Source organism: Natator depressus, chromosome 7 (assembly GCF_965152275.1).
Source record: "Natator depressus isolate rNatDep1 chromosome 7, rNatDep2.hap1, whole genome shotgun sequence".
Classification (NCBI taxonomy): Eukaryota; Metazoa; Chordata; order Testudines; family Cheloniidae; genus Natator; species Natator depressus.
The window spans coordinates 44616100-44760278 of NC_134240.1; the positions used below are offsets into that span (position 1 = coordinate 44616100).

Below are 144179 nucleotides of genomic sequence, written 5' to 3' on the forward strand. Positions count from 1 at the left end.
GGTACCCTGTGCATCTCCGACCCTCCCCCCCGCACACTCTCCCCTCATGGCTGGCTGGTACCTGTGCATCCCCCCCACACATACTCCCTATGGCTGGCTGGTCCCTGTGCATCCCCCATGGCTTTCTGGCACCCTGTGCCCCCCACTTGCATAGCTGGCTAGCACCCTGTGCATCTCCCCCTCCACAGCCCACTCTCCATGGTTGGCTGGTATCCTGTGTATACCCCCTGCCCCGGCTGGCTGGCACCCTGTGGCCCCCCACTCCCCACCATGGCTGGCTGGCTGGCACCCTGTGCATCACCCACCCCCCACACTCCCCATGGCTGGCTGGCACCCTGTGCCCCCGCCCCGCCTGGCTAGTACCCTGTGCATTCCCTCCCCTTCCCCGACAGCTGGCGCACCACGTGCTCCTGCCACTCCCCTGGGCCGCGTGTCTCCGCCGGGACCGGCTGTAGCAGGAAGGCGGGACCGGGACGTCACATGAGCGGCCGCCTCTCCTGGCTGCTGGGGGTACAGACCGCGCCGGACCCTGTGCGGGAGGCGGTCCGGGGCTGCACCAGCCCCGCCCCCCCCAACTCACCTGCGGCGGGCACATCAAGGTAACCCCCCCCCCCCCCCGAATAGTGCGGCGGGTAGGCTCACCTGGGCCCGTCCCGCCCCTAGCTCTGCGCGGGGCAGCCAGGTAACCTGCCCGGCTCTGCCCCTCCCACTGCCTGTGTCCTGCGGGAAGCCCAGATGGGTCCTCACCTGGGCCTTGCCTGTGTCCTGGGGGAAACCCAAGTGGGCCCTCACCTGGGCCCCTCCTTTCCACCTGGCAGGGCCCTGGGGGAAACCCAGGTGGGCCCACTCTTTTGTCCTTCCCCCCCACCTCTGTGACCTGGCCTAGAGGAAGCCCAGAGGGGCCCTCACCTGCCACCCAACTGTGCCCCAGGAAGCCCAGGTTAATCTCCCCTCCTCCTCCTATGCCCCAGAGTGCTCTAATTGTGGTAACTAGGTAACACCTCACCTGAGGTCTCCTCTCCTCCAGTCTGCTATAGGTTAGCCAGGTAACTTCTTACTTTGGGGCTCTCACTTGTGATTCTTCACCAGGGCAATCATTACCACCTCATCTTGGGGCCAGCTTTTCCACATATACCACCCCCCCCATCTTGGATGCTGAATTGGGGGTAGTCATGTACCTCTCATCTAGGGCCTTCACCCCCTTGAATTCTACAATAGAGCAGCTGGGTAAACCCTCACCTGAAGGCCTTCTTCCCCCATACCCTTGACCTGTGCACCAGTATGGCCACATAACTCCTCACATGTTTTACCCCACCCCTGAATTCTTCACCAGGGCAGCCAAGTATATCCTTAGGTGAAATGAAATACATGGATATCACCTGCCCCTCTTCTTGACCCAGCACTGGAGTGGCCAGGTGATTCTTCACCTAAGGTCCTTCTCCCCCCCAATCTGACTTCACCTAGTGACTACTCTTGCACTGGAATTACCAGGTAATCCCTTGGCTGGGGGCTTCCTTCTCCCAGCAACTTGTTCAATCCTATATCTTGGGAATTTCTTCCTTTTGACCTGTGCATTGGGATAGTCAGATTGCCCCTCAGCTGGGGACACCCTCCCCCCTGCTTTTTCTCCAGCTTATGTACCAGGGCAACTAGGCAACCTCTTATTTAGGGCTTCCTTCTATCTCTCTACCAATTCCTGTTCCTGAGTCGGTGATCAGTGACTCATTTGAAACCAGGTTCACTTAGGCCTGTAATTAATTGGGTGAGTTTGAACCTTTCAGTCACTGTTCAGTCCTGTTAGGCTGATATTCAGATCATAGGTAAAACTGTTTTCAACATTTATTAGAGATTGTAAGCTCCTTGGGGTATAGGGACTAGGGTGACCAGATGTCCCGATTTTGGGGGCTTTTTCTTATATAGGCACCTATTACCCCCCACCCCATGTCCTGATTTTTCACACTTGCCCTCTGGTTACCCTAATAGGGACCATCTTTTTGTTGTGTTTGTACAGCACGTGGCACAGTGGGGTCTGGGTCCATGGCTCAGGCCTCAGGCTCTTCCACAGTGTAGATAAATAGTGATTGACTGTTACCTGTGAATAAATGATTCAAGGCAACTTGGTCAAGTTCTTTATGCTGATAGGTGAAAGTTACTTTTCTGATGTGAACAGCCATCTTCAGTCATTTGTAAGTCTGGTATTGCCAGATGTCTAAATACGAAGAAGGGAGGAGAGAGAGGAGTTTGTGTAGGAGCGGAGTTTGATTCTACCAAGTACATTGCTAATATTTATTTGCGTTCTTGTTTAGGAAAACTGAGTGAAATACAACCAAATGGACTCCTCGAAGCACTTGCTTTGATCTGCTGAGTTGGGGGGAAATCGTACTGAGGATCTGGTGTCTACCTCTGTAACCTCTAACTTCTCAGTGCTATGGAACAAAGTGAGGGCGAGCAGGCACCCCAGCCAGAGAGTCATGAGGACAGCAAGAACAATGTGAAATCCTTGCCTGGGGGAGCTGGCCATGTCTGGGGAGAAATAAAAAAACATGCAGTTACAGATGACTACAAGCTCTCCAAACGGGTGCTAGGTTTGGGTGTTAATGGCAAAGTACTGGAGTGTTTTAACAAGGTGACAGAGCAGAAATGTGCTTTAAAGGTACGTAGACATTTCCTTGTATACATTTTTGAGGCCAAAGCTCATCTCTCAAAATCCCATAGAAGGCCATCTTTTCTGTTGATACCTAGGTAAAACAGAGATGGATGCATTAGAGATTCTTGGATATGTAAAGAGACAGTCTAGTGTAGCGGTATGTTGGTCCAAATTCAAGAGGTCTTTTTCAGACTGTTCCTGAGTGAGTTTCTGTAACAATTATCATTTATATAACTGACTGTGCTTTTCTACCTGGACTGAAAAACCCCAACCCATGAGTGGTTTAGCCAGGGTTTTTAATATGGATACTATGCAATCAACAGTCAGGAATCTGTTGCAATAGGTCTAGGGCCTGATGCCTTTATGTGTATTGCCAGTCTTCTGGTTTTCCGTTTTTAAAAAAAGTACTAAAGGGCAATTTGGATCCTGGAGTCCAAGACTTACAGTTCTGATGGAAAGGAGTCCCTGACAAATATTTGTCTGTTTGTTTTTCTTATAAAATATTTCTTAGGACTTTAAGGAGATTTTCTAGTTGTTGAATAAAAATTGCAGGGTGAGTGAGTAATTCCATTTTCTTATCTACTTCCAAAAGAGTAGGGCATCTGAAAACAGATCAGAGATATCCGGTTTGGGCAGATGTGTTTACCCACTTACCAATGATGAGCCAATATTAGGGTAATAAGTGTCATTTATATAAATAGAGAGGGAAACCTGCACTAATAAGTGTAGGGCTTACCTATCGGTTTGTGCAGTATTTAAGATTTCTTTTTTAATTACAAATTTAACCCTAATAGTGACAAAGTTAATCTTCAGTGAGTCTGTAAACAAGCATAAGCAACAAAATTCTGTGAACTGCCTCAGAATGCAGTACTGCTTCTTTTGCATTAATTGGGATAACTAGAATATCTAGAAGACTTCAGATACCCTTTTCTGTCCCCACCCTCAAACCCTGAATGCATTGGCAGAGAGTAGGACAAATCTGCTAGTGATCTTCTGGATGACTTGTTGAGGTATAGACAACACCTTGTCTCTAGCAGGCTGGACCTGAATTCTACAGCAAGGTTCTTGCATTCTGTAGTATGCTGGTTGGACAGTTTCATTTAAATTTTAAAAAAGAGACTTTTAATTGATTAAACATGAAAACATCAATTTGTACAGAAATGTGGCCTCAAAATAACGAAGGGACTAATTAATGCATTCCTCGCATTTTCAGTTTTCATGCTGATTTCTGTATTGACAATGCATAGTTGAATTGCAGAAGTTTATTAGGATGGAGTTGCAGGTTTTGGCAGGTGGGGGAATGTTGAGGCTTCTGGCACACAGGCAGGCATAGGAGGGTGTTTGAGATTGTTGGATAAGTACATTAGCTTGTTGCTTCTGATTAAAATGACCAGCAGTGAATCATGGAGTGTAGTTGTAGCCATGTCTGTCGTAGTGAATTAGTTAATATTGACACTTATTTAATTTTCAGACCTAACTCATTAAAATGAAGGGAACAATTAACATTCAAAGCTGTTTCGCTGTGTCTGCAGACTCAGGCAGGCCTCATTATATAAGTTTATGTTTGGCTCACATTTTCAAGGTTTTCATTGCAGCTCTAAGAGCTAGACATTTTTAAAATGTGAGCTTACTTTCTAGAGCAGTGGTTCTCAACCAGGGGTACACGTACCCCTGTGGGTGCGCAGAGGTCTACCATGGGGTACATCAACTCATCAAGATATTTGCCTAGCTTTACAACAGGCTACATATAAAGCACTAATGAAGTCAGTACAAACTAAAATTTCATACAGACACTGACTTGTTTATACTGCTCTATATACTATACACTGAATTGTAAGTACAATATTTATTTTCTGATTGATTTATTTTATAATTATATGGTAAATATGGAAAGTCCGCAAGTTTTCAGTAATAGTGTGCTGAGACACTTTTGTATTTTTATGTCTGATTTTGTAAGCAAGTAGTTTTTAAGGGAGGTGTAAGGGGGTATGCGAGACAGATCAGACTTCTGAAAAGGGTACAGTAGTCTGGAAAGGTTGAGAGTCTCTGTTTTAGAGCATGGTTCTGTGGTAATAGATGAATTTCAAAGCAAATTCTGTGACTGTGGAATCGTGTAATAAACTGCGTCCTGGATATAGATGTAATATTAAAAAGCTAATTCAATACTGATTAAGCTACAGAGAAGAATGTCAGAAATTAAAGGTAATGTGCTTTTTAACAGGCTTCCCTTTGCCTAATGAGCAGGAAGAACTAATGATGGAGGAAGAGATCTGAGACATCCAATTTAGAGGTTCCCTGTAATCAAAAATGAGGCTGAAAAATCAGTTAATCCCTTCAGTGCTAACATACTTAGGGCACAGAAAACCCCATCCCCTACCTCACCTCCCACATACACATACACAACCAAAACTATATTCTCTGTGATGTACCTGGTATATCACTGAAGTCCTGTTGTTATGTTCCAGTGGAATGTCTGCACTTCAGGGAGTGCTCCCTTTTTCTGCTGAAATGGCCAGAAAGGTGTTAAGATGTGTGTAAAGGCCATGGGGAGCTAAAACAGCAGCTGATGCCTTATTCTGTGTATACAGTTTTCACCACTATGGATCAGAGTGCCGAATACAAAATGAATTATGCAATTATGTAAAACTGCCCAATGGCTCAGAGTGCAGCCACTCCCAAAAAATGGCAAAGAAAAATATTACCATGGAAGGAGAGACAAAATGGTTTAATTGTCCTGAACAGAAGAATCTTGTATTGAGCCCTGACGATACTTACAGAGGTGGCAATGTTCAGGGACGATGTTGTCATTGTTTCACGGGGATCCTGAACCAAGCAGCACAAGTCCCTCTCCTGCTCCTCATGGGACCTCAGAACAGCCCATCCAGATAAAATAGCTGTGTAAAACCTTCTGGAAATATGTTCTGTTCAGAAACTCTGCTTTTATATTGTACAGTGTAGGGCTTGTCCTCCTTTTGGAGGAAATAGGCTCAAGAGTTCTCAGTTTACATAGCTCTCTATTCCCAAGCTGCATGTGATTGTCTCACATTGGTGGGGTTAAACAGTAGGTGCAGATGAATTATTTAAAAAAGACTCCCTATTTGACATGTAAATGTCAAAAGTAGAGAAATGCAAACGTTACCTTGTGTGTACTTTTTTTGTATAAGGAGCCAAAAGCTGAAAAGAGGGACAGAGGTGGGTATTTTTAAGGCTTTATTTGTGCGTGTTGTATAATACATAGTGTTTTCTACATAATGCCTGTGCACGCGCGCACCCACTTCCTCCATTACTTCTCTGCTCCCTGTTACCAAGCCCCCTGAACAAAATCAAAACCTCCTCTTGCTGCTGAAGGTAGAGCTTATCAATGGTAGGTTCTCTTTACCACCAAACTCTCCCATCAAAGCTGCCCCTGACTTGGCAGATGGCACTGCTTTCTGCCTGAAGGTTTTCTTTCACAAGGGAACAAAGCCAGCACAGAGCTTACTCAATGGAAGGAATTTTTACGGAGGTACTCAAGAGAAAAACTCTTGAAGAGGCAGAAACATTCATCCACAGAGCCATGTGTCAGTCAAGCACTACATATTATAATTGGGAGGTCTCTGTTGTCTCCTTTAGTCCATGCCTGTAATTGGAACTAGTTAGAATTTCACTAATCATTTTAGACTGGGAAAACACAAGGCATCCTCCCAGGATACTGCAGGGGCTCTAACTGTGGCGTTGCTTATTTTTCTGAAGTGTTATGTGGCTTCGTTTACTCTGCTTGGCATAGTGTTCTGTTATACGCTTTTTAAAAGTGCTGTCACCTTTGCTTCCATTAGATTGAAATGCCACCCACACTGCTGCCACAGTTAAGAAAATCTAATCTGGCTACTTGCTTATACGTGTAATGACACGTTGGCTGTACAGCAATGTTTCCAAACAATAAGGGTGGAGGAGTAAACAAACTGGTCTGCAGGACAGTGGCGTTCTAGAAGGCAATTTTGAGTAGTCCACACATCTATTATTTTTCTACTGGGTAGGCAACTAACCTAGATTCAGTTCCATAACTTAGGTGATGTTAGAAGCCCTCCTGCATTTTTGTCCCTTCCTTTGTGTCCTGACCCCATTCTTCATAGTTCTACTTCGCTGTGGAGCTAGACTTGGAGAAAATGCTGATACTTAACTTCCCTTCTCCTCGCAAGCTCTCTATTATGTCCTTTCCTTATGGGGATAAAGAAATCTGGGCCAGCTTTCTACCTGGGACAAAGATGATAAACATGAGGGTTACTGAAAGTTGCCTTCTTGAAAAAGGCCAGTGGTTCTCAACGCTTTTTTTTCTTCTTCTGTGGAATGAGAATCACAAAGTGGTCAAAAAAATCATCCCATGACCCACCCTATCCCACAAAGCTCTGTGGAACTGAGAATGATGTGATTTAGGTTTATAGGATGGAGATTGTGGATCAAAAAAGGTGAGGAGGCTGGAGGGTCTTCTGGGTCATGGAGACTTTTCTGTGCTTGCACAGTGCTCAGTTCCAGGGTGGCGATGAACTGCTGCTAGTGGATGAGAAGCTGGTCAGATAGATCGTTAGAGCACTGCTTCCTCTTGCCCTGGAGCCTAGCACTGTGTGGAGGGAGAAAACAGCTTTCCTCAGACTGTGGGGTGGATAGCATCAGCAGGAGTGAGCCTCTTCTTTCCTTTTGTCACTGGGCTCTCACTGTATCCTGGTGGGTTGGAGCATTTTGATACACTACGAAAAAGGACTGAAATGGCAGAGTGGCTGCCTGTGACTTTTTCCCTCCTGCGCGCGCGCGCGCACACACACACACTATACACTAACAGCCTCCATCTTGGTTAGGGCAACGTGAGTTGGGTGTATGAATGGGCCTGCTCCCTCAGGTCTTCTAGCTTAGAACAAACTAGGCTGTCACCTTCTGGCTGCTGGAAAAGTTAAGAGTTAGAGATTATGGCTCCCCATAAGCTAATGGCCAGACATCCTGCCCTGAGAACATAAGGACTTATAAAAACATGAGAGGCCATACTGGGTTAGACCAAAGGTGCATCTAGCCCAGTATCCTGTCGTCCGACAGTGGCCAATGCTGGGTGCCGCAGAGGGAATGAACAGAAAAGATAATCATCAAGTGATGTATCCCCTGTTGCCCATTCCCAGCTTCTGGGAAAGCAGGCCTTGAATTCACATCAGAACAGCTCAGCAACAGGAAACTTACCTATATTGCAGGTAACCTTTGCTTTCTTAAGTGCGTTTTTTATTATTACCTGAGAGGGTAATAAGTTTGAGAGAGAGAATACAAAGTTCATATGAGGGTAGCATTTACAGAGTGCAAAAAATGTGCAGTTTTACATGACTGAGACCAAGACAGTGAATCAGCATTTTCGAAGTGCAAATGTAGGCAACGGTTATGATTGTAGTGCATAAAATCATTGCCATTTTCCTGAGATGTTTGGGCTGGCATTTTCCTGTGAAGGATCAATACCTTTGCTTCTTGAAGAATGTGGAAGTGATTTTCAGCTGATGATTTGATACAGAACGATAAATGTTAGCAAGTTTCCTGGTTGATAGAAGTTGGTATTAAATCTCTTTCCATTGAAGTCATCCTTTAGAGTGAAGAATTCCAACTGTGTAACAGTGCAAAACAACACTGTGCAACATTTTAGGACAGGAAATAAGAATGCTGTGTCATACTGAAACTGCAGGGGAATTCAGGGTGTCAGAATATAATTATCGGAGTTGGAATTTTGTGAAGGGTGTAAGAGTGATTGTGTTTTGTAGGTGGAATTTTAGGGCTTCCGACTACAGGACACTTCATCTTAATCTCATCCTTTTTTTTTTTTAACCCTTGCCATCTGTTTAAACCAGTCTGTCTCATTGGTACAGGACTCCTAGAATCATTATCACAAACGATTACATGTAATAAGCTCCAGTTCCAGGGAGCTAATGGGATGAGGGAGAAGGCAGATGCTGGGTGAAACAAGCATACTTCAGGAAGATTCCACCTGAACTGGAGTAGAACCTAAAATATGGATAGTGTGAGACTGGTACCCTGAACTTTGTTCTTAGATGCCAAGCCCAGAACATATATGAAATACCTAAAATAAACATCCACTGGGTGGATAGTGGATTATTTTATCTGTTCCAAGAAACTTTTTGCAAATCAATGGGTTACTTGAAATAACAGGATCTTCAAGCACTTACCTGTCTGCAGTTGGTCTAGAACTGCTGCATCTTATGGACTAGTTGTTTTGGTTTGGTTATCAGTGGAGTTTGTCAATTGGCTTGCACTTTACAGATGTAAATAAGTTGGTTAGTCTAGTGGTCTCTTGTGCTTATTGCCAGCCTGGGCTGATTTCTAACCATAGAAGAGTTATATAATAGGGGTATAGCAGGTGGAAGCTAACTCATCAAGCCTGTAAGGTGGAAATGCAGAAAGAAAGGGGATGCTGTAAAACGATTAAGGTCTCTGTGAAAAGCAAGCTGTATTGCTGCTTCCTCTGCTTTTTATGTTCTCTTGTAGTGTGCCAACAAGCTGAAACATGTTCCATCCAGACATGTGTAGTAACAAAGCTTAGGAAGATCAAGGCGTGTCCCTGTGGTTTCAAGCAGATTTGAAGATCTGAAAAACTGTTACAGATACAAATCTTATCATGTGCGTCTGTCTGTCTGTCCATCAGACCTGACTAAGATCTCTCTGTTTTAGGAATAGATGACCCTTCTCCCCATCTCTCCCCCTTTATAGTCTAAATCCTTCTGTTCCATTTAACGACAGTAGTTCACTACTAATTCACACTGACTGGGCATCTCATTACAGATAACTGGATTTCCATATCAGCTTTAATGTAAGCACCCAGTAAGCTAGAATAACAAAATGTTCATTTATTTAGCAAGTCTGCTCCAGTTTTAATTACGTCTGGTAATACGTCGCAGCAGAGGGATGCCTGAACAGGAACGTCTGATCCAGCCTTCTGCAATTTGAGGAAAATCACATCCTCCTTTGAATGTCAAGGCTCAGGCCTGTTTCTCCTTCATAGTGCACTAGTAAACATGGTACAGTATCTTGTGTACAAGTAATGCAGTCTTAGAAAAATGAGGAGTCCTGCTAGCCCTCTGCTATTAAATCTCTGCCCAAAAAATGGGGAGAGACCCCAATTTTCCTGTGTTAAAGTGATAGGGAGCACAGATTAGCAACATTCTGCGGTAATTGGGACCAACATGCACCTAAGGCACTTAATAGATAAAAGTGCTTAGCATACATAGAATGTTTAATATTAATATTTTAATTGTATATTAAGTGAACCAATTTAAAGCAGATGTAAATTGATCAGTTCACATCTGTACAGCACTCCATTCTAAAATATTTTGCGAACTACATTTCATTCACTCTTGAAAAGCAGCCATTGTTAGCATGAAATGTTTATTGTTCCATATTATGGAATAATAGCTACACTCCCATTTTTTTTTCTTGATTTTCCTGACTTAAAGATGTATTTAATTTAAAAAGTCAAACTGTTTAGGACTATGCGTAATGTACCAATGGCAATGGTTGCTGTTTAGCAGTCCTTATTTCTTTTGCCACAATAAGAGTTTGTTGAACTGCTCAGCTTCATGGTTTTAATACTGCACGTTCCACATGGAAACCTTCTTGAACAGCAATGTGGTGTACATGTGTCCAGTGATGGGACTAGAGTAGAAACCTATTTGACTGGAAAACCATGAGAACGTCTCTTTTTTTAACCAATGGAACCAACAGCCTCTCAGGATTAGAGCATATAAATTGTCTGGATTCTGGTACTTTTACACAGACTTCCTAAGTATTTAAGATGATTCAAAGCTCTCTTAATGAGATTAAGCTATAACTCCCTTGCATTTTAATACCTCTAAACTGAAAGGAGGAAAGAATTCTAGTTCAGCCTGCTAATCGGCCCTGGGCTTCCTATTTTCTGAATCTTTACAATATGGCATTTCATGCTGAGGCGTTTAAAAACTGCTTTGAGAGAAATAGCAAACACAAAATGTTTAAAATTAATTTATTCCAAAGCAACTTTAACAATGCCAAACTTTTGATAAAATAGTCTGAATGTTTCATCTTTAAAATGTAATTTCAGACACAACCAAGCTGGCCAAAGAGCCAAAGCTTATTAAAGTTGCACTGTTCTCGGGTCTGACCTATTGTCAGTTCACAGGCCTTTTCCCAAAAATATTAGGTCTTCCCAATTCCTGTTCTGAGTGTGCTAAAGGTTAAGTAAAAGGCCCTCAAGCAGCTTGTGGCATTTGAGTCAGCTACTGTCTGGGACAGATTTATTATGCCTATTTCAAGGGTGGAGTTGAGAAGTGCAGAATTCTGTTGGAATGCACTGCTAAAACATACAAACTCAGGGCCCCATCTCTGGAAGCCACAGAGAGTAGCTAGAATGGTATCATTTGGTTGCTCTCCATTGAGATTTTGGCTACTGAGAGTGATTTGCCTTGTGAACTAGCCGTGATGCCCCTAAGAGTCAATATCTCTGTTATCCCTTACAAACACGTGAGTAGGTAAGGTAACTTATAACCATTATTGGTTTTCAGTTAAATATTTTTTTGAGGGAGAGGAGAGAGGGAAATGCCTGGATGGTGAACTACTAGTGTCTTTCTTGCACACTGTGCTGTGCATATATATCCTGAAAATCTAGGATCTCTCTAAGGTTTATGGCAGATTGGATATTACTGTTGTGGGATATTTAAAGCCGTGTTCACAATACCATAGGGTTTAGTGCACAATAGAAGCCCTGCTACCAAAACATTCTCCTTGTTTGCAAGTCTGTGTGTCTGTTTGGGGGCTTGTTTGTTGTTTTTACCAAAAACTTAAAATCCTAATTTTTTTTCTTTTAAGAATTCATTTCTCACAGGGCTTTATAACGATTCCGGTTTCCCACATGTTGCTTTCAGTCAATGTGGCTTTGTCAAAAGCAGTCTGGTTGCCACAGCAACAGAGTTGTTAATAGCAAAGATGTCATTGCCTGAAGGTGGGGAGAGGGGGAGGGTGGGTTTCTCTGGCTCAGCTGCCTCTCCACAGTAGAAGCTCCTGCTGGAGCCACACTACAGTACAAGGTCTCCATTGTTTTTGTGAGGAGTAAAAGCCTTTTATTTTGTTCTCTTCCCTTTCCAATCAATTTACAATCAAAATTTGACACATGGGAGGGTGACGGGGCTTGACATTGGCTTGATAGTCTGAAGCGTTCCTGTTCTTTCAGACTCTCCAATCTCAAGGATACTGCTGTTGTCCTCTGTGTTTAAAAGAAAGTTTCTGTGAACAACAAAGCACTTGCATACATGCAGAACCTGCAGCGTTCAGTTTGTGTTTATAACTAAAATAACACATGGATGCGCCATCCTCTTTCCCTTTAGCTAACAGCCTTTTTATGAAGGTAGTGTGAAAAATGATCTATCCCTTCACCCTGTGCTGTAATATGAAACCAAGAGGACGCTTAAAGGGCATTGGGTTTTCAAAGGAACCTAATGATGGGACTTGGACACCTAACTCCCTTAGGAAAATCCCATTCTTAAACAGCGTGTTACTTTATTAATATTTAGTGAACCTGTAGAATTCTCTGCTCCAATAAGTCAGTGAGACCAACACTATGAGGATTTTAAACGGGATTGGGTCATGTTTATGAACCTTAATGAAATGTGTATCTCTGCAAGAAAGTTGTACAAACTTTTGTTTTGAAACTAATAAAGTGCTATGAAAGTCCTTTGTGTTAGTTTGCAGTGATATTACCCATGCTTCAGGGAAGTAGCTGATTCTCTCTCTTTCCCTGCTGCTAAATATACCACCTCAGCAAATATAGCATTCTGCTAGCCAAGGAGAGAGAGAGAAGCTAGGCTCTGATTTTGCAAGTGCTTATGGACATTTCTCATGTCATTCACATGCATAAAGTTATGCACGTGTAAGAGCTTGTCCACAGGGAGAGGTTATTCTGTACTGTAGGAATCCTCCAGTTATGTACACAAATAATCTGGGTAGCAAAAGGGAAAATCTGTGCATTGTCTGTATCTGTTATGCTGGAATTTGTTGTTTTACAAGGTAAACCTCTTGCAGGATTAACTGGGTTGTGTCTCATTAGGTTCTTCACTTTACAGTATTTGGAAATTGACAGGATTTCCAGCACCAGAGAGAGAGAGCGAGAGCTGGGGAACGTTGATTAATGTAGAAACCGTCTCAGTTATGTACTAGTGTAGTTGTGGCCATGTCAGTCACAAGAGCTGTGTGTGGCTGGAAAGCTTGTGTCTCTCACCAACAGAAGTTGGTCCAATAAAATATATTATCTCACCACCTTGTCTTTCTAGAACTGTACTAGGTAATTTGCCTTAACCATTTTGTAGTGTTCAGTTATTTTTTTAAAAAAGATTTTTTAAAATATGTTTGTCAGGAAATTATGTGTATCCTGTAATGTGGGGTGGAGTGCCGAGGAGAAATTTTAGGAAGGACATGAAGACTTGAAGAGGAACAGTGGTCCAAGACTGGACCCTGGAAGAGGGTATTAGTATAAAGTGAGAATAGACTGGGTGGAAGTTCATTAACAATAGGAGGTGAAAGTATTGATGATAGCTGCTGAGTGTGTTGTGTCTCACATGTCAGTTTTTGCATGATTAATGATATGAGTGCTGTGATCTCCAAATGCAGATGTTGTCGGTATTGGAAGGATTGAGGGGAATTATGTGTGTTTGTTTTGATTTTTATTTTTTATATTGCAGTATACCATTTTAATTCAAGCCTATGGGGACATTCAGTGTATATATTCTAAACAACTTTATTTTGTAACAAAACAACAACATTGTGTATGTTCTGCATATGACTACTTCACCCCACTGCAGCTTCTCTGTGGAAACCTTAATCAGTTAGAGACAAGGTGGGGGAGGTAATATATTTTATTGAACCAACTTCTGTGGATGATAGACAAGCTTTTGAGCTACACAGAGCTGCTCCTCAGGTCTGGGAAAACTACATGAAGTGAATTAAGACACTCCTTTCTCCCTTCTAGGATTAGTCTAGTGACCTGTATTTGAGCATTCTTAGAGCAGGGGTTCCACCATCCTTCCTCTCTTGAGCTTCTGTTAGTCAATAGCCTGTCCAATAATGATAGCCAGTCAGGCTCCTCCTTTCTCTGTTGCTTAATGAAATGCTAATTATCTGGTATTGGGAAGGAGAGGGAAATCAGTTATTACGCTCTCACTTGCACTGTGGTTCAAATGGTTCTTCATTTGAACAAACTGAACCAGAACTTCAGGTAACTTGTTTCAGTTACATGCAGTTTCTTTTACATATGCTTTTGTGCCCAAGTGATGGGTATGGCAAATATCCAACATGCAGTTGGTAAGAAGTAAAATAGTAATGGCTGTGTTTTTAATAAGAAAGTTCAGTGACATGGGTATGACAACCTAGCCATGTAAGGGAATATTTAAGTGTGTGAAAAATCCTAGAGCAGATTTTACGGCATTTTAAGTGATAGAACTTCAGAATCTGAGCAAAATGAAGACAGCTATTTTACTCATTGTGTGGGAATGGGTGCTTCTGACTATGCTGCTTCAGTCAGAAAGGGAAGAGTATAAATATGTTCGTGGAGTAAGTGGGGGAAATGGAGAGGGAGACACTCTTAAATACATTTCCTAGAGCTGTGCAACGTATCTAGTTTCTTCCTTGCAGTAGGTTAGGGACTGAAGAGATTGGAAAAATGTTCCATATTCTTTGAGATTTTGTTTTACTGCCACTACCTTTTTGGACTTGTTTGCAAAATGGTGCAGTGGAGAGGGCATTGGACACCCTGGCAATAGACACCCTTAAAATATTTTAAATAATTGCTGCTTCTCAGATTGGGAGAAAGTAGCATTAGTAATTCTTTAGGGTAGTATTTTAAAGTATGATTTATTGGCAGAGCTGTTAGTCTACTGTGTTTACCGTAATGAAATGGAAACAGTTGATGCACATGGGATTCTGAGATTAGGCTTAAATGTAAAATACACAGAGGCTGAGGACAGTAGGCTTTTAAATGTTGAAGACAGTAGAAAACCTGAGATGGTAACAAAATTTGGTGGCGAGGAGTAGTATACAAGAGGGCAAGAGATCAGACCAGGAATAAAATTGACTGGAGGTAGTGGGAGACGGGATAGGCAGCAGTGGAAGATTTGGCTAGCCAAGGGCAATGCTCATCTAGGATGGTCTAGTCTAGGTTTCATAGCATGAAGGGTGGACCATAGAGTACTGCATGGATACTTAGGCCCCAGTGTTGCAGATTTACATACATGCTCAAGTTTAGCGACATGAGTAGTCCCACTGAAGTAGACTCAAATACTAATGTCTAAAGATAAGTATATTGTGTATATCTTTGCAGGACTGGGGCTTTAGTTTACATTTTCCTGTTAGTTCTATTGAGTATTATGATTCTTCACAACTCAGATAGATGTAGGTTTCATTTTTAGAAGATACGCACTATACATTTTTAAGTGATTTATTCTGAAAACTTTTCAGATTAGTTTTACAGCTATATCAGAAAATGAATGATTGTTTGGTTATTTTATTTACCACAGGTAATTGAAGCAGATATTTATGAAGTCAGTGGGAGGTGAACTATCTCCAATTCAACAAGTTAATCGTTAATATTTGGAGGATTTTCTTGCCATGCTGTATTAGGAGGAGAACATCACCAGACAAACATTTAAATTGTTTTATTTAAATAAAACAACAACATTATGTATTATGGACTTTTTTTCTTCAACAGCAAACATAATATTTTGACAAAACAAGCATATGAATTTTTGAATGTAGTGTGACAAAGTTCCTCCTCTACCTTGGTGGGTCTTGCGCTTATTGGTGGATTTGCTCGCCTCGGAGATTCAGGGCAGCCCTCAGTTTGGCCGTTTTTGTGAACCCACAGTCCAGGTAAACTCCTCCTGTGTCTGATCAGGAGTTGGGAGGTTTGGGGGAAACCCGGGCTCACCCTCTACTCCGGGTTCCAGCCAAGGGCCCTGTGGAATGCAGCTGTCTAGAGTGCCTCCTGGAACAGCTGTGCGACAGCTACAACTCCCTGGGCTACTTCCCCATGGCCTCCTCCCAACACCTTCTTTTTCCTCGCCATAGGACCTTCTTCCTAGTGTCTGATAATGCTTGTACTCCTCAGTTCTCCAACAGTACGCGTTCTCACTCTCAGCTCCTAGTACCTCTTGCTCCCAGCTCCTCACACGCATGCCACAAACTGAAATGCGCTCCTTTTTAAACCCAGGTGCCCTGATTAGCCTACCTTAATTGATTCTAGCAGCTTCTTGATTGGCTGCAGGTGTTCTAATCAGCCTGTCTGTCTGAATTGTTTCCAGAAAGTTCCTGATTGTCCTGGAACCTTCCCTGTTACCTTACCCAGGGAAAAGGGACCTACTTAACCGAGGGCTAATATATGTGCCTTCTATCACTCTCCTGTAGCCATCTGGCCGGACCCTGTCACAGTAGTTAAACATTCAGGTTTTTTAAAATCAGGTTTGTTTTTGTTAAAATTGTTTTTAACTGAAATAGTTAAATGAAGTATTTATTTAAAAAAAAACAACCCGAAAATTAAATTGACTATGTTAGCCAGGTCAACATGAGAAATTTAAAATATTGACTTCTGCAGCTAACTCAGTCATTTTCACCATCATTTTCCTGTTTGTTCGTAGTCTGGAAAAGAAAATAAGCTTTCCTGCTTTTTCAGGTCCCAAACGATTTCTCCATTTGGAATGAATTAGACCAAAGGAAGAAAATTATTCTTTCTACACCAGCAGAAGAAGCTATTGCTGTTAAAAGTGAGATTATCCCTTCAACAGTCTCTGAATCCAAGTGCTTAAGTGACTTCCATCAGCTCACTGGTGTGACTGTCTTTAAAACATCATCAGCAAACATATATTTCTTGAATGGTTCACTCTTAGCTCTGAAGTTTATTATAGTTGGCATTATGGAGGGATGATTGCTGGATGTCCATGTCACAGCCAACTCCTCTTCTTCAGTAGCTAAGGTTTGACCCTGGTACTGAGTATTAAGAATATTTGCTAGAAAAAGAGCTGAAGATAGTGCTTGTCCCATTTGTTTTTTTAATGCTTGTAATTTAACTCCATCATTGCATATTTCTCTTTTTAAGATCTCACTCAGTTCCTTCCAAATTTCAACAGCGTCAGCAATAAAACAGCTATTTCCCTGCATTTTGTTCAAGGCTACAGAAATAGGCTTCAGGATACTCAGCATGTATTCAACATTTCTCTTAAGCCCAATGTTGAGAACTTTGGCTGTGACAGTGCCATCTGTTTTTTCACAATTTTGTTCACAAAGTGTCATCAGATTAGGCCAGTTCTTGATCTAGTGCTCAAAACAGTCCACTCCTGAGTTCCATCACACGTCTTGTGGGAGAGTGAGCTTGATTCCTCCCACTGTTTTCAGAGCAGCTGCTGCAAAGTGGTTGTTACGGAAGTATTTTGCAGTTTCAACGACATTAGCCTTTATTTCTGGAACACTGAAGCCTTTGGCTAGGAGGTGCATCAAATGAGCACTGCAACTGTATGTTATTATCTTGGGACTCTCTTTTAAATAATTTCTTCTCATCTTGGATACATTTGCAGCATTGTCTGTGACCAAGCTGCATACTAGATATTTGCATTTTTTTTCACAGTTTGTTATAGCTTTTGCTGCTGCTACTTGTAAGTATTCTGCTGCGTATGCATTTCCTGATGTATCAATTGTTTCTGTAAGGAAGACATTCCCTTATTCTGTTGTCACACAAGCACATACAACAGGATCATTGTGGACATTGCTTCACCCATCAAGACCTAGGTTAACAATTTCACCCTCTAAACCTTTTGCATGCTGCTCAATTTCTCTTTCATACACTTTATCCAGCAATTTGCTTGCGACATCTGTTCAGTTGGGTGCACTGTATCCTGGTCTTAATGACTGAACCATATTAATGAAGTGTGGGTTCTCAATCAAATGGAAAGGAGAGTTTGTTGCATAAACAAACCAGGCAATTTTTTCATCAATTAACTCTTTTTCTAATCTGCTGGTTCTTATCACAAACTTATCGATGGTGGTTTCTGGATGATGGAGATTTTTTTTTCTTTTTGCTATAGGTGATATACTGTGGCTATGTGACATACATGATGTGACTGAAACAGTGTCATTGGCAGATAACTCTGAAACTATAGAAAATGATGGTGATCTGGAAGGTGGATAGTCTTCAGAATACTGTATGTTGAGGATGGATTCTCCTAAAGAAAATAAGTCAATGCGGTTATTTAATTATTATTACCATACTGCTCATTTAGTATTACTCATTGCATTCACTGACGCTCAGTACTACTTTAAAGGTGAAATTGTAAAAGGAAGATCTGCCTGCCTATTTCAGCTATTTATTTTTTTATCACAACTGCATCTAAAATGATTGTACCATAGAGTAACAACTATATTTTTTGCTCAAACATGAGAATTCAAGAATAGTCCAGAAGGAAGACAGGCAGTCCTTAAGAAAGAAGTATGAAATAAAAAAGTTTTACCAACCTGAAGAGCCTGTATGATCAGACATGTATGTTCCTTTCATCGTCTTTCAATGCATCTTCCTCCTGAGAAGGAACACTTATGATGATGATGTTTCATTTGGGCAACCAGGCCTTGCATTTCTTTATTGCACTGTTTGCATTTTGCACCCATGCCTGTCTTACCCACAGGTAGAGGAACTTCATTAAAATATTCCCAAACTGGGTTTCTTTTACGGCCTGCTGCCATTATAGGTTTTCCCTTCTAGTGAGAGAATGGTATGGTAGATCTCACATCAATGAAGGCTGGACTCAGAAAGACCTCAAGACTTCTGGAATATGCTGCTCAAACAATTTCACTTTTGTTACTATTGCCTGTCCTTGCCTTCTCACATTTATCTCCAGGCTTCTTCTCCTTGTTCAGATCTATTCCGCCCCCATTCATTGAACTTTTTGAAACTTTGCACTTTTAGAGAGAGGTAAGGGGATTGACTCTGTATATACAAATTTGCAGAGGGACAATAGGGTTGAGGTCTGTTTTTTCTCACCTCTATATAGTATTTATTTATTTAATAAATAACATTTTTGCTGTTAACAAGCATGTTATCTCTGGAGACACAAATCCACAATTTGAGAACTGCAAAACTAAGCATCTCTGATGGTGTCTTCTAGATTGAGCACTGAGTCCCATTGGGTAGATAGAAAGATTAACCTAAATAATCTGTACAGAAGCCCCTGGAGCCCCATAAGATTGGGTCCCTAATCCATGAACTATTGGAACTCATTTACAAAACTTTTCTTAAACATTACATGAATATATTGTCTCATACTATAGCATTAGAATTTATAATCCCTATTCCATGATGAGATATCTTTGAGCTATAATGAATCTTCAGATAGGTTTTTTCGTCAAAAAGCATTTTACCAAAAAAATCCGATTTTTTTTTTTTTAAGCTCATTGATTTTTATCCACCCAGGTATTATCATTAAATTCTGGCACTTAAATTATTCAGTGCTCATCTACCGCCTTCCACCGCCAATACTTGAAATTTCTGAGTATCCTTATTCATGAAACCCTAGTTTGAGTTTTTAGTACATATACGTGCATTTCTAAGGCACTTATCATTGTATCTGTATTAGACAATATAGTCTAGATACATACAGATGCTAACCCTGCCTGGAAGAGGCAAATTGAACTTTTTTTTTCTTAAGACTGCAGTAGAGTGGAGAAAGGCCAGTGAAGAGGTCTGCAGAGTTTATTTGCATTGGCTTCCCACATTGTTCCTGCTGGTTTCTGGATGATATTTACACGCCTCTTTATTTTGCCGTGGATACTTTTCAGGTGCTGGTGGTATGTGAGGCTTTGGTCTAATGTCATGCCACAACAGTTCAAGTTGGGATAACAAAAAGCTGCTAGCCACCAAAGTGCAGGTGCACCTCCATCCTAGCGTCTCTATTGCTTAGATGAAATGCTGACATGACATTCTTAGTAAGTTTTGGTTTTAGCCTCCAATATAAGAAATATTCTGTGGTTTTAATGCCCTTTGGTTAGGGTTTGTCCTATAGTAGGTAGATTTCATGCCTGTGTAGTCAGAGCAATTTTATCAGCATAGACTGATTTCCATAATGTTTGGGGAAGGTCAGTGGTGCAGATATTAAACAAGATCAGTGCTAAACCGGTTGCTGAGGTAGGCTGTCATTGTGAGTGCATGGCCTGCTGATCTGGTCACCAACAAAAAAGCAAAACCTATAGCTGACCAAAACATCTTGGAGGAGTTTTATCATAGCAAAATTATCTCAATCAACGCAGGCTTTCAAGAGAAGGACATTCCTCCCTATGGTGTCATAGGCATCAGATAAGTCTAAGAAAACTTCCCCAGTCTTGTGTTTTCACTGGAACTGCGCCTCAGTGTGTGGTGGTCAAGCTAATACTTGGTCAGTATAGCTGTGGCCTGGTCAGAAACCTACTTGTTTATTTAGTAACATTGCTTCTACAAGCGGCATAATCTTTGCCAATAATATTCTCTCCATGACCTTGTGTAACATGCAGAGGAGTGACATGGACCACTACAATGGTTGGCTTGTCAATGGCTATGACCACAACCTCACACCAGATCCCTCGGACAAGCCATGAGGAATGGATATTGGAGAACAGTGCTTCCAGCCATTTCTCTCCTTTAACTTTGAGGTTTTTAAGAAATTCTGGAAAGAAGCCATCAGGCCCTGCAGCTTTCCTAGCTTTTTTGAGTGAGAGTCGTCTTCACCTTTTCAGTGTTGAAGGGCAATGATGCGGGGTGGAGGTGGATAGTGTTTGTCAGTGCTCTCTGAACACGTTGTGCTTATTGGACTTGTCCCCTAAGCTTACCATTCAGAAGGTCTTTAAGAGGCGCCTGTCTCTACTCCACCTCCCTGATTTCCTCTGCTTCCCCACCCCAAAAAAGAGGAAACAAGCAGGGAAACATTCTATCTAAAGTGCTAGGGATTATGGGGTGCTATCTAATACTGGTTTAATAGAATACTATGTTCTTCACCCTATCCCCTAAGGAAAGATGACGCTTAGGGTGTAGTGGGTACCCAGTGGCTGGAATTTTATCTTGAAGTTCAGGTACTGTAGAACCCAGATCCCCCAGTGAACTTGTGGGAGCTGAAGTGGCACCCACACAGGCCTTGTAGGTATCGATCCTATTCTTCACGTGAACCAAATACTGCAGGATCTGTTTGAGGCTCATGAGTGCCCCCACTTAGTACCAAGAGTAGTTAATTGGCTGGTCAGGATTGTGCCTGTGAGTTTGGATAAGAAAATTCTCTCTCTCTCTCTCTCTCTCTCTTACTCCCTTTTATGAAAGGGTGAGGATAAACCAACTGATGCTCTCTCTGTTTAAAAATGGGGGTAGTTTTTTGTGTGTGTGCGCGCGCGCCCATATATGTACCTAACAGTCAGTGTAAATAAAGAAGGAGATTTTTACAAGATGTGGAATGTGTGAGAGTTGAAAATGACCATCACCATTTAGATCCAAGGAGAGAAAACCGGCAATGGGTAGATAATCTACTGAGTCTCCTGAAGTGCTGTGCAATGATAGATCAGTGACTCTTCTCCTTCCCCAACTTGACTTGTCTCTGTGATCCTTCTCTTGCACAGATGGAATAAACATCACTGGCAGCTTCCTCCTCCTCCTCCTCCTGCCACTTGCCTGGTGTGAAATGTTAGCTCAGCTCTGTAGAGAGGGACTTGCAGCTGCACCAGTAGGACAATCTGCCTTTCTGTTAACCTGGCTTTAGTGTGGGTGTTTCCCTGATTCCCCGGCACATCACGTCCAGGAGAATGATAGTGGATGGCACATCATGTCAGTGAAATCCATGTCTTCAAAAAGCATTTTACAATATCATGAAGCAGCTGCTGCTGCAGCTCCCCCTGCTAGGTTTAGAATAAGACAGGTGACTTTTGATCAGACTCTAAGCAGATAAGTGCTATTTCTCCCTTTCCCCTACCTCCCAGCCCCTCTTTCTCCTTCTCCTAAACCCACGCTTTTATCTTAGAAACATACTGACTTTTGGAAATGAGCCAGCATTGCAGGCTGACACAGAAAGAAACTGCTGCAGGGAGAGGAGGAGAAAGGCAGGGTCCTGTAAGAGGCAATTGGAGGTGTGTTTCACAGCTTGCTTAAGAAAGGGTTGAAACTCCTAGAATGGCATTTGTTTTCCACCTTTGCGATGTCTTACTTTTCTTCCCTCTGTTTTATCCCCAGTTTAATGAAGGAATGAACATTAGTCTTCCAAATATTCTTGGAATTTTTCCCTTTCCTCTAATGTGCATGGTCATCGAGTAGGCATCCAGTGACAATACTATAGAGCAGTGGTTTTCAACCTTCTCATTTGCAGACTCCTAATAAATTTCAAGTGGAGGTGCGGACCCCTTTGGAAATCTTAGACATGGTCTGTGGATGCCCAGATGTCCTCAGACCACTGGTAGAAAACCACTGCTGTAGAGGAATGGAGAGGAAATCTATTTAGGAACATTAAGAAACCTCTTCTGATTATAGCAACATATTCTTTTCCATTTGAATTGCCCTGTTCGTACTTCGCTATGTTTGACTCTCTGCAGCCCTATAATCCAATAGCAGGGAGTGCAAAGGAGATTGCTTTCTTTCTAATGCCCGGAAAATTGGATCACAGATCTTGGAGTGGGCGGAAATCACTGCCTCCCCTCCCTCCTCCACAGCATGATCTTGGCTAGGGAAAGACTTCAGAGGAAGGTCACAAGGATGGAAACTGCAATAAGGTGGGGAGTGGAGTCAAAATTACATTTCCTTCCTGTGGGGTTTGAAAACTGCTCACTGCAGGGCAAGTGGAAAAGGAGACTGGGGATCTGAGGGGTATTCTGTATGTCTACATTCCGATAGATGATGAGCATTTGATTCAAGGCCAGAAGGATCCATTTTGATCATCTAGTCTGACCTCTTGTCTACCACCGGTCATATAACTTCCCCAAAATAACTCCTAGAGTAGATATATTAGCAAAACATGCAGTCTTGATTTAAATATTGCCAGTGATGGAGAATCCTCCGTGACTCTTGGTAAGTTGTTCCAGTGGTTAAGTACCCTCACTGTTAAAAACGTATACCTTATTTCCAGCCATTGGATCACGTTGCACCTTTTTCTGCTGGATGGAAGAACCCATTATCAAATATTTGTTCCCCATGTAGGTACTTACAAACTGTGATCAAGTCACCCCTTAACTTCTTTGGGTACGTCTACGCTATGGAGACTATACCAGCATAGCTATGTCACTGTAGCTATGCTGACATAACCCCACAGTGTAGACACAGCCTATACTGACAGAAGAGGTTTTTCCCGTCAGCATAGGAACACCATTCCCGCAAGCAATGGCAGCTACATTGACAGAAACATTCTTCTGTTGGTCAGGGGCTTGCATTTTTCATACTCCTGACCAACATAGCTATGTCAACCTAACTTTTAAGTGTAGACTCACACCTTTGTTAAGCTAAATAATTGAGCTCCTTGAGTATGTCATTATAAGACATGCTTTCTAATCCTTTAATCATACTTGTGGCTTTTCTCTGAATTGTTTCTATTTTATCAACATGCTTTTTAATTGTTGTCACCAAAACTTAAGAATGGCCATACTGGGTCAGATCAATGATCCATCTGGCCCAGTATCCTGTCTTCTGACAGTGGTCAATGCCAGATGATTCAAAGGGACTGAACAGAACAGGGGAATCATCAAGTGATCCATCCCTTGTTGGCAAGTCCCAGCATCTGGCAATCAGAGGCCTAGGGACACCCAGAGCATGGGGTTGCACCCCTGACCATCTTGACTAATAGCCATTGATGGACCTATCCTCCATGAACTTATTGAATTCTTTTTTGAATCCAGTTATACTTCTGGCTTTCACAACATCCCCTGGCAAGAAGTTCCACAGGTTGACTGTGCATTGTGTAAAGAAGTACTTCTTTTTGTTTGTTTTAAACAGGCTGCCTTTTAATTTTATGGGGGACCCCTGATTCTTCTGTTATGTAAAAGGGAAAATAACACTTCCTTAGGCCTGGGCTACACTGGGGGGGGGGGGGTTCAAACTCAGATACACAACTTCAGGTACGCTATTCGCGTAGCTAAAGTCGAAGTATCTTAGTTCGACTTACCTGGCTGTCCTCACGGCGGTGAGTTGACCACAGCGGCTCCCCCGTCGACTCCAATTGCTCCTCCTGCCGAGGTGGAGTACAGGTGTTTATTTGGGGATCGATTTATCGTGTCTAGACAAGACACGATAAATCAATCCCCGATAGATCGATTACTACCCGCCGATCCTGCGGGTAGTGAAGACGTACCCTTATTCACTGTCTCCATATCATTCATGATTTTATAGCCCTCTATTGTATTTCCCGTTAGTAGCCTCTTTTCCAAACTGTCCCAGTGTTTATTATTTCTCCTCATATGGAAGCTGTTCCATACCCCTAATCATTTTTGTTGCCCTTTTCTGTACCTTTTAAATTTCTAATATATCTTTTTTGAGATAGGGTGACCAGAACTGTATGCAATATTCCAGGTGTGAGCGCACCATGGATGTATATAGGGGCATTATATTATTTTCTGTCTTATTAGCTATCCCTTTCCTAATGGTTTCTACCATTCTGTTAGCTTTTTTGACTGCACATTGAGCGGATGTTTTCAGAGAACTATCCACAATGACTCCCAAGATCTTTCTTGAGTGATACTGGCTAATTTAGATCCCATCATTTTGTGTGTATAGTTGGGATTATGTTTTCCAGTGTGCGTTACTTTGCATTTATCAACACTGAATTTCATCTGCCATTCTGTTGCCCGGTCACCCAGTTTAGTGATAACCCTTTGTAGCTCTTTGCAGTCTGCTGTGGACTTAATTGAGTAAATACCCCGTCTTGTGCTTTATCTGTTAGGACATTAATCATAATTATTCAAGATCATGTTCTGCCAAGTTGTGAGTGACTCTGAAACAGGTAATGCCATTTTTGACAGTGTGTCACTCTCCCTCCCCTTTGGACCAGCTGGATCTTGAGAGGTATCTTTTGCAATTTCCACTTTGAGGACCTGGTATTGACTGGAAATTCTAGCTGTGTGGAATTCCTCCTGGTCATCTTCTCTTTGGTGGCCTCAGCCTTCCCATTCTTATCTGTCTCCCGCTGTGAAGAACTTGTTGCAGTTCATGGTCACAACACTATGTGCTGTTTCTCAATCACTCCTGCTTCCTCCCTCTTCCATGCCCCATTATCTGACTTGGAGTGATGGAAAGATAGCTGAGGAGCAGCAACATAGAGCAGGGTAAGCTCCAGAGAGCAGCAAATTGGCAGGAGACTAGCAGGAAGTAGGCAACTGAAGGGAGCAGAACAGAGCACTGGACAATTAACCATCTAGAGAAGGGAACCAAGCAGTGGGGAAGCCCTGAGCCTGTAGGGACCCAATCAGTGGGAGAGACAGGCCAGTGGAGCTCTAGACAGTTGGAACCCACCCAGCAAAGAAATCAAGTTCTTCTCCTTTTCCACTCTTTGTTCTCTCCACTCCTTTTCTGAGAAAGATGCTTTCTAGGCTACTTACTGCAGGGACCTATTTCAAATGCTTTCATTGTCTGTCTGTCTGTCTCTCTGGAAATCCTGAGCTGTAGATAATGTCCTGAATGCTACTGTGATGAATCTGCTGAGTGGTTTTAAGTCAGGAAAGTGCATTGTTATGAATCTGCTGCTGCTCTTTTCCTCCTGCTTGTGAAGGTTTTAGGCCAGGAGTGCAGGATGGTTATGTGGCAGTTGGTGAGTAGAGGGTCATAGAGACATGGTATCTGGGGACCTTGCTGGAGTATAGTGTTTCTGGAGGCAGTTGGTGAAGGTGTCTGGAGGACCTGCCAGTTGTTAGACCCTATCAGGCTTAGCTGTTGAAGCAGCTAGAACGCTTCCTAGAGTCATGGTGTACAGAGCATGGTGTGACATCCTGTTCAGGACACCCAGAATTATGAGCTGCTGTGTTACCCCTCTCTGCCTCAGGAAGGGAGAGTTTTTCTGTTGCTAAGCTGTGTCAGCCCCCTGACACACCATCCTGTCTGTCTTGCTGGGAAGCTCTTCCGGACTCTGCCAGTCCAAACCTTGCCTTGCAGGTAACAATCAGTGAACCCAAATGCCCCAGAGATGTGTCTCTGCTGTGTCCAGTCCCTCTCACTGTGACACTCTCAGAAATTATCAAGTTTGCTGCCTCCAAAAGAGACAGAACATGCACAAGTGCCAGTTTTGCTGAGGACTCGCATAATTCACGGCACTGAGGTGGTTTTGTAATAAAACAAGAATAAGTTTGTTAGCAAAGAATAGAGATTGAAGTGATACTAAGTATGACATTCCCCTCTGGTGTTATCTGGACCAGTGATCTGCTAGGCCACTCCAATCCTTGCCTCTGGGAGCCAGCCTTACCCTCCTCCGCTTTGAGAACCCCCACTCCTGGGCTGTTCATGCGCAGCCTCTGGAATGTAAGCTGCTCCCAGCTACTTGCAAGTGAATGACACTAGCCAATATCTCCAGTCCCAGACACAACCCTTTTCAGAGTAGCAGCCGTGTTAGTCTGTATCTGCAAAAAGAAAAGGGAGGACTTGTGGCACCTTAGAGACTAACCAATTTATTTGAGCATAAGCTTTCATGAGCTACAGCTCACTTCGTCTGATGCATAAAAGTGGAAAATGCAGTGAGGATATTTTTATACATACAGACCATGAAAAAATGGGTGTTTATCACTTCAAAAGGTTTTCTCTCCCCCCACCCTACTCTCCTGCTGGTAATAGCTTATCTAAAGTGATCACTCTCCTTACAATGTGTATAACACAACCCTGGGAACGTCTGTCTTGCAGTGTCCAGTTATGCCTGCAGGACGCTGCAATCTTATATAAGTTCGTCAGTTTAACAAAGAAATTGATATGTACCAGGCTTGTTCTCCCAAGGGGAGTCTCTGACACACTGCAAACCAAATGCACTGCTTCAGTAGAATAAGCAAACAGATTTATTAACTATAAAGGTAGATTTAAGTGATTATAAGTCAAAGGATAACAAGTCAGATTTGGTCAAATGAAATAAAAGCAAAATGCATTCTAAGCTGATCTTAACACTTTCAGTATCCTTACAAACTTAGATGCTTCTCACCACAGGCTGGCTGCTCTTCAGCCAGGCTCTCCCCTTTGATCAGCTCTTCAGTTGATTGGTGGTGATGGAGTCTGTAGATGTAGGTAGAAGAGAGAGAGCATGGCAAAATGTCTCTCCCTTTTATCATGTCCTTTTTTTCCTCCTGGCTTCTCCCCCCTCCCCCCCTTCAGTCAGGTGAGCATTACCTCATCGCAGTCCCAAACTGCCCAAAGGAAGGGGGGTGACTCCCTCAAGCGTCTAACAGATTCTTTTGTTGCTGCCTAAGCCAGTGTCCATTGTTCCTGTGAGGCTGTGCTGGGTTTGTCCCATCCATGCCCTGATGAGTGTGAACTGCCTGTCCTTGGAGATTTTGCATGGGCTTGCTTTAAGCCATGAGGATACTTTTTCAGCCTCATAACTATGTAAATGAAATTATAAACTATAACATTACTGTAACAATTACTATAACATCACTATCACAACTGTGCTCAGTGCATTATGAGCCTTCCGAAGATACCCAACATGACAAACTTTGCATTGGATACCACACAATCATTTTATAAAGATGAACATGGGGGGTGTAGGGTGTTCCCCAAGGTACAGAACGTCATACTAAGTAAGAATAAAAAAGACAGGTATGGTTATAAGCAACACAAAGCATTCTTTGTATTGACTAAAATGTAATTTCAGCAAATTACAATAGCTGGTTAAGCAGATTTCTCACTCGCATGAGTTTCCAGTAGCTCTTGCCTTTTAGGCCAAGAGGATCCAGGTTCAAAGGCGCAAAGGATTCTGTACCCTATTGTCCCCTCAGTGATGGATCCCTAAAAGGTCTTTTTGCTCCCCTTATATTACTCAGAGTCCATTGTTTCTGCCTCAAGAGCCAGGAAGTCTTCCTCGGATTCTGTCCCCCAGCATGAGGGGATTGGGCCAAAAGAAATCTGATGAGGTTCAACAAGGACAAGTGCAGAGTCCTGCACTTAGGACGGAAGAATCCAATGCACCGCTACAGGCTGGGGACCGACTGGCTAAGTAGCAGTTCTGCAGAAAAGGACCTGGGGATTACAGTGGATGAGAAGCTAGATATGAGTCAGCAGTGTGCTCTTGTTGCCAAGAAGGCTAACGGCATACTGGGCTGCATTAACAGAAGCATTGCCAGCAGATTGAGGGAAGTGATTATTTCCCTCTGTTTGGCACTGGTGAGGCCATATCTGGAGTATTGCATCCAGTTTTGGGCCCCCCACTACAGAAAGGATGTGGACAAATTGGAGAGAGTCCAGCGGAGGGCAACGAAAATGATTAGGGGGCTGGGGCACATGACTTATGAGGAGAGGCTGAGGGAACTGGGCTTGTTTAGTCTGCAGAAGAGAAGAGTAAGGGAGGATTTGATAGCAGCCTTCAACTACCTGAAGGGGGGTTCCAAAGAGATTGGAGCTCGGCTGTTCTCAGTGGTGGCAGATGACAGAAAAAGGAGTAATGGTCTCAAGTTGCAGTGGGGGAGGTCTAGGTTGGATATTAGGCAACACTATTTCACTACGAGGGTAGTGAAGCACTGGAATGGGTTACCTAGGGAGGTGGTGGAATCTCCATCTTTAGAGGTTTTTAAGGCCCGGCTTGACAAAGCCCTGGCTGGGATAATTTAGTTAGTGTTGGTCCTGGTTTGAGCAGGGAGTTGGACTAGATGACCTCCTGAGGTCCCTTCCAACCCTAATCTTCTATGATTCTATTGTAAATGTTCTTCTCCCCTGTTCATTTAGCTTGATGACTTTGTTTACCTTATATATGTAAATGTACTTCTATTGTCCTCTGCCTGTAACCAAGCCGGTCAGATGAGAAAATACACATTCCTTTGTCTAGGGCAGGCTGAGCTCATGCTCTGCCTGCCAAACACATTTTAAGAACATATTCCCAGCACACATTTATATCACTTTGTACACAACCCATACATACATCAAATAATGATTTTTGGGACCAGCTTGTCACCAGGTTACACACATCTTGCCCGATGCCTATGATCTATCTATCAAAATATTACGACAACAGTGTACTGGGGCAATGAGTGTCAGACGTGATGTGAGTTACGGTATGGAGGGGGCCCCTTTGCCTTTGGCATTGATGTGCTCCCAAGGTCACAGGAGAAAGATTGACAACCACTAATGTGTTCTGCCTCTCCAGGATAACTGGGGTTTTGGAGATGAATACTGGCAAACCTAAACAAATATCAAAGTTAAAATCCAACACCTCCTTAGAGATAAATTGTGTGTGTAAGGATTTAGAACCACTTTAGGGAATATAGTGAATAGAGTGCTGCAAGAACGCGTTGTTGCTGTGAGAAATGTAGGGTTAATAATCAAAGTGAAACAGTGAAAACTGCAACAGGGGTTCACATGGATAGTCCCAACAGCATTCTATTTAAATTTAGATTTCAAATTTCACACTGCTTGCAAAGGATCCTTTAGAAATCTCTTCAGTATTGGATGAGTGAAGAGAGCATACTTTTCAGAGATACATGGTAATCTCATGTTGCTCCTGTGCACTTTCACCAAAGGACATTGAGGAAACATTATCTTTCAGCTGAAGTAGATAATCTTGAAGATATCTGGAACTGAGGATGAAACAAGATTGAATTATTTTCTCTCTTCCCTAGTTGGATGAATTGTAGCCCTTTGGAAGAAGCTATGGATGGAGGAAAAGGCAGCGCAGGCTGGACTAGCCTGGAGAATGTCCTTTTCCCTGCCAGCAAAGGCAGTAACTGACATGGGCTTGCAGTTGTTGTACTGTTATAAGCTCAGATGCTTCTCTGGGTTAGCCATACTCAAATCCAATGCTGCATAAAAGCCCCAGCAGGCTTCTAGGCCTAGAATTTGAAGGGGGTATGTGTGTGAGAAGAGTCCTAAAGCTTCTTTCAGCTAAAACGAACTGAATATCTAGGACTATACAGTACTACAGTGCAGTTAATCACAAGAATACTTTAAGCCTAGATCCCCAATTTTGGAGCAAAATTAGTTGGACTGTCTAGCTCGCTCCAAGCCTCCGAGCTTTTGCAGTAGTTGGCTGTGAAAAGGAAACAAGGTGACTACAGGAGCTCGTTTATAGCTTCTCATAAATTCCATGCACAAGGAACTCGTGGCTTCAACAGCCACTGTCAGCAAAGGGTTCCAGACACATGGCTAAAGGCACATGCATCCCAAATGTTAAGGTGGGGATTTTTGTGATGCAATTCTCAAAGTATCTGTTATCTTGTAATACAGGTTAGATGGTAAAATGCATTTGCAAGGCAAGTCTATATTGTGTAATATATGTGCAAGAAATAAAATATGATTGTTTAAGAAATGTTTTGACCTTCTAGGAGGGTGAAGGGTTTGTTGTTTTAACCTAAAAAACAGATGACTGCTTATGTTCATAGCTAAACACCAACCCCAATGAATGGATTATTGCATGTGTGAATGATTTGATAGTGTATTAACACACCAGAACATGGGTTTGGTTTTTTTCAGTACTATTGGGCACACAGTCATCTTCTGAAGTGCGTATTTGCAAACTGCTGTCCTGTAAATCTGAGCTTATTTCCCATATCTGCACTTTCTTCTCTACACTGCAGGTTAGCATAGGGTCTGACTGACCACGTAAATGTCATGCTTTCCAGGCCTAGTTAAGACTTCCACAAGCCTGGGCTTTGAGAGAGTGGGAAGTATGGGAGGGGACTATGCATTGAAACCTATGCTAATAGTCACCTCATAACCATCTCTTCTGTCCTAATAGTAAAACCTTACGCCGTGCAAGATGTCTCATATTAATTGCATTCTTGGGTGATTGCCTATTAACAAACAGCCCCTTGGACATGATTAATAGTCTTACTGTACTGTCACCCATATGAACTGAGTCCACCTTTGACTTTTCTTTGAAATTTTGTTTTCTTCTCTTTGAATTTATTAATTTTCTTGGCTCTAGAAGCTGCATATTCAGAAAACCAACACAAGCAGAGGTTTGGAGAGAGTTATTTTCACCAAAGTCATTCCTACTTCTCGTATTTGCTCTCTTGAGTAGCGATACAGAAATGGCACCTGCATTTGGAACAGTTCTGATTTTCACCCCTTGCTGTGTCAAGTGTGCCATGTACAAGATGTGCAGATCCCAGTGATCCTCTTGATCTGTTGCTCTAATGCAGTAGTTTTCAACCTATTTACCATTGTGGGTCTCATATGCAGCTCTCTCTGTGTTATGTGGGCCGCATCCACACAATATATATACTACCTGTATGGCCCTGAGGATATCACATGGGCCGCAGCTCTGTGCTGACTGGGCCGTGGGTTGAGAACCACTGTTCTAATGTATTACTCCTGCTGTACGCTGTGTTGTGACTTAGAGATAGGCTTGGTCTCTGCTTTAAAGCACTTACAATCTAGTTCACGCAAACACAACTCTGCAAACATATATAGTGCACATCAGATGATGGTATGGGCTCAAAGTGGTGGAGAAATGTGAATAGTCCCATTGTTGAAAGATTTTGCAGACGAGACTTGATGCAAGAGAGGTAGTTCACATATATGACACATTGCAAGAGAAAATGGTGCTACACTGCACTGGATCCAGTTGGACAGATACCAGAGAGTAATGGTGGGCAGCTGTTCCACGTTTCCTGGATTATATGGAGTCCTACAAGATTCTACACCTCTCCTGTTAGAGATTGTGAGATACCATGGACCACCAGGCCACCAATATTTGGACTGCATTCAGCTTTATGTCTCCTCTTCCCCCAGTGGAGCCTCTGGCATAGACATCCCCATGCCTGGAAGAAATAAATGGATGGATGAAGAGCAGGTGGTTCAAGCTCCGTCCAGGAAAGAGGAGACCTTTCAAGGAAGTTGATGGTAATCTATCCTCCCCATTGACTGAGAGCATCAGGTCACAGACAGTCAACATTTTGTTAAGCCACAGGCTCATGCAGAATTCCTTGCTCCTCCTGGACATGCACATTGCTCTAGTAATGAAGAACAGTGTTTTCTTCAACTATCCACTAAACTGCTCCCTTTCTGCTCAGAAATCTACCCACTGGGCTTGAACATAACTATCACACAGGCCCCACTTAAACTGATGCATGATTGCACCATGTCATCAGTAATAAAGGAATAATACCTCACAAATACCACTGCTCTGTCCATTTTGAAAGCCCTGATCTAAGCCAGAAACCACTTATTTTGGTCCCAATCTGTTATCTTAGTGACTGCCTCATTCGCTGCAGTAGTGATATTTTTTTCTCCTATGAGGAAACTTTTATTTCAATTTCCGGAGTAGGGCCATAAGTGAAAAGTGTAATTATTTCAGATGCGATTTTAAACTTGAATAGCAGTGGTGGAGCTGCAGTTGAGGTCATTTGATTGAGAAGCCCAGTTTACTGCACATAGGCGCTCACTTTCCTCCTGCAGTAAATATCCTTGGAAGGTTTACCACCAGCAATTAACCCAAATATGCTGCAGTCAGAACAGTAATGGTCTCGCAGGCCAAACAGGCCAGGATTTTAGGTGGCTCGGTTGTCTAACACACTAGACTTTTACCTCTAGATGCTAGTTCAAATCCTGGCTTTGGTCAGGTGGAAATGAGTTTGGTCATCTGCAGACAACCTAATTTATGCACGCAGCTGGAGCTGGCTGAGATCCCCCCCAGTGATGAATGACCAGGGGCATCCTTACCCAGATGCAAACTACGCTGCTGCATAGGGCACCAGGAAATTTGGGGTACCAAATTCCCTGGTGCCCTACGCAGCTACGTGCTGCTCCAGCAGCCAGCCCAATCCCCCAGCTGGCTGAGCCAGCCAGGAAATCTGCCCCCGCCCCTCCTCTTCCCCAAAGCCCCCGCCCCAACCCTGCCCCTGCTCCAGCCCTGCCCCCACTCCACCCCTTTCCCTAAGCTACATCCCGGGGGATTGCAGCAGGGGTCGGGTGCACCCTGCACTCACCGGGCAGCTGGAAGTTGAGCGACCCGGCCCCAGCCCGCTCCGCTCCGGCGGCTTCCAGCCGCGCCACCGGTGAGTGCTGGGGGGCAGTTTCCCCCTACCCCCAAGTCCTCAGGCTGGGAGCCAGGGGAGCAGAGTGGAGTGGATCACTCCACTTCCCGCCACCCTGTGACTGCAGGGTTGGGGCCCCCCTGCAATCACCGGTTGGCAGGAAGTGGAGCGACCCTTCCCTAACCTGCTCCTCTCCACGACTCGTGCTCGGGGGTGGTTTCCTCCCTGCCCCCAAGCCGCCTTCTGCCCCCGCCAGACCTTGGGTGCAGGCTCCTTCCCCCCCCCCCCCCAGGCCTGGGGCCAGCGCTTCCTCTTCTTCCCCTCCTCCCCCTGCGCCGCTGCTGGGGGGCTGCATAAGGCACCACACTGTCTTGGCCCTGTGAATGACCAAACATCCAGCATAAGAGCTTCAAGCAAGAACTTGTGGTCTGCACAGTCATTCTGTATCCTGTCTGTTGGTGGAGATGAGGGAGACTAGAGAAGACTCAGATTACTTTGGTGACAGGCAGCCAGTCTTTAAGTCTACTACTGTATTAATGGAAAGAAGCTTGTCTGTGGCAGGGCTTTGAGACAGAGGGTTCTACCTGGGTGATGACTGTTGAGCCTAGAGTTATGATAGTACTGTGTGCGTAGGTCATCGGTAGCATATCTTGCTAATAGTACCTGAGAAGCAGGGCCATCCTTAGGCATAAACAGCATATGTGGCTGCATAGGATACCCAAAAATTTGGAGCACCACCAGGACCATAGGCACCAACTTCTCATCTTGCCAGGGGGTGCTCGACACCTCCCCGTCCGCTCCAGGCCCTTCCCCCACTCCACCCCTTCCCCAAGCCTCTGCCCCACCTCGGTGCACGAGAGGCATGGGCGGAGGGGTCGGGGAGCTTGGTGCCAGTGGGTGCTCTGCACCCACTAAATTTTCCCCATGGGTGCTCCAGCCCTGCAGCATCCACCCACAGAGTCCGCGCCTATGACCGGGACAGCAGGTAAGAGCGGGTTTGCTCCCACACATCCAGCGCATGCTGCAGCTCCTTACTAGGCAGAAGGCAGGGGCCGTATTCACAGAGCCGAATGTGCTGGCATAGGGGCACCAGTTTAATAATAATGCGTAGGGTCCCATAAATCCTAAGGATGGCCCTGTTGGGAAGTAAAAGTGGACTGGGAAATGGAGCCCTAGACCTTCTTAAACAAATTGTCAGTCTCATTTTGTGGGAGAAAAAAATTTGTGGCTGTGGCTTTTTAAACTACAGTGTTTAGAATAACATAGAAACCGTTAGAGTTTCATCGAAACCGTCTGTGGGCGGCTTGTAGCTTAAATCTTATTCTGTTCTAAAATGCTAAGAAAAGTTGGTGGAGGAGGTGGAACAAGGTTACTCTGTGCAAACAGCACTAGAACGCCACCTTCTTTTTGGCTTATGGAAAATTGGAAGCCTTTCAATAAAGGGCTAATACTTATCAACATTTGAATTTTTTAATTTTGGGAAATGAGAGAGCCTGAGCTGTGAAGTCGCCTTCCTTCATTCTTTCCTATCCTACCACCACCACCTCCCTCTTAACCCGCCTTTTCTCTCTCACCACTACAGGTGAATGTAACTTTTATTCTTATGGCACCTATCATGTCTTTATCCAACTTGCAAAGCAAGTATAGTGCAAATATACAGTACTTAACAAGAAATAAACGGAGATGAGACTTTTAAATCAAATTATATATGCAGTGTGGTATAAAACATAAACCTGAGTAGTTGGGTCACCATACTTCGATGAGGAAAACACATTCATACTATTAAATATAACAGCTCGTTGGTTTATGTTAATATAAATTATGGTTTTTTGCTTTACTCTGTGCTAACCTCATGTGCAGAGGATACCTTTGAAATATATATTCAGCTGTTATTTTGCCATTTCAGTTGCCCTTGCCCCATCTCTGCTGATGTTATGAGTAGAGACACTTTACCTTTGTAGAGTGAGTGGCTAGCGATATGTGTAATTAGAGTTAATAGCTGTATGTCTCATTTATTTATTTATTTGTACAATCATATTGCTGGGCACCCAGGCCATCTTTTGGGTACCTCTACAATAAAGTATACTGTGACATACATTAAATAGATATATTGAAGCGACTGCCCAAAATTACCCACCAAGGAAACCAATTATACTCAGAGGACTCCTTAATTTCTCATACCAAATCCAACTAACTCCCAAATGCTTGGGAAAACAGTGGGACTTTGTAGTGTGTCCAGAAGGCTAATAAATCATCCTCTCCGTAAATGCACAGAGATCCTTGCATTATTCTAAAAACAGAGGAATCTTGACATACAACTTCTGTCCCTCTTGCTCCCTCCCATCTCTGCTGCTAAAATGTGAGTATTGCTTACTGTGCACCTCATAAATTGACCACATCTGGTCTCAAGCAAGTTTTACAAATGGTCAGATTTATAAAGGATCGTACCTCTTTCTGCTTGTCTGTCTTCTTCCCCTCTTTGCCTCTTTTTGTTTTTCTCTTAAATGTGCTCTTTAAAACTTCTTATGGAACAGTGTCCAAGGTTTGAGTGTCCGCATCTAAGCGAGTTCAGTCTTCTTCTGGCACCACATGCAAATACTCCTCTTTAGCCCCCTTCACTCTAGCTCATTCTGGCAGGACACTGAATAGCATTCTTCCAGTTTTTGCCTTTAGAGTGATTAGCTGGGTATAAATTGTAAGAACGGAGAGAGAAGGAGGATGAGGGATTCCTAAAGCAGACAAAGCCCTGGTCTACACTACGGGGTTAGGTCGAATTTAGCTGCGCTAGGTTGATTTAAAAATGACTGCATCCACACAACCAACCCCGTTTTGTCGAACTAAAAGGCTCTTAAAATTGACTTCTGTACTCCTCCCCGACAAGGGGAGTAGCGCTAAAATCGACCTTGCTGGGTCGAAGTTGGGGTAGTGCGGATGCAAATCGACGGTATTGGCCTCCAGGAGCTATCCCAGAGTGCTCCATTGTGACTGCTCTGGACAGCACTTTGAACTCTGATGCACTAGCCAGGTACACAGGAAAAGCCCCAGGAACTTTTGAATTTCATTTCCTGTTTGGTCAGCGAGGGTAACTCAGCAGCACAAGTTACTATGCAGTCCCCCCAGAATCGTAGAGCGTAGAATGTTTCTACGCTCCTCCTATCATCTCCGTCCCTGAGGTTATTGCAGATTAGAAGGCAAAAAAACCCGCACTCGTGATGACATGTTTTCCGAGCTCATGTAGTCCTCCTGCACTGATAGGGCACAGCTTAATGCATGGAGGCATTCAGTGGCAGAGGCCAGGAAATAATTAAGTGAGCATAAAGAGTGGAGGCAGGATGCGATGCTGAGGCTACGGGGGGAGCAAACGGACATGCTGAAGCATCTGTTGAGGGAGCAAACGGGCATGATGAAGCGTCTGTTTGAGCAGCAGGAAAGCCAACAAGAGCACAGACCCCTGCTGCATCCACTGTATAATGGCCTACCCTCCTCCCCATGTTCCATAGCCTCCTCACTCAGATGCCCAAGAATGCGGGGGGAAGCTCCGGGCACCCAGCCACTCCACTCCAGAGGATGGCCCAAGCAACACAAGGCTGTCATTCAAACAGTTTGATTTTTAGTGTGGCTACAATAAGCAATGTGGCCTTGTCCTTCCCTCCTCCCCCACCTCACCTGGGCTACCTTGTCCGTTATCTCATTTTTTTTTAATAAATAAATAAAGAATGCATGGTTTCAAAACAATAGTTACTTTATTTCGAAGTGGGGAGGGTGGTTGGCTTACAGGGAATTAAAATCAACAAAGGGGGCGGATTTTCATCAAGGAGAAACACACACAACTGTCACACCAAAGCCTGTCCAGTCATGAAACTGGTTTTCAAAGCTTCTCTGATGCTCAGCGCACCTTGCTGTGCTCTTCTAATTGCCCTGGTGTCTGGCTGCTCAAAATCGGACGCCAGGTGATTTGCCTCAACCTCCCACCCCGCCATAAACATCTTCCCCCTTACTCTCACAGATACTATGGAGCACCCAGCAAGCAGCAATAACAATGGGAATGTTGGTTGCGCTGAGGTCTCACCTAGTCAGCAAACAGTGCCAGCGAGCTTTTAAACATCCAAAGGCACATTCTACCACCATTCTGCACTTGCTCAGCCTATAGTTGAACTGCTCCTTACTACTGTCCAGGCTTTAAGAGCCATGGGAGCAAGGGGTAGGCTAGGTTAGGTGCGACCACGCGGTGCTGCCGGCTGGGAGAGCAGCCTGAGGCAGAAGCCTCTAGCTTTCATGATATTCCAGGCAGGACTGAACCTCCATAAAATGAAACTTAAAGAAGAGAATGACCTGGAGTCTCTGGCTCCCATTTGGTGCTCTAAGAGGAGAATAGCCATGTCTGTCCAGGCGCCCCTGATCGACCTCACCAAGGTCTGCCAGGAGCACCCAGGAGACGTACGACAGCTATCAGTCCTACTGCACTGTCTGCCATGAAGTGGGGAGGGATAGCTTGGTGGTTTGAGCATTGGCCTGCTAAATCCAGGGTTGTGAGTTCAATCCTTGAGGGGGCCATTTAGGGATCTGGGGCAAAAATTCGGGATTGGTTCTGCTTTGAGCAGGGGGTTGGACTAGGTGACCTCCTGAGGTCCCTTCCAACCCTGATATTCTATGATTCTATGACGGCAAGGAGCTGCTGCTGTGCAGCAATGCAGTACTGCGTCTGCCAGCAGCACCCAGGAGACGTACCGTGATGGTGAGCTGAGCAGGCTCCATGCTTGCTGTGGCATGTGCATGGGTAACCCACGAAAAAAGGCACGGAATGATTGTCTGCCGTTGCTTTCACGGAGGGAACAGGGGCCTGACGATATCTACCCAAAACCACCTGCGACAATGTTTTTGCCCCATCAGGCATTGGGAGCTTAACCCAGAATTCCAATGGGCAGCGGAGACTGCGGGAACTGTGGGATAGCTACCCACAGTGCACCGCTCTGTAAGTTGATGCTAGCCATGGTAGTGAGGACGCACTCTGCCGACTTAATGCGCTTAGTGTGGACATATGCAATTGACTGTATAAAATCAGTTTCTAAAAATCGACTTCTATAAAATTGACCTAATTTCGTAGTGTAGACATACCCAAAGAAAACCCTTGATTTTGTGCCTAGAGGCATTGAGTAGGTTAGGTACAAAACCAGAGCCATCTTTTAAACCTGTTCTAGATACCTTGGCATTGTTCAGGTTTTTAATGACTTTATCCCTGTGTGGGCTTATGAAAGGTGAATGACAGCTCTTGACCAAACTCCCTTGTGTACAAGTATAGCACAGGCAGGAGCGATGCAAGCTTTGTTACTGCACAGCACTTCTTTACTAACCTGGAGGGACCACCTCTGGGGTTGGTCTTTCCACTAAGGGTGTCCATTAGTGCCGACTGCAATGGTAGCTTTGGTAACGTGGACAGCTCCTCTGGAATTGGACTAGAGCTTCATTACACTTAGGCCACCAAACAGTTTTGGTCACTAACACCCTGGTTTAGAGACCTAGAAGTGAAAGGCTTTGTGAGCCACCACCAATCCCCGGATCCATCCAATCCACCTGGTTATTTTTAAATATCCCACAGTCACTGAAAGATTTTTAAAAACCCTCTTCTTCCTCGGGGGTTTGCTGGCATGTGTTGTCTGCTGGTTTAACTGCCACAGCTAACATGCTTTTGCTAGATCTCTTCTGGCTGATGCTGATGCACAAACAAGGAAGTAAACATTCTTGTTAACATCAGCTCCATTAGGAATGTAGCACAAAGGACTACTTTCACCATCCTAATGGACTGTTAGAAATCATGATGAAATTTTGGGTGGTTGTTTTGTTCCCACCGAGAGCGGAAGAGAAACCTATTCAGAGGGATATGTTCAACTACTGCATTTTTTCCCCTTTCCCTGCTATTTAAGGGAGAATGTGGACACTTCACCACCAGCTGATGCTCTTTTCCTATAAGGATTTTTTCACCTCTTTGGGTAACTGTCTTGCTTCCATCTACCTACCACTAAGGCTACATTTTAGTCACGGGTATTTTTAGTAAAATGGACAGGTCACAGACAGTAAAGAAAAATTCACTGCCCATGATCTGTCCATGACTTGTACTATATACCCCTGACTAAATCTTGGGGGCAGGGGTACCGCAGGTGCTTGTGGGGAGGTGGCCCAGGACCCCCACTGGTGCTGGGGGGGGTGGGATTGGCAGGGCTGGCAGGCTTCATACCTGGCTCCTTCTGGCTGCCCAGAAGCAGCAACATGTCTCTCCCTTAGCTCCTAGCTCCATGCACTGCCCCTGCCCTAAGCACCGGCTCCACAGCTCCCATTGGCCATGGTTTCTGGCCAGTGGGAGCTGCGGGGGTGGTGCCTGCGGGCAGAGGCAGCGCGTGGAGCTAGGAGCTGAAGGAAGGACGTGTTGCTGTTTCCGGGGAGCCCACCAAGGTAAGCTCTGTCCAGAACCCTCACCCCCTCCTGCGCTCCAACCCTGAGCCCCCTCCCACACACATGCAAACTCCTGCTACTGGGGGAGGGGGACAGTGGCCCAAGACTGCCCCAGCAGCAGCAGGTGTGGCTGGCCCAGGGGCTGCCCGAGCTGTTCAGGTGGCCCCTGGGTCAGCTGTACTGGCCGCTGCAGAAGTCACAGAGGTCCCGGAAAGTCACGGAATCCATGACCCCTGTGAGAAACTCTCAGCCTTACCTATCACTGTCTGTTCCCCACCCCCTCTCCAGTTGAGAAGTGTCTTGAAAAAATAGTGAGTGAAACAGCATCTCACTGACACCTGAGCTTCCCAATAGAGTTTTCTGTTTTCAAGGTCAAAAAGCTGTTAATGTTAAGAGCAAGCAGTATAGCAAAATGCAAAACATGATCCTCTTTGGGGAGTTACAGCACTTAGAGAAAGACAGTGCGGTATCTCTTAGTGAATGGCATTAATCAATGGTCTCTCCTCCATTCCCTTCCCCTACTGCACCTTTTAGTCACCAGATTTCACAGTCTTTGCAAAAGCCTTTTCAAGGTTTCCTGAATGAATAAAAATATAATTTAACAATCAGTGAAGTAAAGCTATCAGAACATGCCTTTGCTGAAATTGAGGTGCAATCGTCTTGTTAAAAACCTTTATGGTTGATTCGGTGTCTTTTTCTCTTTCCACTCTAATGGCACACAAGTGGTCTCCCCAGCATGTTCACATTCGTTATGCATTAGACCATCCACATGTGCCTTTATAGAGGTAGTGTAGAAATAAGGAATTGACTACAAGACAACATGTGGTCCAAAGCCATTGTGGTAGAGACATTTTGTGGGTGGGGGAAGAGAAAAGGGACAAGTAAAAGCTGCATTAATCATACATAACTATACAGGCCTCTTTGTGACAACAGCAGCTCTTGAATAGAAAATGAATGGAAGAGCAGCTGTGGAGCAACTGGTGTTAGTTCAAGTGCATGAACAAAGCCCTGATTCCTTTAATCCACGCTCACAAAAGCAGCATGCAAAGAGGAAAAGTAGTAAATTGAGGTAGACATATGTCCATCATTTGCACGTGGTGGGTGACTTTGTCTGACTGCTAAAATATAAATTGCTGCAAACAAAGTTTGGATCTGGATTCAGGTTTCCCCCAGTTGAGCGTTAGGATCTGGACATTTAGTTCAGGCCCATCTCTACTAATCTTACAACCCTATCTCTGACTGAAATGAACAACAGAAAGGTGAGGACACTTAGTTTCTGTTCTCAGGCAAGACTAGATGCTGGGAATGGGAGTAAATGAGTGAACCTAGAGAGGGCCACTTGTAAAATCAGATGTTACTGGGACAACTAAATTCAAGTGCAGATGCCTAAAGTAGTAGTCAATGAGTCTGCTAGAGGTCTAACACAAGTCCCAGAACTTGTTGGCACCACAGGGACTTGAGAAAGAGGAGGCTTTTTCTTAATCTACTATAGAGGGACAATGTCAATGGATATGTCTACCCTGCAAAAGAAGACTCACAGCAGCTACTCTCAGTTGACTTGGGCTCATGCTATGAGTTTGACTTCGGTCTGAAGCTTGGGCTCCAAAACCTGGCGAGGAGGGAGGGTCTTGGAGCCCAGGTTCCAGCCCATATGGGAACATCTACACTGCTATTTTTAGACCCTTAGCGCGAGTCCCAATCAGTTGACCCAGGTGCAATGAGTTTTTGCAATGTAACTGTATCCTTAAGCCCCAGAAATCAGATGAAATAGTAAAATCACCTTCCATGGAAATGTTACACACCAATCACCTAGTAGTTCTTGGTGTACGTTGATGGGAAATCACACGGTTGTCATAGTATGCTGTCCTATGCTCCATTTCCTACTGCACCAGCCCACGGATTCCATTACTACCATTCATTGCACAAAATGCTGCATATATTTGTACCTGTATATAGTATGCAAAAGGCTTATTTTTGATATCTGTGTACCAAATAAATACAAAGGATATTTTCCAGAGTTTAACCCTCACCCTCTAAAAATGGCTTTTGGCAGACACTTTGACATATAATGATTGCTACACCGCCTCCTTTCTTCACTTCTGGCCAACAGCCCAGGTGTGATTCCTAGTGCCAGACTTGACTGTGGTAATGTCAAGGTGACAGCTGGAGGGAGTGGGAGAGGGAGAGAGAACACACAAAAATCGAGAACAGAAATGTGGGGACTTGATTCACATTTCAGGGGTGGTTTGATTTATATTAACTCTTCACGGTCAAATCTTTACTGGTAAGAGTGCTACAAAAATTAAATTAATCTTTGGTTTCAAACGTAAAATGAGATGCCCTTATCATATCTTGGAATAGGACTTGGAAAAACCACTCACCTGTGCCAAGAGGGAAACTCTCCTTGGTGAGTGCAGGGGCTACAAACAAACAATTTCTGCAACATTTAGGCTGTCATTTAAAACCACTATTAGGATTCTAGCTCTTATGGGTGCAAAGAAAATTTTCCAGATTTGCACAAACTATAAACTGGAGCAGTGTCATCGTCCTGAGTCTGTAGAAAGATAGCATTGGGCCTCCTGCTGCTAATAGCCTTGTCAAACAGCAAAGCGAAACTGATAAGACTGGAAATCAGTTTCACTGATGATTTTCAGAGCTCTGAAGACATCAAGAAAACTGAAGAATCATGTTGGTTTTTTCATGCTGTTGGTTCAGAGAGGTAGCTGAAACAAGAACCAGAGTTCTTCCTGGAAAGACCCAAAAATGGAGGCTAGGAGAAGCGTAAAGTAATAGAAATCTATTTCCTTGGCCTCCCCTCAGCTCTTTGCAGCAGCCAGGAAGGCTCTGAGGGAAGAGGTAGAGGTTCAGTGTATATGACAGGAATAAGGCCAGGACCCTGGTAGAAATTCTAGCACACATTCCCATTCCAGTAGCTGGTGGTGGAGGCAAGGGCATTGCCCCTAGGGCCTTGCTTGTCATCTTTTGTGTCTACCTCTGGCTAGCAATTATATGTTAAAAAAAAGAATTGAGCCCTGCCTCAGAATGCCTGCTCTAGCCTTGCTTTGTGAAATTGCTCTTGATCATTTCTGCTGGAAAAAAAAAAAAAAAGGAGTCTGGGAAATTACACTGTATCTGCATTTGCTAATGGAACTTGCATTGATTGAGCATTGTGTAAAAGGGAAGGATGGCAGGAACTCTCGCACCTTAATCGTCTGATCTTTTCCAGAAATAGCCTTCTAAGAACTCCAGTGAGAGGCAAGTTTCAGAGTGATAGCTGCGTTAGTCTGTATCAGCAAAAACAACGAGGAGTCCTTGTGGCACCTTAGAGACTAACAAATTTATTTGGGCATAAGCTTTTGTGGGCTAAAACCCCGTCATCAGATTGAAGGAGTGAAAAATACAGTAAGCAGTATATACATACAGCACGTGAAAAGATGGGAGTTGCCTTAGCAAGTGAGGGGGTCAGTGCTAATGAGGCCAATTTAGTTAAGGTGGAAGTGGCCTGTTCTCAACAGTTGACAAGAAAGGGTGAATATCAAGAGAGGGAAAATTACTTTTGTAATTTTGTACATTTGTAGTGCTAACGAGGCCAATGCAAGGTGGATGTTGGCCATTTCCAACAGTTGACAAGAAGGTGTGAGTATCAGCAGAGGGAAGATTACTTTTTGTAGTGACCCATTGTGACGTTCCCCTCTGGTGTTATCTGGACCAGTGATCTACTAGGCCTCTCCAATCCTCAGCCAGCCTTACCCTGCTCTGCTGTGAGAGCCCCCACTTCTGGGCTGTTTACGCACAGCCTCTGGCATGTAAGCTAATCCCAGCTACTTGCAAGCGAATGACACTAGCCAATATCTCCAGTCCCAGACATAACCCTCGGAACCTCCGTCTTGCAGTGTCCAGTTATGCCCACTGGATGCTGAAAGCTTATATGAGTTTGTCAGTTTAAGAAAGACATTGATATGTACCAGGCTTGTTATCCCAAGGAGAGTCTCTGACACACTTCAAACAAAATGCACTGTTTCAGGTAGAACAAACAAACAGATTTATTAACTATAAAGACAGATTTTAAGTGATTATAAGTCAAAGCATAACAAGTCAGATTTGGTCAAATGAAATAAAAGCAAAACGTATTCTAAGCTGATTTTAACACTTTCAGTGTCCTTACAAACTTAGATGCTTCTCGCCACAGGCTGGCTGGTTACTTTTCAGACAAGCCAGTGTCCATTGTTCCTGTGAGGCTCTGCTGGGTTTGTCCCATCCATGCCCTGATGAGTGTGAATTGCCTCTCTGTTCTTGGAGAGTTTTTGCATGGGCTTGCTTTAAGCCATGAGGACACATTTTCAGCTCATAACTATGTACATGAAATTATAACTGTCAAGGTTCCTCCCCCACTCTGAACTCTAGGGTACAGATGTGGGGACCTGCATGAAAACCTCCTAAGCTTACTTTCACCAGCTTAGGTTAAAACTTCCCCAAGGAAGAAATTAATTTTATCCTTTGTCCCTGGATCTCCACTGCCACCACCAAACTCTAACTGGGTTTACTGGGAAATGTAGTTTGGACACGTCTTTCCCCCCAAAATCCTCCCAACCCTTGCACCCCACTTCCTGGGGAAGTTTTGGTAAAAATCCTCACCAATTTGCATAGGTGACCACAGACCCAAACCCTTGGATCGGAGAACAGTGAAAAAGTATTCAGTTTTCTTACAAGAAGACTTTTAATAGAAGTAAAGAAATCCCCTCTGTAAAATCAGGATGGTAGATACCTTACAGGGTAACTAGATTCAAAACATAGAGAATCCCTCTAGGCAAAACCTTAAGTTACAAAAAAGACACACAGACAGAAATAGTCATTCTATTCAGCACAGTTCTTTTCTCAGCCATTTAAAGAAATCATAATCTAACACATACCTAGCTAGCTTACTTACTAAAGTTCTAAGACTCCATTCCTGGTCTATCCCCAGCAAAAGCGACAGACAGACAGACACAGACTCTTTGTTTCTCTCCCTCCTCCCAGCTTTTGAAAGTATCTTGTCTCCTCGTTGGTCATTTTGGTCAGGTGCCAGCGAGGTTACCTTTAGCTTCTTAACCCTTTACAGGTGAGAGGATTTTTCCTCTGGCCAGGAGGGATTTTAAAGGGGTTTACCCTTCCCTTTATATTTATGACAATAACTGATAAGCTTACTATAACATTACTGTAACAGTTACTATAACATCACCGTAACAACCATGCTCAGTGCATTATGAGCCTTCCGAAGACACCCAAAAGATGAACATGGGGGTGCTGGGTGTTCCCCCAAGGTACAGAGCGTCACACATCCCCTCTCAGTTTACTGCAGGAGGGTTAGTCACTGACTAGCTTGAAGGCAATTTTTTGTTATAGTTCTCTTGGCATCCAGCCATTAAGCCATGAGGCAGTGTGCCTCAGTTTCCCCATTCACACACAGCAAACCAGTTTTTTTATGGTTTCTCTGCTGTGATAAGCTTTAAACCCGTTTATAGGTTTTAATTGAAAAGTAGCATTATCATAAAGTTTAACCTCTGTGTTGAAATTCTTATCCCCAAAACTTAACATTAATACCAACATTTTTATCACAGATGGGTGTTTACAAGTATCTTTATGATACCGTGCCCTCTGTTCAGTTAGTGTAATTTGAGGTTAGTTTGTTCATTATCCGTGGTGTCCTTTGACTCTCTCCCATGTAATCAGTCACTGGCTTCTCTTTCCCTCCAGTGTTTCCCTTTTTGTTGGCTCTTAATTTAATCATGTTTCTGGCATTTTGATGTCTCAGGGTCTGGTAAGATAAGGGTCCAGGGGGATCCTGCACATTGGCTGGCCCTTTGGGGAGCGATCTCCCAACCCCAGGACTGTACATATGTAAAAAATCCAGCTCCCCTTTTGGGGTTACCCTGTGTTTCCCCCTCCCAGCACTGAGTCCTTCCCTGCCCCCTAGAGGGCTGTGATCTGTGTTCTCTGGGCTAGGTGTGTTTACCCTTTGATCAGATTCACCTTTTCCCAGCAGCTTTCCCATAACTCCTCTCTGTGTCTCACCAGCCTGGGGAAAAACACCCCCTTCTCTGTCATTTGGGTTATTTGTATTCTGGCAAACTACTACCTGGCAATTTTCTGATCCCAACTCCTCTGTTATCACAAGCATGGGAGCTGCATCTTGATTTAAAGACACACGGTTACTTTCCAAAACCTTATCAGAAATAGCATTCTGAAAAACTGGGATTTGGATTGGGGTACCCTCCATCACCCCTTTCTCTGTCCCTGAGAAGTCAGCTGCGTGACTGCTTCCCTCTAGGAGGTCAGTTACAGTTCCGCCTCAAAACCTGGGTCACGGGCGGAGTGCCTAGGTGCACAGATGCTGACACAGCCATCCTCCTAGTGTCCTAGGCATCCTGCCCCAAGTGACTAGTGAGGAGACATTCCTGTACCCCCACTATTCCTTCCCCAGTTTCCTCCTCTGGGCCCCCTCCTAAGACACAGTTCTTTGGGCTGCCTAAGAAGGGTTCTGTCTTTTGTTCAGCTGCAGAATTCTGCCAGCTAACAAGTGGGACAGTTTCCTTAATCACTGACAACACCTCTCCTGTCCCTGCACCTGAGGTCATGTTGCCTTGTGCTGGAAAGGAGCCAGTCTCAGCCCCTTCCATACTTGGAAGCACCCTGCTTCCCTGTGTTACAGAGTCACAGGAATCCTCAGTGGTTTCTGAGATACCCTGCCCCTTCTCTGGGCTCTCCTCTGGGACACATTGCTCTATGCTCCCTAGAGCCGGTTTTGCCGCTGTTTCAGCTGTGATCTGCTGGCAGCTAACAACCAGGACAGTTCTCTCTCTGGCAGGCATTACACCCCCATCCCTTCCTGATGTGGTGCTGCTTCCAGCTGCAGTGTAGGAGTTGATCTCAACCACCCTCCCACCTGGAAGCATGTGGCTTCCCCCAGCTGCAGAAGAATCGAGGAGACTCTCTCCCATTCTCTCAGCAGTTCCTGAGACCTTACCCTTTCCCTCGGGGATCCCAGTATAACACTCCCTCCTGCTGCAGGCAAATACTTTAACCTGAGCTACACGGAAAAAATCATTACCAAGGAGCAGGTCGAATAGGAGGTGATCCATTACCCCCACAGTCAAAACACTTTCCAAACCTTCCCAAACCACATGGATTTTTAGCTAGTGGTATGAGGAATCTGCTTTCACCCACCCCCACAATCTCTGCCATTTGGCCAGGCAACATACTGGCCTTTGGGACCACACTCTGCTTAACCAGAGCGATCTGGGCCCCTGTATCCCTCTGCCCCAAGTATTCCCTGTTATCAATTTGGACAGCCTTAACATGCTCCATATCTGGTTCTGCAGAGGCCAACCTCACAAAACCAATATGATAGGTTTCAATTGCTTGGGGGGGGTTCTGTGTTGAGGACAGCAGAACTAACATGAGCTATTGGTTGCCCACTTCCTCCTAGCACAGGGCAGCTATTCCTCAGGTGATCAGTGGAATTACACTGATGGCACCTTTTGGGCTCTTCTACTTTTACAGGAGATTTGGGATAGGAGTTACCAGTAGAGGAATGTTTTTGGGTAAGAGACTGTTTAGGCTCCCAGCCCCCTTCCCTCTTCCCAGGGGCAAAATGGGATCCTCCCTTCCCACCAGTTCTAAACCCCTCTTTCCGTGGCCTGCCTTCAATAGAGGCCTGATTCTGTTCGAAGGCATCAGCTAAAAAAGCCATCTCATCCACAGACTTTAGATCTTTGTCCCATAGATAGCTGCTTTACCTTAGCCTTACATATGCTTAGGAAATGCTCTTGAGCAAAAGATCCAACATTCCATCAAAATTTGCCACCTCTCTACCCCTCACCCATTTTCCCAACAAATCTTTCATTTTGTTTACATATTCCCCATTACTCATACCAATATCCCTCTTAAGATTCCTACATTTAACTCTGTATGTTTCAGGGGTAATCTGAAAACTTCGCAAAACAGTATCTTTAAATTTACAATAGTCTAAACTAAAGCATCTTCAATAGGCATTCCATTGAATACATTTTGAGCTTTACAAGTTAATTTCACAATCAGGGTAGGAACTCTCTTATCATCAGGGATTTAATGAATTACACACAGCCTTTTGAAGGTAGTCAGCTATTCAGCAATATCATCGGTCTCACTGTATGCAGGACATAAGTGTTTCCATTTGTGTGTAAGGGGACAGTTGCCCCCTTACTAACATTCAGTGGGGGTGTTTTAGTTGCTAGCTCCCAGTACTCAAAGGGGAAGGGTCGATGGGGAATCATGATGCTGAGACTGGCAGTCCCCAGGAACAATGGGGAGAGGCCAATGCTCCAGGTCAGCCTGAATGACAGGGCGGGCAGGCTAATCAGGGAGTCAGGAGGCCAGGGAGGTCCTGTCCTCCATGTGAGCTGGAATTGCTGGGGTCAGACAGAGTGGGGCCGAGCTAAGGAGAAAGCAGGGGCCCGAGCTGAGCTGGGGAGCAGAGTTGTGCCAGATCCAGAGAGAGCAGATCCTGTCCTGGGAGCAGAGCTGCAGCCCCAAAGCCAGACGCACAGCCCAGAGAGAGCGGACTTGCCCTGGGAGGAGAGCTGCAGCAATCACAGTCAGAGGGGCCAGAAAAGCAGCCCAGGAAGCAGGTCAGTGCTGGGAGCAGAGTCACAGAAGCAGCCTGCAGAGCAGACCTGTCCTGGGAGCAGAGCTGCAGCAACCAGAACCAGAGGGCCAGAGAAGCAGCCCAGGGAGCTGGAGGCAGAGCAGCAGCCGTGCTGAGGTAGAGTGGAGCTGGAGCTGGAGCTGGGGCTGGAGCAGTCCGGAGCCGGGTGTCGTGAGCAGCTGGGGAAAGCGAGGGGGGGACCCTGGGCAGTGGGCCCAGCACAGGGAGACACCTCAGCCAGGAGGCTCTGCAGGCCAGACTCGGAGGGGGATATGTAACCCTGACAGGGTGGGGGCAACGCTGGGAAGAAGGGCCCTGCCATGTAGAGCCTGAGAGCATGTGGCCACCACCAGAGCAAGTGTCCAACCCACAGCATCCCTGCAGCACAGCCAGGGCCTAAGAAGGAGGCGTGGGACTTACAAGGAACAGACTGTGAACTGCCCTGACATTCCAGAGACACTGTTTGTGATGTTCCCTGCCACAGAGTGGGTTGATGTGTTTCCTTTAACCTTTCCCATTTCCCCTTATTCTTTTTAAAATTAATTGTTGATTAAATAAATTGCATTTGCTTCAAATTATATGTAATAATCAGTGGGTCAGAGAAGTGCCCAGTGCAGAGAGAGTACCCCGGAGTGGGGACGCCCTAGCCCCTGTCCTAGGTGACCGCAGCAGGGTTGGGGGTCGAGCCCCCTCGGAATCCTGGGCCCAGCCTTGTTGGGGTTACGAGGACTCTGCCAGACAGGAGAGTGGAAGGGGAGTGGCAAGGAGGCCACTGGGTAAAGGAAGTGGGAGCGAGGACTCAGATCCTTTTGCTAGCCCACTTCACCGGGGTAGTGCAGAAGCCAGGAAAGTTCCCCACAATAGCGGGACTATTCCCCCACTTACATGTGGATTTTTGGAGTGATGGGACTAGTTGGGGTCAGGGGGTTCTGGTTCTGCTTCTCTAGCAGGTCCAGTTGGTGTTTTCGCTCTCTCTCTCTCTTTCTCTTTCTTCCCACTCCCTTACTCTTTCTCTTCTCTCTCTCTTTTTCTTTTATCTCCAGTTCTTTCTCTTGCAATAATCTCTGGTGCTCCCTCTCCTTTTCTGCAGACTGAAGCCTAAAAAGCTCCAACTTCGCAATTGCTTCACTGCTTTCACTAATTTTCCTGCTTTCCTGTTCTTACTTCCCTTTCCCGAAATAAGCAAACAGAAAATAACAAAACCGTGACCTCCTTCTAACTGTCCTTATATGTGAAACGTGCCATCATGTGCCAGAAATGCCCGTCTGCCATGTACATTGGCCAAACTGGACAGTCTCTACGCAAAAGAATAAATGGACACAAATCAGACATCAAGAATTGTAACATTCAAAAACCAGTAGGAGAGCACTTCTGTCTCCCTGGACACTCAATAACAGACTTAAAAGTGGCAATTCTTCAAAAAAAACCCTTCAAAAACAGACTTCAGCGAAACTGCAGAACTGGGATTAATTTGCAAGCTGGACACCATCAAATTAGGCCTGAAGAAAGAGTGGGAGTGGATGGGTCACTACAAAAAGTAATTTTCCCTCTGCTGATACTCACACCTTCTTATCAACTGTTGGAAATGGCCGACGTCCACCTTGATTGCGTTGGCCTTGATAGCACTACAAAAGTAATTTTCCCTCTTTTGATATTCACCCCTTCTTGTCCACTGGGCCACATCCACCTTAATTGAATTGGCCTTGTTAGCACTGACCCCCCGACTTGGTACGGCAACTCCCATCTTTTCATATGCTGTGTATATATACTGCTTACTGTATTTTTCATTCCATGCATCTGAAGAAGTGGGTTTTAGCCCATGAAAGCTTATGCCCAAATAAATTTGTTAATCTCTAAGGTGCCACAAGGTCTCCTCGTTGTTTTCAGTGAGAGGCAAGTGGCTTTCTGGGCTTTTCTGAAATATCAAGGGGGCAGGGGGCAGAAACACAGGAAAGGTGAGTGGGATTTGAGGCATCATAGAAAGAAATGGTGCTACATCAGCAACATCTGGGCAGCAAAGGTCAGTATACTCTTAAGAAGCTTCTCTAAGTATCTTGGCTAGAGAGAGAGAGCCCTGAGGATGTTTGGGCTTTGCTATTGCACATGTGGCTCAATGAGCTTTTAATTAGACCTTTAGGCAACAGCCCAAATCAGGAAAGGCAGAGGGGAAAATCCACATGGACAGGGCCACTGAGCTACAGCATAGTGGTAGTGAGGGAAAGAACAGGCTGAATGGACTGATGACTGAAAGAAGTACAGTTACTGCACTTGGACCTGCTAATAGGCTGTCTTTTTTTTTATTATATAAATCTAAATTGGATCAGACTTTTCTTTGAGAAATAGTATGTATTGGAAACCAGGCCATATTGAGGCTGGTGGGAGGATGGCTATGAAGGGTGAACTCAGGTCACAACTGATGGCATTGGAAGAAGCCTTTATGGCCTGGTGCAGGTGTCCTGAGTTTAGGAATAATGTTGCAATGCAGACTCCCTACAGCAGTGAACATCTCACACTTTGTGGAGCTTTTGTATCTTCGGAAAGGAGCTGGAGAAGTTTGGGGCCCATGGTGCTCAGTGGGATCCCTGGCCATTTAACTAAAGAGGAGGCAGGTCCTTGGAAGAGACTGTGAGCCTCATCTTCAGCTGCACTGAGACAGCTTTCCACCACCTCCAGGAGCGTGAAGATTTCCTAAAGTCTCCTGCCTGGGGGAATCCCCAAGTAATGTAGAAACGCCATAGTCACTCCGATGTCTCCCATCTCCCTCCTCCCTGCATCCAGAACAGGGGCTGCTGCCAGGAAGAAAGGGGCGATAGCTAAGGATCTCAAAGTACTTCACAAATATTTAATTGATTTATGCATAACAAGGCCCCGTGAAGTAGTTTTGTATTGCTGCCCCCATTTTACAGAAGGGAGAACTGAAGCACAGAGGGTAAATGGCTGGCCCAGTGTCACATGGAGAGTCAGTATCTGTGCCTGGAAAAGAAACCAGAACTGCTGCTATCAGTTCCTTGCTCCAACCTTTAGACCATGCTTCTTTCTCTAATTGCCTAGTGTATTAATGACAGAATACATTTCGATACTTGTTCTCAACAAGTATCTTCAGTTCCGTTTTGATCTAATATAATAAACGAATGAGACATGAGATACGCTTTGGCCTCATAAAGCCAATGATAATGATGTTGCCAATTTGTCTGAAAATATTTCACCTACTATTGCTATACTTAACTGCTAAGACCCCAGTGACTGAAAGAAATTAGAGAAAATTATTTTCTTTTTCCTTTTTTCACTTTGTGCGTTTGAAAATAGTGTGTGGAGAGCCAGTTTCATTGTTTCTCCAGTCCTGTTAATGCTAATATTACATTAGCACTGAAAGGCATCAACCAATATCAAGACCCATTATGCTAATCACTATACTGATGCACTGTATGAGACAGTCCTTGCCTTAAAGAATTTACAATGTCTAAATAGACAAAACAGGGGGAAGGAGTGGAAGAGGAGTCAAAACTGAAGGTTTGTCTATACAGGGATATCCAGTAAAGTTAATCTGAATTAACTAAAGGTATGAATTTGAAGTGGATTAATCAAACTGCATTAAATCCCTGTGTGGATGCTGTTATTCATAATTAAAGTGGTCTTAATTCAGTTTAGCTTAATTCACCTTGGAAGTGAATTAAGGTAAACAGAATTAAAACCACTTCAGTTCTGAACAAGGGTGTTCACACAGCACTTCAATGCAGGAGTTTCACTAATCTGCTTCAAACGCACCTTTAATTAATTCAGATTAATTTTCCCGAATGCCCCAGTGTAGACAAGCCCAAGAGAAGTGACTTGCCCCACGTCACGCCACAGGTCAGTAGAAGAGTCTGGAATAGAACTCAGGTCTCCTGCCTGCCAGTATACAGTTGTGTTTCATGCAGAACACCAGGCATCAGATCTGGCTCGCACAGTTCATTTTCAGTCATGGTGTTTTCTGGCAGATGAATTATTAGAATGGTAATATCAGAAAGCTTCTCAGAATATTTTTGGAGAGGGAGGGAATATATTTCTTATTGTGCAGAGCTCCCTGTGATCAGGAAAGCTAATCTCTAACCTAACCTACCTTCTGAGGGGGTTATAATATTATATGTCACCGCATATAATAGAGAAGAAGCTTGAGTATCTAGCCAGCCCTGGGAACATTAGAGGTTTGTTAATACTCAAGGAGCATACTCAGAAACGGAGGACTGTATACACAGTCACTGCACACTTTTAAAATCTCACTACGTTTTAGGGCTCTGTAGTGCACCTTAAATTTTCCAGGCTCCATGGTGGCTGGACTGGGGAGGAGGAGTTGCTAACCTTCAAAATCGTCTGGACAGCTGCGGCCTCCTACTTCATTCACACTACCAGTTGCTTCTATTATGGAGAAGCCCAAGAGCAGTGCTAGCCTCTCGCTGCTATTAGATGCTAATGCTTTAACCCTTAGATCCCCAAGGATGTGTCTGTTCTTCTTAAGGTGAGGGACAGGAACCAAGTCAATGCTGCTCCAGCTCCCTCAGCAGCCCTGGCTCACTTACCCTGCCAGCTACACGAAACTACCCCCTGCCCCTCTGTTGCCCCCACTCCCTCCAGCAGGTGAACAGCGTCACATTCTTTCCCCACCTGTCCAACTTCACTGGCTGACCAGCCTCTCTGCATGGTGCCTCTTCTGGTCTCATGCCAAGAAATCCCTTCCCACAGCTGCTGCTCTGAGCAGAGCCGCTTCTCTATGTGTGTGGCAGTGTTAGGATCCCACACAAGCCAGTGAGGAAGGGAACGTTCCTAGCAAGCAGTGGGTAGGGTAGGACTGCCTCCATCTAGGAATCCCAATGCCGCCCCTCCTCCTTGCAGCCACAGCCCCTTTCTTCTCCAAGGAACAATAGCCCTCTGTAGCCTTCCCACTAGTCCAGGAAGCTTGTCGGTCCTGATAGCATAAAACATCTCAGGATGGGCTAGCATCCTATGGGCTGAGAGGACAGCCAAAGAGGATTCCTGCCACAGTCTTGAGTGCCGCTGCTGTTTGAACCCTAGGTACTAGATTTAAGCAGAATAGCTTAGACCAGTGGTTCTCAAATTTACTTGATCGGGCCCCCCTTCTTTTTGTCTGTAGTCGTTTACGCCCCTCTCCCACAAGTACATATACTGCCACCCAGCTCTGAAGGCAGCACCACACCAGTAGCAGCACAGAAGTAAGGGAGGCAATGTCAAAAGTGACATTCGTCAATATCACTTTTCACAGCGGACTTAGCACCCCATTGTCACCCTTACTTCTGTGCTGCTGCTGCCACCCTGGGGCTAACAGCTGGAGTCCCACCGCATCCCGGTGACGGATTGTGGGGCTGGGAGGAGAGCCCGGGAGCTATGGCTGTCCTGTTTATCCCCACATCCAGGGTGTGCACGGCCCTTCTGCACAAGCTCTGGCTGCCTGGGGCTGACAGAGCTCTTAAAGCGGGGTGGGGGAGGGAGGGGAGCACACAGATCGCACCTGCCATGACACATTCCCATGTCTCCCTTGGGAGGCCTGCCCCATAGTTTGAGAACCCCGGCTTGGACTGATAGCGTTGCTCTCTCCTGTCTCCTTACAGCTCCTGTATGACAGTCCGAAAGCACGACAGGAGGTGGATCATCACTGGAGGGCGTCAGGGTGTCCCCATATTGTCCACATTCTGGATGTGTACGAGAACATACACCAGGGGAAAAGATGCCTCCTCATCGTCATGGAATGGTACGAACCAGGGAAGTCCTCCCTTCCCCCCGATCCACATTCAGGAGAGTAGAGGGAATGTGACCGCTGGCTGTAAGAGCTGGGAGCAGTCCTGGCTGCAGAGCCTTGCCATGCAGTAGCCTCGTGCATCTCTCTCTTTACAGGATTTATGGGGAAACCTGCAGCTGCTCCAAGCAGCCTGTCTGTGGGAGGAACAAGAAAACTAATCATGAAACTAACCTTCCTTTGCACTCAGAAAAAAGTATCTTTATGGAAACATGGGTGTAATTAATACATATATTCAAACGTGCATCTGTCACTTTCCTCAACACATTCTCGTGGGGGCTGACTGTCCTTATAAGGTCATTTGGCTCCCCTCAGGCTATAACTATACCTAATTCTTCCCACTGTCCCCTACCCTCTTGGTGCCACTGTCGCAATGGTGACTTCCTCCGGGAGGGGGGTGAGGGCAGTTTAATATCTCTCTTATCAGTTCCTTATTTGCTTGCTTGCTTCGTTTGTTTTTCTCATCCCCAAACCTTAAAGAACTTTTTTGCAGTGCAGTAAGACCACAAGAATTGCTATCAGCCTTCTGAACCAGCATCTGACCTGTCATTTCTGGTCTCCCAGCAGAGATGTGTGGCATGTTACCAATGTCAGTGATTATGTTTTCTGGGAAATGCCTCACTACATATTAAATCACAGGCCTCAAAACTCCTGTTTTGTTGTTGTTGTTGTTGTTTTTTAATTTAATGGCAGAGCAGGCAGCAATCTGCACTGGACCTATCAGGAACAGATTATTTAGCAAGTTCAAGTCTCAGAGACAGGCAGGCAGGTTACCTAGCTTACATAAAACCATAGTTGCTGCAGGTCCATGCACACAAGATGATGCACACTCTGATGGAGATTTTCTTTTGCTCGCCCCCCTGATTTTGTTTTGTATGTGTTCTCTGTTTCAGCATGGAGGGAGGGGAGCTGTTCAGTAGGATCCAGGAGCGAGGAGACCAAGCTTTCACAGAGAAAGGTAGAATGTCATGAGAAAGTCTGTGAGGTTTTATTTCCTTCACCCTCCCTCCCTACCCAAAATAAATGGAAAATGTTTGCGTAGTTTCTGCAGGAACTTTACTGGGTTCGGTTTTGTTTCCTCTTGTTTTAAATTTCTATTTTTTATATTTAAAACAATTTAATGTCACAGCTCAAGAAAATGAGAAGCTATCAGAATTGGCTAGATTTAGGCATAATGTGGAAAGCTAGACGAAAACTTCCTGACATACATCTGCTTATACACTTCAGTACTAAACTGCAGCAGCCCCTGCTGTTCTAATTCCTGGTCCTCACACAGCTCTGCCAGCGTACCCCCATCCTGACATGCAGTCCCTCCCTTGAGTAGCATCAGTTGTGTTCAGCTGTGTTGTGAATAAATGGTTATAACAAACACTTAGTACAGAAAGGCAACATGACTTGTTTAAGGTCCCACAGTGAATCAGTAAGAGAGCCTGGAACACAAAAGGCTTGTTGTTGTTTATTTAATTATTATTATTACTTACTATTTGGACAGTACCATAAATGCACATGACTGCAAAATTCTACTTGCCCACTCACTGCCAGAGAAGTGGGTTGCTTTTATTGAAGAGTAAAATATTATTAGCGTTGTTTCATTATTGTCCTCATGAAATGGGTAGGTGAGTGGAATTTATACCTGGGTTGTAAATTATTGTGACCATTGTGCAAGGCTGGTATAGAGGCCAGGTTTTCTGATTCCCAGTTTCCTATGCTAATATCTAGTCTATGATGAATCTCTCAAGAGGCATGAGTGATACATGTGGAGCACATGAACTGGATGCAGTTCTAAGGAGTGTACTGTGTAGTTCTGTCAGATACAAGACTCCAGAGGGAAAGAATGGTGCTGTGACTATAGGTGATTCTACCCTGATAACAACATGACTTTTATGCATTATATACCTCGAGTGTTTTCTCCCAGATACCCATTCACAAACCTTCGGGGACTTCAAGAGAAAAATACTCCACTTGCACAACAGGCGCTGAGAAATTAATATCCCTCTTTCTTTGAGGGACCTCCCAAGATCGCACTCTCCACCCACCTAGCAGATAGCTTCACAGTGCTCAGGGCCTAGGTAGTAAAGGAGAAGGGTATGCAAGGTTTTAACCTCACAGCTTCCAAATGGGATGCATTTTTCCTCCCTTTGATTGTTTCTGCCTGACAAGGCACAGTTTGTGCCCTCAAGCAAGACATCTCTGTATCAGTCCAGACCTGGATATTCCAGCCAAAGCAGGAGATTTGCTTTATACCCAGATGGGTCTATATAAACTAGGTTTGCCTGGTTACAGTAAAATAATCTTGGTTTTCCCCTCCAGCCTCTGAAGCTGAGAGCATCACTTTATTTATGCTCCTACCTGTGCAGGAAATGAACAGCCAAGTTAAAGATATTAACTCTGACCTCTGTTAATTCAGATAATGTTGAATAATATAGATATTTATGTAGTCTTGTGAATTTAAGACAGTGTTGACCCATAACAGTGGGAACAGAGAAAATGAGAGAGAGTCTGCAGGTGAAGTACCTTAGGGGGTTGAAGCCAAAACTAGCGCTTGCTCTAGAATAGCTGTTCAGCACACAGAGCTGGGGGAGGCCACAACCCTCTTTCTCTGAAATGACCTCCCACATAAAGCTCTTCTGGCTGCCGCAAGTCAATGAACTCTTTCAGGCTCCACTTCATGAAATCTGTTGCTGGGGGGACAGTCAGCTCACTAGCCACTAGAATTTCCTGCTGGAGTATGTATCAAGTGCAGAAATTAGACATAAAAATAAACTGGTGAAAAAATATACTAGGATAGGCTGTGCAGCATAAAATGGCTAATTCACTTTAATTTTTATATGAGGAGACACTGTTAAGGCTGCTGAGGACCAAAAATGTAACCTACCATGATATTATTATATTATGATGATGATCTGATGCTAAAAGAATTTTTAGCCCCTGCAGAAGTAGGTGTGCACTGTTAGTTAAGCTTCTCTGCTGGGCAACCCAAAAATATATCCAGGGGCACTTTCTTCATGATCTTGGACATTGCTCCATCACTCTGCTGTGCCCTTAGTACTCTGTTCTGATGAGCACAGCAGAGCATTAATTTACAAGTACACACAGAGCAGGAGTCTCAACTATTTAAGTTACTGTGCCTGCTCATGAGAATGGCTGAGCTGCCGGGGGATTGTGGGGTATGATTGCCTTCAAAACAAAAACACAGCTGTTGAGGCTAATTTTAGGTTTTTCAGCGTTGACACTAGCCCTGTATACAGACAAGCTGGATGTAACTCAGAAACATTCCCAAGCATATCTCTGAGCTACGGTGGGAATGTTAATATGACCTTTCTCTAAAATTATATTTATAGAGGCCTCTGAGATAATGAGAGACATCGGAACAGCCATCCAGTATCTGCATGCAATGAACATTGCCCATAGAGATGTCAAGGTGAGGCCTGAATGTGCCTATGCAGGGGAGAAAAGTTAAACTGAAAACAAGTGGATGGTGGTGATCTATATAACATTTATGAATACAGTACAGCATAGGTGCTGGAAGTAGGGGTGCTGCCACATCCCCTGGCTTGAAGTGGTTTCCTTTCTATACAGGGTTTACAGTTTCGTTCAATGGCTCTCAGCAGCCCCACTGTACAAATTGTTCCAGCACCCCTGCAGTAAGGTGGCCAAAGTGTTCCTGTTTCACGCCAGTGTGGGGAGGATCTGTTCATGCCCAATCAGTTCAGGGTCTGAATACCCACCCACATCAAGGCCAATGGTTTTCAGTTACATATGCAAAATAGAAAGATCTAGGTAGTCATAACTGGTATTAAAGAGACATTCAACTTGAAGTCTAGTTAATTTAAAAAAATGTATTAAGTTGTTTCAGATACTGCACCCGCACCTGAAGTCCCCTTATCAGTTTTTGTAGTTTCAGAATCGTATTTTCCTATTTTATGTTTTCAGAAAGAACACAAAAAAAGGAGAAACTGCCTGTGTAGAGGAAAGTATGAAACCAGTTCTACACAAAATAAACAAACTGGGGAGGGGGAAGAGAAATTAATATTAGACTTGATCCTGACTAACAGGGCGGTATTGGTTGCAAATCTGAAGGAGGAAGGCAACTTGCGTGAAACTGATCATGAAATGACCGATTTCATGATTCTAAGGAAAGGAAGGAATGAGAGCAGTGGAATAAGGACAATGGGCTTTGAAAAAGCAGATTCAGAAAACTCAGAACTAGTAGGTACGGTCTCAAGGGAAGAAAATCTAAGGAAAAAAGAATTCAGAAGAGCTGGCAATTTCTCAGTGACAATATTAAAGGCACAACAGTAAATTATCTTGTTGCGAAGAAGAGACAGTAGGACTAGCAAGAAATCAGTATGGCTGCTTTAATGACCTGAAAATCAAAAAGGAATCCTACAGGGAAACATGGACAAATTGCTAAGGATGAACACAAAAGAACAGTGCAAATCTGTAGGGACAAAATCAGAAAGACTAAGGTACAAAATGAGTTACATCAAGCAAGGAATATAAAAGACAGTAAGAAGAGGTTTTATAAATACAGTGGGAGCAAGAAAAAGATGAAGGAAAGCATAGGTACACTACTTAGTGGAAAAAGAGAGCTAATGATGGAAGAAATGAAGAAGATTGGGGTGTTTTGTTTTGGTCGTCACTAAAAAAGGTTTCAATGTAACCAGATGCTTAACACAATATTAACAACAAAGGGAAGGAACACAAGCCAGAATAGGAAAAAAATGGGTTAAAGAATATTTAGATATTTAAGATGTATTCAAGTTGGCAGGGCCTGATTAAATGCACCCTGAGGTACTTAAGAAACTCGCTGAAGCAATCTGAGAACTGTTAGCAATTATCTTTGGGACCTCACCTGTCCTCCATGAGTTCTCAGAGGACTGGAGAAGGGCAAATCTTTAAAAAGGGGAACAAAGAGGAGCTGGGGAATTATAACCAGTCAGCTTAACTTTGATACCTGGAAAGATACCGGAACAAATTAGTGAACAATCAGTTTAGAAACAACTAGAGAATAATAAGGTGCTAAATAACAGCAAATATAGATTTGTGAAGAACAAATCATGCCAAGCCAACCTAATTTCCTTCTTTGACAGGGTTACTGACCTAGGAGACAGGGGAAAGCAGTAGATGTGATATATCTTGATTTTAGTAAGGCTTTTGACACATTCCCACATGACATTCTCATAAGCAAACTAGGAAAATGTGGCCCACACTATAAAGTGGGTGCACAACTTGTTGAAAGGTCGTACTCAAAGAGCTATTGAGTTATCAATGGTTCGCTGTCAAACTGGGAGGGTATTAGGGGGTCAGTCCTGGGTCTGGTACTGTTCAACATTTTCATTAATGACTTGGAAAACAGAGTGGAGAGTATGCTTATAAAATTTACAGCTGATACCAATTGGGAGGGGTTGCAAGGAGGACAGGAGGACAGGATTAGAATTCAAAATGACCTTGACAAATTTGAGAATTGGCCTTTTATTGAATTTCATCTTGTTGATTTGAGACAAAGTACTACAAAGTACTGAGGAAGGAAAAATCCAATGCACAACTACAAAATGAGGAACAACTGCTAGACACAGTACAGATGAAAAATATCTGGGGGTTATAGTGGATCACAAATTGAATATGAGTCATCAGTATGATCTAATTATAAAAAAAAGGCTAATATCATTCTGGGTTGTATTAACAGGATTGTTATACGTAAGACAAGGGAGTTGATTGTCCTGTTCTGTTCAGCACAGGTGACGCTCCAGCTGAATATTGTATCCAGTTTTGGGCAACACACTTTAGGAAAGATGTAGACAAATTGGAGAGAATCTAGAGGAGAGCAACAAAAATTTTAAAAGGTCTAAAAAACTAACCTATAAAGAAATATTAAAATAACTGGGTATGTTTTGTTCTGAGAAAAGAAGACTGAGGGGAACCTGATAAATCTTCATATAGGTTAAGGAATGTTATAAAAAGGACAGTGATCAATAGTTCTTTATGTCCACTGAAGGTAGGCCAAGAAATAATGGGCTTAATCTTCAGTCAGGGAGATTTAGGTTAGATATTAGGAAATGTTTTCTATCTATAAGGAAGTTGAGTAGTGGGATGGGTTACCAAGGGAGGTTCTGGAATCCCTGTCACTGGAGGTATTTGAGAACAGGTAAGACAAACAAACACCTGTCAGGGATGATCTAGGATGTTATGCTTGGTCCTGCTTCAGGGTGTGGGGGTTGGACTAGATGACCTCTCAAGGTCCCTTCCAGGCCTACATTACTATGATTCTATGATTTTTTAAAATCTAATCACTTTTCATTAGCAATCTGAGGTGCTGTAACAACAGCAGGTAAAAAAAATTTTTTGCACTCCTGTCTGAATATTTCTTAAGTTGGCTGTCTCTCTTCAAGAATGTTTTAAAATTGCTAATGAAAATGAGGATGATGTTGGAAGGTCTGGCTGCGCTTGAGCATCATGTATTGCTAGTACCTGGTAATTATTTGTGGCACAGTACTGAAGAGAATCATTCCAGAAAGTAGGTCTGGATTTCAGACCCTGATTTAGAATAGTGGTAAGAACCTCAGGCTGTTCCAGAGAAGCAAGAATGCCTGGCCTGCATAGAGTATACACACTTGCAAAACAGGAGTTGGTGCACTCAGCCATCCTCTCCATAAGGCCATGTAGAACTATACCCCTGGCTATTTAGTGTTCCTCAGCATCACTGAAATGCCTCAGTCCCATTCAGCAGAGGACATACAGCCTGTCCTGAAATAAACATTTGACACACCTGTACCATTTCTGTGCAAGCCCACTTTATATGTAGGATGTGTTTTATGGTTAGCACCCATCTGTTATGGCAGTGGCACTGCTTACAGCTCTTGCAAACTCAGCTCTGAGGTAGTCCACATGTAAATGCAACTTTTCAAATATAATGTTATTGCCGAGTTCAGAATCAGGAGGAGTAGGGGGAGCTCATTTAACACTACCATGCAGAACTGAATTAAGGTACTAGGTAATATTTGCCAGCCTATTTAGTGGGGTAGATTTGGCAGGCTTTTGCTATTAAATTACTGTATTTACATAGTGTTTATAGTGTGCTAAGCACTTTACAGACAAAATAAAGATAAGACACATGCCCCCAAAGAGCTTACAATCTAAATACTCAGTGTACAAATGAGGGATGGGATGTAACAAAGAACAAGTGATTTAGTGGTGAGGGTTAGCACCTGTCCTATTCTCATTCCACAATTTATTAATTTGTGTGTGTGTTTTCTAGCATGTATTTCTGTTCACATTTAGTTGAAAGGAGGACTAGGGTTTATAGGGCTCATGGAAGGAGTGTGTTTTAAAGAGGGACTTGGAGGATGATTTACAAGTTAAGGGACTAAATTCCATGTACTTTGGCGGAGCTGAGTTTGTGCCAATGCCAACCATAAACATGAGAACTAGATGCCAGCTGGCTACACAACACGTGCCAATGCACAGCAGGCTAATGCAGAGATGGTACAAACTGGTTAGCCATCCCTCAATTCCCTCCTCCTTCAAGTCCTTCCTCAAAACATGTTTCTTCCATCCTAATAACCCCAGTGTGGAAGAGGGCATATCTGTGTACAGAACTCAGGTATCAGGGGGGTAGCCGTGTTAGACTGTATCCACAAAAACAATGAGGAGTCCGGTGGCACCTTAAAGACTAACACATTTATTTGGGCATAAGCTTTCGTGGGTAAAAACCCCACTTCTTCAGATGCATGGAGTGAAAATTACAGATGCAGGCATTATTATACTGACACATGAAGAGAAGGGAGTTACCTTACAAGTGGAGAACTGGTGCTGACGGGGCCAATTCAGTCAGGTTGGACGTGGTCCACTCCCAATAATTGATGAGGAGGTGTCAATACCAAGAGAGGGAAAGTTGCTTTTGTAGTGAGCCAGACACTCCCAGTCCCTATTCAAGCCCAAATTAATGGTGTTAAATTTGTAAATGAATTTTAGTTCTGCAGTTTCTCTTTGAAGTCTGTTTCTGAAGTTTTTTCATTGTAGTATGGCTACTTTGAAGTCTGTTACTGAATGTCCAGAGAGATTGAAGAGCTCTCCTACTGGCTTTTGTATGTTACCATCCTGATGTCTGATTTGTGTCCATTTATTCTTTTACGTAGAGACTGCCTAATTTGGCCAATGTACATGGTAGAGGGGCATTGCTGACACAAGAAGGCATATATCACATTAGTAGATGTGCAGGTGAATGAGTCCCTGATGGTGTGGCTCATGTGGTTGGGTCCTCTGATGGTGTCGCTAGAGTAGATATGGGGACAGAGTAGGCAATGGGGTTTATTACAGGGATTGGTTCCTGGGTTAGTGTTTCTGTGGCGGGGTGTGTAGTTGCTGTGCTGTTCCTTCTAATTTTAACCCGTGGGTCCATATGATGAAGATGGGAAGGAGGGCCTTGAAAAATTCCACCTGGATTTCAACAATTTCCACCCCACCATCAACCTCAGCCTGGACCAGTCCACACAAGAGATCCACTTCCTGGACACTACAGTGCAAATAAGTGATGGTCACATAAACACCACCCTATGCCGGAAACCTACTGACCGCTATACTTACCTACATGCCTCCAGCTTCCATCCAGGACACATCACATCATCCATTGTCTACAACCAAGCCCTAAAATACAACCGAATTTGCTCCAATCCCTCAGACAGAGACAAACACCTACAAGATGTTTATCAAGCATTCTTAAAACTACAATACCCACCTGGGGAAGAGAGGAAACAGATTGACAGAGCGAGACAGGTAACCAGACATCCTACTACAGGACAGGCCCAACAAGGAAAATAACAGAACACTACTGGCCATCATGTACAGCCCCCAGCTAAAACCTCTCCAGCACATCATCAGTGATCTACAACCTATCCTGGAAAACGATCCCTCACTCTCACAGATCTTGGGAGGCAAGCCAGTCCTCGCTTACAGACAGCCCCCCAACCTGAAGCAAATACTCACCAGCAACTACACACCACACCACAGAAACACTAACCCAGGAACCAATCCCTGTAACAAACCCTGTTGCCTACTCTGTTCCCATATCTACTCTAGCAACACCATCAGAGGACCGTATGAGCCATACCATCAGGGACTCATTCACCTGCACATCTACTAATGTGATATATGCCTTCTTGTGCCAGCAAGTTTTTTTGTACAGAACTGTAATTTCAGAGTGTTTTCTTCTCCCTCCCAGTGAAGTTAAATAAAGTCCTTACTTACTAATACTTGAACTCCCAGTTCCCTTTGATTCAGTGCTTAAGAACCTTCCTCCTCTTCTCTCAGAGTGCACTGTGCAAGGTGCTAGTACACAGATTGGAAGGGCAGAATTAGTTCAGTTTTGGGGGAAAAGCTGTATCTTGGTGTTAGTTTTAATAGAGTAGTGTCAGACACTGGCCATGATCTAGTTCTTAAGATGAGCTGTTACCAGTACCCTGGTTCTTAGCTCCTACTGCCTGAATGCCTCATGGAAACACAAAGCATGGACTGATATCTTCATCAGCTTAGATGCCATGTAGGTCAGAAAGAATAATCCCCCAAAGCGTAATGTTCTAAAGAGGAGTTCATAGAAAGCCTGGTTCTGCACCCATTGAAGTCAATGGGAGTTTTGTCATTGACTCCAGAGGGTGCAGGACTGAGCCCATTTTTCTGTGATTATTGGGGTGGGAAGGATTTTGATGCCTGCTGTAGGCAAAGGTGCTGTCAACTGTGAAAGGGGAATGCTCCTAACTCTGGGGTGGGGAAGTGAGGAGAGAGAGAGTGCAGCAGTTCGTGGCCGCGTGGATGAATTAGGAGTATAACCCAACAGAATTTATTTTGAGACCCTTCTCCTGTGTTGTTGCAATTACCTTTTCTCTTGGTGCCATTGCAGCCTGAAAACCTACTTTACACATCCAAAGAAAAGAACGCAGTACTCAAGCTCACAGACTTCGGATTTGCCAAAGAGACCACTGTACAGAATGCACTGCAGACGCCCTGTTACACTCCGTATTATGTGGGTGAGTCTTCTCGGGGGCCCTCCTCCACATGTATAATCATCCCAGCAAGCCTGGAGACCTCGGGAAAGCTCCCCATGCTGTGAAGGGCACGTCTTCTCTCCCACAGAGATGAAAAGGAGGAACCCAGAATTTTAATTGAGGTCATGCTTGGAAACTAACCTAGTCCCAACACAGAGTTCAAGCCCTTCTGCGTGGGAAGGAGAGAGAAAATGTAATGGCAAACTTAGGTACACAGAAGTAATGTTGGCTTTTTCACTGTGGGTTGATGTGATAAAATCCATAATCCGAACCCAGCCTTCACAACCATTGGATGTTTTCTTGGAAAACTTCACTTAGCATAAAAACATGGTGAGAGAAAACAGGGTGATGGATCATTCCCTCAACTATAAAGGTGCATTTTTAAACTAGGAAAATGGAGGAATTGGTAATCCAAGAACAAAATTTATTCTTGGCTGAAATGTTGCCTTCCTTGCATCCAGCAGTGTGTACCAACGTACTGAATGTCTCATTATGCTGTACTTATACTAATTCTAGGGTACACCCACTGCAATCTTTAGGATAGTGATTTCCTCAAGATAGGATGAAAAGTCACTCTGCCTTTTGTATGGCTGAGTCAGTTTGCATTCATAACACCTCTTTGGGGATGAGAAGGGATAATAAAAAGCCTTCACTATTTTGGCAGAACTGGTCCCCTTTGCTATACAGATGAAAGCCTATTTGATGTTTTTAATGGGTAAGTATCTTCAGGGGGAGGGGGGGAACTCAAGTGATAATGGCAAAAACCATGTAAAGAAAAACAGCACTAGGAAAACAACATTGAGCTGTACTCACCATGCATAGGGTCAGCACACTGACATGTTAAAGGAATTAATATCCACATATTTTAATGTCCTATATATTTGCACATGAACAGACTGACTTTTCCCTTTCCATACCTCTATAAACCAGCACGAATTGCTCATTTACCCAGAGAACCTTTCTCTTACTAAGCAAACCTAAAAACAATTTGTTTTGCCTAAGAAAAAAACAATTTTCCCCATCCCCCGAGCCCCTGACATCTTTTTTCTCATTTTTGTACTTTTGTAAGAATTAGATGCTGTGGCGTATAATAATTCTGGCTGGAGCCAACCACAATCCAGGCAGATGCTGTTCAAGACTTCCCCACATAGCTCTGTCAGTGCACTTCAGTTCCAATCTCTGCAATATGCACTCCTGTTTATTCCAATCCTGGATCCCCATAAAGTCCTCAGCTGCAGCACCCTCTGCTACTTTAGCTCAGGACTTCTCCTGAGCAGAGATTTGCCAATGAGGAATTGTGCAGTTTTTCAAATTGACACCTGCACATTTGGAGCTCCATAGAGACCACACAGCAGTTTGTAAATAGAAAAGATTACCCAGTGCTAGCAATCGCTTATTTTTTTCCTGCAACAAATATTTGTTGTTATTTTATACTACTACTTGATGTTTAGAGGTGAGGAAAAGATCTGGCAATCAATTGTTTCTAATTTTTCCCTTCTTCAGCCCCGGAAGTCCTTGGTCCTGAGAAATATGACAAATCATGTGACATGTGGTCTCTTGGTGTCATCACATATATTCTGTAAGTATAAGATATGGGGACAGATGAATAAACAAGAGTAGGCTAGCTATTAGCAGACTCTCGACCCATATGTCCTGCCCTACCTCCATCCCAGACACCATTGCTGCATTAATAACTTTTTCATGATATTTGAACTACTCATCCCATCTTTGGAAGAATCATAGGCTGTCGGACTTTATATGGGACAAAGGAATGTGTGGATTTCCTAGGTATAACCATTCCATGCACCTCTCTTACAGCCTGTGTGGGTTTCCTCCATTTTACTCCAACACCGGACAAGCCATTTCCCCAGGGATGAAAAGGAGAATTCGGATGGGGCAATATGGGTTTCCCAATCCAGAATGGTCTGACGTATCAGAAGAAGGTAACTGAACTAGCCTGTGTCTCTGTTGCTCACACATACACACTGGATGGTGAGAGGGGTGTTTACATTTCAGACTATTTCTAAGGAATCTTTCTTTTGTGATGCTCTTTAAATCAAGACTTTATGAAATGATACAGGGAAGGGCTAGGGATTGATGCATTTCCTGAGCAGTGTCGAACATAAACAACAGAAAACTTTTATTGAAGGGCACTTAGTGCTGGTGAGAGGTGTTAGATAAACATCCCTGGAAACTGAAGACCTTAATCCATAGAACAGTGTGATGCAAGGTGAGCTGCAGGGGAGAACTCAGATTTTGGCCTCCTTATTGATACTGCCAACTTCTCAAAATAAATTTTGTGATGTGGACACTTATCATCCAGGTATTAGACTGAGGTAAACGATCTATTTCAGCTAAACTAGTGACCAAAGTCAGCTGTTGAGTGGTGACCTGGAATGAATTAAAATCAGTGTACTAGAAGTGGAAGGTTCTGGTTCCCTATTACTACACCAATTTCCTAGATCACCTATTCTCACTTGCCAAACCATGTGTCAGGGAAATAAGTTCAGCAGCTTCTGATCATACTTCTAATGATAGAATGGCTTGTTAGAAAAGAAGTGGGTTATGCTGTGATAACACCCTTTAATTTTTACTTATTGAGTGAAAACCAGGTATCATCACTGTGTCACACTGTGAGATGTGGTACAGCTGTCCATTATGGGATCTAATGGATGTGCATGCGGAGTGGGCCACTGTACATTTAATGTGAAGGAGGATGCATCAGTTGTGTGTCCCTGTGTGAATACTCGTTCTCCCCTGGATTCTGTTCCTATCCTGTCCCAGGATAGCAGTTATTAAAATGCTAGAGGAAGGTGGAGAGAGGTAATTTATTTGGAAAACTTGTTTTGATATGGATGTGATTGAGGGTAGTTGCCTCCTAATTTGAACCTACTCAGCGCTGTCTACAAACCAAATTTAGCAGTGGGTCCCCTTGAACCAGTGCTGAAAACTGTTTAACTGCCAGTATGGATGGGACAAAACTGATTACAGAAAGAATGACTGATACTCCAACAGTGCTGAGGACAATTTTGTCTGGTATATGCCGTGGTCATTAAAGGTTTAGATATTATGTTGATGTAGATCTACAGAAAACCTTGTGTTAGACAACAGCCAAGGTGTACGGTTTTCAAGATGGGTCCAGCGGGACCCACTGCTAACACCTGTAGTCAGCAACAGGTTAGTTTCAGGGTGTAGACTGGCTCATAGAATCCCTAACCCTCTTGTCTCCTCTTCCTACTACCTTTCCTCTGTGTGTGTGTTTGTGTGTACACGTATGTATGTTCTCTCTCTGTCTCTCCCATCTCCTCTGCTTTTCAACATGAGCGCAAACACAGGTAGGTGTCCTGAGCTGTATACAATTACCCTTCTTAATGCAGGTTCCTTGTTCTGAAGATTGTACTGGATATAGCTGAATACAGTGTGCCATGTTGGTCCTTGTCTTTCAGCCAAGCAGCTGATTCGTCACTTGCTTAAGACAGACCCGACTGAGAGAATGACGATTTCTCAGTTTATGAATCATCCTTGGATTAATGTGAGTCCTGCATGATTTTTACAAAGGAGAGGGATGGATTCTTACATGCAGAGCCTGAAATGCTGCTCTGCCTGGCACAGGAAGAGAGGGCACTGTTGTTGTTAATACTCATTTGTTAATTAGCAAAGACTCTACCCAGTGTACTCTCTGTAAAAGGACACCTGTCTGCAAGGACACAGTTCCTCATTGTGGTACCAGAGGACACACCTTACAGTTTTTGTGAGCAAGAACCAAGTACATCCCTACCTACTCTCAGCCAGACATTGCTACTGACTGTAGCATGCGCTACCTTCCTCCCTTTAAAAAAAGCCATGGTACTTCATCATTGCAGAACTTATGAAGAGCTACTATTAGAAGTCTCAGGCTTAGCTATGTTGATGTGAATTCAGAGCATCACACTAAGGGAATTCTCATCCTTGGCATAGATCTGAAAATGCCTGGGAAGAGGCAAGGATTTATGCACTGTATCTTATGAGAAAACAACAGAGACTCGTATACATGATGATGTTGAGGAAACCAGTTCAAGTCTTGCTTTGTCACATGTTTTTTTTCTCCCCCAAGTATTTGAGCAGATGTCTCTATTTCATAAAGTAATATTTATTATCTCAAGGAGATAATAAACCCCTGAAAACAAACCCAAAGGAAACAGAATGCTTATCCTGCACAATCCTTTCTCCCAGGGATGGCTGTTCTAACGAACTTCCCTGCCTGTGCTTATCCCAGGAGGAAGAGACACAAACAGCAACATAACTTCATATAGTGTCTTATTTTATTGTATTCATTGCTGAAGATAAGTCTGCACTTCTGCAATGCCTTTCATCTGAAGATCTCAAAGCCCTTTACAAACATGAAGGAATGTAGCCTTATTAGTCCCCTGTGAATCAGCTGGGTGTCCTCATTTTGTGTTTGAAGCATGGATGAGGGCACTATTATTGCAGCCCATGCATCTTGGGTGCAAGAGGATGTGGTTTGTAGTTTAGGAGGAGCATGTTGTCCTCCAGTCAGTTGGTATGGAAGTGGCAGTCAGTAAGCAGTAACTGTCAGCAGGTGGGGCCACGCTCAGCTCCTGCTCAGAGGAACTAAAATGCACTCCATGGTGCCAGTTTTCCATTCCCTCCTCCCCAGCATATCCTTGACAAATCATGCCTTGGTCAGCAGGGGACTTTTTCCAGAGAAGGCATCAGCCGTGCTTTTGGCTTCCTCTTGCCATATTAACTAGAGCAGGATTTAATTTTATGGCACCCTGACCTGGGTGGCCTTTAGGCACTACTACAATATAAACGTTAAATGATGATAACATGCACAGGGATCTTTTCACCCTTTGCTGAAATGCAGCCTGCTTTGGTATGGAATGCAACAGCACTCCATAACCATTTAGGACAGAAAGTGAAGGAGAATTCTGTGCCCAACTGAGACTACAGTGTGAGCTGTAGACAGGCACAATCTCATTGCTCAGCTGGAATTTAGCAAGGAAATTGAGCTAACAACCCTACTCTACCAAAAAGATCTACAAGACCTTTCTTGACAAGAGATCATGGGCCTCAGTCGTATGTCTTATCTGAAAGAGGATCTCAAGCAAAACAGTTGTTGGGGCATTGAATGTGTACTTACTCAAGATAATAAAACTATACATTGCTCTTCTGTAGCACTTTGCAGCCAAGAACCTCAATTATTTTCAAGCATTAATTGAGCCTCCCAACCATTTCCTGTGAGTTATTTTGTACCTATTTTACATTTGGATGAATAATAATCCCTCACTCATATATAGCACTTTTCATCAGTAGATCTCAAAGTGCTTTACAAAAGGAGGTCAGTATCACTGTTCTCATTTTACTGATGGGGAAACTGAGGCACAAAGTAACTTGGTTATTTGCCCAGCATCACACTGCAAATACTGAGCAGAGCTGGGAATAGAACCCAAGTGACCAAATTCTCAGTCACCTATTCCAAACATTGGATTGTGTTTCCACCTGCCAATTCACCCAGACCTGACTTTTCCTGAAAGGTTTCCTATGGGTGTATTACTGTGTCCCTCCCTACATTTAAGGTCTGATGAGATCATACCAAGTAGTACTATATGTGCAGAATGAAATTTCCTCTATCACAAATGCTAGAAGAAAAATAATGAACTACTTTGAATGGGATATTTAATGAATGAACGGTTGTTAAAAACAATGTATAATAAGAATACACAATATATGGTTTAAAAAAACCTAGAAAAGAATAAAAAAACAAATGAAGTGCCGGACTGTGGCTTCTACATCCTCTTCGCCTGGGTGATATTTTAGGGGGGATAATAGTACTTCTCTACCTTACATGGTGAAAAAAGGATAAATGCATTTGATTGTTGGGCACTCAGATTCTAAGGTAATGGGAGGCCAAATATCTTAGATAGGTCTTCTGCCTCACATACATTCATGAGAGTAAGTGATCATTTCACACAGCTAGCTTTGCAGAATGTTTCTTTCTGGTTTTATTTCTCTCCTTAGAAATCAATGGTGGTACCACCAACCCCGCTTCATACTGCACGGGTCCTGCAGGAGGATAAAGACCACTGGGATGAAGTGAAGGTCAGCCAAAGAACAGCTGCATGAATTATTAGTTTTGTAGTTATTGGGGATTCTTCCCAGAATGGGGTTTGAGAAAGGATGAAGAGGCCTTTCTTTGCTTGGAATGAAAGAAAGCCAAACATGTTAAGGTATGGAAATGCATATTATGGGCACCTAAACAACCTTAACTCTGCCCAGAGACACCATGAGGGAAAAATGTGAAAAGATCTAATTTGTCTTTTAAAAAAATCATTTTAATCTAATCTGGGACTCCAAACACTGTTGTGCATTGATCATAACTGTATGGTTATTACATTGTCATTATAGGGCAGACTTAATATTGTTTGGATTCTCTAACTCTGTTTCCATACCTTAACATATTTGCATTTCTTTTAAGGTTAACTGTATTTTATAATATTTGGGTTTGGGATAATTGCAACATCCCTGTAATGTATTTTACCCTAAATTACTCATACATTCTCCCAACCTTTAAACTACATTAAGATAGAGTTTTGTCTGCAAAATGAGTTAAGGCAAGGCCAAGACTCACATATAAAATGTCATTAAAGGGATTGAGATGATAGTTTCATTTATGATTTTTCAGTCCCATGTCTCTATTTGATTGTATGTATTTTGTTCAGGCCTCTTGGATGTTCTCTGATCACTTGACCACTAGTCTGGTGCATTCTCTTGTAAACTTGAACTATTTTCTGTTTGCAAAATTCATTGACACTCACATAGGCAGCCTACAGTGAGTGGGAGTAAGATTTTTGCTCCCTTACCTTGTTAGCAGGTGATAACACTTTTAGTCTTGTCCAGGCAACAGAAAGGTCTAATTTATTATTGATTCTAATATAACCTACAACAGGGCTCCATTCTGTCAGATAGTCACTCACCAGTGGGATGGAATGGCTGTCTTGCCTATGTCTGAGTTTTCACAATTGTTCAGTGTGGTTTCAGGAAGAGATGACGAGTGCTTTGGCTACCATGAGAGTGGACTACGACCAAGTGAAAATCAAAGACTTGAAAACATCCAACAACCGCCTCCTCAACAAACGCCGCAAGAAACAGAAACAGGCAGGCACCTCCTCCGCAGCCCCAGGATGTAACAACCAGTGAGAATAAAGGAGAGGAGGCTGAGGACTTGAGGGTTAAAATTAAAAGGAACAAATAAAAATGAGCAGGGTCAGCTTACCCTATACCACAAAGGGGCTGGCCTTGAGAAAAAGAGGAACCTGGTCTGCAAAAGGGGGAAGTGTTAAAGACTACATCATTCTAGAATGTTATCTGGGCTTTGCTTTTTAAGGGGGATTTGTTCTTGTCATATGATTTTTGCATTTTGCCAGGGGTACCTAGTAGTACCAGAAACTGGGGAATTTTGACACAGCTTTAGCTGTTTTGGGGCAGCAGAGGGTACAGGAGATCAAGTCTTAGAATACCGATACACAAAGGTTTTAACCACAGCCTGTGAGAGTGACTTCTACTGTGATTTTAAGCTTGTGAAGGGGAAGACCAAAGTGTTCTGGTAGGAGAGGTTCAAGACTTCAAACACAGGCATGGGGAAGGGAGTGAAATGTCACTGCTCTCTTTACGCAAGCAGCACAGTCTCAACTCTTGGTGTTGCTGGTGCATCTGAATCGCAGCTCATGCTAGCATTGGTGAGAACAGTGAGTGTTTTCCAGGTTTAACTCCTACAGCTGCACATCATCTGAACAGGGAAGCACTGTCCTTGATTTAGGAAAACCTTCCTGTGCCACTAATGGATGGAGTAAGGGTTTCTTCTTGCATTTCCTTATTCACACAGATCCTTAGTCTTATGTGAAATTCAGGTTTTATAGCACTTTTCTAATTCAGTAGTTTGTTCATTTTCTACAGTTACAATGATGCCATGTCTGTTCTACTGGCATATCTCTCTTGCATTTTTTGTTTTTGTTTTTTAAATCTATGGCAGTATTTTACATAAAGCTGTTTGTTTTTAATTAGGACTCAGAACATGTCATTAATCCTTCTGAGTCTGTGAACCTTCAATGAACACAACTGGATAACTATCATATACACACCTCTGCTCTAAAGAGAGGCGTCTGAAGTCCACAAAGAAATGGAAAGGGTTGTTCTCTGTAGGAAATCCCATTGTCTGACTTCATCCAGTCTATTACATGCAGGTCTTATGCTTACGTAAGGTGCTTATTTCTGTTAGGTTTTACCTGCTGTGCTTCAACAAGCAAACTTTAAACCTTGGGGAGTATTTTGACCCATTCTGACACTAGAAAGTGTAAACCTATGTCAGCAATACTGCTGGATCCAGAGTCCCAACATGGATATGTACCCATTGTCTTTTTTTTCTAACTCAAACTTCTGGTTTAGATATTCTGGCTGTGGTTTGTTAATTTGTTCTTCTACTTTATGTTCAGATTGTTTCTTCTTACTGCATTACGGGTTTTATTTGAGGTGAACAAAATATCAGCGAGAATGTGGAGAGTTTTTAAGGTGAAATTAAATGCTTCCAATGCTGCAAATAAACACATTACAGCATGGGAAATGAGGGGCTGAAAGGGTCAGACAAGAGGACAGCAGTGTACAGGAGGCAAAGCAATCCTGCCAAACAGGGTCTGGATCTTCCAATTTATTTGAAAACCACACTGAATTTGTTACCTCTCCACTGAAGATCCGCTTGATGCTTCGACCTTACAGATGGGCTCTGGTCCCTTGTAGGAAGCACTGGCTATCCCTACAAACCATCCACTTTTCTTTGTGTAATCTTTGGATTTTACAAAATGATTTTAATAAATCATGATGTTCCAGCATTTCTTCCTACAGTGGTCCCTGTTTTCATTGAAATATTGTGTGGTTTCATGATACGGTACCAGGTACAGTCATCTTTGAGGATTTTATCAGGAAAGGAAAAGTTTAAAAAGGAAAAATACCACCTGCACTCAAAGGCTGGCCAGCTTAAGTTATCTGAACACATTTTTGCTCTCAAAGCTTGGTTTCTGAATAGAAATCTCAGTGTAAATGCAAGCACTGAAGGGTTATTTCATGTTATCAATCTAGCTACTCCCATGACCATAGTGCATCTCACATTAATTGATTTAGCCTCATAAGGGTCTGGTATGATAGGGAGACATTACTCCCCTATCTATAAAATGGGGATAATAAGGCAGAGAGCGATTAAGTGACATGCCGATGGTGACATGGATGGGGGTCTGTGTCAGAGCTAGGAATTGATCTCCTTAGTCCCAGTGTAGTGCCTTTACCACAAGACCATCCATCCTGCCTCCCAAAAGTTCATCTGTTTTCAGAGGGTAGCTACCACATCATTCCAGCCATCTGAGTTGTACACCTCTTCAAGTTGGAATTTGTTCTCCCATATCCCAGCTAGTAGGGCAAGGAGTGCAAAAGTTGACTTTCTAGTAATCTGCCCGTTTTTGATTATATAGAAATATGACAGCCATCATGGTCCCGGTGGTACTCATCCTCTGCAGTGGGTTTCCCATCGTCTGAAGGTTAAAAGTCTGAGCCGTTGGTCTCCTGAAAAACAATGGCTCATGTTTTCTCTTAACTTGTCAGTTCAAGAAGTCTAGAGCGCTTTAATGCAGTGGTTCTCAACCAGGGGTACATGTACCACTACGGGTATCCTGAGGTCTTCCTGGGGGTACATCGACTCATCTAGATATTTGCCCAGTTTTACAACTGGCTACATAAAAAGCACTAGCGAAGTCAGTACAAACTAAAAATTCATACAATGACTTGTTTATACTGCTCTCTATATATTATACATTAAAATATAAGTACAATATTTATATTCCAATTGATTCTATAATTGTATAGTAAAAATGAGAACTTAAGCAATCTTTCAGAAATAGTGTGCTGTGACACTTTTGTATGTTTGTCTGATTTTGTAAGCAAGTAGTTTTTAAGTGAGGTGAAACTTGAGGGTGTGCAAGACATATCAGACTCCTGAAAGGAAGGGGTACAGTAGTCTGGAATGGTTGAGGAGCCACTGGTTTAAGGGATGTGCGTAAGCACTGGTCATTTCTGATGGAGAACTCCAAAGTATACTAAGGGCCCAATTCATCACTACATTACCCCAAGTTTACAACAATGTAATTCCCTCAAAATCAATGGCGTTATGCTACTGGAAAACTGGAGTGACAAAATGGTGAGTCAGGCCCTCAGGTACTCAAATTCCAGTCCCTGAACAGTGGAAGCTGTGACATATTATTTTTCTGACTAATGCCATCACATTCTGTTGTACCATGACGTCTAGGAATGGACTAAGTTAAACCACAAGGGGCAGCTCCAGGAAGGTCTCCAAAGTACAGTGTGAAAATGGGGAGGGGAGGCATGAGGGAATATTTCTCCTTAACTTCTTTTAATGAGGGACAGAAGAATATGTGAGGTAAATACCATGTAATATATGTCAAGCCTTCAGGCCCAAATGTGCTACAACTTCAGCCATATAGGGGAAACTGGCTAGAACATGGTTGTGTTACAACCTGGTTCCATTTACAATATAGACAAGATTTGTTTTAACCATGTTGCGGAGCCACACCAAAGTCTTGGATACATCAAAGATTTCAGCAGGGTTTGGGCATGTGGTTAATGTGCCATCCTCACTGAAGTGTTTTGTAACCGAATCTGGGGATAATTATGTTGTAACCCTTCCTCCTCCTCCCCCATCACATGGCTAAAGATGTAGATTAAACAAAGCCTTGGAAAATGAAGACTTTTCATTTCAAAGTTTTTTTTGTGGATGTGGAGCTACCTGCTGGTCCTTCAGCATCATTGCACTTGTTACAGCATAAAGAAGTGGTGAGTATTAAGAGTCTCAACATCAGTAAGAAGCAAGTAGGGGATTAACATGAACAAAGTGAAACAAAATTGCTTTTAGTAGGTAACATCCACACCCTAAAGATTTTTGTAATGATACTGAAATGTTGCAACTTTTTGAAGCTTTTTTGTGTGTGTGTGTGCCTACCTTAATGTAGGTTACTCTGCCATGGAAGAGGTTTGCAAGACAAGGCATGAATGGTGCTCTGCATTCTATGGATTCCCATGTTTCATAGAAAATCTTTCCCTTGTGGTTTTTAGCTCAGTTATACAAAATACCCATCACAACACTCTCACACATCATAAAGTGCTCCCATTATTAGCTATGGTACTTTGATCTTACCTCCATGAACCCTACCCCCATCCCTATGCAGTCCTCCCACTTGGTATAATAGCTTCTTTGGAACATACTGCTTGGGAGTCCAAATTTATCGCCTGTTTTTAAAGAGGATAGACGATTATAAAACTGGTTCATTTGCATATTCATCAGGCACATGGATGAGGTGGCACAGCCAGGAAGAGAAAGAAGTGAATGGCCAATAGGACAGGCTGCAAAGAAAACATAGATTAAAAAGAACAAAAAACCAAAAACCTTTTAGGCAGAAACTGAATAAGAACTGTATGCACAATTCCCTGCCCGTTTCTTTTAATGATTGCTTATGGGCTGCCGTTTCCCTTGTGCGTGTCTCCAGCCCATCTCTCCCTCTCATGCGCACACTCTCTCACACACACATACAGTAATTCCCTCCCACAGCTTTTCTCTGCGTGTGTTACACATCTGACTCCCTCCTTGTCTTTGATCAAATGTACATTGTGATGAACCTTTTCTGACACACTACATTTCAAAACTAATTTTAATTGTAAGCCATTGTTCTACTTCTGTGTCTTCTAATTGAGAAAACACAGCACGCAGTCTTGGGATTGCATGTCTTAACTCTTCATTGGCTGGGGTTTCGAAGCCCACTTTTATTGCAGCTCCTGACTTGCCTGAAATTGGGGAAAAATAGGGTGCTACATACTCAGTTTGATCTAATTTCCTGTTCTCATTTCAATTAACTTGAGGTTTTTTGGCCAGTGTATGACCAAGTTCTGATTGTGAGGCTTTTTGAGAAGAGGGGTATTTGGTGGGATGGAGAGTTGGTGGCCTTGGAGGTACATTTGTGAAAACATTTTTGCAATGTTTTGAAACATCTGTTAGTGGGTGCTGCTCTCACACACATACACCCATGATTAAACTAGCACCAGGAAATTTTCCTGCCTCCACTGTGGGAAGAATTAATTCTTGAACTGAGGGTTCATTCTCAAACTGTATATCACCGCTTCTACTTTTCTGCCAGACTCAGACCTGCAATCTGCCTCCCTTCCCTGTAATATAGGTTTGTTTCATCTGTGCCTCTGCATCTTCCTTCCCATGCCTTTGTCTTCTTTCACTTTGGCTATTGCAATTCCATCATGTAAAGCTTCCCTGTGTCCTGGTTCCACAGACACCAGCATATGCTGGACACCCCCTGTGTTTTTTCACAGGTGGAAGGAAGCATTGCCCCATCACTCCCCCACATACACACACACACCATTTCCCAACTCTGTGAATTCCCCATTCATGTCAAGAGCCGGATCAACCTGTGACGTTGCACCCCATAAGGCTTTATGGAAATATGCTTATGAATGTATATATGACATAACTGGAATATGTTTTATGCCACATATGCCATGTAACATATCTCTGTAAAGGTTATGATCTACTGAATCTATTAATCCTATTTGTATGCATGTGTCATTTTTGTACTCGAAGTTATGAATATTGGCTTGTGGTGGTTAGATTTTATATTGCCTTAGTAAGGCATTTGGGCAGCTTCTTTAGAAAGGAATTTGCAAGTTAAGGGCCTAGACAAGAAACACTTAATGGACAATGGATCTTGGAAGGCTTCAATCCACATAAGAAGTCTACTTGAGGATGTTCAAGGTAGCATGTGAACCACGGCTGCTACCTGTAAGTTCTGAGTCATGCATGGACATGTGACTTGCCCGTGTGACTCCAAAACTCCATCTTGTAGCTGGGATTCTACACAGGGGGAGGGATGGGTGTCCACCCACAAGAGAAAGTCTATTTAAATCCCTGGGAGACCCCCTCCATTAGGTCTTCAGCTGGCTCAAGAGATAGCCTCTCCATCCCCAAAGGATACCTGAAAGAAAGTGGAACAAAGGACAGTAACCATGGGGATGTGATTGATTGCTGGACCCAGACTAGAAGGAGACTAGTCTGTAAAAGGAAGCTTACTGGGACACCTCTGAGGGTGAGGTTTTACTATCTGTATTCAGTTTTCTTACTGTATTAGACATAGACTTGTGTGTTCTATTTTATTTTGCTTGGTAATTCACTTTGTTCTGTCTGTTACTACTTGGAACCACTTAAATCCTACTTTCTGTATTTAATAAAATCACTTTTTACTTATTATTTAACCCAGAGTATCTATTAATCCCTGGGGGAGGGGGCAAACAGCTGTGCATCTCTCTCTATTAGTGTTATAGAAGGCAAACAATTTATGAGTTTACCCTGTATAAGCTTTATATAGGGTAAAACGGATTTATTTGGGGTTTTGACCCCATTGGGAGTTGGGCATCTGGGTGTTAGAGACAGGAACATTTGTTAAGCTGCTTTCAGTTAAGCCTGCAGTTTGTGGGACGTGGTTCAGACCTGGGTTTGTGTTTGTGGCCGGCAAGTGTATCTGGCACAACCAGGCAGGGTTCTGGAGACCCAAGCTGGCAGGGAAGGCAGGGGCAGAAGTAGTCTTGGGACATCAGTTGTCAGCCCCAAGGGGGTTTCTGTGATCCAACCCAGCACACAACCTCTACCCCCTTTTTACTAAAATCTCTATGAACTTGCTGCCACTGACCTGCCCTACCTACCAACCCCTGTTCATTCGTTACTGCTCTTTCAGACTGTGCCTACAAACCACAGTGGGGTTAAGAGAGAAAGGAAAAGAATAATTATGCACTTAGAAAATGGACCTAACTCCCTCAGAAAAACCCATACTTTTTTCCTCTGATCAGAACCAGGGTCCTCTTTCTCCTATACTCTTGTTCTATCTCCCCTCACCTTGCTATTTTTAGTGGTCTAGTCTGCAGGGCAGGCTCCTTGTTTAAGCTGCTTGAAGAAGAACCATCACAGGATATCTATCCTGCTAAGGGGAATTAGGCTCAACCTTGCCTGTGACCTACCAGTTAACCCCCAGCTGATCCTGCTCTGGTGGCTTAATTACCATTAGTGACCCCCAGCTGTGAAAGGGTCAGGGAGGACTACATACAGAGACAGGGAAAACTATGTGCACAAAGAGGAAGGAGGTCTAGGAGAGCAGTACAAGGGGTATTTCCTCTCTTTAGGGAAGGCTGGTGAAGGTAGTCTGGAGAGATCTACAGGGAACAGGTCAAGCTCCTGTGGAAGGCCCTGAGGTAGGGATTATAAGAAGCTGAGACGTCCCTGGGAGAAGCTACTGGAGTCCCCAGGGAAGTGGGCAAGTCTAGTAGGAAGAAGTGCTTGTAGGTAAAAAGCCCTGAGGGACAGTGGTTAGCCAAAGGAGCAAATGTACTGAAACATTTCAGTTGAAACAGTAAAGTCAAGCTCAGCTATTAAAATAAATTGATGAAATGTGTTTTTCATTAGAAAGAAAAACACTTTCTGTGACTGAAATGCAGCCTTAATAATGAGCTTGTCTTATACAGTGGGCTGTTAAGAAAAGTTAAAATGAGGTGGGGGAGGTGGAAACGCGTCATGGTGAAAAGGGAGTGAGAATTGAAAAATGGCTAGTGTCATGAGTGCTGTGCTATACCCCAGATATGCTTTATTTATCCTGTTTTAGTGAAAATGTCTAGAGCTGCATAACTGTAGCTGACTGGCTTGGTCATCCTGAGAATGCTGCCCCTAGGATCTAAATGTATCCATAGCTGTGGACAATTAAGCAAGAAATGTGGAAATCAAGGTTCAAGACTCAAGCAAGTGGAGGTTAACATGGTCATCCTTATGTGGCATAGTTATAATTTCTTTAAAAGGCATCTATCTTGAGGAACAAGATTGAGGATTTAGAAAATGGACGGAGATGTAATAGCCACCGGAATACTGGCCTCCTTGAAGGTAGCTAGGGATCTGATGAAACAATTTCCCCCCCAAGAAATAGGACCCTGAGTCCTGAGGAACCTCATCAGGCAAAATCCTAATTTACTATGTGCAATGCTCTGTATGTATAAACCTCACTAATGGAACAAGACCCCCTGCACACATGTGGGTACATCCCTATCATGACAAGTGACGTTATAAGCCCCTTTCCAGCAGAAATGTTCTGAATGGATAAATCTAACCTTATTTCCAAACCTGTCCGGCAACTTCCAAATGCAGAGAACTTTCAGACCCATTCAAGAAATCCACCTTGCATTCATGCACCAATCATTCCTCAAGAGTTTGGAATCTAACTGTACTAACCACTTCCAAATCCAAAAGTATACTCTAAACATATCAGTGGAGGAAGATTACAGGGGCAGTTGTATTATGAAGCACTATTGTTCTTTGTTTCAGAGTAGCAGCCGTGTTAGTCTGTATCCGCAAAAAGAAAGGGAGTACTTGTGGCACCTTAGAGACTAACAAATTTATTTGAGCATAAGCTGTCGTGAGCTACAGCTCTCTTCATCGTTCATCATTCCACTGAATGCATCCGATGAAGTGAGCTGTAGCTCACGAAAGCTTATGCTCAAATAAATTTGTTAGTCTCTAAGGTGCCACAAGTACTCCTTTTCTTTTTATTGTTCTTTGGTGAAGTTTCCTTCTGAGAGTCTTTCTTGTGTCTGGCTGAGACATTCCTTGGGGTCCCAATTCAGGTGCCAGCATCCTTGCCCAGTGCAGTCCTGCTTGTCTTTCCAATCTTCCCCTACCTAGCAGGAGAGAGTTTTAATTTTTTTATTATTCTGTTTGTTTTCCCCTTGTTTTTACTCTTGATACCTCATGTTTTCAGATCATTGGCTCTGCTGTGGTACCCTTTACATGCTCCAGTAGTGTAAATGGGCCATAAAGCCAACTTAGCCATCCAACTGTGGATTCCCCTGGCATAAAGGAATCTCCGGGCAGCACTGATAGCATTCCCCTCACCACATCCTATGTTGTAGGGGTAGAGACAAGCAAGGTGGGAGTGCTATTGCATTCTAGCAATCCCTGGCTGCTGGAATGGCCTCTTGGAGCTATAGTCTGTCAGGCATAGAGAGTAGCCCTGAAACAGCTGTAAGTATCACCATGAGCCAATATATCCCCTACCTGACCAAAGGAGAAGTGGAACTCAAAGATGGTATAGGTACATCTGCCGTGTCACCTCCTCCACCTTCTAAGTCTGTCATGAAGCAAAGCATTGTTAGTTATGTCCGTCAAGTGGATGGGGTATTATTTTTCATTGTTACCTTGGGCCACACAATTGAACTCCATAAAGTAACTGCCAATCATGGACTGTGTGGAGCATAAAGTATCCAAAAAGTGGGAGTTGCATGGTTTTCTTATAGAATTGGCTTGTGCTGAATTCCAATGTGTTGAAGTTAATTACAAATGTTTTTTGTTTCACAACCATTTCTGATCACTTTATTCATTAACAGGAATTATAGATGCTCCTTCCTTTTTTGTTGCATCAGTTTTATTCAGGTCCTTGCAATTAAATGGGATGGTTATTTGGACTGTAATTGCTCTCCTGAAATTTCCTTGCTTACCGCTTTGAGAAGCTTGGAAAACTGTTCTTGGGAGACATTTCTTATTGCTTAGCTACTGAAACACCTGCTAAAACTGAGCTCTCTGAAACTGAAAATTATTTAAATGTGAAAAGGGTGGGTAGATCTGGAAGAGAAACTTCTTAAAACACTAAAATTAGAATAAAATGTGTTGGTGGAGAAACACTGGTGGGGGGCAGGGAACTCAGATTTTTAAATCTAAAATGTATTGCTTCACTAATGAACCAGGAAAATTCTGGTTCAGATATTAGCTGTTGCCCCATCTCAGAGCAGTTCCTGAATTCAGAAGTAATTAAATCTCCCTAAAGACAAGTACAAAATGTATTCTACCTATTTCTGGAGAATTCTAATGTAAGGCTGTGCCTTATGGATATGAATGAGTCACTTGAGTAAATACCTTCATTTACCTAATAATCAGGCTCAATTTTTAGAGCAGCTGATAACACATGGACAGTGCATTTGTTCAGTTATCAGATATAGTCCCACTCTCCCAGAGTTACTTGGCTGATCTCGCTCTTTGTTTTTAAAGAAAGATATATGATCAGGCAAAGTAGACCTTCCCTTTTTAATGATCCTTTGTCAATCTTACAAATTTCTGACCTGGATGAAGATTTATTTAGTTCGCCTCAAGCCTGAGACCTATTCCATGATGTCTCTTCCTTTGTTTTGACTCAGGAGGCTGCCTGCTGCTCCATCTCTTACAATCATGTAGGGCAGGGGGAAATATTATCAACATTATATTGTTATCTGGCAGGAAACTTTCAAAATAGGAACCTATATTATGTGCAAAGCAGTGAGGAAGAAAAGTCTAAAATACCTAGGAATGGAAGGTGTATCCCTGTGCCATGCCAAACTCCTGAGACCTCCCCTGCATTTGCCCGCCAAGCCCGGAGACAATGGATGACTCTCCCAATGAAATTAGCCTAGTTAGAGTTCTGGGTATTGTAAGTGTGAGGGATGGTTCCTCTGTGGCAGCTTCCTCCGGGTCACCCTGAAAGAATGTTGCCCCCATCAGCAACCGTCTTACTCTAAAAAATCCAAGATTGTGGGACACAAGGATTGGTTGCTTTCAGCTGCACAGCATTACCTATGGTCTGTGGAGGCAGGGAGAGGTCAAGAAACAGTGGAAGCATAAGGCCTCTGTATGAAAGGTGCTGGTGAGCATCCCCAGATCTATGGTTTACAGAGGTGGATCTATTTCACGAGAGGACAAGCAGTTGCTATAACTGTATAAATCAGTGTATAAATGTATAAAGTGTATAAATCATTAGAGCTGGTTGAAAACTTTGTTGGAACAGTTTTCTGTCAGAAAGTGCTGCTTCATCAAAATGTTTCATAGGAACATGACTACTTCAATGGAAAAGTTGACATGATTTGAATGACAATGGAGTATTTTGTTTAACTTTATCATTTCAGTCTGACTTTCTCATTCTGTTTATTTGGAGTTTCTTGTTCCGTTTAATTTCATTTTATTGTTGCATTTTGACTTGATGTGGAAAAATTTCATTTGAGGGATTGTGTACTGGGATTGACCTGTCACATATTGCTGTGTGTCGTCTTTCACTGGATCTGACTGCACATTGCTTCAGATTTTTTCAGCTGACCCATGTGATGTCAGTGTGAGCAGCAACTCTCTGTTTAGTGCCGGCTCAGCCTTTGAGTGAGGCTGTGAGATTTGCATGACATTTTTGCTGAAACGAAGCAATAATTGCCAGCTATTATCCATCTCTGCCCTTCCTCTCCTCCCAGGTGCTCTGGGCTTCTGTGAAACATGATATTTTCAGTGATTTCACCTCAGAAAGCCTGCCCCCCGCTCTGAAAGATTTAAAGAGGGAGTGGAAGCAGTTCAGGTCACATTCAGCAGTTGTCTGACTCTCTCAAATAATAAAAAGGTCTCTTTGACACTGCTTCCACTATAAATGACAGTGCCACATCCCCTGTCACTTCTAAGAACATAAGAATGCACATACTAGGTCAGAGCCATGGTCCTTCTAACTCAGTATCCTGTCTTCTGACAGCGGCAAGTGCCAGATGCCTCAGAGGGAATGAACAGAACAGGGCAATTATTGAGTGATCCATCCCCTGTTGTCCAGTCGTAGCATCTCGCAGTCAGAGGTTTAGGGACCCCCAGAACATAGGGTTGTGCCCCTGACCACCTTGGGTAATAGTAATTGAATTTATCTAGTTAGTTCTCTTTTGAACCCAGTTATGCTTCTGGCCTTCACAACATCCCCTGGCAATGAGTTCCATAGGTTGACTGTGTGTGTGAAGAGGTGCTTCCTTATGTTTGTTTTTAAACCTGATACCAGTTAATTTCATTGGGTGACCCCTGGTTCTTGTGTTATGTGAACGCATAAATAACTTTCTCCACACCATTCATGATTTTATAGACCTTTATTATACAGCCTCTAGCCATCTCCTTTCTAAAATGGACAGTCCCAGTCCTTTTAATCTCTCATATGGAAACTGTTCCATACTACTAATAATTTTGGTTGCTAATCTCTGTACTTTTTCCAATTCTAATATATCTTTGAGATAAGGCAACCAGAACTGCATGCAGTAGTCAAGGTGTGGGTGTACCATGGATTTAGACAGAAAATATCATAATGCCACTCTATAGCTATCCATTTCCTAATGGTTCTTACCATTCTTTGGGCTTTTTTGACTGCTACTTCACATTGAGCAAAGGTTTTCAGAGAACTATCCAGTGACTCAAAGATCTTCCTGAGTGGTAACAGCTACTTCAGACCCCATCATTTTGTATGTATAGTAGGGATTATGTTGTGCATTACTTTGCACTTATCAACATTCTATATCATCTGCCATTATGTTCCCAGTCACTCAGTTTTGTGGGATTCCTTTGGAACGCTTTGCAGTCAACTTTGGACTTAACTGTCTTCAGTCTTTTGTATTGTCTGCAAATTTTGCCACCCCACTGTTTACCCCTTTTTCCAGACCATTAATAAATGTATTGTACAGCACAGGTCCCAGTACAGATCCTTGGGGGATCTGCTATTTACGTCTCTCCATTGTGAAAACTGACCACTTATCCCTATCCTGTGTTTCCTATCTTTTAATCAGTTACTGATCCATGAGAGGACCTTCCCTGTTATCTCATGACTGCTTACTTTGCTTTAAGAGCCTTTGGTGAGGGACCTTTTCAAAGGCTTTCTGAAAGTCCAAGTACACTACATCCATTGGGTCAGTGTAAGTGGAACTAGCAGACCCCAGCATGAGGCTGCCCAGAAGCTGCCATCTTTAATGGAACAGTTTAGGGTGGGAAAATGACTCGCTCCTGAGTCTTGGGCTTGCGCAGTAGAGAAGCTGTTGTGGATGCTCTGCACCATGCACCCCAGCAAGCGCAGGGGGGACCCAGGCTGCCAAGAGGAGGAGTCAACAGAATCCATTTTGCCTGAGTCAGGCAGCTCTTTCAGAGAGGAATATTTCCCTGGGAGTACACTTGACCAGACTGAGCGCATGGGGTGGGGAGAGCAGAGAGTAGAAAGTTACTGTAGCTCCAGTTAGTCCAGCTGCCTATATTGTTGTTTGTTCTCTAGAGGATGATTCCTAGCATACATCAGCTACAGCTCCCTCTAAAACTTTGTTCCACTAGTCACTTCTGGCAGGATGTAGTTGTCAGTCACAGCTCCCAGCAGGGGCAATCCATCGCTGCTGCACATAGTTCTGGTGGGAACACTGTGTGGGGGGGAGGGGAAGGTAGTGCTCCCACGGAGCATCTCTCTCGGCAACAATACTCCCCAGTTAAAATTGCCCACCCCACCCCTGCAAAACACATTAAACCGGACATCCTCCTGGGGATGGCAACATTTCCAGATTGCTTCTGGGGACTGTAGCAGTGCCAGCTTTACATCAGTAAGGTCTGTCTGGGCCCTGAACCCTAAAAAGACTGGAGACAGCAGGTTCACAGCGCACACATGCAGCAGCAGGCTCGATCAGCAGAAAAGCAAATAAGCACTGGGTGTACTATAGAACAGAGGCTGACACAACCAGGGTTTTCCATGATATTGTCAGTTAAGTCCACCAGAGCATAGCAAGGTGTATTCAGATGGGCCAAAAATATCACAGCCCCCCTAAGGCCATGTTACTGAGCACAGAGGGTTTATGACTGCAGCTGCTCCCAGGTGGCAGATACCTAGCCACTTCTATGTTGCTAAAAAGACAGTGCCAGATCTGTGGCAGTACAGTGTGCTCTGGGTAACTGTGAAGGTGGGAGGGTGCACCTCACCACAGACGTGAACCAGTTGTTGGACAACTTGTCTGTTATGGCCCACTGAGTGAGCAGCAGCAGATAGACAAGCAGTGGCACTGACACCACATACACACTCAGTTGACAGCATACCATTCTGTCCAGGTGTAGGTTTGAAAAACACCTCCAGGAACATCCTGGACAAACTGCATGCTGTCAGGGGAGTAGCTAAGGCCCCTCGCTCTGCTGGATTTGTGCAATGGACAATAAGCAGAACAGGAAGATCTGTGCCCACTTCAGCTGGTGCAGTGCAGCACGCTGAGACATGTTCAGGACATGCATTCTTTGCCACACCACCAGATGAAGAAGGAGGTGGTGACCAGGTCAGGCTCCCGCTTTTACATGCTGGATCATCTGTATGAGTGGAGAGCAGCAGTGCAAGTATGGAGCATCCATGGCTCCATATGAGAACAGACACAAGACGAAAGTGAAAGATGAAAGTGTGCAACGCAAACTGTTTTCGACATCCAGTCGATTCCTTTGTTTCATTTTTATTATGACTAAACTTGAAAAGCTTTTTTCACAGAGTTATGTTGACAAAAATGGAAGAATAATAAGTAGCGCTACTTCTCCAACTTTCGGGTAAATTGGGAAATATTTTATCCAAAATTCCTCCAGGCTTAAGTTTTCGAAAATATCTTTCGCACTTGAATCGTATTTCATTTCAAGTGCTTGTTCTTGCAATACTTCTGGCAATGAATCGACATCAACATTGAACGGATTACGTGCTAATTTATGAATGGGGTTGCCAGAAAAGTTGTCTGGAAAATAGCGGATGAATTTGTCAGCAAGGCAGTCCAGATGAAACAGAATTTTGTTCTTTGCATCCTCTTTACAAAGTTCTCGGAAACCTTCATTTTCAGCGAGTGATGAAAATGTTGGAAAAAAACTTAAAGTTAGGAGTCTGAGCTTGCATTCGACTTTTCCAAAGCTTGATTTTTTTTTCTGTAAATGCTTTGATGGCATCGTGGTGTACTATAATGTTTGCAGTGTTGTTTCCTTGAAGCTTCAAAATTGAGATTGTTCAAAGATTCAAAAATGTCCATGAGGTATGCCAGTGGAAACTTTTGGTCCGTAAATGCACGATATAACTCTTCTTTTTTCTGTTTCAGGAAAATTTCCACTTCATCTTTCAGTTCGAATAATCTCGAAAGCATGTTCCCCTTTGGAAACCCATCGTACCTCTGTGTAAAACAAAATAATTTTATGATCCGCTCCCAAATCTGTGCAAAGAGCTGCAAAAAGTCTTGTATTTAAAGCACTGTTCTTCACAAAATTGACAACTTTGATGGCCAAATTCAACGAGTCACGTAGGTCATCTGTAAGGGTTTTAGCAGCCAACGCTTGTCTGTGTGTGACGCAGTGTCGTGGTTATGGCTGGATTTTTTTCTTTCACCAGTGTCACAAATCCAGAGTGAGAGCCAAGCATTGCTGGAGCACCGTCTGTGCATACACCAACAAGTTTTTCCCATGAAAGTCCATTTTCTTCAAAAAAGTCAGAAACCATTTTCATAACATCAGAAGCCTTTGATGTGGTCGTCAATGCCTTCAAAAAAAGCAGTTCTTTCACAGTTCCATCGTTAATTAGTCGAACATAGACGAGCAACTGACAGTATTGTGCTACATCAATGATATCATCGCACTGAATTGCGAAAAAAGAAGCTTTCACTGCCTTCACAACTTGAAGTTTTAGATCTTTCGCCATGTCATCGATGCGACATTTCACGGAATTGTCGAAAAGCGAAATTTCTGATTTTTTTTTCTTGCTTTTGGCACAAAGCACAATATCAGTTGCTTTCAACAAGCAAGGCTTCACAAGAGTTTCTGATATTATGTGCACTTTCTTGACTTTAACAATGAGCAATGACAGTCCATAAGACGCTTCTACCACTTTGGCCGATGCTTCATGAAAAGCTCCAGTAGTGTCCAGCTTCATGCGTTTTAAATTTTGAAGTTTAGCAGCAAAAAACTCTTTTTTGATTTGTCTTTCAAAGCACTGTGGTTCTTTGTCAAGTGTCGCTCAACACGACTAGGTCTCCAAGACATCATTGCTGAGAACTGCGTGGCATACTATGCATTGACGATGATTGATCCTGTTTTTTTCCATGACAGTGAAACCATACTTAATGTAGTCTTCATCATACTTCCTTTTCTTAATTGAGGCCATAATATACTAATAAAAAAAAAATCTATAAAAAATTTTCCTGATTCATGAATAATAACGGATGCAAGTTAATTTGAGCTATCGCAAACATTTATTTACTACTACTATTATGTACGGACATGCGCTGCCCTATATATACCCCACCACCAGTCCAGCAAGTGGCTGGTATTGCACGGTGAGTGGTGGAGGTAACCACTCCCATGATAGAACAGTCTCAAATACTCTCACGAGTGAGGTAGGAAGTTTAAAGTTCCATCACTTTCTACATCTTTCTTTGGCCTCCCCACCAACCGAAACGGCACTCATACATATCGAAAGGCAAAAAAATAAAAAATATTCGCATTTCGTGGTATGAAATTTGAAAACATTGCAGTTATATACTTTTATTTATAGTTGTATTTTTATTATTATTGTACTTTGTTATTCCTTTATTCTTGTCTACTTATATTCATAATAAAAGAGAAGATTGTTAATACTTTATTGTTGTTAAATAATATAGGACTGTAATTGGACAATTTTATGAATAGTTATTATGTATACAGAATATGTATAATTTATTGTCTGGTCTATTAAATTTAAAAAAATTTATGCTGATAATTTTTTTATGAAAATTTCACAGCCTCGTGCCCCCCCTGGAATTTCTTCATGCCCCCCAGTTTGGGAACCGATCATTTAGTCCCTTTGGGGGTAGAGGGTTAGGAGGATTTGTATGAGCAATTGCACTTTTTTAACCCCTATTTAATTGTGGATTATTTTTTCCTGTTTATTTAATAAAATCAAAGTAGCAGTTGGGTACTGTGAAGATTTTGGATCAGCTGTAACCTAAATAAAACGTATATTGATTTATGGGCTAGAATTTTTTTTATCTATAACAAATTTTGTTTAAAATGAGAAATTGACTCTAGAACATTTTAAATTGTCTGTCTTTAGGAGTCTAACAAAGGAGTGTCCCTGACCATCACTCCCACCCACCTGCAAAATAGGAAGAGTAGATCCTAAGCAAAGCATAGTTGTTGTGTTGTAGGTGCCAGTAGTATAATGCATGCAAGTGCACAGTATGTGCATGGTTGGGAATAAGCATCATCATAATGCAACTTTAGGTATCAGTTCTATAAATCAGTGCTCTAGGGGTGTGTGTGTCTTTTTCTAAATCTCTAGTTCCCCTCCCCCCCTTCTCTCCCACTGGCAAACTACTCTGCCATATACTTGCCCCTTTCAACTAGTGTTCTCCAGTGTCACCTCTTTAGATCTTCATGTAAAATGTTTCCCACCCTATCTCATTGGGGAAATCAGACCGGGTAGGGGTAAACCTTTCACTGATGTCATTCTCTCTCTTACACTAACAAACTTTGTCTAGCCATGATATCTCTTGTTTTAATAAATGAGTCCATTCCTTTTCTCTGTAAATGATAGGATCATTTCTATCAAAGGCTTAGTTTTATTTTTGTGGATATGTAAAGGTCCCATAGGAATATAAAATACATACACCATACCTAACAGGAGGGAAGGATTAAATTTCCTGATTTAAAGTGACTATTTTGGGTCTAAATCCTTATTACACAATAGACTAGCTCTACCCCAAACATATCCTTAGCTGGCTCTAGGTAGCGCCATCAAATGTTTTCCTGGTTAATTTGTCATTCTTGCTTACATTCAATTCCTAAGCCATTCCTTAAGGGTCCACGAACAACTAGCCATTTAGCACTCCTCAGATTCTGGAGGCAAATGCTTTCTTGTCGTAGGGTATCTGGAGATATTTGAGACCTCCCTCACCTCAAATTATGAAACTATGTTTTCCTAACAGGGGTGTTAGCAGCTGAGTTACTAGCGGCCCCCCACCCCCAAAAGCCTGCCTCCCCACAATTCCAGACTTAAATCAAAAGTTGCATTATTGCTATGAGAACTCAATATCATTGTTATAAGAAAGTAATTTGGTCTTGTACTCCAGGCTAAAAAGCATTTTTCCCCCCATAGGACTCTTCCAAACACTTCATATTTCACTATACAGCACTCTGTGCTCCCCAATCCAGAAAACTATTTCCACCCACTTTAAGGTTAAAGGGAAAGTTGGTCTGCAAACAATACTTGATTAAACATGCTGAAAAGATGTGTTGCTGAATATGCAACTCCTGTCCAGGCAGCCAAGTGCATTGTTATACTAGGTCTGGTTTGTTAAATTAAATGCCGCCTCCTATTAACACAAAATTTAGTCCTAAAGCAAATCTCTGTTGTCCTAAAGTGTTGTTCTGCTCTGCATTGTGACTTTGTGAAAATGACACACAAACATAGGATCTCAGGGTATCAGTGATTTCCATGTAAGCACATGTGAAACTCTGTGCAGGAATAGGAGTACTTGTGGCACCTTAGAGACTAACCAATTTATTTGATCATAAGCTTTCGTGAGCTACAGCTCACTTCATCGGATGCATAAAGTGGAAAATACAGTGAAGATGTTTTTATACACACAGCCCATGAAAAAAAGTGAGGATGTTTTTATACACACAGCCCATGAAAAAATGGGTGTTTATCACTACAAAAGGTTTTCTCTCCCCCCACCCCACTCTCCTGCTGGTAATAGCTTATCTAAAGTGATCACTCTCCTTACAATGTGTATGATAATCAAGGTGGGCCATTTCCAGCACAAATCCAGGGTTTAACAAGAACGTCTGAGGAACAGTGGGGGGGGGGGGGGAAGGGAGGAATAAACAAGGGGAAATAGGCTTGAACAGAGACTGGGAGTGGTTGAGTCATTATAAAAAGTAACCTAAGTTAATTGTATCCAATTTGCAAATTAATTCCAATTCAGCAGTCTCTTGTTGGAGTCTGTTTCTGAAGTTTTTCTGTTGTAATATCGCAACTTTCATGTCTGTAATCACGTGACCAGAGAGATTGAAGTGTTCTCCGACTGGTTTATGAATGTTATAATTCTTGACATCTGATGTGTCCATTTATTCGTTTACGTAGAGACTGTCCAGTTTGACCAATGTACATGGCAAAGGGGCATTGCTGGCACATGATGGCATATATCACATTGGTAGATATGCAGGTGAACGAGCCTCTGATAGTGTGGCTGATGTTATTAGGCCCTGTGATGGTGTCCCCTGAATAGATATATGGGCACAGTTGGCAACGGGCTTTGTTGCAAAGATAGGTTCCTGGGTTAGTGGTTCTGTTGTGTGGTGTGTGGTTGCTGGTGAGTATTTGCTTCAGGTTGGGGGGCTGTCTGTAAGCAAGGACTGGCCTTTCTCCCAAGATTTGTGAGAGTGATGGGTCGTCCTTCAGGATAGGTTGTAGATCCTTGATAATGCGTTGGAGGGGTTTTAGTTGGGGGCTGAAGGTGACGGCTAGTGGCGTTCTGTTATTTTCTTTGTTAGGCCTGTCCTGTAGTAGGTGACTTCTGGGTACTCTTCTGGCTCTGTCAATCTGTTTCTTCACTTCCGCAGGTGGGTATTGTAGTTGTAAGAATGCTTGATAGAGATCTTGTAGGTGTTTGTCTCTGTCTGAGGGGTTGGAGCAAATGCAGTTGTATCATAGAGCTTGGCTGTAGACAATGGATCATGTGGTGTGGTCAGGGTGAAAGCTGGAGGCATGTAGGTAGGAATAGCGGTCAGTAGGTTTCCGGTATAGGGTGGTGTTTATGTGACCATCGTTTATTAGCACTGTAGTGTCCAGGAAGTGGATCTCTTGTGTGGACTGGTCCAGGCTGAGGTTGATGGTGGGATGGAAATTGTTGAAATCATGGTGGAATTCCTCAAGGGCTTCTTTTCCATGGGTCCAGATGATGAAGATGTCATCAATATAGCGCAAGTAGAGTAGGGGCATTAGGGGACGAGAGCTGAGGAAGCATTGTTCTAAGTCAGCCATAAAAATGTTGGCATACTGTGGTGCCATGCGGGTACCCATAGCAGTGCCGCTGATTTGAAGGTATACATTGTCCCCAAATAGAAAAGGAGTACTTGTGGCACCTTAGAGACTAACCAATTTATTTGAGCATAAGCTTTCGTGAGCTACAGCTCACTTCATGCTCAAATAAATTGGTTAGTCTCTAAGGTGCCACAAGTACTCCTTTTCTTTTTGCGAATACAGACTAACACGGCTGTTACTCTGAAACCAAAGATTATTACTGTGCATACTTATCTATGAACACTTAGTCATATCCATTTTAAGTATGCTGATTTTTTAAATCAAATTTGTCATAAATATATTTAACAGTGACTACTGGGGGCATACAACTGACTTTTGTACTAGTCACTTGTGTTTGGAGAAGAGGTTATATAATACACTTTTACAGGCTGTTTCCTAAAAGGAAGCTGACAGTAAAGAAGCGTTGTCAAAAGGACTGTCTTGCAGATCATCAAAGTAGAGCTTCAGCAGTCTACTTGCTGAGCAATATCCAAAGAATCTTCTTGTCTCCTGGACTTCCTCATCCTTTGTAAATCTTCTAGGAGGCAAACTACCCTCCTTCTGCAGGCTTCCTATCATATTCAGGTGAAGAGCTTCTCTTCTGTTCATTACCTGAGGAGCTCTTCTAGAGAATTTGGAAAGAGCCTTGCCCATTGCACCACTCCTCTGATCAGCATCTCGCCCAATCCAATGCCTACTGCTACCACCCCTCCTTCTCCTCTGCCTCATCCAGTGTACTTGTAAACTGTAAGCACCTCACATTTTAACATATAAAAGTTACACTTGCAATATATATGCCAAAATATTTTGCATAAGTGTTTATAGTTCATAGGAAGAAAACTGGATGAAGCAGTGGACATGTAGCAATAGGGATGGCAAAAGATATCTACTTAGGTCTGAGAGCATAGGATGGAGACAAATACAGGGTTCCAACGCTATCAACACTTAAGAGCTGGTATGGTAAAAAATCATATCCACTTTTCACATTCGGTGGAGAAAGCTTTAAATAACACCCCCAGCACCAATCTTGACTTGGGCTACAGCCAGGGAAGACTGAAGTGATGCTGATGGAAGGGGGAAAACACTGCATCCCCTGCTCCCACACTTATGCATGTAAATAGACAACCTTAAGTTAATTATATTTTGTATGGAAATTTGTTTGTCTAGTTTCTCACAACAATACACACACCAGACTACAAGGAATCATAAGTTAAGACAATATATGTACCCAGTGCAGTACCCTTCTCCAAGCACAAGAAGACCTTCAACCACAACATGCCCCCTACAATGTCTCTAATATTTTGAAGAACCGACAGCCACAGTGCAGCTTATGACATATATATCTTGCATATAAAAATGCTGGAAGAATGTTAAGTTGCAAAGTCTAACACACCAAAGTTAGAAAATTCCTGTTCTATGGATATCTATATAAATTTGCCCCATATTATGTGCAGCCTGTGTCCTGAACTAGGCAGGGGTCATTTGGGGAAAAAAATAGTATGTGATCATACAGTGTAATGACTGTATTGTAATGCATAGAAACCTGAGGGCAGTATTAAAGTTTCACAGACAACTGTAGATCTGGCACTTCCTAGCATGTGTTCTTGACTTTGCAACCTTATATAATGTTCTTTTAATATATTTTTTATGTAATTTCAATGAAGGGTTCATGTTTAGTCCATCCACCTGGAAACAGTCAGGGCACACCCTGACCGTTGTGTAGGAGCAACACATTGCTCCATCCAAGGACGAGGACCAGATATGAACCCTGGGAAGTTAATTAAAGGACAGTAATCGTGGGAAGCTTCCTTGGCCTGGCCTCAAGGCCTGAGAATTAGGATTGTAGTAGATAGAGGCTGGAAAATAAGAATATTAATCAAAGTCATGTATTCCTTTGTTGTGTCTTTTTGCGGTGGAAGTAGGTAATGCGCAGGGGGGAGAAATATAATAAAAGGGAAGGTGGAAAGCTGACAGGGGGCAGCCCTTTTCAGCTAACCAGCTTGCTTGCTTGGATAAACCTGTGTTCTGTCTCATCATTGAACCGCCACAACTGGCGCCCAAACGTGGGGCCCTCAGCACTCACCTCGCCCGGCAAGGGTTTCAGACGCGTCACTCATCCGCTTCGCGGATCCCGGTGAGTATTTTTCATTGTGGTAAGTATGGGAAGCTCCCTCTCTGCTTTGCAAGTGCAACACCGCAATGAGCTACAGTATCTGCTGCGTAAGGCTCAGCATGACTGCCCCGCTCGAGAACTCACTCTCCTGCTACAGGAGGTGAGTGCCCAGTGCCCGTGGTACCCTGAAGCCGGAACCCTTAAGCTAGCGGACTGGGAGCGGTTGGGCCAGACATTGCATGAAGAGCCTCGGGCGCCCGTGCAGGCTTTACATGCCTGGCACCTCTGCCGCGATGCGATACAGCGTGTTGCCTCGGACAGGCCCTCCCTCACGAGGCTGGTGATCTCGCCACGCCCGTCGGCTCCTGCAGCCACCCCCCCTCCTACCGATGCAACACAGTGTGTCGCTTCGGAAGAACCCTCTCCCGCACCAACAGAGGGGCTGCCGATTTCGCCACCGCCGTCGGCTCCTGCAGCCATCCCTCTCCCTGCTTCGCCCCCAGTGCCTTTATTACCACCGCCTCCCTTACCTTCCCCGCCAGAGCCGGTCTGTGATTACCATCCCCCCCTGAAACCCCATGCTTCGGGGCCCCCCAGGGGGTCGTCTGCATCTGCTCAGAAGCTTTCGCTGGTGCAACAAATGGTGCACGCAGCGAAGGCTCGCTCAGATCTTACAGCAGAGGAGCTGGCTGAGCTGGTCTCGGTTTGTCCGGTGACCTGGCAGAATGATGGCCAGGGCAACCCGGTTGGAACCTGGGTCAGTTTGCCTTACTCGGTGATTAGAGAGGTAAAGAAAGCAATTCGCGAGTTCGGTCTGACTAGCACGTTTGTGCGTGGTCTCATTGAAGGGCTAGGTAGTGGATACTCCCTGATCCCTGAAGATTGGAAGGCGCTGTTGCGCATGATGCTGTCACCCAGTCAATATGTTATTTGGATTAGTGAGTATCGGCAGGAGGCGGAACGCCAGGCCCAGATTCATAGAGCGGAAGGTATTATTTTTGAGCACTTGGCAGGGGAGGGACCGTTTGCTACCGTTGAGATGCAAACTCAACTCCCTCAGGCCCTCTTCCCCCTTATTTCCACCTGCGCCCAGCATGCTTTCCGGAAGGTCCCAGATTCAGGCAAGCCTACTAAAAGCTTTGTTAGTATCCGTCAGGGTGCATCAGAGTCCTTTCTGGATTTTACCAACAGATTGCAGGAGGCTATCCTCCGACAGGTGGATAACGCTGCGGCAGCTCAGGAAATCCTGTTAAAAATGGCAGTTGAAAATGCAAATGAGGATTGCCGCCGCGCTCTCCAGACGGCGCAAGCCTCTGGCATTTTAGAGCTCTCAGACATGCTACGGGCGTGCCAAAACATCGGCACACAAGCCCATAAAGCTGGAGTTCTGGCTGCCGCCCTAAAAAGAACCGGAAAAGAGGGGAAGCGTTGTTACCGCTGTGGCAAGGAGGGTCACTTCCAGCGGGAGTGCCGCTCATCAAAGGCACCCGCCCGACCCTCAAAAAAGTGCCCCAAGTGTCAAAAGGGCTATCACTGGGCTAATCAGTGTCGTAGCGGGCCGGGAAACCGCGCGGCGGGTCCCCCCCGAACCCAGGGCCAAACGGGGGTGTTTCCCACTCAGACAACCGTTCCTCTGCCTTAAAATCCATAGACTCTATGAGGGCGGCGACTGCTGGAAGTGCAGGGCTTGATTTGATCATGCAGGAGGACACTGATTTTCGGCTGCCAGGGGAGGTCTGCGCCATACCTACCCAGGTGACGGGACCTCTCCCTGCCGGCTTTGTGGGTCTCGTTCTCCCTCGCTCTCATGCTGGGAAACAGGGCTTTTTTGTCATCCCCGGGGTCATTGATGCCGATTACACCGGCATTATTAAGGTTCAGGTGTGGACTCATCTTCCACAGTCACTCCCGCGTGGACGATCAATTGCACAATTGATTTTAGTCCCCTATCAGGTGCCAGCTGCCGAGGATCGAACTCGGGGCGGAGGCGGCTTTGGATCAACGTTGTCTCACTCGCCGTCTCACAGCACGTCCTCTCCACTTGTTGCTCTGACAATGTCAGTCCGCCCCTCGAAACCTCAGTTAACACTTCTCTTAAATGATGTTCCTTTCACAGGGCTGGTGGACACTGGAGCTGACGTTACGGTGATTCGTGATCCAGAGTGGCCGGTTAGTTGGCCTACGGTTCCTTCTAAAGAGTTGTGGGGGATCGGGGGTAGTAAACCCGGGCGACAGAGTTTGTCTTGGGTCACAGTCTCTACACCGGGAGGCCGTACCCTTGCTACTATCCGCCCTTTTGTGCTCCCTGTCCACCTCAATATTTGGGGCCGTGATTTACTTACAAAGCTGGACACCACCCTCGATATTAATATCTGATGGCTCAAAATCCTCCCTCACCCACATTGCCCTCCGCATTGCCCTTGGTATGGCAATCCTTAGAGCCCATCTGGATTGACCAGTGGCCCCTCCCTCTAGAAAAGCTAAAAGCGCTTCAATCGCTTGTGCAGCAGCATTTGCTGGCACAGCGCTTGGAAAGCTCTACTAGTCCCTGGAACACCCCGGTGTTCGTTATTAAGAAAAAATCCGGTGCATGGCGGCTGTTGCATGACTTAAGGGAAATAAATAAATGCATCCAACCTATGGGCCCCTTGCAATATGGATTACCAAATCCAAATTTAATTCCTCAAACCGATCAGCTCTGTGTGTTAGATTTAAAAGATTGTTTTTTCACCATCCCCCTTTGCCCACAAGATCGCGAAAAATTCGCGTTCACGGTGCCACAATATAATAATCAGCAACCCTCTCAAAGGTATCAGTGGAGGGTCTTACCCCAGGGAATGCAAAATAGTCCAACCTTGTGTCAGCTTTTTGTGGATCGGGCCCTCACCCCTTTTCGTGCCCGGTACCCTACGCTAAAGGTCTACCATTATATGGATGACATTTTGCTTAGTGGTCCCCAGGTCACGGAACAACAGATTGAATCTTTGTCTCAAATCCTCGGCCAAAATGGCCTGTTGGTGGCACCAGAAAAAATCCAACGCTCTTATCCCTACCACTACCTCGGCCATAAGGTTTTACAAACCTATGCTGCTCCGGTTCGTCCGGCACTAACTCTACCTCAACCCCTAACCCTTGTTAAATTACAACAAATTTTGGGTCATTTAAATTGGATTCGGCCCTATTTTCGTCTCCCCACCTCAATGCTGCAGCCGTTGTTCGAGCTCCTACGTGGAGCCCGAGCACCGGGTGCAGTTATTGCCATCACTAAAGAGCACATTGCCTGCATTCGACAAATTAATGCAGCATTAAGTCAGCAGTTTGTGGACAGACCCCCTGAGGTCCGTCCCCTACGGCTGATTCTTCTTGCCACCCCTCATACGCCCACTGCGGCTCTGTTTGTACCCCGTACGAATACAGCCGTCTCTATCATAGAGTGGCTGTACCTCTCCTCCACTCCTCCTCGGAATATTTACCCATATCTAGATGCCCTGTCTGATCTTGTTCGTAAAGCCCGCCACCGTGCAGTGCAACTTACTGGCACTGATTTAGTTGATATTGTGTTCCCCTTGTCCCGTAGTGAATTTGATTCCTTGTGCCACACCTCTTTGGCTTGGCAGGTTGCTCTTTGTGATTATGTGGGAGAAATTTCTTATAATCCCCCAAAAGATCCTCGGTTGGTAATTACCCAAAAGGTGCCTCTAATTGTTCATCGTCTTAGCCGCTCTCAACCCATTGTTTCTGCTGTTACTCTTTTTACTGATGGCTCTCCACATCGAGGTGTCGTCACCTATCAATCAGGTGACCCACCTCGTTGGCGTTCTCGTTTTACACTGCCTCAGCGTTCCGCGCAGCGTTCAGAACTGGCTGCTGTTATTTTAGCCTTTCAACTTTTCGCTGATTGTCCCTTTAATTTAATTGTGGACACCCATTATATTTATCAAGTGATTGATCATTTACCCCTTGCCCTCATTACCCCTCAGGTCGATGCGGACCTCCTTCGCCTATTTTTGTCTTTGCAATATCTTATTTCCACTCGTAATTTCCCTTATTTTGTTGCTCATATTCGCAGTCATACCCCTCTGCCTGGGTCACTCACTGAGGGCAATGCACGCGCTGATCGCGCGTTACGTGGTCAGGTAAATTCCCTCTTTTCTGACCCCATTGAAAGCCATGCCTTTTTCCATCAGTCTGCCTCTGTTTTGGCCCGGCAGTTTCACATTCCTGCTGATCATGCACGTTCCATTGTTCGTTCCTGCCCCCACTGTGCCGCTGCTGCTCCTACTTTTTCTTATGCCGTTAACCCCAGAGGTACTGCAGCAAATCAGCTATGGCAAATGGATGTCACTCATGTGCCACAGTTCCGCCCCTATTCCTTTTTACATGTTTCTGTTGATACTTATTCGGGATTTCTGTGGGCAACCCCACAGCGTGGGGAAGCCACTGCTAAAGTTATTCACCATTTGCTAGCCTGTTTTTCTGTTATGGGTCGCCCAAGCCAAATTAAAACGGATAATGCCCCAGCTTACTGCTCCACAGCCCTCTCCACTTTTTGCGCCCGATGGAACGTCCGTCTTAAACACGGGATCCCTTATAATTCCACGGGCCAAGCCATTGTTGAACGTGCCAATCGCACGCTCAAAACCTTGCTTGATAAACAATTAAAACAAGGGGAGCTGCGTCTCCGAACCTTAGGAGACATTCAACAACAAATGCATATCCTTTTGTTTACTTTAAATAATTTAACGCTGAACGCAGATCAGCAGACCCCCGCGGATCGCCATTTTCACAAATCTGAGGTACTGGAAAGACCGCGTGTCTTTTACCGTCAGCTGCCCGATCCGCAGTGGCTGGGCCCAGTACCTCTAATCACTTGGGGTCGGGGATATGCTGCTGTGTCTCTCCCTGCAGGACCGTTGTGGGTTCCAGCCCGGTGTGTGCGACCGGCACTGAAACAGCATGGCATGGCGCCAGGGGCTGTCGAACCCCATACCGGAGTTTCAGCTGACCTTGGAGGAGAACGTGGTGCCTCCCGGGTCGACAACGGCGGGACGGAAACGGAAGAGGCGTAGCGTCCCAAGCCAGCCCGTGACATGGGGAGCAGTAAAAGCATTGGTCGCGGCGGCTCAACGAAGACTGGCAGCAAATCAACAGCCAGAGACTCCTGAGACTTTGTTTGTGGCGATTCTCGCCCAAATCACTGCTAATTCTGTGCTGATTGTATGCCTTTTGTGTCTGCTATTTCCTGTAGGGGTTGGCTCGGGAGCGCTTCCCCCGTTACGGGCCCGAATGACATATAACATATGGGAAAGATTGGCTTCAATAGCAAATGTTACCCACTTTTGTTTGTCTGATTCTGTAGCAGCCGGAGAATTGTTAGGTACATGCCTTATACCAGTATGTCATCACCCTGAGGAAATAGGGAATGAGACGATGCTCGCTGCTTATGCGAATCTCTCTTCCCAGTACTCTGGCATGGCTAATTGGGGCCCGGCCAACTATACCTTGCCTCACACGGCTATATCCCTCCACACACCGTACCCGGCCGGGGCCAACAATGTCACCTGTGCGCGTGTGGTTAATTGCACTAGTACAAAGGTGCCCTTGGGCTGTCGGCAAATTCCTCAACCCCTCTTAAATTGTTCCCACGCTGTAAATGTTTCATACAATTATGGCCATATCATCCTACCATCAGGGTGGTTTTTTACCTGTGGCTCACGCACCTTTAGTTATATTCCTGCAAATTTAAGTGATGGCACCCTTTGCTGTCTTAGTAGAATGACGCTTATATTGCCTTTTGCCAGCCAAAGGCACAGTAAAAGAAGTGTACCCCTTTCAGATAATTGTGTTGCAGATGTTGAGCTTTTTAGTCGCGCTGAGTATACTGCTTTAGCGGCCTCCATTGTTGGGGTCCCCGGGCTTGCCACTTATACAGCCAGAACCTTAAATGCCCTGGCGTGCTTTGCAGCGAAGGCAATTAATACAACATCCAAGGCAATTGCCCTACTTAATGCAGAGCAACATGAATTAAGGGATGCAATCTTGGATAACAGAGCAGCCATTGATTTTCTGCTCTTAAAACATCACCTAGGCTGTTCCACGTTTCGGCATATATGTTGTTTTAATTTAACTGATAACAGTCGTTCCATAGAATCTAGACTGGCCGAGTTGGCCAATCTTACGGCACACATACGTCAAGATGTGGGGTTTGAGGGCTTTTGGAATTGGCTTACAGGTTGGCTGCCATCTCTAGGATGGCTGCGACAACTTTTCGGTTATGCTGTGTTTGTGATCATTGGGCTTATTTTTTGCTGCTGCTGCGTACAATGTATTCCCTCTTTGCTAAGGCTTTGTAGAGATTCGCCCTGGCAAGCTCCCCGAGTTATGTCCTTGTCAGTCTGGGAGTTAAATTGCTTGCAAAAGCAAATTGACGGCTACCATGAGATGGCCGAGTATAATTAAACAAAAATCGGGGGAATGAAGGGTTCATGTTTAGTCCATCCACCTGGAAACAGTCAGGGCACACCCTGACCGTTGTGTAGGAGCAACACATTGCTCCATCCAAGGACGAGGACCAGATATGAACCCTGGGAAGTTAATTAAAGGACAGTAATCGTGGGAAGCTTCCTTGGCCTGGCCTCAAGGCCTGAGAATTAGGATTGTAGTAGATAGAGGCTGGAAAATAAGAATATTAATCAAAGTCATGTATTCCTTTGTTGTGTCTTTTTGCGGTGGAAGTAGGTAATGCGCAGGGGGGAGAAATATAATAAAAGGGAAGGTGGAAAGCTGACAGGGGGCAGCCCTTTTCAGCTAACCAGCTTGCTTGCTTGGATAAACCTGTGTTCTGTCTCATCATTGAACCGCCACATTTCCTAAGGGTTTTTTTTAATGGAAAAGAATAAAAACAAGTTCTACTTTTACACAACTATACCACCCTCCCAGTCATGCATTATCATCAGAGCTCAGACCCTGCACATTCAACATTGCAACAGAGACTGCTACCACTTGAGCTACAAGACTAGCTCAAGTGGTAGCAGTCTGGGGCAGAGGGAGGGATAGCTCAGGGATTTGAGCATTGGCCTGCTAAACCCAGGGTTGTGAGTTCAATCCTTGAGGGGGGCCATTTAGGGATCTGGGGCAAAAATTGGGGATTGGTCTTGCTTTGAGCAGGGGGTTGGACTAGATGACCTCCTGAGGTCCCTTCCAACCCTGATATTCTATGATTCTATGCCTAAATATGTTATCTATCACCAAGAGAAGGGTATTATTCCAGGGCATGGGCCATCCCACCCTGATGTGTGCTTGCTCTCCTTCACTCTGGACTTGGGAGAGCTCCTGCCCCATGTGGTACCTTCAGAGATGGGGAGAGGCTGCTGGCACCATGTGCTGGGTCTGTTGGATGGCTGTAGGGAAACTGGCCTAGCTATTTCTCAGCACTCCCAAGAGTAGTGGGGGAAGTGGGGGAGTGCCACCTCCATGTAGTGCCCTAAGGAATGGGGGGAATGTGCTGCTGGGGTGAAACAGCATGCTGAGTCTGTGGGGATGGGGTGGAGAGAGAAGTCTGGCCCATTTCCTGCTGTTTGTGGTGGCCCAGGGGAAACATAAGCCACTGTGACCATGTGAGGGGAGTCCAGCCTGGCTGTCTTCCCAATCTGCCCATAGTTGCTCTGGCAGTTCCCAGCTGTTCCAAAACATAGTCTCATCTGCTGCTGTTGCAGTGGTACAAACCCAGTGTTCAGATGTCTGCACGTTTAGTTGTTATTTTGGTAGGCACCCCAACCCTCTGTCCCAGCCCAGAGACCGCACTCAGCACCCAAACTCTCTCCCAGAGCCTGCACCCCAAATCCCCTCCTGCACCCAAACCTCCCTCCTGGAGCCTGCACCCCAAACCCCCTCCTGCACCCAAACCCTCTGTCCCAGCCCACAGCCTGCTCCCAGCACCCAAACTCTCTCCCGGAGCCTGTACCCTGCCTGCACCCCAAACCCCCGCCTGCACCCAAATTCCTTCCCAGAGCCTTAGGCAGGTGTGTGTGTGTGTGTGTTGGGTGGGGGGGGGGGTGGCAGTGGCGGGACTTGGACCTGTTCTGGGCACCACCAAAAATTATACAAACCTGCCACCCCTTCTGTAATCTGGCAGTCTATGCCAGTATAATGGCCTCTTTTGGGCAGGAGGAGGTGGAGTCTAGGAGAAGAGAATTACATGCCATTATAGTTCAGAGTACAGAGGATGGAGATACTGGAAAACCAGCCCCAGCACCGGGAGTGTCAAACTGGCAACTTGTGGGAGGTGAATGAAGGGTCAAGTGCCCCTCCTGCAGGGTCAAGTGCTCTCAGCAGTCAGCCTGGGCTGGGAGAGGAAGGGTCAAGGCCAGAGGTGGAAGGGAAGAGGTGGGGCCAGAGCCTCTCCTCTTCCAGCCATGTTGCCTGGGACGCTGCCCAGTGTAGTGCAGCAGCTGACTGGGAGAGCTCCTGGTTGCAGCAGTAGCAGACTGCCCCCCACCTACGCTCATCTTCTGGGGACAGTGGCTGAGACAGCCAGAGCCCCCCTGCCCCTCCAGCAAGCTCAGAGTTGGCTCCTGAGCCTGGGCTGGGAGCGGGCTGAGCCTGGGCACAGGAGCCAACTCTGAGCATGCCAAGGGGGCGGGGGGGACTCCAATTCGCTCAGCCCATGTCCCAGAAGTTAAGCCCGGGCAGGAGGCAGCCCACTGCTGCTGCAGCCAGGCACTCTCCCAGGCAGCAGCTGTGCTGCATGGGGCAGCATCTGGGAGTGGCTCCGGGGCCTGGTTGCCAGGAAGAGCAGCTGAACATGCCAGGGGAAGCCAGCGCACAGGGAGGACAGAGTGTGTCTTCATCCCCTCCGCATCCCATGTTACTGGGGGGGAGGGAGGAGTGGAAGGAGAGAGAGTGTAGGGGCCCCAGGCTGGGGGCGGGGTGGGGAAAAGTCATGTGTCCTCCCCTTTAGCTGGTGCCCCCATGTCCCTCCCATGAGTCGCCCATCACCATCAAATGACTACTTTGCACCCTCTCTCCATTTGCACCCTGTGCTCATGGGCCACATATGAAGCAGCAGCTGTAAATTAACAATGTGACATTTCAGTTTGGTTTGATTTGTGGGAGGGGGTGGAATGTGTGAAAAATGGGACTCTATTGGAAAACTAAGAAAGAAGAATCTTACGCCATTAGAAACAGTCTCTCTACTGTCAAAATATTTATAGAGGACTTCTTATTGGTTTTAGCTGATCAAATACCTGTGGTTCTTCTGGACAGCAATTTTCTGAAGTTTTAAATTGTCTGTTTCCTTTTTCCATCCAGTTTCATTCACCAAGTGTAAAGCTGAATGCAGTTAAGTTGAAGTGAAACTTTGTTAAACCGTGTGGACTGCTCTGTCCGTGAGGCTGAATTGCTTCCAGATTAACTCCCTAGGTTCCTTGTTCCACTAGTGTCCCAGCAACAGTCCCTTCAGGTAACACTGGCCCTCTGACTCCAGTTCCACTGATCGTGGTACATCATCTCTATTTTACAAAAAAATTAATATAAACCTTAAAATAAATAAATTGATACCAAGATCCCACCCCGTGTCCCGTCTGCCAGAGGTTGCTAGCACATAGCTCAGTAAGAATCTCTTCTTTGCTGCAGACTCAGCTGGTTACATAGTCATTAAGATGGTTTGGCCTTCACACCAGGAGTGACCCCTCCCTGTCTCCAAGTCTAGGAAACTCTCTCTCTGTGAAGCTCTCTATGAAACTCTTTCTGTGTAGCTGGCCTCTGGATGGTTTTCTCTCTAGGCTCTCTGCGTGTTGAAGTATCTTCCATTCCTTCAGATCACTTGTCCCTCTTGTGTAGTCACCTTGTATGACCTGGGTGCCATTTTACGCCTTAGACCTCCTTTAGTCCACTCCTTCTAGTGTCTCTCTAATGGCTGCATCCTCAAGGAGTACCTGTCTCCAGGACCAGCTGGTCCTTGGCTGACCTGTCATATTCTAGTGCCTTCTTTTTCTGATTGTTGGCCAAGGCTCTAGGTGGTAACTTCATCTTTCTGGCTGTAGCAGGTCTCCCCTCCCTGATAGCAGCGTTGCTGATTGCATCTTACCATTACTCTGCGAGAATGCCAGGCAGGAAGTGTGGTAGTCAAACTTCCATTTGTATGCAAATTCCTTAAATTTTTCCAGGCCAAATTGGGATCCATTGGTGGTGAATACAGCGTCTGGAATGCCATATCTCGTTAAGTGGGCCCTCAGTTTGCCAATCCCTGACTTGCTTCTTGTATCAGGCAGGGCCTCAACCTCCCAAAAGTTAGAATAGCAGTCCGCTTTAATCAAGTACTGCTTTTCCTTGAAGGTAAACAAGTCCATTCCCACCTTTTCTCATGGTCAGGTGGGCAGCTCATGTGGTAACTGCCATCAGAAAGAAACTCTTATCACATGACCTGGAGGTGTCACATCCTTCCATCAAGGAGTGGACTCGTGTATTCATTCTTGGACTATAAACACATGTGAGCCCATCTAAGACAGCTGTCAGGGCCCAGGTGTGAGGCATGTATTTTCTTCAAGACATCCTTACATAATGTGGTGGAAAAACAGCTCTCTGTCCTCAAAATAGGATTCCGTCCTGCACACTCAGCTCATCTTTAAATTGAAAATATGGTTTTGTTCCTACTTACTTGGCTTTTGTCTTCTGGCCATCCTGCTAGGATTGCTTTCTTGATGCCCGTAGCTGGATGTCCTTTTCCATAGCCTCTTTGATTTCCATCAGCTTCACTGTTGACTACTACTAAGAGTGTTAGCTAAAAACAATAATCATCCTGGACAATATCTGATCTCTATCTGGCAGTACTGGAGGCACATCACCATATGCTGCCATGTCTTTGGCGCACTAAGGAATTTTGCCATGATTGTCTCTAGGGGTGTGTGGTCTGATTGCACAATTGCTGGGTGGCTGCAGATGTGCTGCTGGAATTGCTACACCCCAAATACCACAATCAGAAGCTCTGTTTCTATTTGGGCCTACCTCTGATCAATCTCTGACTGGCATAAGTGACTCTCTGCTCCTGCAAAAGAACTACGCTCAATCCTTTCTCCGATGCATCACACTGGAGTGTCAGTGGCTCACCAGGCTGTTTGTACTTCAGGACAGGGGCATATCATCATTTGTTTCAGCATGTCAGATGCTTGCTGTTGGGGATCTACCCAGTCCCACTGCACATTCTGCCTTATGAGCTGACATGTGGGTTCCATTACTGCAGCCAGTGGGACAGAACTTGGAGAGAAAATATATCCTAGTTTTGCAAGAATTAGGTTCCAAGCAGTTGTTGTTGTTGTTGTTAACTTGGACTCTGGCTATACCATGTGAGTTCATAAAGGGATCCCCTCTATTTCTTTCTCCACCCCATCCCTATATACAATCTGCAAATAAACAATTTAAAATCTAACTATGGAATCTGCTGCTGCTGTGAGAATTAAGCCAGACATGCAGTTAAATAATAAATGAAACTTTTGTAAGGCAGTTGGGATAAAGTTTATTATATATGATTCCTCAGAATAGCCATATATATCTTTCTCTTCACCCATCCAGGAACAGACTTATGTTTGCAGGCTTCAGGTAAGAATGGGTCCAATATTCTGGCATGAGGGAATCAGATCTTGAGTTCCTTCCCCTCCTGTTGTTATGGAGGGCAAAACTGAATTTTCTTTTTCCTCTCCATTTCTGCTGCTACAGGTAGGATCAGTCTTCCTGTAGTAAAGTGGTCATAACTGGGTTACCCAGAGTATTATGGGATGGAGCCATGTTCTACTCCTCCCTTACTTCCTGTTTTGTGAGAGTCATCCTCTTCCTCTCCACTCCAATACACTGTGAGGTGTTATGCCGTAAAATAAAGCAGCAAGTTCCCAGCCTGCAGTACTGTGAGTAGAGCTTGGTTTGTGTTGTCCTGAGCCTTCCCTTAACTATCACTTGCAAAGTTTTCTTGAGAGCCTGGGAAGTTTCAAGCAACTGCTTGAATAATTTGTTGAAGAAATGTCTCACTCCACCATGTTCCTCTCCCGTCCCCCTCTATGTCCAAAAAAAATGTACTGAGGGCCTCTGTTTAATCACATGATTTACTACACGCAAACTAAAAAACCTGATCTTGCCACACACTGGAGCTCAAGCTTGATCCTGGGCCTGACAATATTAGAGCTCTATCTCTAATTTTTTCATGTGTGTCATTGTTCAATGTTTTTTGTAAAGAAAAGATGCAGTTATAGGTGCCAACTCTGTGGGTGCTCTGGGGCTGGAGTACTCATGGGAAAAAAATGCTGGGTGCTCAGCACCCACTGGCAGCCTCACGGATCAACTCCTTCCCCTACCCCCTCCAGCCATCCCACCTGCTGGTGGGCCTTCCCGATCAGCTCCTCCCCATCCTTCCCAGCACCTGCCATGATCAGCTGTTCGGCAGCATTCAGGAGGCACTGGGGGGGGGAGGGGACAGGAAGAGGTGGGGTAAGGGCTTGGGGGAAGGGGTAGAGTGAGGGTGGGATCTGTGGCAGAGCAGGGGTCGAGCACCCTGCAGGAACTGGGACAGTCAGTGCCTCTGGATGCAGCCATATTGGAAGCCTTATCATCTACCCTCTATTCCTTGACTTGTAGATACATTTCCTCATACTGTTTTCCTTGGAAAAATTTCAGAGTTATACTGCCTTTGGTTGTGAGCCCTTAAATATCATCTTCTGACAATACAGTGTAATCCTTGGCAGGACCCATGCAGCAGCTTTTGACAAAGAGCAAACAATGCCCTTTGAAGCTGCTGCCAATTTGAATAAATTTTGTTTTAGCTGTTCATTCATTAGCAGAGAAGTAAATAGTGCAGGCAGACGGTTGTGAAATAGGGTGTTTGTTCACTTGTTTTCTGTCCTTCTCTGGATTAATAAAATGACTCATAGGTACAATTATATGCTTGGAGGAAAAAAACCTGTAGGTGGGATGTGTATTGAGGCTACTGGTTTTTTTGCCAAAACACCCCCATTCCACCATGCCCACACTTGTGATGTGATTCCTCTTAGAATGGCTACATGATGGAGCAGTTTGTTGCTAAGGGGACCAGAACACCAAAGCTGACAGAATGAAAGAGCATCTACCAGGATTTGGGTGGTTCACATCCATTTGAAAGGAATGGCTGGTAGGTGAGCAGTGAAGAGCACAGAGTTGCCTATGAATGTCTGCACACTGCAGAAACACTTGGAAAGAAGCACTATAACAAGTTTTATGTCTTAACTTCTCTGTTGTGCCAAAACGGGGGTGCCAATAGAAGGAGCTGAGGGGAGACAGAGAGGTTTTCATAAGAACATATCTGCTAGCTCTCTCTCTTCTGCTCTGGCCTCCATCACTGTAGTAACCAAGCACTTCAGTGTAGTTATCTGCATAACATCCCATGTGAGGTAAAAAAATATATTCTGTTTTACACATGAGAAATGGGGGCATAGAGAGACTAATGTCTATATCCACAAAAGGACTTAGGTGCTTAACTTCCATTTCTATGGGCGTTAGGCACCTAATACCTTTGTGGATCTGGGCCTAAGTGACTTGCTCACGGTCACATATGGAATCTGTGACAGAGCAGGGACTTGCCCTCGTACTCAGCAGACTGAGATTCAACACCTTAACCACTGGAGCATCCTTCCTTTCTATATAAACATACATCATCTCTATAACAGGCCAGGTATTTGTTGTAAAGTAAGAGAGGATTGATTACTTAGCAAGATCCCTATACTACAAATGAAACTCTAATTACAAAGAGGATTGTGTCACCTGAAGTACCTTTAAAAGTGTTTGTTTAATGTTTTACAATTGATGAAATACACTTTTCCCATCGCTGTATAATTCAAAAGCAGGTAAAGAAGCTTTTTGTAAATTTTGCACAACAAAAAAAATTACATTTGGATGATGAAGGATGAACAACTTTCAGCTGAACAGGAAAAATTTTCAGTACGCTATGAGAAACTGAAAGCAGGCCAAGAGGGGAGGGTATTGTCATGGAACTCCTGATCGGAATTTAATTATGGAAGTTGCTACCTGGTGACTTCTATATTGAGGAAACAGTCAAACTAGAAGCAACCAACTGACTTAATTTGAGACACAGGAAATTTTGCTCAGCATTTAAGTACATGAGAAAAGCAGGAAACTGATTGATTTTTCTTTTTCTTTTTTTAAAAAAAGACTATAATATAATTATGAAAAAAGAAATCAGTGACTACAATGCAGCCACAGAGTTTTCAAACAGCATATTACATATTCAAAAAGTGTTATCCACATAGGTAGGAGTACATTTCATAGCAACAACTCTCCTAATAAACCAGCTCATACTTCACCCCATAACCATTCAATTCATGAGTGGTCCTAACATTAGAATTTACCTAAGAGATCCTAAATTTATTACTTAGTTATTTAAGACCGCTGATGTTGGCAATTACTCTTTTAATCATGTGGCATTCACTCTTAAAGAGGAGCCTGTGTTGCTAGAGAAGAGGCTTGGGTCTAAATCAACAAAGGGACTTAGGCATTGAAATGCCTCCTTTCCCCTGGCCCAATGACTATTTAAATATTTATCCCAGTCAAATGGTCACTGGGCCAGAGCAAAGGAAGGGAATGATGCTGTAGCCTGGTGGCTAGGGAACCTACTTTGGAGGTGGGAGACCCAGAGTCCAGTCCAATTGCTCCAATGACTCTTTTTTTTGTTATTTATTCACAGTGAAACAGCTTCAGAGACTGAGGGAGCCTCACATCATACTCTCCCATAACTCTGTGGTTAGCAAACTCTCCTGAGAGGTGGGAGACCCTAGTTCAAGTCTTTTCTCCCCCTCAGAGGGGGGAATTGAACCTGGATCTCCCACATACTAGGCAAGCATGCTAGCCACTGGGTTAAAACTTATAAAATGGGAAGTGACAGTATACTTCCTCATCCTTCTGCCAGATTTTGAATGGGACCTGATCCAGTAAGTGACCTCTGATTGGGCCCCACATGTGGGGGCATTTGTCTGCCTATCTTCTTCCAGTTGGTGGATCGCTCTTAGGCTTAGGTGAGAGCTAGGCAGCTGGATGCTGAGAAGGAGACAACAGTGGACGTGCCTAGTGGCAGAAATTTAGGCACCAAGGGAACTTTCTCCCTGAAAACTTAAGCACCAAGTAAGTTCAGGCACCTACAGTGTTCGGCGAGAGTTTTGTGGATCACAGTGGAGCCTAAAACTGGGGCCTAAGTATCTTTCTGTATCAGGGCCTAGGGCTGTAGGAAGCAAAGAAGTGAAGGAGCAGGCTGGATCTAGAGCCAGGGAAAGGAAGAGTGGAATGGGATCCAGGAGTTTGATCAAAGATTGAGGATAATTAATAAGGCAAAGAGACTCAAAGAAGGGCGGAGAATGGGTATGCCCAGGGAAAGGTGTAAAGGAATATAAGGTCAAGGAATCAGAAATGTATGGCTGGGAGGGGTCTCAGGAGGTCATCTAATATTTCTTGCTTATGCTGAGGCAGGCCCAAGTAAATTTAGACCATCCCTGAAAGGTATTTGTCTAACCTGTTCTTAAAAACCTCCAATGATGGGGATTCCACAACCTCCCCTGGAAGCCTACTCCATAACTTAATTAGGTAAGTAAGACAGAAAACTTTAAAACAAGAGAAACAACAATAACAAGGCAATGTATACATAAGAGAGTCTGATGAGGGGGAAAACCCCAGACTGAGTCATTATACAGCTAGCTCTACAAAGAGAGAAATCAAAACAAGACAGCAGTAAAATGCTTAGGCTTGAATGGTGCAAGGTTCATTTACAAATAGACCCAATGGCAGTTGCTAAAAATAGCAGACAATGACGATCCCTCACAAGTATAGGAATTAAATAATCAAAATAGATGATGTGAGTGAAGAGTCCAGATAATGCTGTTAAAAATGGATATGTATAGAAAACATTACATTGGGGAGAAAAATATACATTCCTCTGCCTTGTTCGCAACATAAACATTGTAACATTTGGGTTACTAAAGGGGAACCCATGGAAAAAAATAGACTGAACCTCAGTTTATAAACAAAAGTGAAACTGATTTGCTTAGTCTTCTTGTCCCAGCAGCCTTAGAAGGCCCTCTGCTTGGGGAATGAGCTCCATTTTCTTGCTTCAAGAGAACCTCTAGCTATAGGCCACTGTCCTTGCCAAATCCAGAAGAGTCTTTGAGGGGCTGGAAGCTGACTGACAACCCTAAAAAAACCTGGAGCAGCAAAATTGGAAATGCACTTCCTTCCATTCCTGTTGAAGGCAGGAACAGATGCTGCCTCATAATAAGCCTTAGGATAGAAAAGGACTCTCAATCCTTAGGCACAGCTGCTGGGAAACCTGTGGCTTATTTAGGCTCCTGGGGTACTTTATGCACTTAAGGAAGCAGTGCCACTCCTATGCTCACTGTGGTTCCCCTGAGGCTAGGCGATGGGGAAGAGAGGAACAGCCAGAGAAAATCACCTCGTCCCAGGAGAGAGCAGCAGGGGGAGAAGTAGTGGTCAGGCTATGCGTCCTACTAGGAGATGGAAATGGTAAGGTTGGAGAGGTTCCTAGTTTGGGTGAAAGGAAACATCAGGGGGGCTTTTGGTGGGTCAGAAATCTAGATCTGTGCAAACTGAGGCCTGGTCTACACTACAGAGTTAGGTTGATGTAAGGCAGCTTACATTGACCTAATTATGTCAGTGTACACACTACAGCCTAGTCCTGCTGATGTAAGTGCCCTGCTTATAGGCGCTGACTTCCCTTCTGCCCCGTAGGTGCTCGACCCGCCCCTGGTCCCACCCCAATTCCACCCCCTTCCCCCATGTCCCCGCCCCGCCCCACCTCCTCCCCTGAGCACACCACGTCCCCACTCCTCCCTGTCCCTCCCGGAAAGTCCTAAGTGCCACCAAACAGCTGTTAGGCAGGAAGCACTGGGAGGGGGAAGAGCGGGGATGCGGTGCGCTCGGAGGAGGCGGTGGCGAGGAGCGGTCGGGGTGACGGGAGCTTGACCGCTGGTGGGTGCGGAGTACCCACTAATTTTTCCCCATGGGTGCTCCAGTCCCGCAGCACCAACACAGTCAGTGCCTATGGCCTTACTACACCAACATAAGCCCTATGCCTCTTGACAAGAAAGCCAGACTGTCACCAGGATAGGTGGAAGGATCTGGTTAGATCTGGGTGGCCCCGAGCTCCCGGAGAGGACTGCATGAGGAGCTGAGAGCCCGGGCTTTCAGCCCCCAACGCTGCCCCTCTTAAGTCAGTGGAAGCGCTTCTGGTGAGGACACTCACCACTGACAGAATAAGGGTACTGTGGACATCAACCAACTTATAGGCATACTTAAGATTTGAGTGTCCTGAATCATTCAGCTCCCATCATGCTTATAGACCTGGGCTGATTGTTTGCCCATAGCAGTGCCGCTGATCTGAAGGTATACATTGTCCCCAAATGTAAAATAGTTATGGGTAAGGACAAAGTCACAAAGTTCAGCCACCAGGTTAGCCGTGACATTATCGGGGATAGTGTTCTTGACGGCTTGATTATAATCAAAAAGGCTGACAAAGGAGGTGCTGTTGTCATCATGAATAGGTCAGAATATGAACAAGAGGCTGCTCGGCAGCTCTCCAACACCACTTTCTACAAGCCATTACCCTCTGATCCCACTGAGAGTTACCAAAAGAAACTACAGCATTTGCTCAAGAAACTCCCTGAAAAAGCACAAGATCAAATCCACACAGACACACCCCTGGAACCCCAACCTGGGATATTCTATCCATAAACCTGGAAATCCTGGGCACCACATCATCTCAGGCACTGGCATCCTGACAGCAGGATTGTCTGGCTATGTAGACTCCCTCCTCAGGCCCTACGCTACCAGCACTCCCAGCTACCTTCGAGACACCACTGACTTCCTGAGGAAACTACAATCCATCGGTGATCTTCCTGATAACACCATCCTGGCCACTATGGATGTAGAAGCCCTCTACACCAACATTCCACACAAAGATGGACTACAAGCCGTCAAGAACACTATCCCCGATAATGTCACAGCTAACCTGGTGGCTGAACTTTGTGACTTTGTCCTTACCCATAACTATTTTACATTTGGGGACAATGTATACCTTCAGATCAGCGGCACTGCTATGGTTACCCGCATGGCCCCACAGTATGCCAACATTTTTATGGCTGACTTAGAACAACGCTTCCTCAGCTCTTGTCCCCTAACGCCCCTACTCTATTTGCGCTATATTGATGACATCTTCATCATCTGGACCCATGGAAAAGAAGCCCTTGAGGAATTCCACCATGATTTCAACAATTTCCATCCCACCATCAACCTCAGCCTGGTCCAGTCCACACAAGAGATCCACTTCCTGGACACTACAGTGCTAATAAACGATGGTCACATAAACACCACCCTATACTGGAAACCTACTGACCGCTATTCCTACCTACATGCCTCCAGCTTTCACCCTGACCACACCACACGATCCATCGTCTACAGCCAAGCTCTGCGATACAACCGCATTTGCTCCAACCCCTCAGACAGAGACAAACACCTACAAGATCTCTATCAAGCATTCTTACAACTACAGTACCCACCTGCGGAAGTGAAGAAACAGATTGACAGAGCCAGAAGAGGTCCCAGAAGTCACCTACTACAGGACAGGCCTAACAAAGAAAATAACAGAATGCCACTAGCCGTCACCTTCAGCCCCCAACTAAAACCCCTCCAATGCATTATTAGGGATCTACAACCTATCCTGAAGGATGACCCAACACTCTCACAAATCTTGGGAGACAGGCCAGTCCTTGCCTACAGACAGCTCCCCAACCTGAAGCAAATACACACAACAGAACCACTAACCCAGGAACCTATCTTTGCAACAAAGCCTGTTGCCAGCTGTGCCCACATATCTATTCAGGGGACACCATCACAGGGCCTAATAACATCAGCCACACTATCAGAGGCTCGTTCACCTGCACATCCACCAATGTGATATATGCCATCATGTGCCAGCAATGCCCTTCTGCCATGTACATTGGTCAAACTGGACACTCTCTACGTAAAAGAATAAATGGACACAAATCAGATGTCAAGAATTATAACATTCATAAACCAGTCGGAGAACACTTCAATCTCTCTGGTCACTCGATCTCAGACCTAAAGGTTGCAATATTAAAACAAAAAAACTTCAAATCCAGACTCCAGCGAGAAACTGTTGAATTGGAATTCATTTGCAAATTGGATACAGTTAACTGAGGCTTGAATAGAGACTGGGAGTGGCTAAGTCATTATGCAAGGTAACCTAACCCCCTCCCCCAGACGTTCGTGTTAAACCCTGGATTTGTGCTGGAAATGGCCCACCTTGATTATCATACACATTGTAAGGAGAGTGATCACTTTAGATAAGCTATTACCAGCAGGAGAGTGGGGTGGGAGGAGGTATTTTTTCATGCTTTGTGTGTATATAAAAAGATCTTCTACACTTTCCACAGTATGCATCCGATGAAGTGAGCTGTAGCTCACGAAAGCTTATGCTCAAATAAATTGGTTAGTCTCTAAGGTGCCACAAGTACTCCTTTTCTTTTTGCGAATACAGACTAACACGGCTGTTACTCTGAAACCTTTAATGGGTAGGTAACTTCAAAAATAGCACATAAGTCTATTCCCTGATCCTTAGAACAGCAGCAACAAAAAGATTCAGAGATTGTGCTTCATTAGGACAGGGGATATAGTTAGCACTATGTAAACCCATGGAGCCAATTTTGGCCCCAGTATGCATTTTCTTTGGCTCAAGACACCTATACCAGACATTTTAAATTGGCTCCAGCAGAGACAAATGTATATTTTGAGCCAATGAAATGTCAGTGTCTAGTAATTGATATTAAATAACTGTATTTATCATGGCCACAAAGGCATTAGCAGGGGATTAAGATGGTCCATAGGTGTCCCCATCCCTGTATACAAGGAAAATGTTTTATACAGTTGTCTAATGCATCCATCTTATTTTAAGAATATTAGCATCTTTACACTAATTAGGAGCCAGCCTTTCAGGTAGGAAATCAAACACTAATCTCTCTTCAGGTGTCTGTTACCTTGGAATGTGCTATTTAATTGTGCTTTTTAGAAGTGGAAGAAGCAAATTGCCTAAAACACTGGATCATTGTTCAGCCTCTTTTTCTCAGGAAGGGAATTATATTTGGCCGTTTCATCTTTCTGGTACTGTGCTGGGTTTAGAGTTCTTCAGCTACCAATCCAATTCCTATCTGTAAACTAAGTCTGCAAGGTGGATTTTTCTTTGGCACCACAGTCTCCCATCTGTCTTTGTGGAGCTAATTCAAGGTATGTTTGCAGTTCCTGCCTCACCTCAGGTAGTAGGAGACAGGTGTGGAATTATGAACAGGATATTTGCAGTGGCTCACCTCTCCCCTAAAGTTCAATCCAGGCATGGGAAGAGAGGGCAGAAGATACCCATTACTTCTCAGAGTAAAGACTAGAATAGGTTAACCAAGGGAAATTTATTTTTGTGCATTAGTCCCTAGCTGAATTCTTTCTCTTGTAGCTGCTTTGAAAGCTTTGTGGTCCCTCGTTGGCTAGTGACCAGGGGCCAGATTTTTAAAGGTATTTAAGCGTTGCTGCACTCAGGAGCCTAAATCTTATTTTCAAAAGGGATTTAGGCACATAGGAGTCAAAATCCCACTGACAGTTGATGGAATTTAGGTGCCCTAGGTGCCTAAATCACTTTTCTAAATGAGAATTAGATGCTTCAATCAGTTAGGTGTTGCAACTGAGTGCAGCAATGTCTAAATACCTTTAAAAATCTGGGCACTGCTATATATAGTACATGGGGAAATAAAACCATCATTCTGCTGTGTCCTACATTCCCCTTATGGCAGATAAGCACTACACTATATCATGTCTAATCATGAACCTAAAACTTTATTGTTGATCTTCCTAATTTTTCTTTTAATTCTTCTACTTTTTAACCTATTTATCCCCAACATTGTAGAGTTATTGTCCCTACTGACAGGCATGTTGTGTTGATGGACAAGCTTCCACCCCTGAGATCACATCAACCTCCATTAATGCAGAAGTCCAGGATCTTGTCTATAATCTTGTCATGTGAATTTAGTGCTGGTAAAAAGAGCAGAATTGAAAAGCCTTGGAGACAAAGATCCTCTGCTTAGCCATAGAATAGGCAAAGCACAAACAGGACCAGTACAAGGTTCCCCCGCCTCACAAATGTGCTTCAACCCTGACTTGCAAAGACTGCCATTCTAGAGGTCAGAGTGCACTTTGAATTCAATACCCAGTCAGTCCTTAGCATCTATGCTGACACTATCAATAAGATGCTAATTATAGTGGTGGTTTTAGTGATGTGAGTGCCTATCCAATGGGCATTGAACTAACACAATTAAAGCCATTTCATATAGGAGTCACTGCCCTGAAAGTAATAAATTGTGATCACTTTCAACCTGCACTATATTTGAATGGCAATCTAGAAGTGAGTCCAGTATCTTTTAAATTACCTTTCTCCCTTCATGAGCAACCTTTCAAGTGGGCTCTACACTTCAAATTCATAAGGGCAAAAAAAGCCATTATATACTAATAGTTTTTAGGCTATCACCTTTATGTCCAGATTGTTACCAATACTCAAAAGTGTGACAATCTATTTTTTTTCCCCTTCAAGGGAGTTGTAAGTCCTTTATCAGCATGTTAAATGATCAATGCAGAAGATTTAAAGCAGTCATGAACCATTAATTTGTGTTAACATGAACCCCCAGATCAAAATAATACATATATTCGAAAAATCACTTCCAGAAGGGAGTAGCTTATCTGTCTCTGTTCATCTAATAACTTTTCTCGTCGCTTGCTTGTTTGAAGCACTTCACAAATGATGCAATTATGCCCTACGGAACGTCAAACATCTCGGAGGATGATGTGATCAGGACCAACACTTTGCAAACAAGGGCTGTAAATCTTTTGGGTCAAACAGGTTTTCTGGAGAAGGTTCAGCCTCAGTCATATACAGGCTAATGTTTTTCACTCACAGTTCACTTCCCCTTCCCCCCCCAATACAAATTTTCCTTTCTATGTGAAATATTGATCAAACACATACTACACATACTTGCTGATCTTAAACACAAAAAAGAGGCTTACAAGAAGTGGAAGATTGGACAAATGACCAGGGATGAGTATATAAATATTGCTCGGGCATGTAGGAATGAAATCAGGAAGGCTAAATCACACCTGGAGTTGCAGCTAGCGAGGGATGTTAAGAGTAACAAAAAGGGTTTCTTCAGGTATGTTGGCAATAAGAAAGCCAAGGAAAGTGTGGGCCCCTTACTGAATGAGGGAGGCAACCTAGTGACAGAGGATGTGGAAAAAGCTAAATGTACTCAATGCTTTTTTTGCCTCTGTCTTCACGAACAAGGTCAGCTCCCAGACTACTGCACTAGGCAGCACAGCATGGGGAGGAGGTGGCCAGCCCTCTGTGAAGGAAGAAGTGGTTCGGGACTATTGAGAAAAACTGGACGTGCACAAGTCTATGGGGCCGGATACGTTGCATCTGAGAGTGCTAAAGGAATTGGCGGATGTGATTGCAGAGCCATTGGCCATTATCTTTGAAAACTCATGGCGATCCGGGGAAGTCCCAAAAGACTGGGAAAAGGTTAATGTAGTGCCAATCTTTAAAAAAAGGGAAGAAGGAGGATCCTGGGAACTACAGGCCGGTCAGTCTCACCTCAGTCCCTGGAAAAATCATGGAGCATTTCCTCAAGGAATCAATTCTGAAGCACTTAGAGGAGAGGAAAGTGATCAGGAACAGTCAGCATGGATTCACCAAGGACAAGTCATGCCTGACTAATCTAAATTGCCTTCTATGATGAGATAACTGGTTCTGTGGATGAAGGGAAAGCAGTGGAATAAAATTATTCCTCGATTTTAGCAAAGCTTTTGACACGGTCTCCCACAGTATTCTTGTCAGCAAGTTAAAGAAGTATGGGCTGGATGGATGCACTACAAGGTGGGTAGAAAGTTGGCTAGATTGTCGGGCTCAACGGGTAGTGATCAATGGCTCCATGTCTAGTTTGCCAGCCGGTATCAAGTGGAGTGCCCCAAGGGTCGGTCCTGGGGCCGGTTTTGTTCAATATCTTCATTAATGATCTGGAGGATGGTGTGGATTGCACCCTCAGCAAGTTTACAGACGATACTAAACTGGGAGGAGTGGTAGATACACTGGAGGGTAGGGATAGGATACAGAGGGACCTAGACAAATTGGAGGATTGGGCCAAAAGAAATCTGATGAGGTTCAACAAGGACAAGTGCAGGGTCCTACACTTAGGACGGAAGAATCCCATGCACCGCTACAGAATAGGGACCAAATGGCTAGGCAGCAGTTCTGCAGAGAAGGACCTAGAGGTGACAGTGGACGAGAAGCTGGATATGAGTCAACATTGTGCCCTTGTTGCCAAGAAGGCCAATGGCATTTTGGGGTGTATAAGTAGGGGCATTGCCAGCAGATCGAGGGACGTGATCGTTCCCCTCTATTCGACACTGGTGAGGCCTCATCTGGAGTACTGCGTCCAGTTTTGGGCCCCACACTACAAGAAGGATGTGGAGAAATTGGAGCGGGTCCAGCAAAGGGCAACAAAAATGATTAGGGGTCTGGAACACATGACTTAGGAGGAGAGGCTGAGGGAACTGGGATTGTTCAGTCTACGGAAGAGAAGAATGAGGGGGGATTTGATAGCTGCTTTTAACTACCTGAAAGGTGGATCCAAAGAGGATGGATCTAGACTATTCTCAGTGATAGCAGATGACAGGACAAGGAGTAATGGTCTCAAGTTGCAGTGGGAGAGATTTAGGTTGGATATTAGGAAAAACTTTTTCACTAGGAGGGTGGTGAAACACTGGAATGCGTTACCTAGGGAGGTGGTGGAATCCCCTTCCTTAGAAGTCTTTAAGGTCAGGCTTGACAAAGCCCTGGCTGGGATGATTTAGTTGGGATTGGTCCTCTCTGGGCAGGGGGTTGGACTAGATGGCCTCCAGAGGTCCCTTCCAACTCTGTTATTCTATGATACTAGCTTTTTGTAAGGAGCTAGGAATTCTAGCCATGGGCCAGGGAACACTGAGCAGTGATCTTACATCATCACCTAGAAACCAGAGGTATAAGTTGCAAAGTCATCTTTTACAGGCTTACGCTTACCTTGCTGACAGAGTTCTGATGAAGATTGCCTTTCAGACAAAAGATGTGCTACAACTCACAGGAGCAATGAAAGGATTTTTGTACAGGAAGAAGGAGGACTGAAAATGGGAATAATAGTATTTCTCTACCTCACAAGGGTATTGTGAAGATATATACATTAAAGATTGTGAGGTGCTTTGAGATATACTGAGGAAAGGCACTCTGTAAGAGCCAGATATTTATTATTATTGTTAGGAGGAGAAATGGCATCCCAAGTTGCACAATTCTTCCTGTGATCCCACCAGAAAGGAAATTATTCCCAAAATGTCAGTTAGTCTACACTGAAGGTGACTACTGGAGTCCAGATCATCTCTGCAAACATGCTGGGGGAGAACTTTTTGTGGTGCACTGAGGGTACATCTGCACTGCAGCTGGAGGTATAATTTCCAGCTGTAATTGAGCTCCAATGTAGCCAAAGCAGCACAGGCAGTCAAGTGACTGGAATGGCTAGCCTGTGCTGCTGCCCATGATGCCATGGCTACACTGGTGTTTTTAATCAGATGTTTGTCTACCCAAGCTGGAAATTGCACTTCCAGATGCAGTACAGATGTACTCTGAGTCTATTGTTGCTGTGCATTGTTTAGATTTAGTAAAGGACCAGTAAATGGTAGCTTACAATATGATGATTTTAACATATATTCCAACTGTTCCCATCTGTAATAAGGAAAAATAATTCTCTCAGTATGTCTCATGTTTACTTCATGTGACAGTTGGAAGTGAAAGGATCACCTGATTTTCCCACTTCATTTATATGATAGAGTTTGAATTCTGCAGGAGCTCAGTTTTAGTATTGAGCTGACTGACTTGAAAGCTGCATATGAGTTAGCATGTGTATACTAGGTAGAGCAAACTGAGACGCCAATCCTGAAAGCACTTGTGTAATGTGCTTAATTTTAAGCACACAAGTAGTCCATTAACTTCAGTGTCACTACTCAAGTTCTTTAAAGCACATGTGTAAGCATTTGCAAGACAGGGGCCTGAGTCAGCAGTTTCCCTTACAGTGTATTCTGGGATATCAATAAAAGATCACAGCAGCAGCACACAGTTGAGAAGAAGCTTAGAGAAATAGTGTAAAGCCTGTAAGAGTGAACTCAATAGACTACTTTTTGTTTTTTTTTTGGTCAAGTTTTATTTATTTCTTGTTAAAACAACTGCATTGTAGCTAAAATATTCTAGCCACTTTCTGTGTCAGCATTCCACATCTCACCCATCAGAGTGTTAAAAAGAGAGGATGATTACTATTCTTTTCCTCCTCCTTTGTGATTATTCAAAGCTAGGGAACATTACCCTGAAGATTTAGCCTGAGTTATCCATTCTTGGTAATGTGCTGCTCTTAGAATTAAATTGAGAAAGATCAGGGAAATAACCCCTTTCCCTAAGTAATAAGGGCCCAATTAGGCATTTGTTGGCAACATTTAAACTCACTTTACAACCCTCCAATCAATTCTTACAGGCAGTTTTGGCTGTGACATCCTGTCAAGGTTCCTGCCCCACTCTGAACTCTAGGGTACAGATGTGGGGACCTGCAACAAAACCTCCTAAGCTTACTTTCACCAGCTTAGGTTAAAACTTCCCCAAGGAAGAAATTAATTTTATCCTTTGTCCCTGGATCTCCACTGCCACCACCAAACTCTAACTGGGTTTACTGGGAAACGTAGTTTGGACACGTCTTTCCCCCCAAAATCCTCCCAACCCTTGCACCCCACTTCCTGGAGAAGGTTTGGTAAAAATCCTCACCAATTTGCATAGGTGACCACAGACCCAAACCCTTGGATCTTAGGGCAATGAAAAAGCATCCAGTTTTCTTACAAGAAGACTTTTAATAGAAGTAAAGGAATCACCTCTGTAAAATCAGGATGGTAGATACCTTACAGGGTAACTAGATTCAAAACATAGAGAATCCCTCTAGGCAAAACCTTAATTTACAAAAAAGACACACAGACAGGAATAGTCATTCTATTCAGCACACTTCTTTTCTCAGCCATTTAAAGAAATCATAATCTAACACATACCTAGCTAGATTACTTACTAAAAGTTCTAAGACTCCATTCCTGTTCTGTCCCCGGCAAAAGCAGCATACAGACCCTTTGTTTCTCTCCCTCCTCCCAGCTTTTGAAAGTATCTTGTCCCCTTATTGGTCATTTTGGTCAGGTGCCATCGAGGTTACCTTTAGCTTCTTAACCCTTTACAGGGGAGAGGATTTTTCCTCTGGCCAGGAGGGATTTTAAAGGGGTTTACCCTTCCCTTTATATTTATGACACATCCTATTAATGGATTTTACCTTTTTTTATTTTATTTTTATTTTTATGATTATTGCTGCACTAGAGCTTACATCAGCTGGGAAACTTTCACACATTACCCTAAATTAGTTATTCTTCAAAGTGCCTCTTTTACCCTTGCTGTTTTCTTTCCTCTTTCTATATCTTACCTTTATTAATATTTTTAAAAAATCACTTTTAGAACTTTTTAACTTCAAAACACTGTAAGTTGTCTAAAATTTCTGTGAGGAATACACATATGAGTAAAACTCAATTAGAGAAGTTAAGTGACTTACCTGGGTGGATTTGGTATTAGTGCCAGGATTAGTAATCAGGAGTCCCTAACTCTCAGTCTTGTGTTTGAACCACAGCTTTATCCTCTTTCCTTTCCTGCCTTCATCTCCTTTTCCCTCCACCCTGTGTCTTGTTCATTACTCTTCACCCCACAAACAATTCTTTTGCTTCCTTTTCTTGTGTGAGTAGTTTATAAATTCCTGCTTCTTTGATTAATTCAGACAGCAGCACTCCTGTGCAGGAACTTTGCCAGCTACCTTCATGAACTAAAGAGATGCTAGTGCTGGAACTCCTGATTTAATGCAGCAGGAAAGAGGTGGCCTAGCAGCAGCAGTAATATTCAGTTAAAATGGGTGGGAAATCTGTTTGAACTGGAAAAATCACAAAGCACAGCTCCAATTCTTATCAAGCCACTGATTCTTTCCAGTGGCCTTGCTTAATGAGGATATTGACTTTCAAAAGGAAACATATTTTTGCACATGCTGAGGTTCCACTGTGTTTCTCTGTAAATCTAAAAATAGTCAGTTTCTGTATCCAAACTGTCAAGAGCTCTCAGAGAAGGGATCCAAAGGACTAAAGAACATGATTAGATTACATGTTAACCTACAGTTCAGCTATGTGCCCACGGACAAGTCTTCAGCTTTTTGTCTCCCCGCTGTGCATTGCATGGAGTTTTTACAATCAATTTCCTTTTGGCTACAGCTAGCAACCTTTTTATTTAGAATTAATGCTCCTATTAGCTACTGAAATCAAACAGATGCCTTCTCTTTCCCCATAAGAAATTAGGTTAGTGGATAAAGAGTTCCTCAATTTTTGTTTTGTTATGACAAAAGGTTTCTTTCAGCTCCAATCTGGGAGAGGAAGGTTTGCATATTTCTGTGCTCCTTTGTGCTTAATGACTTTATTAATTAGTTAAACTGACCTAAACATGGAGGCTTGCATTAAAGGGAGTTTCCCCAGTAGCTTATAGTATTTCCTGGGAAATGCACTATAGCAAAGTAGGGTAAAAAGAGAATACAGTGTAAAAAAAAAAAAGGCACAGTAGAACCTTGTTGTCTCCCACCATGTATCATTTGTATCAGAAAATTTTCTCTGACTTTTCTGAATAAATTTCATAACTCACATTTGTCTTGATTAAACTCAAGGACCTTGTGGAGGGAAAAACTGTCAACATTCTGCCCCTGCTACTGTAAGAAGGTCTTGTCTACACTACAAAGTTTGGTTGACAAGTTACATCAGCATAAAACCAATGACTTTTGTATATTGCTCAGGCAAGTGCACACTTGACTACTTGCATTGGGGCTGTGCATACTCGTCACAAGTTGCTATGTGGATGGAAAATGCAGTGCACCATTGGCAGGTATCCCAGCTTGACCTTGCTGCTGTCCAGAGCAATGCCTTATGGGACATTTTCACAGTGCTTTATGGTATAGCAGTTATTTGCCAGGGATTTCTGGGAACTGGGTGTCAAGTTCCCACAATGTTATTGTCTCCATCCTGTAATTTTAATGCCTTATTTTAAAACTTCCACAGTCCAGTGTGTCACTCTTCAGTTTCTGCCATCTCTCTGGCAGAAGCCTGGATCCTGAAGAACTCAGTGCAATTTTAATGACTACTGGCTAGTACAGGACACATGATTCTCCAGTATTTCAACAAGTACTACTACAGCAGGATGTGTATGAGGAGAAAGAAGAGGTATTCAGCAATGATGACTGTATGCTGATGGACACAGTGAATTAAAATGCCAGGTTGCTGCTGGCATTCCCAGAGCTGCTCTACATGGTGGCTCACTGCTTCTGGGCTTGAGAAACAAGCACTGATTGGTGTGATCACATTGTAATGTATGATTGGAATGATAAACAGTGATCGGCAGAATTTGTAGATGCAAAAGGCCACATTCCAGGTTCTGTGCACTGAGCTTGTTTCAGTGTAGGGACACCAGAATAAGAGCTGCATTGACAGTGGAGAAGCAAGTGGTGATCACGCTGTGGAAACTTGCACTGCCAGATTGTTACCACTCAGTGACCAAACAGTCTGGAGCTGGAAAATCCACAGTGGGGGCCATCTAACTCTCATCCAAGTGTGCAAGGCCATTAAGCGTATCCTGCTACAGATGACTGTGACTCTCAGCAATGTGCAAGAAATAGTGGATGGACTGGCAATAGTGGGGTGCCCAAATTGTGCAGGGGTGACAGGTGGCACTATTATCCTTATTCTGGCACCACCCCACCTCATCAGTGATTATATAAACAGAAAGGGATACTTTTTCCATAGCTATGCAAGTGCTAGTGGATCACTGGGGATGCTTCACTGATGTAAATGTGGGCTTGTCAGGGAAGGTGCATGATGCTCACATCTTTAAGAACACAGGACTTTTCCAAAAGCTGCAACTAGGACATTATTTGCTGACTGGTGGATTACCATTGGTGATGTTGAAATGCCAGCAATGATTCTGAGAGACACAGACTACCTTGGTTCATGAAGCCTCAACAGTGCCAAATAAAGATTAAACTACTGACTCAGCACTGCAGGATGGCTGTTGAATTCACTTTTGGTAGACTAAAAGGTTGCTGGCACGTGTACCCTTTATAATAGAGATGAGAGGGTATTAACAGTGGTCTCTAAGACCACAGTGACCTGTGCCAAAGGTTCAAACTCCTGAATGACAGCAGTATCAGGACTGGCAAATTGAGAACCACCATTAGAAATATCCTTAGCTTTGGAGGCTTTAGGGGCACGAGGAAGAGTTACCACAAGTAACATGTTCACAAGTTATCAAACATCCTTTTTATTAACAATTTTATTAAGAAGATGAACAATGCCACAATTACAGTAACTCCTTGCTTAACGTTGAAATTATGATCCTGAAAAATGCGACTTTAAGCAAAATGATAAGTGAATCCAATTTCCCCACAAGAATTAATGTAAATTGGGGGGGGGGGTTAGGTTCCAGGGAAATTTTTTTCACCAGACAAAAGACCATCTCTCTCTCTCACTCACACACACACACACACACACACACACACACACACACGAGACAGTATAAGTTTTAAACAAACAATTTAATACTAGTACACAGCGATGATGCTTGTGAAGCTTGGTTGAGGTGGTGAAGTCAGAGGGGGGAAGAGGGTGGGATATTTCCCAGAGAATGCCTTACTGCTAAATGATGAACTAGCAATTGGCTGAGCCCTCAAGGGTTAACTCATTGTTGTTAATGTAGCCTCACACTCTACAAAGCAGCACGAATGGAGGGAGGGGAGACAGCATGGCAGACAGAGACACACACCTTGTGTGTGTGAGAGAGATGCGCATTGCTCCTTTAAGTACACTGACCGCACTCTTAAGTACACTGCCTTGTTAAGTTAATCAGCAAGCTGAGATGGCAACTGCTGCCAGGAAGCTCCCTCCGTCCTGAGCCCTGTCATGTGTCCCCCCTTCTCTATGGAAGATGGAGTAAGCGGGGTGGAGAAGCAGGGGGGAGGAGGGGACACTCTGACATTAGCCCCCCCCCCCAGCAAGCAGGAGGCTCTGGAGAGCAGCTCCAAGGCAGAAGGCAGGAGCAGCACATGGCAGTGGGGGGAAGGACAGCTGAACTGCCGGCAATTGGTAGCCTGCTGGGTGGCTGCCGCACAGGGAACTTAGGGGAACGGGAAGCTGATGGGGGGCTGCCGGTCCACCCTGGTTCCAAGCCCCCACCAGCTAGCTGCAACGGGCTGCTCTTCCTGCAAGCAGTGGACAAAGCTGGCAGCTGCCAAATGACGTTATAAGGGAGCATTGCACAGCTTTAAACGAGCATGTTCCCTAATTGATCAGCAATGTAACAACGAAACAATGTTAACCGGGATGACTTTAAGTGAGGAGTTACTGTACTGACACATACGTGGAGATAAAGACAAACAACAAGATGTGTAACATCAATGATTTCATATGCTCAGACCCTGGGGAAACACCAATATGAGTAGGATGATTGCCAGGTGACCATTCTGTTGGGTGTTACCATCCCTACCCACTTAGCCTAGGCAACACCTTTTTATCCTGAGTTTCTTTTCCACTCCCTATGCTTATCCATATACATGAGTGTCAACCCCTTTTCCTTATTTGCACATGCACTTACTCATGAATTTTAGGATGCCCCATTTCTCACAGGCTACCCACTTAGTTCCCCTGATTCTCATTAGCATCTATGTCAATGAGTTAAGAACATAAGAATAGCCATATTGGGTCATACCAATGGACCATCTAGCCAAGTATCCTTCTTCTGACAATGGCCAGTGCCAGATGCTTCAGAGGGAATGAACAGAACAGGCAATCATCAAGAGATCCCACCCCTGTCATCCACTCCCAGTTTCTGGCAATCAGGCTAGGGACACCCAGAGCATGGGTTGCCTCTCTGACCATCTTAGTTAATAGCCATTGCTGGACCTATCCTCCTGCAACTAATCTAATTCTTTTTTTGAACAACGGTGACAGGGTGGACTAGGCCCTGAGGTGCCTCCTGCTGGAGGTCTTATGGCCCTGCCACACCCTGCCCCAGAAAAGAGTAATGGAGAGGGTCCTCCAATCTGCCTAGAGTGCCTGCATCCTACATAGCCAATCAGAAGGAGCTGCAGGGAGGCCAGCAGGCTAGTATAAAAAGAGGTGCAGGGCCAGAGTGAGTTTAGTTACTTGCTAGAGCTGAAGGAGTGTGAAAAGTGTGCTGTGGATGGCTGAGGGAGCTACTGGACCTTGTACAGAGCAGTGCTGGCAGAGACAGGGGTGGAGATGAAGAAGGAGCTGCTGGCTGGCTACTGGGACTCAACCAGGACAAACCCCTGAGGTAAGAGTGAAGAATGTGCTGGGGCTGTGGAGAAGTAGCTCAGGGAATTGTAGCAGTGATGCACTTTGTTTAAAGGAATGCAGTGGACGGCTGCTATCTATAGGGTTGACTACCTGGGATCCAGAGTAGTGGGCGGGCCTGGATTCCCTCCCATACCCCCTGCACAACAGCCACTGGGGAAGTTGCCTAGACATTGTTGCACCCCAGAAGGGGAACTGAACTCTTAGTGGCCCAGCAGAAGAGTGGGGGCTAGAAAGGCCAAAGGGGTGTGTGAAGACATTGCCTCCAGGGAGGGAGTCCTGAGGCACTGCTTCATACCAGAGCAGTAACCATTTGAGAGAGCCCAGAAGGGTTTGAGGGACAGTTTGAATGAGGGTACTGTGATAGATCCTGTTGGACTGATTTGAGGATCAAGCTCAGGGATAGGGCTGCAGATAAAGTGACATTACAGTGGACACTGAGATAAACCCTCTATTGGACTAGTACCATGGAAGGGATTTTTATTTCACATAGACTGTGTGTGACTCAGCTGGAGGGCTGAGTCACCAAAGACCCACCACAAACAGAGAGAGGGAGAGTGCAGGCACATGCACTTGGACAGTGGGCACTTGCCATAGGCATTGGCTTCCTCTGGGTCTTGCGGGGGGGGGGTGCTCAACCCCCCACTCTGCCCCAGGCCCCATACCACCACTTCCCCCAAGTCCCCAACTCTGCTCCACCTCTTCCCTGCCCAGTTTTGGCCCCTCCCCCAAGCACGCCTCATCCCCAGTGCCTCCTGCACACTGCAAAACAGCTGATTGCGGCGGCCAGTATGCGCTGAGAGGGAGGAGTTGATCCATGGGGCCACTGGTGGATGGGAGGTGCTGAGGGGGCAGGGGAAGCTTGCTGCCAGTAGGTGCTAAGCACTCGCTATTTTTTTTCCATGGGTGCTCCAGCCCTGGAGCACCCATGGAGTTGGTGCCTATGGCACTCGCGAGAGGTGAGTGCAACCCTATTACAACCCTGTTACTGTTTTGGCCTTCACAACAGCCGTTGGCAACAAAGTTCCCAGCTTGACTGTGTGTTTGAAGCCTGCTGCCTATTAATTTCCCTGGGTTCTTGTGTTATGTGAACAGGTAAATAACGCTTCCTTATTCACTTTCTACATTCACGATTTTAGAGACCTCTATTATATCATAGAATATCAGGGTTGGAAGGGAACTCAGGAGGTCATCTAGTCCAACCCCCTGCTCAAAGCAGGACTAGTCCCCAACTAAATCATCCCAGCCAGGGCTTTGTCAAGCCTGACCTTGAAAACCTCTAAGGAAGGAGATTCCACCACCTCCCTAGGTAACCCATTCCAGTGCTTCACCACCTTCCTAGTGAAAAAGCTTTTCCTAATATCCAACCGAAACCTCCCCTACTGCAACTTGAGACCATTACTCCTTGTTCTGTCACCTGGTACCACTGAGAACAGTCTAGATCCATCCTCTTTGGAACCCCCATTCAGGTAGTTGAAAGCAGCTATCAAATCCCCCCTCATTCGTCTCTTCTGCAGACTAAACAATCCCAGTTCCTTCATCCTCTCCTCATAAATCATGTGCTCCAGCCCCCTAATCATTTTTGTTGCCCTCCGCTGGACTCTCCAATTTTTCCACATCCTTCTTGTAGTGTGGGGCCCAAAACTGGACACAGTACTCCAGATGAGGCCTCACCAATGTCGAATAGAGGGGAATGATCACGTCCCTTGATCTGCTGTCCCCTTAGTTACCTCTCTTCCAAGCTGAAAAGTCCCAGTCTTTTTAATCTCTCCTCGTATGGAAGTTGTTCCATACCCTTAATCATTTTTGTTGCCCTTCTTTGTATCTTTTCCAAGTCTAATATATCTCTTTTGAGATGGGGCAACCAGAACTGCATGTGTTATTCAAAGTGTGGGGGTACCATGGATTTATACAGTGGCATGATATTTTCTGTCCTATCTGTACCTTTCCTAATGGTTCTTAACATGCTGTTAGCTGTTTTGGCTGCTGCTGCACACTGAGCAGATATCTTCAGAGAACTATTCACAATGACTCCAAGATCTTTCTTGAGTGGTAATAGCTAATTTATACCTCATCATTTTGCATGTATAGTTGGGATTATTTTTGCAGTGTGCATTACTTTGCATTTATCAACACTGAATTTCATTTGCCATTTTGTTGCCTAGTCACCCAGTTTTGTGAGATTTCTTTTAACTTTTTGCAGTCTGGTTCAGACTTAGCTATCCAGGGTAATTCTATATTGTCTGCAGATTTTGACACCTCACTGTTTACCCCTTTTTCCAAATCATTTACAAATATGTTGACTAGCACTGGTCTCATTAGAGACCCCTGTGGGACACCACTATTTACCTCTTTCCATTCTGAAAACTGATCATTTTGTTTCCTTTCTTTTTACCAGTTACTGATCTATGAGGGCCTTCCCTCTTATCCCATGACTGCTTACTTTGACAAGGTCGCTCATCAAAGGCTCTTAAGCAAAGGCTTTCTGAAAGTCCACTGTATCTACTGGGTCACCCTTGTCCACATGTTTGACCCTTTCAAACAATTCTAGTAGATTAGTGAGGCATGACTTTCCTTTACAAAGCCATGTTGACGCTTACCCAACAAACTGTCTTCATCTAAGTGTCTGATCATTCTGTTCTTTACTACAGTTTCAACCAGTTTCCTTGGTACTGAAGTTAGGAGTGCCAGGATCTCTTCTGGAGCTGTTTAAAAAATTAGTGTCACATTAGCTATCCTCTGCTCATCTGGCACAGAGGCTGATTTAATCGATAGGTTACATACCAGAGTTAGCAGTTCTGCAATTTCATATTTGAGTTCCTTCAGAACTCTTAGGTGAATCCCTGGTGACTTATTACTGTTTAACATATCAATTTATTCTAAAACCTCCTCTCCTGACATCTCAATCTGGGCCAGTTCCTCAGATTTGTGACCTAAAAAGAATGGCTCAGGTGTGAGAATCTCCCTCACATCCTCTGCAGTGAAGACAGATGCAAAGAATTCATTTACTTCTCTGCAATGGCTTTATCTTCCTTGTGTGCTCCTTTAGCACCTCAATCATCTAGTGGCCCCTCTGAGTGTTTGGTAGGCTTCGTGCTTATGATGTACTTAAACACTGTACCACAGCAACTTGAGGTTATTGCAGAATCTCCTCGAATCATAGGACTGGAAGGGACCTTGAGAGGTCATCTAGTCCAGCCCCGTGCACTCATGGCAGCACTAAGTATTATCTAGACCATCCCTGACAGGTATTTGTCTAATCTGCTCTTAAAAATCTCTAATGATGGAGATTCCCTCACCTCCCTAGGCAATTGACTCCAGTGCCTAACCACTGTGACAGGAAGTTTTTCCTAATGTCCAACCTAAACCACCCTTACTGCAATTTAAGCCCATTGCTTCTTGTCCTATTCTCAGAGGTTAAGGAGAATATATTTTTCTCCCTCCTCCTTGTTACAACCTTCTATATACTTAAATTTGTTATGCCCCCCCCCGCCACTCTTCTCTTCACCAGACTAAACAAACCTAGGGTTTTTTCAATCTTTCCTCAGAGGGCATGTTTTCTAGACCTTTAATAATTTTTGTTGCTCTCTGGACTTTCTCCAATTTGTCCATCTTTCCTGAAATGTGGTGCCCAGAACTGGACACAGTACTCCAGTTGAAGCCTAATCAGCACAGAGTAGAGCGGAAGAATTAATTCTCTTGTCTTGCTTACCACACTCTGCCTAATACATCCTGGAATTATATTTGCATTTTTTTTTTTTTTGCAACAGTGTTACACTATTCACTCCTTTTAAGATTGTGATTCACTATGACCCCCAAATGCCTTTCTGAAGTACTCCTTCCGAGGCAGTCATTTCCCATTTTATGTGTGTGCAACTGATTGCTCCTTCCTAAGTGGAGTACTTTGCATTTGTCCTTATTGAATTGCATCCTGTTTACTTCAGACCATTTCTCCAGTTTTAATTTTAATCCTATCCTCCAAAGCACTTGCTCCCAGCTTGGTATCACCTACAAACTTTATATGTGTACTCTCTATGCCATTATCTAAATCAGTGATGAAGACATTGACCAGAACTGGACCCAGAACTTATCCCTGTGGGACCCCACTTGATATGTCCTTCCAGCTTGACTATGAACCACTGACTGATAACTAGTCTCTGGGAACAGTTATGCACCCACCTTTATAGTAACTCCATCTAGGCTGTATTTTCCCAGTTATGTTGCTATCCAGCATCTTGAGGTATTAACTGGTATATTGTGGCATACTGTCTAGTCTATTGCTGCACAGTTGCCAGAACATCAGCACTTAACACATCTTACTGTAATCTTACAATTGACTAGTACAGGGTCATCTCTGTCAACTATTCGTGCCAACCTGTTTCAGGCCCAAGGCCTTCCATGGCCAAACTACACACCTTACAGACCTAAATCCTGTTTCCAGTGTTGTACCCATGTTGGTACCAGTATATTGGAGGGAGACAGTGTGTGAGGTAATATCTTTTATTGGACCAACTTCTGTTGGTGAAAGAGAAGCTTTCAAGCCACAAAGATTGTCGTCTTCAGAGAGGGAGCTCTCCAGTTTGCCTAGAAGGATGGAGATATATATACACATACACCCCCAAGGTCATAATAATTCCCAGAAGCTACAGCATACAGCTCTTCTCATGAACCATATTTTGTCCCATTGAAGTAAATGAGATTGCACATCTGTAAAAATAAGGATGGAAGTTTGGTTCAAGGGCTTTCGTGGGAAGAAGGGGAACAAGAGGGTTCCCTTTCCTCACATCCCCATTTAACACCCAAATAATGGTTAAACTGGATTGATTCTGCACAGATTGTGAGATTCATATGGCCAACATATTTTCTTTCTTTGTGTAAATTTGAACCTGTTTTACAAGCATCCCAGAATCTTTCCCTGAAACAGTGTATTAAAGAGGCACAGAAACCTCACCTTTGCTCCTAAGTTCCCCTCCTGTTTAGCAGATAACACAACAGTAAAAGTAGATCCTTGGAGCTACACCCTCAGAAAATTCCAATTTTTCATTATAAGTATGAAATAAACTAGTTACTCTATAAAATACCCATCACAGCCCTGATAATGGCACTTATCAGGCTGCTGTGTTTTGGACCTATGCACTCCATATTGCCTCTGGTTTTAAGTGTCTAGGCACACTCTTGTGGTGCAGATCTTCTGTCTTGCACTTCCTTCTTGAGCTAAGACTCCACAATCCAGCTACCTAAGACCTGTGACTAGTGCTGGCTCTCCCAGGCTCCACAGAACTTTAAGCACCCAATCTCAGAACTCCAAACTTGTAGGCACAGCAGCTTACTATTTACTTCTTCAGGAGGGACATGTGATAGTTGAAGCACATAACACAGAGCTTTTGGTTTTGGAACTTTTCCAATCATTCTACTTTAGATAACACAAGAAACAAACAGATCCAGACTGGAAGGGGGTGTTCACTCCACACCAGCCCTGAAATTGTTAAAAGTGGCTCAGAAGGGGCCAATTAACCTTTAGGCTGGACCTTGGGGGGAGTCAGGCTTCATTGATATTCAGTAAATGAATATCACCTGGGCAGGAGCAGGCTGAGCTCATATAAAGCCAGGAAGTTGAGTACAAAAAGGGGGCTCTAGGGAGGAAACGAGCAGTTGCTTTCTGGGTACAGAGAGGTGGGTAAGAATAAATCCAGGGGAGAGCAAAAGCTCTGGGAGCTCTGTGGGAAGGTTTACTCAGAGGTGTTGTAGGGAAGAAAGTCTGTGGAAGGCAGAATAGGAAGAAGCCCAAGGAAAGCACAACAAGGGCTAAGACTATGTAGACCTTGGCTGCTGATTATAGGGGCCATCAGCTTGAACCCAGAGTAAGGATAAACCCAGGTTCCCCTACCAGCCAATGGAGAAGTGGCACATACTGGGAATTGGCATAGAGGACTGAATGGGAGAGCACATAGGCATATTATCTGGTGGGACTTGGCTTCCCCTGAAGAGGGAAAACTACAGTGACCTGACCAGGGTGCTAAGTCTGGAGAATGAGGCCATAAGGTGAAGAGGATGTTTCTCTCCCCCCGAAGTGGTGAGTGAAACCCCATTACACAGACAGATAGAAACAAGAAAAATCCTTATGCCATTCCCAGCTTCAATTTCCTTACCACACTGGAGTGCTCTTCAGGAGTTGTCAGTATCTCTTGAGGTTCCAGGTACCTTCTCTAGGACTCTACTTATCCAGGTGGGGCTTCTCTGTTGAATCATGGAGTCTGCGCTCAATCCTCTAGCCAGCTTCTTCTGACCATGGCTGATTGTACTATCAAAAACATTCCCCTCTCCTTCTAAAAGCCTGTGCCTTTGTTCCTCCAGTGAGTCCTTCCTCTTAGCCCCACCCAGAGGCTCTGAGGTTTTTAATAACCAGCACTAAAACTTGATCTGCTTCTCAGGAAACTCCTTCAAACCCCATCCCCCTGCAGAAAAATTGGTGAAAACTGGTACTACTAGCTTCAGCCCATCCACTGTCTTAAGGTGCTTCCCTTGAATGGGCAACCATCAAAGTTTAAAAACTCTCTCTATTGTCCCTGATCTAGAAGATATATGACACAGCCCTGAGAGCAGTTGGTGGAATCCGTATACCCTGAGGCAATCAATAATGCAGCAATTTCTTAAAATCAACCAGAATCCATAAGTTGTATACAGTGCGGTTCCCCTGCCAAATCATCACAGTATTTTCTTCTTTAAAAGTTGACTAAAATATGCTAACTTACTCCACTAAAACACCATTTCCATTGGCTCCCAGTCTCCTGCACAGTATGCTATAGAACTTTGACACATGTCAAAGTAAAATCACCTACTGATGCACCTCTCTGAAACAGTTTCTGGGGTGGGATGCTATTATTACATTGACTTCCTTTAGTAATATGTTATCTCTCATGCTGCTACAGCAAAAGCAATAAATTATGTATTTTTGCAGAAATTAAACTATGGCTGTCTATATATTATGCAAATGCCTGAAGCATGCCAATGGTATTTCATGCATATATAAGAATACATGTAAAGCATATTTTTCAGTATAACTAATCTGTGCTGAAGCACAAAATAAAACCCCACCACCTTCCATCAAGCTTTCATAATTTGAGTAGAATTTGGGGTTTTTTGGACTGCTAACCTTAAATTAATTAGTTAATAGTGAATAGCTGACTTATTGTCCTAGTGACTAGGAAACTCTAGATAAGATAGACTAAAGCATTTCACATGTACCAAGCAGGAAACTGCATGTATTTTGGTTGAAGTCCCTTTTTATTTCTACAGCTTATTTTGAAATGATGCTTTTCAAGGATCAAGAAAAGGATATGTTTATCCTTTTGTAACATTTATATTCATCTGGCCTCTTTATCTCCCTTGGAAATCATATTCTCTGCTGAATAGATCTGGATGTACAATAAACCAATCAAAAGTTCCTATGCTGTATGTTTTAAGTGGCTTTGCTTTTTCAAAATGGGTCAATTGGTGACCAACTGAGCAAGGGGTCCATGGGCTCCTACTGGAACATAATTACTCTCTGCAGCTTCCCTGAATACTTTTTTTAAAGCATGTGATGTAGATGGTAACCAGAAGAGTTTAGCAAGTGTAATTTTGTTTGATTCCTTCATTTAATTTCCTTTGTTTGGAAGAGACTAAATTTATTTCTCTTGTAGGTATTATGAAATTAGAATAACTTTCAAATCAAATTTTTGAGGAGGTGGAGAGGTGCAACATCACAAGCACTCTGGATACTGAAATATAGAAATTTGATAGAGAGGAAAAACATAACTGGTACATGAGTTTTTTTTTTTTTGGTTACATCCCATCACAGAATGGACTAATGATTAATCATATCACTTTTGCAGAGCCTTCACTTGAAGGTTTGCAAAGCACTTTGCAAACTGTGCAACAAACTATAGTTAAGGATCACTTCATTCTCCATTCAAATGCCAACTTCTGTGATAGGAAGTAAAGACTAACTGCAGGGGGAATTTAGGGACAAAAAATGTAATTAGCAAAGTTGGAATCTGGCCAGACCACTACTCACAGCGGTCTGATTGAATGCTCATGTAGTTAATAGAAAATACTGTGCTTTCTCTCTTGACTAACCTGACCCCTGAGTGCTTTTAAACCTTAAGCTTTGATTTTTAAAAGGAGCCTAACACTCCTAGGCTCCTTCTAAAATTCCTGTTTATAATTGATTCCAGTTTTGTGTTCTATAATAGTACTTCAGTAGCACAATGCTCCTGCTTGACAAAATGCTGGGGCATTGATTCTGTGCTGACCCTGAGGAAAGACTACTACCTACTGAATCTCCAACCCCACTTCCTGGAGCATGTAGGTGTTCCTGGATACCTATTCAGATACAGAATGGATTGATCTTGCGTTGGTTGCATGATCTCCTGGGATCAAAGGAAAGATAGTATAGCTACAGGTCATAATTACTCATCCTTCTCTAAAACACCTAATGCAGATTTAACACTTAGTCATTCCATTTGGAGGAAGATTAACAATCTAAAATACAGTAATTGAACAGTATATGCTGAAGAATTAAAGTATAGAAGAGCAGTTAATTCAGAAGTAGATAATTGGGGTAGCTTTAGAACTGTAAAACCTCAAGGATTTATTCTATCTTCTGAAAGAGCAACATTAAAAAGTTCCTATACTTGATGGGAGAAAAGTGAAGTATATTCCCTTAATACATGCACATAACTTCTATTAACATTAATTGGAATGCTGTGTGCATTTCAAGGAGGGGATAGACCCAGAAGTGGTGGTTTTCAGGTAATGGTGGTGGCAGCAGCATAGCAGATTCTGCAACAATTATGTATTTGTAATTGCAGCACTGAGCCCTGAAGCAAGCAAAAGCAGTTCAAGAATTCCTTCACTGGAGAAATTTTTCTCACCAATGGTGCTATGGTGGGAAGTACAGCCGCTTAGCTGCATATTGCTTTCAGAATAAGGTGTATGCACCGGCAGGGAGGAAGCCATGATGATAAAATGCCAGCTTCGCTTCAAGGATTTATATGTAACCCTTCTGTGAGGAGTCAATAGCAGTAACAAGGTTCAATATGACATCTCAGGATCTCTTTTTAATAACAATAATTTGACTCAAGTCTCCACTGTACTCAGATTCTAGTTCTAGGAATATAAAATCTAAATACCTTGGGTCACCTTTAATAGTAATTTTCTTTCCCTCATGCAAATCCACACAAAGTCTTATTAACCTGGGAGCACAATTAATTTTATTGGGAAGAAATGAACAAGTTGGCTTGAAAACTCTCTGGCTCCTAGCAGAAGACCGACTTAAGTCTTATCTACAAATCCAGTCTGACCCCACTTCCCTGTATCTGCTTGACTGGCTTTCCTCAGCTGTGGCCTTTCACTAACTTACTGAAATTGCCTCCATCCAGTCTGCCACTGCCTGACCAGGTCTTCTCTAAACCTCTAGGGGCAGCTCCCATCCAGTTCACTGCCACCATTCCACCAGGTCAGATCCAGTCCAGTGCTGCCAGCTCTTACCTAAGTAACCAATGAAGTCCACTACGTTTGGTTAGAACTAGGGCTGTCGATTTAATTGCAATTAACTCAGGCGATTAACTCAAAATTGCAATTAATCGCAGTTTTAATTGCATTGTTAAACAATAGAATACCAATTGAAATTTATAAAATATTTTGGATGTTTTTCTACATTTTCATATATATTGTATTCTGTGTTGTAATTGAAATCAGTATTTTTTTATACAAATATTTGCACTGTAAAAATGATAAAAGAAATAGTATTTTTCAGTTCACCTCATACAAGTACTGTAATGCCATCTCTTTGTCGTGAAAATACAACTTACAAATAGAAGGGTAGGTGTGGTGATGCAAATGGCAGGAGGAGCTAGCCACCTCAAGTTACATACCTGCCCAAGCCATACCTCCTGTTCAGTTTGTGACCCCATTCCTTATTTAGTGCACACTATTAAATGCTGCTCTGAAGGCTGAATTATTCATGTCTTCATGGGCTTTTCTGTGGTGATCATCACTATAGTATAGGGGTTCTCAAACTGGGGGTTGAGACCCCTTGGGGGTTGCGAGGTTATTACATGGGGGGGTCACGAGCTGTCAGCCCCCACCCCCAAATCCCACTCTGCCTCCAGCATTTATAATGGTGTTAAATATATAAAAAGGTGTTTTTAATTTATAAGGGGGTCACACTCAGAGGCTTGCTATATGAAAGGGGTCACCAGTACAAGAGTTTGGGAACCACTGCTATAGTACCTGAGTATTTCACAAACATTAATGAACTTCTTTTGATAATGCCCCTAAGAAATGAAGGGTTATTATCCTGATTTCACAGATGAGGAACTGAGCCACAGAGTAAGGTAAAATATCTGCTAGATTCAACTACCTTAACCAGGAGACCTTCCTTTCTCTTCCTGCTATTCCCTGCCATATTAGCTACAAACCTTCCAGCTTCTGCAACAAATGAAGCAGAGGTCCTACAGCCAATAGTCATTGTCACTACAGTCTTGATTTATCCCCAGAGCAGGTCTAGCCTGTAGACTCAATGAGGCCAGGGTCCCATGGAGAAAACAGTATGTAATTAAAGACTGTATCATAGTGCATATGCACAAGTGTCAAGGCTAATTCCCCACTTTGGCACTTCGAGTGCAAAAGGTGGGGGGCCCGCAATGATTCTAAAAATTAATACTGCCCACTCTAGGTTTGTAGTAAACTCCCAAGGTTACAGCTTTTCTCTGACCTTGGATTGGTAGATGCTGCCGCCACCAAGTGCAGAACCCTTTTGAGAGCTCAGGAAGGCGCACTTGGGAATTCTTTCCTGTGGGGTACCCTCAAGCCCTTTCACCTCCACCCTGGGGAAGAGCTGAGAAAGGAAAAAAAGGAAATGAGCTGTTGCCACCAGCTAATTAAACAACATGTGCACAAACCTCTTAAGACACAAATCCAATTCTGTTCTTAAAGGTAAATTTTATTAATAAAGAAAGTAAATACATCTGGGAACTCAGGCTATTGCTAAACTTTAAAAGAACAACCACAAGGATTAAGCACCAAGAATAGCTTTCTTGAGGTTCATTTTAAAGGTTACAAGGAAAACAAAAGCACCTGGAGTTAGCACAGAAGAATCCACAAGCCATAACGAAATAAAAGGGATAAACCTAATCACATCTTTCTAGACATTTCCCGATCTACTTACATATTTGGGGTTTTAAATGAGTAGTTCCTAGGTATGATACTGATTTTTTTTCCATATCTGAACCAAGCTTCTTACAGCATAGCTGCTGTCCTGTCCACCTCTCCCTGGGAGAACAACAGACAGACAAACAAAAGGGAAGTCTTTCCCCCCCCAATTTAAAAAAGTTCTAGCCTTCCCATTGGCTCTTTTGTTCAGGTGCCATAGGCACTGACTCCATGGTGCTCTGGGGCTGGAGCACCCACAGGAAAAAATTAGTGGGTGCTCTGCACCCACTGGCAGCCAAGCTCTCCTTACCCCCCCCACCCTCCTCCTCCCCTGAGCACTCTGTGTCCCTGCTCCTCCACCTACCTCCCAGCGCTTCCTGCCCAGCCGCCGCCAAACACCCGTTTGGCAGCATTAGCTCGCTCCAGGACCAAGGGGGAGGAGCAGGAATGTGGCATGCTCAAGGGAGGAGGTGGGGCTGGGGCAGGGATTTGGGGGTGGAGTTGGGGCAGGGACTTTGGGGAAGGGGTTGGAAGGGGGGTGGGGCAGTGGTGGGAAGGGCATCATGGAAGGGGTGCAGTGGGGGGAGGTAAAGAGGGGTCAAGCACCCACAGGAGAGAGGGGAAGTTGGTGCCTATGCCTGGTGCCCACACATTTCTTCTTATCTATGCATAGCAGTGAGACTTTTTAACCCTTTACAAGTAGAGCAATTAGAGAACAGCTACGAAGAGGGATTTTATAGCTGCTGGCTAACTGGGTGTCCATAAAAGGGAGCTACCCCACTCCTTCATCTATCACAACAAGGAAACCAAATTAAGCACCAGCGCAACAGGGGGGATGAGACACACTTTGCCAGTGAGATTCACAGATATTTCTTGACAGCAGAATCATGGGGAGACTCAGGAATTTTGGGTTCCATTCCACTAACTTGACCCCCCCCCCCTTAGCTTCATCCCCTCCAAACTGTCCTGGTATTGAGTCCAGTCTCTTTCCACCCTGGATCTTTATCCTACTCTCATTCTCCTCACCGACCCAGTCCCAGTCTCCAGCTCAGCTCAGACTCCAGGCTTGTGATCACACTCTCCCCCTCACAGTTCCAGTTTCCACCCCACTGCTCCCTGGTCTTCCCCAGTTCTGTCTTGTCTCTCTGTTATCCCTGCTATAACAGCCCATGCACCCCTCAAATTCCAATCCTTCTCCCAGCTCTCCATGTTTTTGACTTGATTACTTTGAATTTTTTTAATCGCTTGACAACTGTAGTTAGAACCTTGTTCCCCAGAGCCAAGATGACACTCCAGCAGAAATCCTTGCTTTCTATCTAGTTACCTATCTTGGGCCTGATTAGATTTAAATCTTATGGTAAGATTATGTAGTACTGGAAGTGCTGCAGGGTGTTTTGGATCATTATTGAGCAGAACCCCTCATCAGCATGGACAGATGTCCTCTGGAATGGTAGTTTTGAAGCATGAAGAGGCAGATGAATCTTTAGTGCATCTGGCAGGTAAATATCTTGCGACACCAGCTACAACAGTGCTATGTGAACACCTGTTCTCACTTTCAGGTGAATTGTAAGTAAGAAGTGGGCAGCATTAGTAAATGTAAACAAACTTGTTTCTCTTAACAATTGGCATGGGTGGTCAGTGAAACTTCCCCCGGGGAGAGGCTAGCTCCTTTTCCCACCCACACTCCACCCCTGCTCTGCCCCAGGCCCCACTGCTGACTCACCGCTCACCTCTTCACCCACCCTGTGAGGTCTGCCCTTCCACTCACTTCCTTCTCCACCCACCTGCTGCTTGCCTCCTCACACCCCCCTGCCAGACCCTCCCGCCCTCCACAAGACACCCCCACCTGCCTCACCGCTCACCTCCTCACCTTGCTGCTGCTGCCTCTCCCCCACCCCCTGTGAGTCCCTCCCCCCTCTTCACCTTAAAGCACTAATAATGTTCCCGTATGGGAACTGAACAGCTATAGATCAATTGCCAGATGGATTCTCCTCTGCGTGGCAGGCAGTTTGGTGTATATGGCATAGAGAGATGAAAAGCCAGGCTACCTGTGCCACACTGAAGCCTAATCTCTCCTTTTGAAAAGTGTTTGTCATTGACAGCCTGCATTAAGGCAGCAGTTTAATAACCTTTCTTACACAGAATTCCTTGCCAGACTTGCTTGCTTAAACTGGGTTTGAATGAAACAACTAGATCAAGAAATAAACTCACTGGCTATGTCAGCTCCTCCTTGAGAGTGAGCTTAGTCAAAAATACTTCTGCCTGGTACAGAGAATAACTGAAGGGTCATTTGGAAGCTGTTTTTAACCCCAATAACACATTTTTCCTACAATATAAAAACCAGCTGAAAGTGGCCAACGGCTTCCTGGGCATTGGCAAATGCCTGTTAAATGGCTTCATCACCACTTTAATGGCCGTTCAACAGTTTCAGTAATCTGCTACTAGGTCTCTGCTCTGGAAGGCTTTTTCACTGTGTAAAGTTACTCAGGGATCCCTTCCCCTCTCCTCCTCCTCACTCCCCTGCCTGCCATTTGCATCCTAACAGACCCCCTGCACCCTGCAGGGATGGGGGGTGAAGAGGAGAGTTGCACTGGCAGCTGCAGGGAGCTCTGAAGGGGGAGGAGGGTGGGGTGTAGAAGAGGAGGAAGACACCAGGCGGTGGCAGCAGCAGCAGGCTATGGGAGCCTCTGGGAAGGGTCAGAGCAGGGAGTGGAAGAAGCAGCAGGGGCAGGGGTACCACAGCCCAGATGTCGGGTGGCAGGGACATCTGTGCTAGGGGAGGCACTGCCCCCCCCCCCCCCGCCTATTATACCTGCTGCCCTTGACAACTGGCTGAACAAGAAGTTAGACTGAGTGGACTTTGTTTGTTTTTGAGTGCAGTTATGTAACAAACAATACCTTTGTCAGTTGCACTTTCATGATAAAGAGATTGCACTACAGTACTTGTATGAGGTGAACTGAAAAATACTATTTCTTTTATCATTTTTACAGTGCAAATATTTTGTAATAAAAAATATAAAGTGACTACTGTACACTTTGTATTCTGTATTGTAATTGAAATCATTATATTTGAAAATGTAGAAAAATATTTAACAAATTTCAATTGGTATTCTGTTTAACAGTGCAATTAATCGCAATTACTTTTTTACAGTTAATCCCTTGAGTTAACTGCAATTCATCGACAGCCCTATTAAATATACACAAACCATGCAAGGGCTAGCTATGAAGCCATTACTTACATTCCAGACAGCATGTTTACATGACAGTCCGCTCAGTATAGATAGGTGTCTCCCATGGTCCATTGTTGCTTCTGAAATATATAACACTGTGAGTGCCACTAGAGATTTCACAAACTCATTGTTTAAAAGAATGCAATTCTATCCCTATATGCTATACTGGTGCACTCCAGGATTCAGAATGCCCAAGACACCATTATATATTTCTTCTGGCAAAGCACATGGAAGTACTGCCCAACTCTATTGCAGAGATACCATGGTCACACTTTAAAAAAAAAAAAAAAATTCTCCCCAATTGGGGAGAATGCTCCTGTGAAAGACATTCCCATTACTTAAATGAAGGATACCTCTGAAAACAGTAGTATCTCTCAAAATAAAGACTTCTAAAGTGACACTACTGCAGCTATACTCCAAATTTCTTTTACGTATGGAGGAAACATCAATCAGAAAGATAGCCAGCCATCAAATTAAATTAAAACCAGGACAAATTACTAGTTTCAATATAATTAATTATCCAAACTGGGGCATTCCAGGAAAGGAGGTTTTTAGATCACTGTTGGGCCCTTCTTAGAGCAAGAGCTCTTCAGCAAAATAATGCCCCTAACAGGACACTGAGGCATTATTAATATTTGACTGAGGCCTGGTCTCCATTTTTTACCAGCAAAATGTTAAGTGTTGTGATTTTTTTTTTTCTTTTTATTAACATAGTTATGTTGGCAAAAGACGAAGTGTAGACCATTACACCAGTATAAAGGTGCCTTAGACTGGTAGAGTTTCTTTTGTTTCACCAAACTGGAATAAGCTATACTGCTCTAAGCACCTTTTTATACTGGTATAACACTGTCTACCTGGGGGCAGAGTGGGATGAGAAAGAAGTTGCCTCTTTAACTATGCTGGCATCATTAAAGCAGCACCATTTTTAAGTAGGGCGGATTTGATTTAAATCAAATTTATTTAAATCATGATTTAAATAATTAGTCAGGAAGACTCAATTTAATCATGGATTTCTACATAAAAGTGCATTCTTGTTGGTTGGTATAACCTTCAAACTTATTCTTCATAATTCAGAGATAGATGTAGATTTCATTTTTAGAAGGTACACACTATACATTTTTAAAGTGATTTATTTTGAAAACTTTTCAGATTAGTTTTACAGCTATATCAGAAAATAACTGATTGTTTGGTTATTTCATTTACCAAAGGTAATTGAAGCAGTTCACCTCCCAATGACTTCATAAATATCTATCTCCAATTCAACAGGTTAATCAATAATATTTGGAGAATTTTCTTGCCATGCTGTATTAGGAGGAGATCACCACCAAAGAGACATTTAAATTGTTTTAGTTAACTAGAGCAACAACGTTATGTATTCTGGATTTTTTTTTTCTTCAACAGCAAACATAATACTTTAACAAAACAAGCATATGAATTTTTGAATGTAGTTAAACATTCAAGTTTTTTAAAATCAGGTTTGTTTTTGTTCTTAACTAAAATAGTTAAATAAAATATTTTTTTTTTTTTTAAAAAACAGAAATTAAATCTACTATGTCAGCCAGGTCAACATGAGAAATTTAAACTATTGGCTTCTGCAGCTAACTCAGTCATTTTCACCTTCATTTTCCTGTTTGTTCATAATCTGGAAAAGAAAAACAAGCTTTCCTGATTTTTTTTTTTTTTTTTTTTTTTTTTCCCAGGTCCCAAACAATTTCTCAGTTTGGAATGAATCAGTCCAAAGGAAGAAAATATGCTTTCTACACCAGCAGAAGAAGCTACTGCTGTTAAAAGTGAGATTATCACTTCAACAGTTTCTGAATCCAAGTGCTTACGTGACTTCCATCAGCTCATTGGTGTGACTTTCTTTTAAACATCATCAGCAAACATATATTTCTTGAATGGTTCACTCTTAGCTCTGAAGTTTATTAGAGTTGGCATTATGGAGGGATGACTGCTGGATGTCCATGTCATAGCCAACTCCTCTTCTTCAGCAGTTAAGGTTTGACCCTGGTACCGAGCATTGAGAATATTTGCTAGAAAATGAGCTGAAGATAGTGCTTGTCCCATTTGTTTTTTTTAATGCTTGTAATTTAACTCTGTCATTGCATATTTCTCTTTTTAAGATCTCACCCAGTTCCTTCCAAATTTCAGCAGCGTTAGCAATAAAACAGCTATTTCCCTGCATTTTGTTCAAGGCTACAGAAATAGGCTTCAGGATACTTGGCATGTGTTCAACATTTCTCTTAAGCCCAATGTTGAGAACTTTGGCTGTGACAGCGCCATCTATTTTTTCATGATTTTGTTCACAAACTGTCATCAGATTAGGCCAGTTCTTGATCTAGTGCTCAAAGCAGTCCACTCCTGAGTTCCATCATATGTCTTGCAGGAGAGTTAGCTTGGTTCCTCCCACTGTTTTTAGAGCAGCTGCTGCAAAGTGGTTGTTACGGAAGTATTTTGCAATTTCAACAACATTAGCCTTTATTTCTGGAACACTGAAGTGTTTGGCTAGGAGGTGCATCAAATGAGCACTGCAACTGTATGTTATTAGCTTGGGATTCTCTTCACTCTCTTCTAAATTTCTTCTCATCTTGGATACATTTGCAGCATTGTCTGTGACCAAGCTGCGTACTAGACATTTAAATTTTTTTTCAGAGTTTGTTATAGCTTTTACTGCTACTTCTTGTAAGTATTCTGCTGTGTGTGCATTTCCTGATATATCAATTGTTTCTGTAAGGAAGACATTCCCTTCTTCTGTTGTCACACAAGCACATACAACAGGATCATTGTGGACATTGCTCCACCCATCAAGACTCAGGTTAACAACTTTACCCTCTAGACCTTTTGCACACTGCTCAATTTCTCTTTCATACACTTTATCCAGCAATTTGCCTGTGACATCTACTACTGTATCCTGGTCTTAATGACTGAACCATATTAATGAAGTGTGGGTTCTCAATCCTATGGAAAGTAGAGTTTGTGCATAAACAAACCGGGCACTTTTTTCACCAATTACCTCTTTTTTGTAATCTGCTGGTTCTTATCAATAGTTGTTTCTGGATGATGGAGGTTTTTTTCTTTTTGCTACAGGTGATATATACTGTGGTCATGTGCCACACATGATATGACTGCAACACTATCATTGGCAGATAACTCTGAAACTATAGAAAATGAAGGTGGATAGTCTTCAGAATCCTGTATGTTGAGGATGGATTCTCCTAAACAAAATAAGTCAATGCAGTTATTTAATTATTATTACCATACTGTTCATTTAGTATAACTCATTGCATTCACTGACACTCGGTACTACTTTAAAGGTGAAATTGTGAAAGGAAGATTGGCCTATTTCAGCTCTTTATTTTTTATCACAACTGCATCTAAAATGATAGTACCATAGAATAACAACTACATTGTTTTGCTCAAACATGAGAATTCAAGAATAGTCCAGAAAGAAGAGAGGCAGTCCTTAAGAAAGAAGTGTGAAATAAAGTTTACCAACCTAAAGATCCTGCATGTTCAGAAATGTTCCCTTCATCTTCAACGCACCTTCCTCTTTAGAAGGAACACTTCTCATGATGTTCCATTCAGGCTACCAAGCCTTGCGTTTCTTTGTTGCACTGTTTGCATTTTGCACCCATGCCTGTCTTAACCACAGGTAGAGGAACTTCATTAAAATATTCCCAAACTGGGTCTCTTTTATGGCCTGCTGCCATTATAGGTTTTCCCTTCTAGTGAGAGAACGATATGATAGATCTCAAAACAATGAAGGCTACACTCAGAAAGACCTCAAGACTTCTGGAATATGCTGCTCAAACGGTTTCACTTTTGTTTCTAGTGCCTGTCCCTCCCTTCTCACATTTATCTCCAGAAGTCTTCTCCTTGTCCAGATCTATTCCTCCCCCAACAATCTTCTATTCATTCCACCATGATTTCAACAATTTCCATCCCACCATCAACCTCAGCCTGGACCAGTCCACACAAGAGATCCACTTCCTGGACACTACAGTGCTAATAAACAATGGTCACATAAACACCACCCTATACCGGAAACCTACTGACCGCTATTCCTACCTACATGCCTCCAGCTTTCACCCTGACCACACCACACGATCCATCGTCTACAGCCAAGCTCTGCGATACAACTGCATTTGCTCCAACCCCTCAGACAGAGACAAACACCTACAAGATCTCTATCAAGTATTCTTACAACTACAATACCCACCTGCGGAAGTGAAGAAACAGATTGATAGAGCCAGAAGAGTTCCCAGAAGTCACCTACTACAGGACGGGCCTAACAAAGAAAATAACAGAACGCCACTAGCCGTCACCTTCAGCCCCCAACTAAAACCCCTCCAACGCATTATTAGGGATCTACAGCCTATCCTGAAGGATGACCCAACACTCTCACAAATCTTGGGAGACAGGCCAGTCCTTGCCTACAGACAGCCCCCAACCTGAAGCAAATACTCGCCAACAACCACATACCACACAACAGAACCACTAACCCAGGAACCTATACTTGCAACAAAGCCCGTTGCCAACTGTGCCCACAGATCTATTCAGGGGACACCCTCACAGGGCCTAATAACATCAGCCACACTATCAGAGGCTCGTTCACCTGCACATCCACCAATGTGATATATGCCATCATGTGCCAGCAATGCCCCTCTGCCATGTACATTGGTCAAACTGGACAGTCTCTACATAAAAGAATAAATGGACACAAATCAGATGTCAAGAATTATAACATTCATAAACCAGTCGGAGAACACTTCAATCTCTCTGGTCACGCAATCACAGACATGAAGGTCGCTATCTTACAACAAAAAAACTTCAAATCCAGACTCCAGCAAGAAACTGCTGAATTGGAATTCACTTGCAAATTGAATTAATTTAGGCTTAAATAGAGACTGGGAGTGGCTAAGTCATTATGCAAGGTAGCCTATTTCCCCTTGTTTTTTCCTAACACCCCCCCCCCCCCCCGACGTTCTGGTTAAACTTGGATTTATGCTGGAAATGGCCCACCTTGATTATCATGCACATTGTAGGGAGAGTGGTCACTTTGGATGAGCTATTACCAGCAGGAGAGAGTTTGTGTGTGTGTGTGTGTGTGTTTTGGGAAAAGGGGGGGTGGGTGAGAACCTGTATTTGTGCTGGAAATGGCCCACCTTGATTTTCATGCATGTTGTAAGGAGAGTGCTCACTTTGGATGGGCTATTACCAGCAGGAGAGTGAGTTTGTGTGTGTGTGTGTGTGGGGGGGGGGG

At 43.9% G+C, this 144179-nt stretch overlaps 2 protein-coding genes across 3 annotated transcripts; both read left to right on the top strand.

Moving 5' to 3' along the window:
- The first annotated feature begins 400 nt into the window (after positions 1-400).
- MAPKAPK3 (MAPK activated protein kinase 3) lies at positions 401-72590 on the top strand. Its single transcript, XM_074958295.1, has 11 exons — positions 401-599; positions 2307-2653; positions 53522-53661; positions 54600-54664; positions 57048-57127; positions 63602-63728; positions 65250-65325; positions 65565-65689; positions 67193-67278; positions 69768-69848; positions 70788-72590. Exons 2-11 carry the CDS (start codon positions 2429-2431, stop codon positions 70944-70946), a joined length of 1164 nt encoding a protein of 387 aa, XP_074814396.1. The 5' UTR covers positions 401-599; positions 2307-2428; the 3' UTR covers positions 70947-72590.
- A 20311-nt stretch (positions 72591-92901) lies between these two features.
- On the top strand, positions 92902-99649 carry LOC141990731 (endogenous retrovirus group K member 8 Gag polyprotein-like). 2 transcript variants are annotated; one of them, XM_074958286.1, is made up of 2 exons: positions 92902-95027; positions 96928-99649. In XM_074958286.1, the coding sequence occupies exon 1, from the start codon at positions 92905-92907 to the stop codon at positions 94498-94500; it is 1596 nt and encodes a 531-aa protein (XP_074814387.1). In that variant the 5' UTR covers positions 92902-92904; the 3' UTR covers positions 94501-95027; positions 96928-99649. The 2 variants fall into 2 exon arrangements, with proteins under 2 accessions (XP_074814387.1, XP_074814388.1); XM_074958287.1 differs by having other exon boundaries at positions 97767-99649.
- The last annotated feature ends 44530 nt before the right edge of the window (positions 99650-144179 follow it).

What these genes read in the sequence shown, in the direction of transcription:
- MAPKAPK3 (XM_074958295.1), top strand. Translation starts at nt 2,429, where the DNA reads ATGGAACAAAGTGAGGGCGAGCAGGCACCCCAGCCAGAGAGTCATGAG. An exon ending in CCAAGCTTTCACAGAGAAAG is followed by an intron (nt 54,665 to 57,047) that starts GTAGAATGTCAT and finishes TTATATTTATAG; the next exon opens with AGGCCTCTGAGATAATGAGA. An exon ending in ACCACTGGGATGAAGTGAAG is followed by an intron (nt 69,849 to 70,787) that starts GTCAGCCAAAGA and finishes GTGTGGTTTCAG; the next exon opens with GAAGAGATGACGAGTGCTTT.
- LOC141990731 (XM_074958286.1), top strand. Translation starts at nt 92,905, where the DNA reads ATGGGAAGCTCCCTCTCTGCTTTGCAAGTGCAACACCGCAATGAGCTA.